Consider the following 144,179-nt stretch of genomic DNA (forward strand, 5'->3'; position numbering starts at 1 on the left):
TTGGTTCTAGTATCTAATCTGATGTTTCTTTCTTTGTTTTCTTTTTCTTTTTTCCATCTTGTCTGTCTTTCCATGCTCTCACAGGGGTAGATTTTTGCAGCCACCCACAAGTTGTCCTCCGTAGAAATTTGAGACCCAGATTTTGTCCTGGGATGGTCCTCTGGAGCTCTTGAAATGAAGCACTAGCTGTGGACATCCTCTGCTCACAAGTTTATAGAGCTTTGCCCCCAAATCCCAGTTGTTTATAACCTGGACATCTGCAATGGGGTTGATTACTGCTGCCGAAGCATCAGCGGCAGTAGCAATTCGATGTTCCTGTGTTAGTTGCTCCGTTTTTGAGCAACTATTTAACAAGTTCCTTACAGTAAGTTCTCAGTGATGGGTACCCAGAACAACTTCTCTTTTATGACAGGATGCTGACTAATAACTGAAGAAAATACTTCCCCTACTGCTAGCTCACCCACCTCTTACCAAGGCAATCTAAGGAACTAGCTGTTTCTTGTTCACTGGGTTCAGTTTTTGTAGTACTCTCAATGTAGGGGTAGTGTGTCTACCTGTGAGATGTGAAAACCCCACAGATTGCTGCTGATCTTAGAAGCAGAGAGCAAATTATCTCCATGCTGTTGCTTGAATTTGGCCAAGAAGTGGGGTATAATTACTGAACACCTTCCAAGATCTAATAGTGAACCACTGAGAATATTTTACTTGGCCATCACAGTAAAGTTTAGAGGCAATGCTGTCAAGAACTGTGAAAGGTATGAGGGTTTTGTTTCTGTTTAGGGAGTTCTTGTTTGCTTTCTATTTTTTGCAGAGACCACCTGAAGAGAGTTACCCTATCTGTTTCATGGATACTGTGGAAGACTCCAAACTCTGGGAACAGAATTAAAGAACTTGATATATCAGCATAGGAAGCAGTAAGAACTCTGATTTCAGGCCACACTACTCTTGTCTTTCACAGATCACAGGATAATCAAAAACGGTGCAAACAGAAAGTTTGGACGTAAAGTGGGCACATCATAGCCAGGGATGCCCAACTTTGGGAAACCCTAGTCTTATAGAATGGTCTACCAGAACACCCACTGAACATTTGCTCTCGAATAGAGAGAATCATAACCAAGTGAACTTCTGTTCTGCCTGTGAACATAAATTTTCTCACTTGTCTTCTAACTATGCTCACTGTAGAAACTTCTTCAGAAGGATTATCTGATCACAGCATCTATGAAATACACAGACACGACAACAGATGTGGCTAGCAAGGTAGAATGCCAGTAGCAATTCTGTTTTCTGCTCCTCAGCATCCACAGGCTACAACACTAAGCCATCTATCTGTTTTCAGACTTTCCTTCCTTGGGAATCTCATCCCAATGCTACTTTGTAATGTCACAAGGCCCAATTTTCAGAGAAGGTTTTACTGAAATGTTAGGTCCATTTTTAAGGTAACTAGAATGGAGAAGAAACTTTTAAACAGTTACATTACCCCTTGAAATAATTTTGATTTGTAAGATACAACCATGAAGATGAAATAATTAAACAATGGATTGGAAAATTTGTTCATATTTAAGTAATTAGAATTACAAGCTCAGGAATATATCCACTTGCCATGTTGCTAATTAAATATTTCTAATATTAGAATAAACTTCTTTAAAATGGTTGTAAGATTTAATCATTTACTTAAATAGTTTGATCCCCAAATAATATTGTAGAAGGAAGCAGCTGCGCTGCGTCCCGCCACCCAGCTGCCGGCTAGCTTTACACCCGAAATAATTACACGGAAACTGTATTCTTTTAAACACTGCCTGGCCCATAGTTTCAGCCTCTTATTGGCTAATTCTCACATCTTCCTTTAACCCATATTTAGTAATCTGTGTAGCACCACGAGGTGTGGCTTACCAGGAGAGATCTTAACCTGCGTCCATCTCAGAGAGGAGAAGCATGGAGACTCACTTATGGCAACTGCCTGAAGCGTCTGCCCAACTCTACTTCCTTGTTCCCACAATTCTGTTCTGTCTACTCCACCTACCTAATTTTCTGTCTCTTAAAGGGCCAAGGCAGTTTTCTTTATTAATTAACCAATGAAAGTAACATAGACAGATAACTCTCCTCCATCATAATATTATTAATTTGAATTATTTTGAAGCTAATATGTCTAGAAACTCTTTGTTGCTTGTGTACTCATAATTTGAGTTACTGTCTCTAAACCAGGCAATATATACCAGAAGATTCAATTATAATAACATGCTGATAATTCATTCCTGCTTTCATCTACATAGATGAAATGGTGGATAACATTGCCTAATGGCAAGTAAGTTTCAAATAAAAAAACAATCATTATGAGTTATGCCGACTACTTTACAAATAGAAACTCTAGTGTGACTAGGTATCCTTCTTTTTCTTAACTATACAGAATTGTGCTTGCAGAAAAACGAATCAAGAGTAGAGAGTGACAAAAAATAAAGTATTGGATCTTATCCTGTGATTACCTACGGTTGTAAGAAAATTAGTTTATTAAGAGGTATGATCCTAAATAAGATTCACAACCTAAAAAGTCTTGGTGGCCAGATGAGGGCCTTTTGTTTGTGCTTTGTGTCATAGTGTAAGAAGCAGTTTCCACATTTGGGGATTGATTGATTTTTGTTAGGGATTCCTATTGCTGTGATCAAACACCACGACCAAAAGCAACTTGGATAGGAAAGTGTCTATATAATTTTACAGTTCGACATCACAGTCCATTACTATTTGAAGTCAGAGCAGAACTCAACAGGACAGGATCCTGGAGGCAGGAGCTGATACAGATGTCATGGAGGTGAGCGGCTTACTGGCTTGTTCTTCATGGCTTGCTCAGCCTGCTTTATTATAGAGCCGAGACTACCATGACAGGGAGTGACACAGTCAGCCATGAGCTTGGCCCTCCCACATCGAGCATCAATCAGGAACATACACACAGCTTTGCCCACAGACCAATTTGGGGAGCCATTTTCTCAATTGAACTTTCCACTTCCCGGATGACTTTAGCATGTATTAAGTTGACGTAAATGTAGCTAAGCACAGGGACCCAGGAAGGTGCAGAAGAGCCCTCTGGGTCATTTGGTCATGGTAAAAATAATAATATGAAAAGATGGAAGGTATATAGTGGCTGTTAATCTGTAAGTGCTGCAGCCTATGTGTCCCGAACCCTTTGGCAATCCTCCATCTCCAAAACCATTTACATTACCATCCATAACAGCTGAAAATGACAGTTATGAAATGGCAACAAGAATAATTTTTATGGTTTGGGGCCTTCACCACAATAGGAAGGACTATATGAAAGGGTCTCATTATTAGGAAGGTTGAGAATCAGTGTGCTAGAACTATAAGCCCAAGCAAAGCCTTTCTTCTGTTAGCTGAATAGGCCATGGAGTTTAATCAAAGACTGCAAAGTAACTAATAGACCGCACTCATGGGTTTGGTTCTTGGTACTGGGTTACTAAGTACTCTTTCCACATTTTCTCACCTTTTAGTAGGCCAACCTAGACTTCTTTCCCTGGTGGCTACAGTCTTTCACATGAAAACAGAACTTTCCAGAGGCCCAAGTCAAACTTAGTCTCTTAATGCATTTACTCTATTTCTTAATCATGGCAAGAAATAGGACCCATCCAAACATAAGTCACAGGAGCAGAATTTACTTCTTGAGCGCAGAAAGAAAGAGTCATAAGGCAAAGATGTGTGCAGTTCCCCTTTGCTTGCTGAATCCAATATAATTTTATTTTCCCTAGGTAATTTTCCCGGTAATGATTTAAGACAGTAGTTCTAAACCTTCCTAATGCTATGACCCTTTAATACAGTTTCACATGGTATGGTGACTGCCAACTGTAAAATTATTTTCATTGCTACTTTATAAGTGTAATTTTGCTACTGTTACAATTGTAATGTAAATATCTGTGCTTTCCATTGGTCCTAGGTGACTCTGCGAAAGGGTCATTCACCAATCTATGGGTGGTCGTGACCCACAGGTTGAGAAACACTGATTTCTGAGACTAGAGGGCAGTTGACATTTCCCAAGGTAAAAAGTTTATCTGCTTTTTGTCTTGTGCATTAATAAAAACACTAACCAAAAACCACTTGGGTAGAACAAGGTTCATTATATCTTACAGGTTAGAGTTCATTATGAGAGGAACCAGAACAGGAGGTCAAACAGGAACCGGAAGCAGAAATGGAAGCAGCAACCACAGAAGAATGGTGCTTACTGGCTTTTCCCTCTAGTTTTGCAGTCTGCTTTTTGTATAGAGGACAGGCTCAGCTGCCTAGGCATAGTACTGCCCACAGTGAACTGGGCCTTCCTATATCAATTAACAGTTAAGAAAATGATAGACGTACAATAACAATGGATAAAAAAAAAAGAGGGCTGAATTTGAAGGAGAGCAAGGAGGGATATAAAGAAAGGTTTGGAGAAAGGAAAGAGAATGGGGTAATGTTGAAATTAAATGAGAGACAATATTAAAAATGAACAAACAAAAAGGGAAATGTTACACATGTCACCCTAGTGGAGAAAATCCCCCATTTGACATTCCCTCTTGCCAGGTTATTGAGGGCTGGGGAAAGTATGCAGCAGGTGATAACTAGTGTTCAGATATCAACCCATTAGAGGAATGGGTTCTGATGGAGAAGAATTCCATCCAGTCAGGACCTGTAGGACCACTGACTGGAAACTGTTGCTTCTTTCTATAATTTCACATGTGCAAAAGCAATTATATTATCTCCCCATTACCTGCACTGTAATATGTAATTTCATATAAAGTGCATATGAATCTCTTGATTGCATCTCAATCTTTTTTTTTTTTTTTTTTTTTTTTTGGTTTTTCGAGACAGGGTTTCCCTGTAGTTTCTAGAGGCTGTCCTGGAACTAGCTCTTGTAGACCAGGCTGGCCTCGAACTCAGAGATCCGCCTGCCTCTGCCTCCCGAGTGCTGGGATTAAAGGCGTGCGCCACCACCGCCCGGCTGATTGCATCTCAATCTTATGGGCACATATATCAATGGGTGGTCAGGAAGATGACAGCTCAATAATCTGTATAATTTTGATATGTAGAAAATATACTAGACATGCTTTATAACTAGATCTATTGTCCCATAAGGACTGTAAGACATTGTCCTTTTTATTCAAACTACACAGTTCATTTTTATCTCAGAGCATTTCAAACTAGACTGAATATTTATGTAAACACACTATAATTTAAAGTACTTTACAGTTTTGCATAAGGCCATAGTTTCAGATGTCTAACCAAGGTTATTAACACAAAGCAACCTAAAACACTGGGCCAATTTTTCACTTGCCAAGTGTGACTGAAAAGACCTGACTCTGTGCAGATCTCTCTGCAGCTTGTCTCAGCTGGGCACTGTGCCCCAACCTCCAGTAACAGTCTCACACCTGGAACGTTGAAACCTTGCATTGCCATAGTAAATGGCCCAGTTCCTTACTGTTTACTCAAGGAATGTGCGATGACCAATGAGATGCTACTCTTGTAACTCTTTTTCTTATTGCCTCAAGTCTCCTTAAAAAATGTGTTTAAGATAGATGAACTGAGAAATAAGAGAGAATTGGAAGGAGGAATTAAAACAAAGAAGAACCAGAAAAAGTTAAAACTTAGAAGAAAATTAGAGAACAGAAAAATAGGCAGAAGGATAAAGAACATGACTCAAACAGCATGTGTGTGAATTTTGTGAATTTTTTCCATAATCCCTCAGACAGAAAACTTCCAAGCTCAGTTTTGCTTCACTGTGTACTTCTTCCTTGAACCCTGGAGGTAGCCTTGAAGAGCTGGACTCTCAGGCTACTGTTACAATGTGACTCTAGTTTATATCATTTTGACAAAAAGTAATCAGTCCTGGGCTATTTCCCCTTGTACTCTAAGTTCAGGGATTTATCTGAGAAATCCTCACCTGACTAACCTAAGAGAAAGGAAGACTTCTACCAGGTGGCTGTTATTAATTGGTGTGTGAATAGCTGCACAGAAGGACAAAATTGTCTATATAGTTTCTGGACAGTAAAAACAAAAAATTCTTGTTATGACTCTAAAACTTGAAGATTATTACAATGTTATTATCTGATTTATAAGTCAGCATGGGACCCCCTCTAACTGTTCAGCTTCGCAAGAGAATCTAGCTCAGTATCTTTGTGTGTGTGTGTGTGTGTGTGTGTGTGTGTGTGTGTGTGTAGAATCAAAGTGTTCCAAATCACATAGTTCTCAACATTTACATGGGTTCTGGGGGGTTGGATCAAATCCTCTGTATGGCAAGAGATTTTATCATCTAAGCCCTTACTAAATATTTTTTACAAGTAATATTGGGGTCAAAGTAATTTTAGCCTATGAAAACCATATATTGGGAGTGAAAACTGGAAAAACTACATGCTCATGTTTGTAAAAAGTCTACTCAGAACAGAACTTATTTACTTTTGTTATCTCAAGCTTCCCTTTCCCAAGTGAAATTTGGCCAAACTCAGCCAATTCAGTAATCTCTAACTTTCCTTGGTAAAGTCCTCTTTCACTCTCTTTTTCTAAGGAGGACATCTAACTTTGAGAAGATGTCTATGGAATTTGCTCTCAGTATTTGTGTTTACCTCTGCAAGCCTTGAATGTGTCAAGAAAGCAAATGTTATACAAATGCTATGGGGCTGGGATGTGACTTCAAGTCATCATGTTGCTCTTCTGCCCTCTGCCAAGAATACATCTAATGCATCTTATCTTAAAACTACATTTCCATGACAATTAACTAAAAACATTACTCTTTCAGGAATAATTAAAGCTTTCAGTAGGATTATAGGTGTGATTATCCATAGAGCCCTGTGCCCACCCCTGTTCACATTAAGGGACAATCCTTTGTTGCTTGTCTGTCCTTTCTGATATGAGTTTTCTGTAGGTTTCACTGTGTCATAGTCACATCTCTCCCCTTACGAAGACACGTGTATCATCTTCCTCTTAAGGAACATAAACGTGCCTCTTCTAACCTCCTTCTGCTAGAGCAGCAGTTTTCAGCCTTCCTAAATCTGTGACCCTTTAGCACAATTCCTCATGTTGTGGTGACCCCCAACCATAAAATTATTTTCATTGCTACTTCATAACTGTAATTTTGTTCCCATTATGAATTTTAATATAAATATCTGATAGTCAGGATATCTGCTTTGGGACCCCTGTGAAAGGGTCATTACGACCTCCGCAAGGGGTCATGATCCACAGGTTGAGAATTCCTGCTGCAGGGTTATGTGTAATTGTTTATGTTACGACAGTTCCCTTCCTCCTAGTGTCAAAACAAAAGAAACAGGATATAGAATGAATTCATCTGTTTCCTTGATCATTCAAAGACTGAAGCCAAGGGATTCACTTATCAAGAGAGTGACCCAGTCACTTAAAGTGTAGACCCTAGGGAGTTAGGGAGCCCTGGTACCCACTCTTCTGAGACAGTTATCACAGAACTCATTCACTGTATGAATGTAACTCATGACTTCGTCACTGAGGCATAAAGTACATTTTCTTCAGTTTGCTATTGTGACAGTCTTTGAACTAAGAGAAGAGTATGGTAACATCTGGAAGCATTGAAGTCAGACCTTGTGAAACATCTCTTGAGAAGGTCTATAAATAGCTCTCACAGGTGTTGAACCTCCCACATCTGTTGCGTAGGCAGGACTAACTGTTGGTCCTTCTATCATTTAGACTGCCACAAGACTATGTGAAAGCAAATTTGAGCTCTCTGTACAGAGGAGAAAAGACTGATCATTACAACAGCAAGTGTATATTTCATCTTTATTTCAAAAAGCATATTAGTTGCTCTAAAATTTTTGTCAGTTTTAAAAATACAGAGATAACCAATGGCAGTAGCTGAAATTACAGTTAACCCATTATTTGAAGAATACAGATTCTTCAAAATTTAACACAATATGAAATTTATAATTGAATTAAAAATTTAGTAAAAGTATGCATTTTTCTGCTCTATAATAAAAAACATAAAATGAATAAATTCTTATATTCCCCTAAGTCAAGAAGGTATACTAAGATTGCTAAGATAGTATAGATATTTTAAACATATTATAGTTCAAAAGACCATAAAAATTCATAAACAGTACTAGTGAGTATTCTTCAATGAAACTCTGTTGAGATTTCACTGCTTCCCTAGGTGAACTATACTTGCCTTCACCCATATTAATCTATATTTTAAAAAGAAAATGAAATATAAAGTTTTGATTTGCAAAGAATGTAAAACTATTTACTGTGTTATCGATACTGTATGAAATTCTGCAGCAACGTTGGTAACTGGAGCTGGGAGATAAGATGCAACCTTTGTCTTCCTATGTAGTTGCGGATACAGAGTCGACAGAGTTGACAAAGAGAACTTGGAGTAGCTACAAGAAGACATTGACATATTTATTAAAAAATGAATTTTTATATGTGATAAGCTATATTAAATAAAAGCATAAAACAGTAAATTAATTTGGCTAATGACAAACGTTTTTCATTATTTATATTGCCAATATTTGTGAGATCTAGAGATACGTCTCATGACTGAATGTACCATACATGTTCTTTAAAATCATTACAATCTTCAAATTGATGGAGAGGTGGCTCAGCAGTTAAGAGCACTTGCTACTCCTACAGAGGACTTGAGTTCATTTCCCAGCACCCACAGTATGCAATGGCTGACAAAAATTCTCAACTCCCACTCCAGGGGATCTGGTACCCTCTTCTGGCTTTTGCAGGCACCAGGCATGCAGTGCACGTACATGCAAGCTGGCAAAACACTCAAACATACAAAATACAAATACATAATAACATACACAATTATCTTGTAGATTATTAAAATTCTTGCTTCACAGAATTTTCAGAACAAATACTTATCTTTAAAGGAGATCTAACTCAAGAACTAAGATATATATCACAAAGGCAAATTTTTAAATTAAAATTACATTCTGAACTAACCTTTATAAAAGTTGCTTGATAAAAGTCTTAAAGGAAAAAAAATCCTCTTTCCTTAGTATGGATCTACAACACACTAGAGAACATGCACCATGCCTTATAAAATGGGCCATGAATGGGTTGGAGATAGAGCTCAGTTGCAGACTGCTTGCCTAGAACACATGGCGTTCCAGTTTGCTGCACAGCAGCACATGAACTAGGCTTGGTGGCACATGTCTATAATCCTAGCACTTGAGAGGCACAGTCAGGGAATTAATTTTCAAGATAATCCTTAGCTATCTAGTGAGTTCAAGGCTAGCATAAGGTACAGGAAACCTGCCAAAAACAACAACAAATCCCCCCAAAGTTACAGGGGAGCCAGAGGGGATGTGGGGGATTTAGCTGCTTGCAAATGTGACTCATTGGTAGAGAACTGGCCTAGTATGTGCTGGTGTGTTTTGTGCTAGATCTAAGGCTCAAGTACCCAGTTCGCAGGTTTGTTGTTATTGTTTGAACATGAACAGAGATCTGCCTGTATCTGCCTCCCGAGTGCTGGGAGTAAAGGTGAATGCCACCATGCCATGTGCTCAAATATTTTTAAAAATAGTGCATGTAAAAAGAGATTGCATCAGAAAATGGCATATTATTTATTGTTGAAACAAGTTCAATATATTTTTCCTAAGGGAAAATAAAAGTTTAGATTCAATGAAAATCTTAAAATCGTCATATTTTCCTTACATAGAGCCCAAGGTGAATTCTTTGGTTCTCACAACAAACACTTAAGTTTTTATGTCATTGCTACTTCATATGGTAACAAGGCACTTTCGCTTTCATTTCTTTGGGGGCAAGTATATGTATGCATTTATAAACACTCCCACATGTTCTTCCTACCTTCATGTTGAAGAAGTAGTCTCTCTACAGCACTGTTAGATGTAGCCATATCAACCGGCCGCAGAAGTTCTGTGTTCTTGGCATTGATGTCTGCTCCAAATTCTAGCAGTAAGTTCACAATTTCTGTACTGGGCTGCTGAGCAGCAGCATGGAGTGGCGTGTCCCAATACTTGCCTTTGTGGACATCAGCACCTGTATGGAAGTAGACAGGAACGATTTCTAAAAAGCACTTATTACATGAGTAGTTACCTTTGCAGGTAAAAGAGTGGCAGACAACTGGGGGAAGGGTACATAAAGAGTATTTATTGGTGATGAACTGTTATATAAAATCTTAACCTTACTACCTCTGGATATGGAGGTATACACATTAGTTACATTATTTTCAAATACTTTTCTGGGTATTTTTTTCCTGACATCTAGAAATGTGTCAGGAGACAGAGTCTTTTAATTTTGAAAAGGTTCTGATTTATTATAACTGTATGTGTGTGTGCATGCGTGCACACTTGAGCTGTGTGTCTGGATGTCATCCATAGGGTGCATGTTTTGGACATAGGACAGCTTCAAGGAGTCAGTTCTCTCCTTCCATCTTCTCATGGTCTCCAGGGATTGAATTCAGATCATCAGGCTTGCAAGGCAAGTATCCTTGAGCACTGAGCCATCTCACCAGCCTAAAGGCTTTGTTCGGTTCGCATACATGCTTTTATCAAGTTATTTGGAATAATATTGATTTCATTATTTTCATTTAAGGCAAGAAAACTTGTTGGCTTCTTTGAGAACTCATGAATATCAATATGTGAATCATTTAGGTGAAATGTATATAAATTAGCCTGCCGATTTTCACTTGCGTAATTTCAGTCAGTAAACACATAAAGACTAAAAGCCTCTGTAGTGGAAAAACACTTCAGTGATATCTGCACAAAACCCCAAACTTTTGAACATGTTCTCATTGAAAAACATAAGCCTATATACAAACTTTCTACTGCTTGGTTATTCATCTTAGCCCTGGCACACAAGGGTCATTCAGTGACTGCAGGTGATATAAGTAGGTAATATCTAATGCTATAAAAGTTTAGTAATACTATTGTCCAGTATATAAATGGTTAGAAACCAAGAAATAGCTAGTAACAAAAGTCATAGTGCTTTCTATAAGTTTCTTCATAGCTCTCTTGTGCTTTCAGGAGATATAATTGCTTTCATTATTTTTAAACAAATATAAAGTATCTAGTCAAGAAATGTCTGTTGGCCCAATTTCCATAAAAAAAATCACAAACTTCACTGGGATATAAACTTTATGAAAGGAAAGGAGCCTGAAAATAGCAACCAGTCAACAATTGCTAACAATAATTTCCAATGTTCTTTAACATATACTAAAGTGTTTGGTGAAAAAAATCTCCAAAACTGAAGATGGGTGATAAAGCAAATATTGTATTGGTTACACCAAATTTATGATCAATTTTCTAGGAAATAATTTATCAATTCATGTTTTTATATGGTAGGCAATAAGGTTATCCAAGTACTCAGAGTTCCTAAGATTTTGTGGGATTTCTTTACATACTTAGCAACATCAAAGTCAGTCTGGAGAATCTTATTTTTATGACTAATTACAAGGAAAGGCTCAATTACGTAACAAATGGTGTATTGATGACTCAGATGCAGCACAGAGAGAGTGTATACTCATCTATGAGCCTTGAAGTATTCTCATCAAATGTGTTTCTTTAATTATTATATATGCAGAAGTGGTGATGTTTATAATAAGAACATTTTCACAATGAGATAAGACTTTTAAAAGAAGCCTAGTTAGATGAACAAATAATTATCTGCAAGCATGGAGAGAATGGGAAAGTACCAGCATAAAGAAGCTTCCAGACGCAGTGGAACTGCTGTGACATACACGCTACATAAAGAGGAGTTCCCAGGTGAGGAATGTCTTGGTCAACATCAATGCCCCAGGCTATCAGAATGTCAAGACATTCATGGTGCCCTGCCAACACAAGAAAAGATAGCTTTACTTTTGGTTAATGTTCTCTCTTGAACTTGTACCTCGGCTCGTGTTTTCCACAGACGTATAATTCATTGAAAGACACACAGGAGCATGCATATCTGGGGATCGTTTCCTTTTTCAACTTAACCCCATAACTAACCTTTACTCGCAGCCTCGTGTGTTGGGGACGGAAAACAGGACTCCAGTTGGGCTTTGGCACCATATTCCAAAAGAAGTTCTGCACAGCTTGCACTGCCTTGTGAGCATGCGTTGAACAAGGGAGTCACACCGTCTATCGTGATTGCATTTGCCTAAACAGAACACGAAATCGGAGAATGAGATGATTCACAAATCATCCAGGACTAAGGAACCTGTTGATACATTGCTCAAGGCTACATGACTTGCTAATTGGGAAGTGTGCACTGTAAATATGACAATGTGTATTTACTTCATACATATCAATGAGACAAGCTTTACACCTTCAGGAGATAAGTAGAAACATGAGGTGCGAGAATAGTCACAGGAATGGACAACCTGCTATTGTTCATTGAAAAGTCAATATTCAAATATAGAACTCATGCAAAATCAATAAGTCAAAAAAGGAAGAAGCAAGTAATAGCGAAGGAAATGACAAGGCTACTTTACTTAGTGGATATTTCAATGTGGTATATTGATTCTGAGATTTGTATGTATGTGTGTATGTATGTATATACTTATGTATGTATGTATTTTGAGAGGATCTCTAGTTTCCTCCAACTTACTTTATAACTCCTCATTACCCTGCCTCCAAAGATCCAGAAATACAACTAAGCACCAAAGCTATTATTTCTGAGAATTTATTTTTTGGAAGTTGTTCAGAAAATAAGCAAAGATAAAAGATATGGATGGTTATCTGTTGTTATTTTGATTCACAAAAACAGAAAATCTAAAGATCATCAATGCATTACTCTACACGATGACTGGGATTTCTCGCAGGTTTCTTGAGAAGGCTGAGGCAGTCCTAGGGCATTGTTTGTATTGTTAAGTCTTCAATACTTACTGATAAGAAAGAAGGAAAGGAGAATAAAATGAGAACTTTTGTTCTCTTGGTCAGTAGATGTGAAGTTCTTAACTTCATGTTAGTACTTACATTAGCTCCAGCTTCCAGAAGAGTCCTTGCACATGCCACATGATCTCCCAGGCAGGCCTCGTGGAGGGGGGTGACATGGTCTATGGTTACTGCATTTACATTATAACCCTACAGTGAGACAAGAAGGTATACAATGTCATTCCGCCATCCTTGTAAATGACACGGAGATTGTTTAAAGACGAAAGATCTAACCAGTGTAGCAGATGAGTCGGCTGTTGAAACTCTTTAGCCCCCTCTTCCAGTTATGCACACTATGCATGTTAAGTTGCTATAACGACATCTGGCCATGTTCTGGAGCGCTTTAACTTCAGTTAGTCATCATTCTGTCTTCGCGTCAACATTTTAAAGCTTTTTTGTGATATTTTTCTGCGTCAACTGCCTACTTAATACCCTGTAACTCATTTTTACTTATGGTTCTGTCCTGGAGCTTTTAAGAGGAAAAGTCTAACTGACTGAAGTAGACCACTTTGATTCAGGATGAGTTTATGGTTATATTCCTGTTCTTTCTTGTCAGCCTGCTCTGCTTCTTCCTTGTGGAAATATAACCAACTGTGTGGCCATCTGTCGCCTCGCTCTTGCCTGAGCCCCAGTCAACCAGCCTCCCCTGCGTGACAGCGTGAGTCCATACAAACCTCCCCCACAGTGACTTCTTGTAGGACAGTTGGTCTCAGTAATGAGAAGAGTAACTATTATAAATCAATTATTCTGTTTTGCCCAGCAACAGTGAATACATGTGCTGGAATGTCATACTATACTCAATAAATACGCACAATTATTAAGTGTTAGTTAAATGTGTGACATGGAAAAGTTATCTACATTGGTTTGGTCATTATACATTATATACACATTTTACTACACTGTGCCTGTAAACACGTAATCATTATAATGTGTCCCATTCATGACACAATTGAGATTTAAAAACACTGCCATTATTATAACAGCATCACCTAATAATTCTAAGTATTTTGTTAATAGATTCTGGCACATTTTCTTTAAGGTTCATTTTCTTAAGATCTTTGGTGGGATACTGGTTCTCTATTTTTTATTTTATAGAATTAAAGACTTTTTATAAAATCATAAAATCATAAAATGGCAATCCAGACTGGAAAATTAATGTTTGTAAATATTTATGAATGTGTCATGAAATGGCTATTCATTTAATAGATATGATTGAGTTATACAGTAAGGCTGAGAACTTTGTCCTGAAAATTAGATTTGCGTTTCAAGCATGACTCACAATAATCAAGATAATTGGAACAAATATTTTGAGTTCTAAATTTAGGGCGGTTATGAGAGTTAAATGGGATAATACTTTTATGGCAATTATTACTGTTCCCAGTGAGTGGAAAATATGAGATTTCATTTAATTCTCTAGCTTACTAAGCATTGTGCTCTAATTAAGCTTATAATATCAGAATAAATCATATAAAATTATTAGGATGTAAGACTCTTTGCCTCTGGAGATCATTAATAATTCATGGTTTATTATTGTTAATTTTACTAAGAACTTTATATGAAGTTTCAAGGCAAGATTTAAGCATAGAGTGTCATAAACTGTCACAGGGAAACACATGGAGGCACAGGCATAGACAACCTCAGTGTATCTTGTCCTTATCATTTTCAAGATTTCAAGTTCCTGGTAACCGATCTGGTTTGAGGAGATGTGGCCGCATCCTAGTGTGAGCCAATGATAGAGGCAAGTGAGAGGGTGCTGCGGGAGCCTCTCCCTCCTCAGGGTTGGCATCATCTGTGGGGAGGAGACACATTGGGAAACACTGGGACTGCCTTCCTCGGAACGCATTATGTGACCCTCTCCAGGGGATTAGCCTTTGAAACCACTGACCTTTTTACACAGGTCCTCCCTCCACCATGAAGTGATGAGTAAAACAGTCACATGGCTGTCACAGGACTGGACACTCCAAGGGAACACCTTGGACACATCTTCATGTTACAGGTGAGAAACTGAAACTTGGGTAGGCTGTGGCTGCATCAAGTGTCCGGTGTTGTTCCAACTATGTTGTTAGAAACCTTCCTTTCTCATAACCATCTGAGAAATTCCTTTCTCCATGACACTGGGAATCACTAATGCCCTGAGTATACATTACAGTCAGACTGGAAGCTGATAATATGTAATGCACTGATTCAAGCTAAGCCACTTTCTGTTTGCAGGAGGAATCTAGGCTTTTCTTTCTCGCTCTGCTCCCTCTGATGAAGTATAGGAATAGCATTCTACTGACTTCACAGGCAGTTCACCATGATATTTCATAAATTACCACAATGTAAAATATGCTGCTTAAACATCTGGTCTGGCCACCCATTTGGAGACATGTGACTGAACTAAGTCTATATTTAGCTGTACATACTACATAAAAATACACATATTTAGAATGCTTACTAAATAACACATAAATGCAATAACTAATTTCTAAAATCCATGTTAGTGTTCAATTATACTACAAGAGAAATTTGAAATAGGAAGACATAGCACTATAACAAAATACTCAGGAAAGAATTTCAAATGTAAAACAGAAACTAATGTCTTATCTGATACAAGTTATAAAGAAGGAGCAGTAGTAACATTTAAGAAAGTTTATTTCAAATGGATTTGCTTTGACAGTGTTCTGTGCTCATGGGAAGGGGGCTTATTTTGAAGTATAATGTAATAGTTTACTTGTGATAATAGTGTCCTCAGAGCAAGAAGTCGACCTTGACTTGCAGCTTCATGCAGTGGTGATCGATCTGCCCAGGAGCCTGTCAAAAAAGAATGACAAGATCCTGTAGGTCAACATAAACTCTATTAGGTTCAAGGTAGGTTATTCACATCCAGCATTTAACAAAGTGATCCAGTTACTGATCCCATATTTTAGAAAACTTGATGCTTTGCTGAAGTATCCTGCTAGTGAGTTTGTAAATCCAGAAGGCTGTATTTACTCTAGAATTGATTTATATCAGACTTAGAGTATCTACTGAGAAATTAACCAAATGGATGGGACACATAAAAGGACCAAAGTTTGGATTACACGCTTTTTCATATATAAGTAGAAATGATGTTCCTATTTCATTTTTAGTAGCACTAACAGCCAAACCTATGGCTTAACATTGTGAGCCTGCTGCATTATCTCTCCTAACCCCATGCTTCAGATTCTCCTGGTCCTGATGTGTATGAGTTTCAACTTGTTGCTAAGAAGATCATGTAGGTGAGCCCCAAGTCTGGATCATGGCATAGCCTAGATAGGTCCCAGAAAGGTGTTATCAAAGGGGACACAGAGTCAACTATTTTGGAAATGGTGCTAATATTGTCAAAGGCCCATTGGTAGAGCACACATTCTTTGTATATTAGGTGTGGGTAAACCAGGGCACTTATCTTCCAACCTAGATGTCGTGCTCCTCAATTTCCTCTTCTCAGGTGTCTCTTATACCCCACCCATTAGGAAAAGAGGTCTTAGTGCATGAACTCTCCTCTCCCTCTCTTCAAGAGACACATCAACTGCTCCCCTCCCTCTCTCTCTCTCCTTCCCTCCTTGTGGTCAGTTAAGCAGTTAGAAAGTATGCTGGACTGGTTCACCATGATTCCTGCAGTTAAAACAGCCCCAGTCCTGTCTCTATTGGTTTAATTTACTGGATATTAAAGATAATAATATAGGATTTAAGTGATTAAATAAGGAAGATATCTATGCCAGAAAACATTTATTTAAATAAAATTTAAGAAACGAAACCAAAACTGACTAAAAATATTCATAAAATAGTATAATTATGAATACTAATCTGACTAAAATATTCATAAAATAGTATAATTATGAATACTAATATCTATCTTCCATCTAATTCTTTTCCCTTGTTAAATCCATGGGATAGAATAAACACACACATTTGAAGGCCACTGATTAATTTTACTTCATAAATTGATAGAGTCAGTTGGACATTAGTCAACAATGCACATTTTATGAAATTCCTGTCTCAACTTTATGTATATGAAATTATTAGTGATGTAAGTACAGAAGAATGCTGTATTTTAGAAATGACTTCATTATTTCCACCGTTTAGAGAATTCAAAAGCCCTCTTGATTCTACCTATGTATCAGTATCATAATCTTTCCACAAACTGACCAGGACCTTGTAAATGATACCTAAATAATTTCACTGAATACAGTGTAGATACATGTGACAAGGAAAAACAAGTAAGCACACGAGCCTGAAGCAGAGTGTTGAGGGCAGTGGCCATGCAGCAGAATCTTTACATCTAATAGCATAAAAGTATTTTATTGAAAATGGAAATACTAAGGTAGAGGGGGCAAGAGTGCCTTTTTTCTTTCATGTTTACCTGCAAATCATAGTGGTCATAGTTAATATTAAAGAGTGCACTATGTGAGTAACACTAGTCTAAGCTCTTTACCTGCTGTCTAATCACTTTATCTGTGTGAGCACCCCATATGCATGCAAACGAATGCACACCCAGGCACATACATCTTTCACAAAAAAAGAGAGAAATGGCTGGTGAGGTGCTCATCAAGGTAAGAGTTCTTGTTCAGCTTGAGTTGGATCCCTGGAACCCAAATGGTTGAAGGGGACAACCAACTCCCCCTAACTGTCATCTGGCTTCCATAATGTGGGCTGTGACCAAGACTCCAGGGTGAAATCATCCACATCGGTTTATTCTGTCGCTGAAAATTTAACGCGAAATGAAGTGCCTAGGCACTTCAAATGTAGATCAGTTCTTACTGTGAATATTCAAGCAAGAAAATATGAAAATTACGTTACCTTTCAAAATAGATTGCCACTACATTCAGTTTCATCAACAGAGAGGTAGGGAATCAGTGAGTCTCAAATAAACAATGCTTAGATATATGTTTGAATTCAATCATGATATTTACAATGTCAGCTTTTTAGTTCCTATCTAATGATGTAATAAAGTTCAGCATTTTTATTTATTCTAACAACAGATACTAAATAATGTGATTCTACTTCATTATGACTACACATTTTATAACTGTTTCTACGTAAGAAAACTGAATGATAAGATTGGCAAAGGCCTAGAAAAATGATCTTTGAAGTTTATTTTAGGCCCAGACCTTCCAAGCATTGTGAAGGCCTTTAAGAATCAACAAAGCTAACAAGGTTTACAGCAGAGGGATCCTCCACAGTCCTTCCAGCAAGCTCTCTTCTGCATTCTAACGATGGGTTCATCTTATTGAATGTGCTGATGTTCACAACAAATGGTTCCAGCTTGACCACAATAAGTAACTACATTACACTTTTTCTTCATGAATTCATCAATTAATTAATCTATTAAAGAAATTATCTATAAATATACATATCACCTTATACAAAAACTATTTGTTTTAAATTGTACTTGACTAGCTGCCAATCAACCTCATGTTACTTGCTTCCTCTAATTTCTTAGGAGAATTTCTGTTATTCATCTTGGAACATGAGAATCAAAGAATATTAGATGATATTCTAAGTTCTATTTCAAAATATCTTCACCCATATCTGATTTTTTTCTGTTAGTATCAGAAATTTAGCAACTACAAATATCTATTCAAATATATTTAATGTTAAATATCATACTTATATTTAACATTATGGACATATGTTTCCATATGGACATGCTTTATATTATTTTTTTCAATATCAAACGAGATAAAAAATATCTTAATATATAACCATTTTGTAGTATTTCAAATTTTTACACTTTGTGTATCTAGGATAAAGGGGAAAATCCTTTGAAAAATGTTCAGCCTTACCCATCCAGATAAATTATCAGTATGGGATTTATTTTTTTTTTTTACAAAATGTAACTTTCACCATGCTGATCAAATTCATACTGCTACGGCGTATGGAGCTATGCAGGGGTGACTGTCTATATTTAGAAATAGCACTAGTTCCCAGACATCTGGTTTATTATTACAGGATAAGAGCCTGCTCTTAAATATCACATTGCAAGAGCAAAAAGATTCGTGATTTCATATCTATATCTATATCTGTATCTCTATATATACACAGTTTCATAAAGATCCATACCATACCTAAGTCACCATCTCCCCATGGCACTTCAAGCCAGCCGCTGCCGAGGTAAATTCGACTCATCTTTTTTTAGCAGCATGAGAAAAAAAAATCCCTTGTCTTTTCCTAGCTGTGCTCAGCCATTTTAAGGAGCTGAAAGTTCCTTGTAATATGATGACTTGTTGTTCAGCACATCCGAATTATCTTCAAAATTTTATTTTTCTAGTTGATTACCCTCTTTGAGAAATAGTAACCCTAAATTATTTTTATCCTTACGACCATGGAATGCTGTTGTGAAGCAAAAGCATTTTACGTTTACTTCTGTCCCTGGCTACGGTGACATCATGTTGTTATTTAGATAGTCTTCGCCTGTTCCAATTCTTAGCCCCATCAATATCGTGACAACTGGACTCACTGAAGAGCTGACTTAGCAATGATGTGGAGGACTTGGAAGTTTGGGTACTCTGGCTTTTTTTAAAAATATTCTCCCAAATATCAATTGCACCACATTTACCTCAGACAAGAAATTATAATGAGAAAAAAACAGTGACATTTTTCATGTAACCTTTTCATTTTTATGGGAAATGTTGAGGCATTTTATGGCTCCCTTAGTTATAATCAACTGTCTTCTTTGCAACTGATGCAGATTCACTATGATTCCAAGGCAACTTAAGTTTAGGACCATAACTGACAAGAATCCTTTGTAAAAGCTCTGTAACTTGAGAACTTAAAGACATCCCCAAACATGTAAGCTCCAGGCCCAAGATGTTTTGGTCCCTCTCTCACAAGTTTACAAATAAGTCACCAGGCATGTAATGAGCTATGTTGTATATACAAACAACCAGATTAACAGAAATTCTTGAGGATATGTTTAGTAAAATGGAAATAATGTGCCATCAAAACTAGTGTCTTCAAGAACAGAAACTGACCTTATCTTTCTATTCCTATCACCACTACAAGTTTTTTCTTATAATATTAGCACAGCCATTGCTGGACTCTCCGTGGTTATAGAAGAATATACTGAATTACATGGAGATGCAACTTATTCTAATTAGTTTTTATTGTTCGCTATGAGCCATTCATTATCTTGTAAGACAGCCTCTGCTTATGGGGTTGGACAGAAATAGAAAAACTAAGCAAATATGACAAACAAAATGCATATCGTCGTGTATCTTAAGGAATTGAAGAAAGTTTGCAGTGTCTTCACTGACCGGTTTCTTCTAAGTGCGTCCCAAATCAAGAGAAATGAATTTGAATATTTTTTTCTAAAAGAAGGCTTTAGTTTGAGGCAGATAATCTAATCATATCAATTTGCCCCTATAGATCAATGGTGCTGCCAGGAGAAATTCTTGATTTCAAAATCAAGCCTACATACATAACAACTTATATAACAACATATATATATATATATATATATATATATATACACTTTGGAAGTCAGCACCTGAAAACAACGTTTTCTTAACGTCAAAAAGGAAGGTAATTCCACCTCCTTATGGGATTGAAGTCAGTATGAAGAACTTAGCCTAATGCTATGATTGTTTGAATAAAACTTCCATAAATTGAATATTTTTATGTTTTTTCCTCAAGAACTTTTAGGTGCATATCATTTTTTAAAAGAAATGTTAAAGTGTTTTCCCAGTTTCTGAAATCTTTCACAGAGGAAAAAATATTTGACCATATAAGCAATAAAATTTTCACAGAAAACAGTTAAGATTCAGCTGTTGAGTTTCAAAGAAATTTACATAATTATACTCAACCAACTTCAGATCAGTTTATTTTTAGACCATAACTACAAATCATCATAGATCCTACTGGTTTCTTCCTAGCTGTCTGATCAGCATTGGAATTGAAAGACATTACTGATCATTTCTATGATTCTTGATTATAATATCATGCCAAACCAATGAAATGAAATAGTGAATTTCATTTGAAAACCAAACAGTAATGTTATACTTTGATCTTCTCTTCTTATTAAAAATTTTTCACACAATATATTTTGATCTTAGTCATTCCCCTTCCCACTCTCAAAACTCTTCCCAGATGCTTCCCACCTACCTACCCACCTAATTCCATGTTTTCTCCATTCCCCCTCTATAGACAAAAGGAAAGAAAAAACAAAGAAAAAAGCCGCCAAAAGCAAAAGAAGTCAAAATACAAACAAACTAAAATTATTAGTATGACAGAAAATATCAAAGCCAAAAGTGCATATAGAAACCGTGAGTCTATTTCAGGGCTGGTAAGACAGTGCTATGGCTAAGCGCATTGGTTCTTGCAGAAGACCCGGTTTGGTTCCAACCCATATGATGGTTGACAGGCTTCCATAACTGTAGCTCCAGAATATAAAACCCCCTCTTCTGATCTCCACAGGCACCAGACAAGCACATGTTACACATACATACATGCATGAAAAACTCTCACCCATCATGCATTTAAGATACATGTTAAGAAATTATTTAATGTTATACTTTGACAACAAAATTTTTTGGTGTTAATGAGCTTATAAACAAATAAATACATTATTAAGAGATTAACATCAGGCAAACTAGGAGCTTCCTGTGGTTTCCATTGGTCACTCATCAACATTTTGGTTCCTTTTTTTATTATGTATGAGTAAATGTCAGGAAATGTCTAAGCAAATATAGAGAGAAATGGCTTTCTCATGGTATTTCAATTTTGAATACTGGCTCCTAATTGTTTTCACAGTGAGTGCTTCTTACAAGAAACAAATTAGCTACATATAATGAACAGAAGAAGGAATGACTTATTTTTACGATTATGGAGCTCTGTATCATCAAACCTTTTTCATCTAGCATCATAAATGAGATGAGTAGGTAAGGAATGGTCACAGTACTGGGACAGTCATCATGGGTATATACGGGTAACTCCACAGCTAGAAGTTGGCTTGATTCCTCCAATAAGTCTTAGTACCCACATTGAAGCATTCATCCAGATAACATTCTGACTTCTCAAAACATTTTTAAAGGCAAACTCATCATTTCCTTAAAAAGCAGCTACTTTTTGTTTTCCTTCTCCACTGGTTTAAACAGAATTCCCATCCTAGCAATTGGCCATAGTAACATAGTCTTAAAGTTAAGTCTATGATGTCCAAGAACCTCATATGCATTGACCATTCCTGTGTTCTCATATGCATTGACCATTCCTGTATTTCTTTGATAGGAATCAACTCTTACTGGCTCAGATGTTCTCTTTTCATTGCCTCCCCTCTATGTCAGACTTTGTCTTTCTGTCCCCTAGCTCTTGAGATCTTTACCTGTCCCATGGTTATTTAAATATAACAGGTTGTGTATCCCAATTGTTTTATCCAGTTCAGTCTTCTCTAAATTTTATACTTCATTTCCAGCTGGCTATCCAATTTCTTCCTTTAGATGAGTAAACAGGAATTTCAACTTAATTGAATTCTTAATTTCTAGCTCATAAAACTTCTCTATTGGTAAATGGCAATTCTACTTATCCACTTTTAATAACTCTATTATTATTACTATTATTATTACTATTATTATTATTACTATTATTATTATTATTATTATTATTCAAGACAGGGTTTCTCTGTGTCACCCTGACTATCCTGAAACTTGATCTGTAGACGAAGGTGGCCTCGAACTTACAGAGATCTGCCTGCCTTTGCCTCCTGAGTGCTGGGATTAAGGGCGTGCACCACCACCGCCCAGCCTGTTCATAACTTTTTAAAAATAAACAAATGTTTAAATTGAGATGCAACCATATGATTCACTCTGCCTTGAATCTATTAGGGGTTCTGTTTCAAGGTTTTTAGATAGTGTATCCATCTGTAGTACAGATCATACTGGAACTCGTTAGGTAGCTCTGGATGGCCTCAAACTCATGGCTATCAACCTGTCTCAGCTCCAGTAAGTTGAGATTACAGAAGTAAACTACCATGCCAGGACTCCGTTTGTTTCATTTAGTTACACTGTCATTGCTTCATGTCACAAAATACAGTTCTATAGCATTTTACACATCTACTATTTGGTATAATGACTTACAATAATCATATATATTACTATTTACCTTATTATGTATGAATTAATTATCAATATACTTATTGTTACATTTAATTATTTAATGTGTGTCTGTATTTGTACATGTATGTGTGTCACAAGCAGATGAAAGCCAGCACATGAGGGTGGCTGTCAGAGATCTTGTGGGAGGCATTTCTCTTTCTACTATGCTGATTTTTAAGACAAACTCAGGTTGGCAAGCTTGACTAGGGGCATGCACCTTGTACCCTCTGAACCAATTTTCTGTGTACAAACATTACCCATGTTGGTTACCCCAATTGTTTATCTCCAGACCAGTCCTTTCCTCTCAATTTGAGAATTCATGTCCAGCTAACTATTCAATTTTTCCACTTAGATATTTAAATAGATAATCCAACACAACAGAACTCTTAATTTGGAGTCCTTAAAAATCTCCCTTATTGGTAAATCACAATTCAATCTATCTATAATTTTGCTAGCCCTCAAATGGCTTCTAGATTTAGGAAATCAGCAGATTCACTTACCTTTGTGAATATCACTACATTTATGCTCAGAAAATTTCTAAAATTTTAATCCTTACCATCAATGACCTTCATCAGGACTGGACCTATTTACACTCATTAACAGTGTTGGAAAATCCTGAAGCTTAATCAAGTAGAAGTTTGCTAAGTCTTGTTTTCCTCTCAAAATATAGTGAATTTCCCATTTACCATGATTTCAATATATTCAAAGTAGGTCAAAGGTTATTTATCATAATTAGATTCTGAATGTAATTTTGTAGCTTAATTTCAACCGCCCGTGGAGCCTCTATCAGCACTAAGATGCCAGAGACTCATTTAGGTGAATTCAGGCACTTTTTTTGGTCATCTCTCACACATCTATCATTGTCACTTCTTGAGGTCTACCACTGGGATAATTTCCTCTCCATTTAACGAAAGTCTGGAAGATCATCATTTCTACAAAAAGCACTGCGTTCACTGCAGACGTAAAAGCTTAGAAGGACGCGTGAAACTGCTTGGTGATGCTGTCCAACAGCTGTCACTATTCCCAGCACGTAATAAACACACAAGAGAAAAATAATTTGTAGGTCACTGAATTAGGCTTTCATATTTTAAAGTGACAGCTCATTCTTTTGCCTTTCTGCCTGTTTTCTTCACAGTCAAACCATGCTCATGCTGTTCAGCTATTTTATTGTTAAGCATATTGATAATCTTAATTTTTTTTTTTTTTTTTTTTTGGTTTTTCGAGACAGCGTTTCTCTGTGGCTTTGGAGCCTGTCCTGGAACTAGCTCTTGTAGACCATGCTGGTCTCGAACTCAAGGAGATGTGTTTGTAGTGAAGAGAAACAATTCAATTGCATGTTTCAATCTTTTAAAAGTATAATGTCTGGCTTAAATATGCTTTGTTTGAAAATGAATAATTCATAAATAACAATCTTCAAACTCTATTATATAGTAAACATAATTGTTAAGATGGGATGATAGTTTGTTTCCAATTCCACATTTCCAGCATTTAAATCTTTTATGAACTATATTGGTGTTCTGTTATTTGCTAAGGTATTTTCTGCTTTTAATATAAAGTTCCCTCCCAAAAGTGCTCTTTGAACTACTGTGTTCAATCTCCTTCATACTTAACACAATTTTCTATCATTAAAATTCACAAACTATAAGGACATTTCAACAAAGGCCTTGCACTCATTTTCTTACTTAAATCACCCTTCTAGCTTAGGGTCTAAAATACATGATTTAAAATTCATATTGTTTCTAAACAGCCTTTTCCTGCATAATAGCCTGTTTCCATTCCCATGCCAACGTAGAGTTCACTGCTAAAATGAAAAGAGGATTAACATAGCATCTAAAAGTTGACCATTGTCTTTAATATCCAATCACAGGGGAGACTTGGCAGATGCATTTTCAAACACACTAAAGGAGGAAACTGCTGGGCAGTCCTCTGCCACACCATACGTTCCCGCCTCAGAATCTACATTCTGGAAAGCACCCACAGTTTAAAGTTAGTATTTGCCAAACTAGGTCAATGTAGTTTACTGCAAATGGCTGCTATACTAACCTTGACTGGTCAGAATACCCCAGCTAGCTTTTCGCTTAGAAGAACATTCCTCTACATTTGCTAGTTTTCTTTTCGGGAGGATTTGCTTAATGGCGCTCCCTTCCACAGCAATGTCTGCAGACATACTTTAGTTGGTGTGTTTGTAATAAGCAGGTGTCATGAATAAAAGTGCTCTTCCCCAGAAGAAATATTAGCATCTGGCTCTCTACCTACTTTTTCCTCCCCTTCTGACTTTCACAAAGGTTCCTGTGTACTGCCTGGAGAAAAGCTTCAGCACTGAGCTCTATTCAGAAATACTTGGAAAGGGGCTGGTAGATGCAGTGTGGGGGAAGGGCCAGAAAGCCTGCAGCATTTTCTATTTTTAAAGCGGAGACTCTCCGCAGCAAGAAATATTTAACTGTTTGTGTGATGCAAATCGTGAAGTATTACTCAAAATCACTTGCTGTTGTTTTAATGTCGAAGCCTATTTCAATGATATGCATGTCAACCAAATGTAAAACTGCCCACTGATAAAGGCTGGACAGAACTTCATAGTCAGAAGGCTCAGGCTCAAAGATTCCTTAGGTCTTACCCCAGAGAAATAAGCATTATATGTGCATACAGATCAGTTGGTATCTAACTTGTGTTTTAATTTTGTGAGGATCTAAGTTTAGAATTGAAAAAAAATCACAGACTTCTTATTCCCATAGGCACAGCTCACTACTGTGATTTTTTTCAGAGATCATTTCTAAACCAAAAGACGTCAATAGGCTATTGAAGTACAGCTGAGATTTTTCACTCTAAAAGGTAAAGGAAGGAGAAGTTATAAAGATGAGAGAAAAAAAAAAACTAAACATGTGCCCGTTGTTTATTTGTTTGTGGCTGGCATGTAGGGTTGAACAGGGTTAACAGTCCACAGGGGAGGAAGAAGAACAAGGAAACTGTGATGGGACTCGATGGATTAACTGAGCTGCTCATCATATTACAGGATATTTACATACTGAGATCTGTCCAGATGAAAAAAAATGGTGACAGAGCCAATTATCTGCCTTCATTTCTTTAGTACCATCTTTACGGCTCTAGCTGCTATTGGACCAGAGAGGAAGTAAAATAATTGGAGCTCTGTCCTTCGTAATAAGTCAGGGAGGAGGGAAACGAATCATTTAATAAAATGATTTTCCATGCTTTACCTGTTGACATCTGCTGCCACGTTACAGTGCTGCTACTTACATCAATAAATCACTAATGGATACCCTGAAACATGCCTTTCTTATCTCAAGCTCTGACCTGGAAAAGTCACCTAACTATCATTACCCCTTCCTCACTTTCTAAAATATTGGCTGTGTGGATGTCATCATGCTCTTCTGTCTCTAAGACAGAATGCCACACACAAAAGTTAGTACATGAGTTTTAGGCACCATAAATTGCCAGTGAAAGACCTAGATATTCCCAGTAAAACTTAAGCTCAGAGACAGCTCAGCTAGGGCAATTGGTATAGGTGGCTCGTTCCCCAGAAGAAATAAAGACTAGAATGGCCTATTCCGTCTTTGGTATTGACTTGAGCCAATGATACTTAACCACTGGCTCCTTGTGGCATAGTTTATACTCACTAAGAGAGTATGAATTCTTACAATAAAAGTAAATAGTATGTTTTGTTTAAAAAATTAAAGAAACTTCAGTTTTAAGCTCAAGATTTTTCAGCTTCATGCTTTCGTTAATGTAAAAAAAATACAGGAAGCTTCAAGTACTGGAACAATTTTGTCCTTAAAACAGTCATAGATATGATGTATTATATTAAACTGTCTGTGTCTGACTCTCCACCTAAGTTGTGTAGTATGACCACAAGGCCTGAGTCACTATGTTATTTCCCTGGCCCATCTTTTAAATGGCATGCCATCTTAAAGAGTAACTCAAATAAAAAACTTAAGGACACCTCAGGAGTTTTTCTAAGCCTTGGGTGATGCAATCAAATTTCCAGTACAACGAAAGGGTAAAATAACCAATGTAATTTGTAGTGCTTTCTAAAGATTAATTTGTTCTCGCTCCTCTTAGAAGTCTCGCTTTGCAGCCATTGGAGACCACCACAGAGAAAGACAATGGGACAGAATGGAGAGATCGACAGATCAAGGGAAGTATGGCCCAAGTGAGTGCAACTACATCACAACTCCTGCATCTGTGGCTCCAAAAACATCATGAAAGAGAGGGAGGAAATACTGTAAGAACTAGAATTCCAGGAAGTCTTCTGTGAATCCATCTCTTCTATAAATGGCTGCATAAGTAGGACCACAACAATGGCAATATCAATGGGCATGAAAATGTGGAAAGGCGATAAGGGGGTCTCACTCCTAGATGAGGAACTACAGGTAACTAATGACTTCTGGGAAAAGGAGAATTAGCTTGTACCAGAAATGGGAATCCTTTTTGGTATTTGATGCAGAGGACCATCTTTGAAAGTCCATACACACTACCAACAAAATCAGGCTCAAGCAGGATATATAATATATGTGCATATACATGCATAACATACACATGTGTGTGACAATAATAGTCAAAGAAAAGTTTAATAACTTCAGGGAGGTTATGGGATGGGTTTGAGTGAGAGTAATTGGGAGAGCTGGAGGAAGGAAAAAGGGTAGATGTAATTATATTTTATCTATCATCTACCTATCTATCTATCATCTATCTATCTATCTATCTATCTATCTATCTATCTATCTATCTATCTATCTATCCATTCATCTGTCTGTCTACAAAAAAGATAATGGTTAATGATAGCTATATACTTAACTGAGTTATGTTTTTGGCTTGCAGATAAACTGAGGCAGACTTTTACCATTTTAATATTGTAAATTACTCAGAAGAAAGAGATTTTTAAAAGTGATTTCATGGATTAAGGGATATGATATAGGTCATTCAATAAAAAAAACTACAAACTATTGAATAGAACATGCTCATTTTATACATGTTCTGCTTAGCTATATTATTTCATTAAAATAAAACACAGTAAATTAAATATTTGAAGAGGATACCTTTAGATGTTGGTTATCTATGTACTGTTAACTCTACTTATATAGAAGAATCTAATATCTTTTCTAGCGTAAATGCAAAAAATCAAGTTGTATATATTATAAGGTATCATTAGGTCATGATGAATAGGTAGATAAACTAATCTCAGATAAAACACTGGGGAAACTAAGAAAAGTTATTTTCCATAGAAGATTATGGACTCTAATTTATTAAATCTTAGAGGAAAAATAACTAAAATATACTATGAACCAGAGATGACCCAGTAATTTCTACTCATAAAGGCTGAAATACAGTGTTGGGCTATGAAAGGATCTGATTTTATTTCCATTTTCATTAGTGCCAATGTGTCTAAACACAAAGGCATCTTTGGTGTGGTGACTAGTCCCCAGTGAGATAGTGAAACTCGAAATGATTCAGGAAAAGGCACCGGAAGTCATGGAAGACATGGAAGTTCTTATGGAGGAGAAAGATTCTTCCTTCTAGACACTGCAAGCCAGAAAGCTAAAACCTGAGAAGAATTATGACAGAAATTTATATAAGGATGTAAGATACGATTAGGCAAGGATGAAGTTTAAAAAAAAAATAGAAAGAGGGCCCACCTGCTGACCACTTACAAATCCTACTTCAAGGCACAAATTTAACCTTTTTTCTTAAGTTGGCATAACCAGTCACATAGATTATTGCTTCTCAGAGGTAGCATTTGGTTGAATCCATGAATATTCAAAGATTAGCATTTGTAAGAGTATATTTATGAATGATGGGACCTGAATCCAGAACAAGTTTTTCTTCCACTGTTAGAAAAAGATAGGATAAACAAGCAAGTCCCTACTCAAGTCTAGGTCGGCTCCTTTCCCAGTCTTTTACCAAGCAAATACATCAACATAACCATCATTGTACTCTAAAAAGGCTTCTAGGACATTTGGCAACAAATCTCAGTTCATAATTTCATATCTAAATATTTCAGCATCTGTCCCTACCATTTTCGCTGTAACCACAGTATTCTACCAAAGAAAAAACACAGCAATTTTATTATAGAACGGCTTGACAGTTTTTCTTTCCCATAAAGCTCAATTTATAAGTTTGCTTCTACGGGGGTACTTTAAATCCTTTTTAATATGCTCTTTAAATCCTTTATTATTGGGAAAATATTTTATACTCTCTTTATTATTGTTGTGTCTATATGGGATGTGTGTGTGTGTGTGTGTGTGTGTGTGTGTGTGTGTGTGTGTGCATGCATGTCTCACATGGGCCGCTCCAAAGTTTAAACTCTGCTTGTCAGGCTTGCCTGGCAGCCACCTTTTCCCTTTGAGCAGCTCCCTTGCCCTCACTCCATTTTCTAAACTGGAGGATTCTCATCCATAACAGATGCTCATTTAACCGTCCGAATCACTGATGAGTCCGCGAAGACTAGTCAGGATCACTTTAAATAGCATCACAAAGCCCCTGAGGAAGCCTTACCTCCCAGGGGCAAGTGTTCCTCCTTACAGAGCAGCATCACTCACTCCGGACAGGCCGTGCTGGAGCTTCCTTACGAGGCCATGTGTCCCTACAATTCCAGGAGATACTTCAGACCCCCATTCTTGCTCCATCTTACTTCTTATTCTATTCTATGTGAACATGAAAGGCTAAGTCTGATGGTCCAGTAACATAAATGAGGGTAGGTGAACCCTGTGGGCATGTCAAACAGGAGGGCCACAGGGATTGTTATCTAACACTTAGCCTTTGCTTTACACTTCAGTGAAACCTACAGCTGACAGTCTTGTGCTTCCTGACATTTCCTCTCCTGACTAGAGCAGAGTGGGTAGGAAAGGGCATAGGAAAAGTCCCACACTTCCGGAAGAGATGGTCGGTATAGCTAGAAAATAGCACTTGAGAGCAAGACATTTTATCAGCAGTATGTATGGAGACAATTTTGAGAAGACGTGCTACATGTCTTTAAATGTCACAAACTGGGTACAATTTAAGAAACATAAGCAGGATCTTGTCAGGACCAATAGAAACTCCTGACAAATGGCTGTAGTGCGTATTAGCATATCAATGCACATGCTGGCCTCTAGGTGCTCTAGTCCAGTACCTGCTACAGAGGCCACTGGCATCTAGTCTCCCTCAGCTCTTATCCCACACCCCACCCTAAAATCTTTTCAGCTTCCCTTCCCGCAGCTTGCCATTCTTCCATAACCTTGTCATTTCTGCCAGATCATAGTCTCCCTTTTTTGATTCTTTTTGCTTTCTTGGTCATCTTGTTCTCTCTCTTTTCTTCCTTTCACCCCCACCTACATGGTCCGGTACAGTCAACTACTTTTTCTCCCTGCTGAGGATTCTCCCGTTTGCCTCCCTTGATCTACAAGAAAAGTCTTCTCTTCAGTCACACCTTGGGGCAGTCATGACCCCATTTCACTCAGGGATTAGACACACTGTTTAAAAGATGAGCCATTTCCAAGTGAAAAAAGACACTTTAAAAACTAGGGATGAAGAATTATTCTGTGCTGCTCTGTATTTTTTGTTATCTTTGTTTTCAAGATAGGGTCTTGTGCAGCCCAGCCTGCCCTCAGATTCTTCTCTAGCGGAAGTGCTGGATGACAGCTCCACGCTACCACCTCAAACGCAGGATTTCTTTCCTTTCTTTCCATGTCCCAAAGAAGTAGTGGTTTTGAAGTAAATTGAAGCTGTGATACATTTGAAGCCTAGAAGTCTCCCAATCCTCCTGTCACTGGCTCACAAGTGTTAGAAGATCTTGGGTATTTAAGCCATGTGGCCTGGACAATGTCTATGCAGGTTTGCTGGTGTGAACTGAGTAATGTTATCTAAGTATTTCCTTAGGTGAATTGGAGAATTAGGAGATCAATAGGGAACTGATAAAAGGTAAGTGTCTAAAAATGCAGTCTCACGTGTTACACAGACAGTGTCTTAATACTTACAGGAAATACCTACAGGAAAAGGGTGAAGCCATGTCTGCCTATGAATATACTCTCAATTGTCTCTACCCCAAGGCTTTTACTGAAGTGGAACTATGTATAATTCAATCCATGACTCGTTTTGTCATGAATTTCACCTGATCGTCTCCATATTTTACTTTTAATTTCATTGCTCCTGAGGTCAAGCTATAAAATCCTATCACAAAGCCTAGGAATGAAGCTTACTGGGAAGCTCTTGCTTAGCACAGTCAAGACTCTGGATTTGTTCGCCAGCGTGGGAAAAGTCAACACTGGAAAAGTTGCTGACAGCGCTGTCCCCACCCACGGCCATCATCTGATCCATCCATTCGCTACTGGTTAACTGCAATGTCTGAGGTTTGCCTCAACATAATTTACTCGAGAAATTTTACAAGTTTGTCTGTGCTCTTTACAAAAGCAAGTTTGTATGTACCAAAACATTATTCTTTTTCTTTCCAATCTAGAACCAGAATGCTATTGAAAAGAGAACACGCTCATAATAAATTTCTTAGGAAGCTCATTCATCATGCTGGATTTAATTAGAGAATACTTGAAAATTCTTCCATATATTCATTTACGATATTATCCTAAATTTTCTTTTCTTGTAGCAACCGTTAGAGGCCTTAGTAAAGTTCTGTTAGCTTGATCTCTCTGAGTATGAGGGGTATGTTATGCTAAATTATGTGTTCTACCTTTGCAGAATCATATTAGGAAGCCTCTGAACCTGATGTTGGGCTTCGAGTCACTACGGTGGCCCTCACTAATAGCAATGAGTGCTTATGTGAAGTAGAGGAAAGCAAAAATTAAGCGGAGCCTACAGGAAAAGGGTGAAGCCATGGCTGTCTACGAATATACTCTCGACAAGTACCATGAGAAGCTGGTGTCCCACATAAAACTCTTTGTAGGCCTAATTTGAGGACACAGGCGGCTCAAAAGGGAGAGATTAGGTGGATTATTGGTAATTGTAGATATGGAGGTCTGAACTAACTAGTGGCATTTGCAAACAGGTGCAACACTGGCTGTATTCATGCTAAGTTCACAGGGTAAAACTGGCTGTTCTGTTATGTTGCTAACAAACCTTATACTCACGTCTCTGGTCTGGCCAGTTCAATACAGAAAAAAAATGAGAGTAATTCTAGCATCATAATGAAGTCCACATAGCACAAAACTTCAACAGGTGGCCAATTAACAACACCACCAAGAAGAAAGCCACAGCTAGAATGGTTTTTAAGTAGAGGAAGGTGTTACCAGAAATCATACAGCTCTAAGAATAGAGACCAAAGTGTCTTTTCTGTTGACCTTTATTGCATGCTGAGTATTACTGGGTCGCTCTTGACAACTGTATAAATCTTCGGAATACCTGCTCTATGAGTAAGAATAATAAGAGAATAGTGGTTCTCCCAGGTAGACCAAGGAGTAAGTGTTTATTTTCACGGCGCAAAAAAGACACTAAATATTTGATCTAACAGCATTTTCTAAATCCATTAAATGTGCTTGGTGGAGGCAATGAGAACCAATGCAAATAAAAGATAACTTTACCCACAATGTGCTCCGACTCAGCATGGGAGATACTTGAGAGGGAGTAAGTTATAGAAGTGTATATCATTTGCAAGTCCAAAGGAAGAGCCCTAAAATAACTGCCATTTGCCGACTTGCTGAGAACAGCACGACAACATCAAGAGATAACTAGGGCTCTCTATTCTGACACAGAAATAGCTACAAGTCAAAATATGAACATATAGAACTAAAAGCAGACTTAGGTACTGTCTACTCCAGTGACTCACGGATACCTTCAAAAAGCCTTATGCACTCCATAGAACTGTATGAGGGTACTGGGATGTGCAGGGTGGTGTCTTCACACATAGGATTGCCCAAGGCATCTACTTCTGAGGTGAGCTTCCAGATCATTTCAAAAGAGAGCGTCAGTGAGATTGGAGGTGAGGGGGTGGGATTCAAACACAGTTGATCGCCTAATGCATCTTGCTGATGAAACTGATGTTAGGAAAGGCAAAGTGTTAGGCTAGAGCCCCAAGATCAAGAGCAAAGCTACAGTGAAACCGAAGGTATCTGCTGCTACCTTAAGCTCTTTCCAGCATACTATTTTGCTACCCAGGATAACATGTTTGAACCAGTGAATACAAAATACGGAAGGCAAATCCATATCTAATAACCAATACCACATATGTCATGAAATATTGTCTAATGAAGTTCATAAAAGACATCTTTAGGCTAGCCTCCAACACTTGTGTAAGGACAACGTGTTTACTAATCTCATAAAGTAGCATTTTTGTTACAGACTATACTTTGTTCAAATACATTTATATCTCTAGAAGTTGCTAGCTTGCAAACCTAGAAGGGTCACAAATCTGTAGAGAGAATAAACTTAGCAACTTGTGTTCTCTAGTTGGAATATAACAGCTGCTAAGTAAACAGATATGACATGCACCATAGATAAGGACTTAATATATTTTACATCTAACCCTTCTCCTCCACAGAATTCTAGCCACACCATTTATTTATTTATTTATTTATTTATTTATTTATTTATTTACTTACTTATTTGTTTGTTTGTTTTTTATTACTATGACTAAGCATGTACTTAAAGAAGGTTTGGTTTCTGGCAGCTGTTCAGATTTCTTTGTTGATTTTTTTTCACATGAAATTTGAGTGTATTTGCAAAAGTGCTTAAGAACAGAAAACATAGAAAGCCATGAATCACATGGGCCTCGATTCTAACATTAAATGCCAAGCCTGTCCACTTTGGCAGATCGGCCATGAGTCTTGTTCAAAAACTGTCTTTGTCAAACAGAAGGTCTAACCCACTGGCGAGGATGGTGTTCTCTCCTTCCCTGTCATTAAGATGACAAACAAATCTCCAGTGGAGCTGCCTAGAATTTGGGCAGGAAGGTAGATAAATCACCACATATGCTTTCTATATACCTGAAAGTCTAGCAGGAACCAATGTTTGACAAGATTTTTAAAAGACAGGTAATACATTTTTTAAAACCTGAATCATTTCTCTTCCAAGCATTTCTGTGAAGGAAAATCCCTTTGACATGGTCAGATCATAGAGGAAAGTCCCATGTGTGAGGTAGGCTGTCTAAACAGAGTTCTACTTAGGTCCAGTCCACCAGCCAACCACTTGTACTGCTTTGCTCCAGTTCTATGTGATGGTTCAGGATGGCTGATCTTCACGAAGGATATCATAGTATCAACCAAGGATATCCATAATCTTTAACATAAAATTCACTGCTTATCTTGCTTGGGTCTTTAGCCAGCTTGTGTTTTGTAGACTCTGCATCATTCCGATTCTCTGATACTCATCATTCTGTATGGTAGAGGCCAGCAGGGAGAGCAGGCAGAGGGGTGGGACAGAGAATCACAAATTTGAGCTTAGATTTCTTGTTGTTCCCTCTCTGCTTCTTTTGTCAGCATGAAGGACTGGAGTCGAAGTAGCTGCTGGCAGTAGCAGAAGTTTGCAGCCAGCAGAACCTGACTTGACATTGTTCTACTTCTAGGTATTTAATGAACATATAACAACTTACTAAATACTGGACGGCCCCCACTGATTAGTATAAAACTGACAAATAAAATCAAACACTTGGGTTCTGAAATTATTTATCTATTGAATTAACACAGTTGGCATATAAGACATGCTTAGTAGACACAACCTGGCATGATCACATGCTGCTTGGCAACATTGTTTCTTATTAGAATTTTGAAGTGTTTTTTTTTAATTTTTAATTATTTTGGAATTTCATTCATGAATATGCAATGTTTATATCATTTTAATCATCCTTTTCCCCCTATAGCTACTTCCATGTCTTCACCATCTCTCAAATTTGTGACTTCTAGAACAACTATTGTTACACACACACACACACACACACACACACACACACACCCTACAACAACAACAAACTAGATCCAATTATTGTTATCATTATGCAAAAATGTTTAGGGCTGACCACTTAGGATCAGCAGTTTCACTACTAAATTATGGCAAGCTATATACCATTTTTTAAAAATAACAATGTTATGCAAAAAGCTAACATTTACACAGTATAAGCTCTAAGCCAGATATAGTAGCAAGTGGTTTTGGTAATTTTAGACAACATATCTCTCATGTAAAATTTACACTGATCCATGGGAGTACAGGCAGTTATTTTTACTTTACTGATGAAGAAACTGAGACCTGCAGACACTAAGCTATTTTCCATGGATGCCACAAGTAAAGCAAGCTAGAACCGTAATAGATCTGCGTCTGTCTGACTATTTACTTAGCCATGCATAATGCAGCTTTAATCCCCATTTTCTTTAAGGATCTTTTATTCATTCTAAAAATATTTACTGACGTTCTTCAAAATCTAAGGCACTGCTTTTCCTGTGGGCCATGAACAGTTCTTTCAAAGATCAAGTGACAGCTTGTCTAGTAAGCTATAATTCTTTTCTTCAGAATGGTAATGGTCTTGAAATGTCTTCTGTCATATTGTTATCATTTATTCTATACTCAATTACTTGACAAGAGTTGTAGTTCTCTCAGATTAACTAGATATGTGCTAAGTATACTTTTCTTTTTCACCTGAATATTTTGTCTTTTCAAAAATATTTTTAGTTAATGAAAATATCAATTTTGATTCTGTAGACATTTCGAATTAACACTATAGAATTAAATTCTGTGGTTCTATAACATAGTAATTGTTAAGTTGGGAGCTTAGGCCCCAGCCCCTTGCATCTATCCTATCCCCCTGACCCTGAGAGAGCAAGCACTCTGGACTCCAAATCCCTCCCTGGAGGGGAGGTCAGGACCACACCCAAGAATATTTAAGTGAACTCCCAAAAGAGGAACTTGTGTTCTCCTTTTCTTCCTTCAGGTGGTCTCATTTGTGAGGCTTCCTGGTTTCCCCTCGGGGCCACCCAAGAGTGCAGAACTCCCATTAAACCTGGATATCTCTTAATTTGGCTTGTTTTGATTTGGCTTGATTGGGGTTTTTGCATCGGTGGAGAGCTCGCATTAGGAAAATATTCCTAACAGTAATATGAATGACCTTTAAATAATTCCATTGTTTAATCCAATTGACTTTCATAAATGAAATTTTAAAGATAAAATCCATTTTAGTGCATTCTACTTTCTCAGCTTTCTTGAAAGACTCTTCCATCTTCCATATTCTTGAAATATCAGAACAATTAGATATACAAAAATTGTTGTAGGACTTAAAGTTCAGGAGATTCTTGTAACCTAAATTGGTCTTGTTTGTTGACATTTTTTATCTAGAAAAAAAGCCATAAGACTCAATCAGTGAGCCATTTCATCATAATTTGTGAAGTGAGAATGATAAAGGTGAAAGAAAAATCAAAGGTTTGGTTTTTGTTTTTCTTTCTGTCCTGGAGCTCACTCTGTGGACGAGGTTGACCTTGAACTCACAGAGATCTGCCTCCCTCTGCCTCCCAAGTGCTGGGATTAAAGAATCAACTCCTGGACTTGAAATGCTAGAAGAGTCACTAGGAAGACACTATTCATGATCTTCTGTTTATTTGAACTCAAAACGAACTAACACTTCTTCATTTTCCATATTTACCACAGTGGATCAAGTTTAAGGGACAATGAAGAACTTCCAAATCCGGTCACATGTTCGCCATACCACATAATTCTAAAAAATCCTTTTTGCTTTCACTTGAAGGGAAGTTATTATTTTCCGAGTAACAGGGTAGAATTCAGAAAAATAAGTGCTTTCAATTCTCATCAGAGGTCTGTCAAGGATGTGCCTAGTTGGTACCGAGTTGGGCCACAGAGGTGTTCTTGCTTCTGTACTCATGATTGAAGCACTATTATACTGTAATCAAGTCTTTTCAGACAGCTGGGTGGCCTCCTCCCACCCTTGGGTAGTCTCCCCTGGCTCACTCTAATGAGGGACTTTGTGATGTTAGGATGGAGAACAGTAGGTTTTCAGGGAATCAAGCTCAATTTAACTGTTGCCATGTTCCCCCGGACTCAAGCAGCACACTTGACAGCTCCCGGGAGCCAGTGCTTCTATTTAAGAACATGAGTGGCATTCCGGTGTTACATTTCAGTTTGTTTGTTCTCTGCCCGGAGTTTAAGACGATAAGCCTTCTGGAAAGAGTTTGTGGATTTCTGAGGGTTTCTATTTTACTCGGTAGGCAGCGGTGCCATGGATATTTCAGCTGCCCTGTTGGAGAAAAGCTGCTCTCATACCACTTCACGGTTATGCACGTTCCTGAGGGGGCCGAAATCTTAACTGTTCTTCTGATCCCCCGTGAAGAATGTTGAACGGCTGCTTGGTGATTGGTCATATAGGCTTGTCAGGTTCTAGAATGCTGCACACGGCTTATTAAATAATACCTTACTAACTGAGATGGTTGAGTTGTAAATATTATCTTATTCTTCGGAAAAAAAAAAAAAACTTTGTCTACTGCCCAGTTTAGGAAGACTCATGAAGATAGACTTGTTCTGGCTAAAGAGCAAAAGGAGGCCATGAAAACCTCTCTTCCCCACAACCACCCAAGCTTCTTAGTCTTTCAGCCTTTTCCAGACTCCCTTAAATATAATAAAATGACATTCAAACTCTTTCTCAAAGAAACTCATGGGGTTTTGCCTGGTCAAAAAGTTATATAGCATTCAATTTGTCTCTAAATTTAACACAGACTTGCTTACTCATGACACTATCTGAAGTAATTGACCATTCCCAGTCTAGAAGCCCATGGTTCATTTTGCAATATTAACAAAGAAAGGCTGGAAAGAAGAATTGTTCCCTGTGCTGATGAAGAAGAAATGCCAAATGTCCTTCACAGCTCATACATACACACTTATATACATACATACATACATACATAAACACATTTACATACATACATACACACACATAAATACATATCCTTCATCCTTTCCTTGCACTTCAGTGTGGATTTGGAGAAACAGACATTCTAAATAATTATCTTTCAGATCACATTGTTGGTAGACAATGGGAGTCATTGAGAAAAATCCTTCTTCAATATAGAAATGTGCTTAGTATACTAGTTTTTTGCCAGTATTCATTAAACATTCATGGAGACACAGTGAGGACATGGCCAGCAAAACCCACAACAAGGAGGCCAGCCACCTTCTCCAATATGCAGTTCATACGGTGTATACTATGGCACACTGACTCATTTCAATAGGGACTAAGAGACATTGTGAGGGCATGCATTTTAGGGCCTGTAACAAAGAGGCCATCCACCCTCTCTGATATTCAGTTCATAAAATGTAGATCATGATACACTGGATCATTACAGCAAGGACTTGACAAAGTACTTATGGTGGTAATTATTCCCCCCATACGCTTGTGACACTTTCATACGCTTTCCAGTAAAGACATTAGAAAGTTCTGAACAGAACTGTGGTGTTTGGATACAAGATCTGAGAAAAGGTACATCATCTACTCAACCAAGTTATCATTAGCTCTAAGATTCATACTTCAGTCTTTAGTAAAAATAAGCCAATGCTTCTTATGTTTCTAATTATAAATTTGCCCACTTTTTCTTTGCATGCAATTTGATCTTATTTATACTTCTTCATAAACATGTATTTTCTGCCTTAAATTATGCTATCTCTATGAGTGAACTCCATAGGTTTCCCCTCACTGAATTCTAAATGTGGTCATTTTCCTTTTAGGACTTTATGAATTCTGCCTTGTTTGCTGTTTGGTTATTTTACATGTGTAACATTTGGCTCTTAATTACATTGTCTCCTTTTAGTAAAAAATAAGTAAAAAATATTGTACCACATACATGCTGTAATTTAATAGTCTGTCTAGAAAGTATATATGCATATATTCCATATGTATTTTGTGTATATATAATGTGAGCATGCAACATCCAACACTGTGCCTGGAATAAAGTGATATCCCATATTTGTTGGCCTGAGTTGACTGAGGACTATCTTAACTATGTCAACAAATAAGAAAAATAGCCAATTTTAAGAACATCTTGACAATTTCTAAAAGAAACAGTAATACAGGAAACAAGTTAAGATTTCATTTTTATTTCTTTACTGCCTGCATAGACAAGAAAATTTTTATGAGTTTATAGACTGACCCATGCCATTTCTTCCAAAAGCCTAGGAAAGCTGAGAACACCAGCATGTGCCTTTCCTAGAAATAAAAATGCTGAACAGTGAAATGATTGGGGTAAAGCTGTATATGTGATATATATGACTCAGATGTGACAAGTTGAGAAATGAACAAGGCATATGGAGCAGAAGTGGAGATTTGAAATTCTGAAACATTCTGAAAGAAACATGTGCACAGTTGGAAAAGAGAACATGAATATTGCTAGTATATCTTGAAACTGACATGTCCCAGGCGAGGCTACTCCTGGCTGGGTCCTCTCCTTTCATACCCCCATAGCAATTAGTTGACTCTGTAAAATACCCCCACACATTCAGGAGATTGTGGGCTTTGGTATATTGTATCTTAATGCCACATACAGTACCTTGACTTTGGGCAAATGAAAATAAATAGTGTGGACTTTGTAAGAAGAAAATATAGAATGATAAAATTATAAAGGAAGAAGGGAACAAATGCATAAGAAGAATATTCCTAAGAAAACTTATGCTGTCAAACACCATGAGTTGTTATGTTCTCTAAATCTAGAATTAATGCATTTCTCACCAAACACAGCAGGAGAAATTATAGCGATATTAAAATCTGACAGTCATTTCTATGCTTGAAACCTTGTTCTCAAATTTCTTTTGTGAGTCACCAGAGAACAACAGCCTGTTCTACAAAAGATGTTCTGGCATTCTAAAATAGAACAGAGCTTGGCCAAATTAAAACATCTTTTGAGTGTAATGTTTTTTGTCATTTAAGAGCACATCTGTTGATTTCAGTTATTCCTATAGAGAGCGATTTCATCTAAGTCCAAAAATATGTGCATGGTGGTTTTTACACATTTATATAATTTAAACCATTAAAGACCTCATCCTATCTACCTCCTGAAGGTATTCATTGTTGACATAAGAGGTATTCCTATGACAACTGATCTCATAATAATCAAACAGTAGCACACAAAACATCATTCTTCAAAAATGGTAGAATGTATATCATTTCTGATATTGCTGGAAGCTACTACTAAGTTTAGTTATTAAAGCAAATATCAACACAGAAAGGCCTTTTGATATAGAGTAAGAGATAGAGGGTATCTTATGGTATAGCTTAGTTATACAGTACATGCCAAGCTTTTGTGATATTTTGGCTTCAGTCCTAGCACCACAAATGAATTAAACAACCATGTATAATTATATTTAAATCTAGCTTCTTTTTATATCTTGGTTGTACTATTCTTCAAAATGACAACTTACTTTGACATTTGACTGGAGGTGGCATGTTATATTATATCCTACTCTCAAGTCTCAGCTATACATATGACAAAAAATATATGTGTGACAGTAACCATGATGCCAAATGTAAGTTCAGAAATGTGTAAAATCAGAATCACAGACATAAATTTTCATTCATCTTAAGTTCCTAAGTCTCGACCACAAAAGGACTTCCTTGTGAGCTTCAGTGTACCCAGATACTTTCAGAAGTCAACGCACAGGCTCACGGGGACACATGTCTTTGAGTTATTTTCAACAGCTAAATATTCTGTTCAAGTCCTTGAAGGATCAGAAATCAAATCTAAATTTGAAACAATTACTTCAAAGGTGCATTTGTAGCCCTCAAAGCTCAAAATAAAGAACACGGATATCAAAAGATAGATAAACTATTTTGGTTTTTTTTTTTTTCGAGACAGGGTTTCTCTGCAGCTTTTTTAGAGCCTGTCCTGGAACTAGCTCTTGTAGACCAGGCTGGCCTCGAACTCACAGAGATCCGCCTGCCTCTGCCTCCCAAGTGCTGGGATTAAAGGCGTGTGCCACCACCGCCCGGCTAGATAAACTATTTTGAAGTAACTATTAAAAATCTCAGATAGTCTAAAACACTCTGAAGGGAAAGCCAGACAATTCTTACAGCAGGGACCAAATCATAATCAGAAAGCTACCTGGTGATTTTTAAAAATAAATGAAGAGGGTTCATGTTTTAAACAAACACAACACAGAAGGAGAAGCAGATTCCAGCTTTGCCATGTCCTGATTTCTCTTGATATTTCATAGTGAAGTTAGGTGGCCTACCAGATTCACAAGGCAGCTAAGGGTCCCCTCTATGACGACCTGCATATTGATCTGTGTGGCTGGTCAATTCCCACTCTGATCGACACGCTAATATATAATTCTGAAATACCTACTTAACCTAAAGTCATAAATACCCTCATGCCAATGTTCATCAAAGGCTTCACTGATTTGCTCTTGTATTATTTCTTCTCGTTATTGTTTCTTTCCCAGTCATATAATATAATCACTATCAAACTAATCAAGCTCTCCATAATTTTAAGACTATTTTTTATTTGATATACAAAAATGTGTTTTACTGTGCTATTTTCACAGAGACACAAACACAAGTATAAATTTAAGTACCATTTCATATTCTGGTAGCAAAATACAAACTGGTCTACTTATTGCTAACATGTCCTGCTGTGCAACTTCAATTACTACTATGTATAAATCTAGAATAAATTGTTTTTTATTTACATCACTTTTATCTCCCCAACTTCATATATACTTAAACTCTCAGGATTCCTAGTAGCTTCAAAAATCAACATTATTTGTCTCATATTTAAATTCTTTCATATCTGGGACTCAGTTTTTATTTGTAGAGTTCACACACACAATCTCTATTGAGTGCTGTTCTCCCTTGTGCATCCTGAAATCTATGCCTCTGGTCATGCCTGAGATTAGGAAATCATCTGCCTCCTGTGGGAAAATATTTCTGTGGCAGTCCAAGTGTGAAAAGGGCGCTCTAATTCTTTAGCTTCACTTTCAAAGTGAGTCCTTGCTCGGCAGTCCATGTAAAAAGTACTCCCTCCAAAGAACAACACATTTTCTGTCTTCATTATCTTGCTATCACAGAGACTCAAGAAACAGATGTTTAGAACTGACTCCATTTGCTTGAAGGTAAAATTACTGTAAATCTTAAAGTCTATGATTGAACTTGACAAATAATTGCCCTTAATATGAGAGAGCTCTTGACATGTCTTGAGATATTTATGGGTACTTAATGTCTTTTTCTAGGGCCTTGGAATGATTTCATTCAATTAAGATACCCTTCAATATTATATGTTTCTTCACCATTTAGTATTACAGAGGAAAACAAGTCACAATTCTCTAGTCTCACAGTCAGCCTCAATGTAGAGTGAAAATTTATTACTGGTGTCATCCCATGAGAGACAACAGCACTCTAACTGGAGTGTTTAACTGAAGTAACGATATTAAAAGTAGAGAGGCCGAGCAAAGAATGAGTCGCTTCAGTGTGGCGTAGGGTCAGGAAGTCTTCAGGGATGAAAAAGGCAGTGATATGAAGTTTACTGGAGTTGTTCAGAGACCAAGGAGGAAGCATCTTAAGCTAGCTTATCCACCATGTAGTGTGGGTTTCTGGTTTGTACTCAGACCTTCATCTCAAGCTTGATTGCACAGGGTGTACCAGCTGATGACAACGGCAATGAAAACAACATATCTGCCTCCACTGCCTAACACAGGGAGCTGCCCTGGAATAGCAGTTAGGGAAGAAAGGGGGTCTTGTTTCCTACTCAAGCACGGTACCTCTTGGGAAGACGTGGAGCATGTTGTCAGTAAGGCCTCCATTGACAATCTTACCAAGGGAGGAGGAAATTGCTTGACTATACAACAATAATTTAACCTGAGTGGTCAATATTAGACATACGCAAAACCTAAATAGTATATTAAGATTTAGAAATTTGAAAAAACTATATCAAATAGAGAAATAATATTTTCTGGGCAAGAAATAATTTTCTCTTAACAGGAGAATAAAATGTTTTTAAGATTTTTTTCAAGGCGTTTGATTTATTTTCCTAATGTTAAAATAAAATTTGACACAATTATGCTCACCTTGAAGAAGAATTACAAGAAAAGATTCTGGTGTTAAATATATAGAGAGTACTACATGGTACTGAAAAGTAGTTTTGTTAAGTACAGCAAATGTTATAAACATGGTAAAGCTTTTCAAAACTTTCTATTTTATATTTTTAGGGGATGTGTATCTACTAACTGGGGAAAATCCGACAATTCTAATATATTTTAAAAGACTCCTAATAAGATAGTAAAACACCAGAGTCATTTCATATATGCCCAGGAATTGCCTGAACGAGAACACTATGATCTAAAAGAACATGCCTGCTTCTCTTATTTGCCAAGATGCACAGAAAGATGTTTCCGTGGTCTGCTCTGCCACCTCTGTGATGGCAGAAATATCTTTCTTCTCTTTAGTCAACGTTCCACTGCTTTACGTACGACTGTTCTTATAAAATGGAGATAAGGTCTGTCTCTGAAATAAGGAGCTATATGGTTTCTGTAAAGATACATTTTAACATCTTATAATCTCATAATTTGCTTAGCCACGTCTAGAAATATGACTTAGGTTTTAAAAGCTATTTTTATGTTTTCATTTGGTACTCAAATACTCCATCTACCAAATGCATTTTCATTTTCCACGGATCATAAAGTAAAGACACTGTTTTATAATGCTAGTTCGGAATCAGTGCTGGTAGAGAATGGGTTGCGGTCTATTTCATCTAGGTTTTATTTTCTCTATGAAAACTTCTGGGCACTCAGATTTTCCTCACTGAGTTTGTAGATGAGGTCCTCAGTTTACACTCCTTAGGGGACAGTCGTGTCTCCACAAACCACTTAAGATTCCTCACCTTTATTCAACATTCTCACACACCGACAATAGCTTGGACTTTAAAGTGAATCACGTAAAAAATTAAAATATATAGGAAAATCAGTTTCAACACAACTTAAAAGGATCTTTCTTAAAAAATGCTGTATTCTCTAATTATGTGATGGGAAGTTTTTACTTTGAATAAATTGCCTGGGGGGGGTATCAGGACACATATACAATACTGGCTTAGGTAATTCCAAATCAGAAATAAACTGTAAGATTACAAGAAATTAAAACGTCACTTTTCCAAGCAACACATGAATCATTTTTACTATCCACTAGCATAGAATGGTCTTATAAAATTTAAAATCTGTGAGCGCTGGCACGACTTTTTCATTTCATCTCATTTCAATTTCTTCTAAATCGCACTGATGAGCCCGGCTGCACAAACATCAGATTTGCTTATTCATGATCCTGTCTTGTAGTAAACAATTTACACAATCCAAACAAAGCAGTAGCAATCCCTTTAGGAAAATATGTCCATAAATGCTAGTTTGTGGGTTTTATTCCACAATAAAGTTATAAAATTGTACGATAAACAATTCTGAAATCCTCTATGTTTAATACCAATTATTTCATTTTACTTTAATTAATTTTAATTAATTGTTCAGTGCTGAGGTTTGAGCCTATGACCTTTCACATATGAGGGGGTGCTTTCCTACTGAGCTACCCACAGTCTTCCCTGCTCAGCCCTCTTTGTGAGACAGGGTCTCAGTATACTATCTGGACTGCACTTGAACTCACTGAAGTCCAGGAAGGCCCAGAGATTACAATCCCCCTGCCTCTACCACCTGAGTTGCTAGGAATACACGTTGCACCACCAGGCTCAACTGGACACTTTTATATATGACTTTAATGTATCCTTTACAAAAATCACAATGCTAAATTTAACGTTATAGGACAATTGAAGTCAAATTAGTTATCTCTTCATTATTCTCTGTAACAACAATGTGGAGAATGAAATATTTAATGTTTTTAAGTGATTTCTAGGCAAGAATATCTATACTTAATGCTGTAGTCCCATACTGCCCAGGCATTTACACTGAAAAACAGCTATCTTTTTCATGAAGCCAATGAAAGTAAGTTACAAGAACTTCCTCCCAGTAAAGTCTTCAGAACATCCCATAAAGAGAACCTGTGATGTTTTCTTGGATTGAAGATCAAATGATAGTTCAACTCCACTTGAAACTGGAGCCTGTGATCATAAACTTACCTTGTCCTTGGGTTACGCCATAAAATTCAGCTGCTATCCTGGCGGCCTCCTTTCGGTTGCCTTTCACGATGTAGAAATGACTAAGGATGGCAAGGCTGATTTTCACAAAAAGTTTAAAACAGAAAAGGGAGAGTATCGTAAAATAGACATTGGATAGCTGTTGAGCAAACGGCCGGCTCTCTTCTAATACCGACATTGCTGCAGAGGAATCTGCCGCGGTGCCAAGCCCCAGCCTAGTCTCAACTGTGCCTGGCTCTGTTCCGGGGTACTCTTGAACAGCTGGTCCTCAGGAAAGAAAATATCAACTGGTAATGATGTCTAAGGCTCAAATTATTTATACTGTCCATAAAAGTTCTTCGCCAGCTCCTATTGGTCTGACAATATTCCATGGAAGCAACCAAATCACGTTTCGCAAGCCTCCTGACTTTCCATTCTCCATATAAAATGATACACCCTCTTTCTGTTCCTGGTTGTAGGAGTCAAATATTGAAATAAATAATGCCGATGATGTCCTTTTTTGGTATCTAATTATCAAGAACAACTGGAGGACAGAGGCAGGGCTCAGAAACGGCACCTGGCACCAAGCCTGGAGACCTGAGTTTCACCATTCCGACCCACACAGTGGAAGGAGGGTACCAACTTCCATTTGTTCTCTGACCTGCCTGCATGTGCTGTGGTGTTTGTGTGTGTGTGTGTGTGTATGTGTGTGTGTGTGTGTGTGTGTGTGTGCGCGCGCGCGCGCGCGCGCGCACTCAAATAAATAACTTTAAAAAGAAAATTGAATATTTTTGTGTATTTTATACACATGGTTTATGTAATAATATTTAAATTTTTTGGCCATGAACTAAATCATCAGATAGTCCACAGATGGGACCCGAATGAAGACCCATTGAAGTAACTGATTACATTGATTTTGTTACACAATAGTTTATGTTTTTATATAAATTAGGCTTTCCTGTCATCTATTAATAGACTTAAACTGTTAGTGCCACACTTTCAAACACCTATTGGCTGTTTTCTATATGCTGAGCCCAAGACTTAACAGTGCCTGCCACTAGGGCAGCAAAGTTTCAGAGGCAAAATGGAAGAACTTAGAAAATAAAAGACAAAGCAGCAAAATGCCTAATTCCCACAGGAAATGAGAAGGCTTCCTGGGGATTGGGGGGGGATACACAAAAGAATTACTGGACAAATATAACTGTTTCACAAAAAAAAAAAAACTGCAAAAGCAAACCAACTAAACTTAGTCACAGGCCTAGTTATGATCAACCTAAAATGTACTTTCTAGACCTATAATCTTGAATAACTAAGATCAATTTGGGAATGAAATATATGTGTATCTTATGTATATATGAGCAGTCGTATGTATTGCCAAATATAAATGATAGTTTAAAAGAGAAATGGAATCAATTATTTAGAAAAATGATGAACAGGAACTTTGTTTTCATAAATTCAATTTCCTTTAATTTTCTTTTGATGTACTACTTTCCCTTGCTAACATCTGAGCATTTGAGTAAAAAGAGGACACTAATACAAAATATTGTGATATATGTTGATGTCACCAGATTTAGGGTCTGCTCATTTTAGATTATGTCTAGGTTTCAAAGTAACAAAACACAAACAAACAACAGCGGCTCTGGCGGAAGTAAGGATCATATCTGTGATGTGGCATACTGAGAAGCGTGACTTGTCATTTTAATGTGTCTCTTATCAAGATAGTCTTGACTCTCACCAAATATTCCCAAGAGAATGGAGACATGGCGGTTGCATACATGTGCCATCTGGGACACAGCACCCACGACTGTTGAAGCAAGGAAGACAGAGTGACCACATGGTCCTCTCTACCTCTGATGTGGAAACTGTGTCAAGAGAGTGAACTCACCGGAATTATGTTCTGGTGAGTCTTCTGTCTGGCATGGTGAGGTCTGAGCACACACTGGAGATGAGCCCGTGAACAGCTGGCCCATCACAATGCTCTGAGTCATGGAGTGACTTCCCCTCCAGTGCTCTGGAATCAGAAATAAACCGGCCTTAGTCACATCTAAGTGCCTGTCTAAGGTTTCGGCCCTTTCTCTTACCAGTAAATGCTCTTATAAATAATCCCCGCACAGCAGCTACTCGGTAGCCTAGATTCCTGGGGGCTAAGAAACACTTCCATTCACTATGGCTGAAGTCATGAGCCCAGCAAGCTTCAATCCCTCCTGCTTTACTAGTAGAAAAACATTACCACACGATACTTAAAATTTTATTTGCAGATGTCAAATTTAGTTTTTTTATAAATTTATTCATTCTCACCTCTTTGTTTTATGAAGGTGACAACCACCCATAATAAAATTTGCCACCTGCTAGCTTCTTAATTTGAAGGCCTAATAAAATAACGTAGTAAGTGAACTGAGAAATACAAATCAGATGCTAATTTCCATATAAAAGACTCCAAAACATCATCTAAAATGGTTGGCAATATATAAAAAACTTTGAAACGTATTTGTACATCCATTTTCTTGGCTTAGAATTTTCTTTCTCTTTTTTCTGATCAAAGAAAAAATTTGCTTTTTTTTCTTATGTTTCTTGAGAATTTAATATATGAGTACTGCCATATCATTTCCACCTCGCCTTCTCCCATGCATTTAAGACTAGAGAAGGGGATGGTAGGATACAGGAACTATAGAGTGGAAAACAGAAAAATTTGGAGGGGCTCTATCAGACAGGAGAGAAATACAGAGAGCGAGGGAAGAAGAATGAATAAAGTAGAAAAAGGATGTGTAAAAAGCATAAGGAATCACATTACTTTATTTACTTAAAATGCACACACACACACACACACACACACACACTTTAAGTGTAATTAGTCAATTGTGGTCATAATGCACATTGTCCCTCACAAGGGTCACGGACTACTAGTATCCAGCATGGGAAACCTCAAAGTAGTCCAAGAGATCCCTAAAACAATAAAGAATATGACCATCGCCTTTGGTTGCCTCCAAGAACTTAAAGGTAAGACCCAGTTTTTGAAGACACCATGCACTTTGAACACAGGACTTGGAAGATTTGAACTGGATATGACCCGGAGGCCTCTTCCCTGTGGACCAGCTCCTGTAGAATCCAAAGGTGCTATGCAAGCTTCCAATGGAGCAAAGACAACAACAATCCTACCCATTGCACAGCCTATAAGCACATAATGACGAACATGACGAGACACTCACGAGGGCGCAGTAGTGGCACTTAGGTCTTAGGAGTAAGCAGATGCAGAAGTCTAATTGGAACTAAGGCCTTCTCAACAAGAGAGAACTCATACCCTGTTATTCTTTGTTATCCTAGCTGTCTCCCTGTGGCTGTGGAGGTCATGGATCCTAGAGAGAACTTACTGCGGCTACCTTCCCAAATCAGTGTAATTAATTACTGAATTCCAAATACTCATCCTTTTAGCCACAGAAAAGTGTAGTTTTCATCCTTCATCAAAAGAGCTTCTTTTTTTTTTTTTTTTTTTTTTTGTCACAGACAGAGACCATCACATAAATCCCCAACTGGTCAAAACATAGAGAATTAGTGACTGTGGGATGACCCACTTTAAAAAGTTCACCCACAACAAAATCCCTTCACCTAAGGCTCATGGAACACTGAAGGAGGAGAGGGGGCAGAAAGACTCTAAAAGCCTGCTGTCTTCTGTATATAACAGGGGAGCTGCACTCAAGCAACCTTAATAACGTGACCAACTAAACAAGACTCACGTAACAACACCAGCTGATACTCCTTTGTGGACAGTGGAATTTCATAAGGCTCCAGCCCTTAGATGAAGAGCTACAGGTAATTAATGGCCCCTAGAGACAGGGAATCTGCCTTCTCCAAGGACGAATCCCTTGATGGTACGCAATCCTAAGTGATCAGCCCTAACCACGAACACATGGGAAGAGCAACAGCAAATGGATGCAGTAAGCTATTTATACAGACGCATGGACACATACACATATGCAATAACAATAATTTCATAAATAATGAATTTGAGAGTGATTGGGAGTACAGGAGGAGTTGGAGGGGCGAGAATGAAGTGGAAATGATGTAAACACAGTTACGCTTCTCTGAAATTCTCAAAAACTGGGAAATACATTAAAATAATTTGACATATACAATTGGAGCTCTCAGAATGACAAAATCTTTCCGGCTAGTTTGTATTTTCACCATATTTATGTCTCTATACCCTCTCTTTCTTCTTCCTTCCCCCTTACCATAAGACACAGAGTCTATAGGGAGAGAAAACATACAGTATTTGTCTTCTGAATCAGGCTCAGTTTTCTTAAGGTGGTAATGAGCTCATTTATATGCATTCACTAGTTTTTAAGTAACCTATGTCCCTTTATTTTCTGGCAGAAATATACAGGCTCTTAATGAATCTATAATATTGAGTTCCAAAATAAAAGAAAAATGACAAGAACCTATTTCAAAGAGTGAGGAGTTGCTAATGCCCAGCTCCACTAATTCCAGGCATCTTTCCAGTCCTAGACCAGGGACGCTGGGGAGAACTCATATACGTGAGTGTACACTGTTGTTTACCATAACTATAAAGGCTTCTCATGGCTGAAACAAAAGGAAAGAAAAAGAAACCACACAAGTTCTTACTGGGGATATTGTTCATCACTGTTAAGACTTAAAACACCATTGGAATGTAAGCTCTTTCCTTTAGTTTTGTGAAACTTCACGAGAAAAAATAAATAAATATACTGAAGACTTAGATATTTAGAGTGGAGAAGAGTTTGAAGTAAGTACAGAAATGTCTATACATGAGCTTCTTAAAGGAAATTAGTGAATGAATTTTGCCTTATCTTCCTTTAGTAAATCCTGTTTATCCTTACCCCAAAGCTGCTCTCATAAGAAAGACATTTTATAAAAGCAAGCCAAGGCACTCGGTCACAGTTCTTTATAAAGTCTTAGACATTATGATGCAATGTCTCTGTCATAAACAAACATTTTCAAAGAAGAGTTAGAGATGTCAATGTGCTAGGTTTCTATTACCTATTCTTTTTTGTTTTTTGTTATTTTTTAATTTCCATCTCTCCCTCCCCCCCCCCCAGGAAGGTGACCAACCAAGCCGAGAAGGCTCCCACAGAGCCTGTCCATGCAGAATAGTCAAAGATCAGCACCTTTGTCCTTGGCTTCTCCGTCAGCCCCCACCGTCGGCCACACTCAGAGAGTCCGGCCTGGTCTCATGTTCCATCAGTCCCAATCCAACTGGAGTTGGTGATCTCCCGCCAGTTCCGTCCCACCGTCTCCATGGGTGAACGCACCCCTCACGGTCTTTTTTGAATTTACTAAATTCTTTATGAAAAACATATTTGTTTTCATACAATACATTCTTGCTACAGTTTCTCCTCCTCTAGCTCCCCAGAGATCCTCCAGTCTTCTTTTCCATTAACTACTGATAAAAGATATATTCTAATTAGGATTAAAATTCACACAATACTTGTTACTTAAATTTTTTGGTGGGTAAAGTTTAGGTGAGAACCATTCTGTTTTGTTTGACTGTAGGACTTGGGAGTAAATGTGTTGGATTTCTAGATCAATTACCAGAATAATGGACCAAAACAATAACCTGTTATTGTTATGATAGTCCACACAAATATTTTATCACAAGATTATTGTTAATTTAGGTTGCATCCATGCCTCCAGGTGAAAGTTATTGGTTTTTCTCTGAACCACAGAATAGATTCTATCTAAACTTTGAGTTATATCAAACTCACAAATTTGATTAGATCTAACTAGAATTTGCATTATGTTACTACTGCTCTCATCTTTTATGTGTGGTCCTAAAAATATGACTAAAAGTTAGCAGCCCTGCATATTTAAAAGTTTAAAATATATGATATCTTTATTATAAATATATATTAATAAATAGTCTATGCTAAATTCTTTTCTAGATATTTCATTTTGCTTTTCAATTTCTTGTTTGGCTTACAAGTCCAGAATTTCTCTAAGGGATACTATCTCACTCAACTTGGTTCCCTTCACTTAATTTTCTGGCTCAAGCAAGGATATTTTTGTCTAAATAAGGCAAATAAAAGATGTTTTTGAGAATATTTCTGAGTAGTTAAAAATTTTTCTTCTACTCTGCAGCAGAAGCAAAGTTGCTAGTAGCTCTTCAATAGTAAAGAAAGGTTTGTGTGTGGGTCATGCCAATAAAAAGGGAAGCGGAGTCAATATTTATTTAGGAAGCATCAGATTATCTTCATTGGGGAATCTTGGTATAGGTTTCACTAAAACAGATCTACCCAACAGTAATTTGAATTTAATAAAATATTAAAGTCCTCCTTGTTAATTAAATCAAATTTGAATTTGGGTTTTTTCAACTTGTAAACAAAATGTCCTGATATATTTACTGGAGTCTTTATGAAGAAGCTATGAAGTTGGGAGGAAGAAGCTTAAAAGGGGGGGAGTAATTTGCAAGCTATATATCTAGAAGTGGGAGCACAAGGATTCCACGGCCATGGCCATGCCTCTGAGGCTAGTGTTCACACGTCAGCACTGAAACAGTCACACTGTGTAGTTTATCCACTGGCCTCTGATCCCACACCTGGCGACCACAGTGTGCATCTGTGCCATGTGTGCACTAAAAATAGTCTTGGGCTAAATACGTGTGTGCTTCAGTGGCCTGAATCCAACGGGCTTCACCGAACCTTCTGCGATTAAGAATTTGTCCTAATTGTCACACTTTGGCTAATTACATATTTAAGGCGCTACAGATAGGGGAATCTTTCCATGCCCCATGTGCTGAAAATCAAAGAATGGAACTACATGAGAAGTGTCATGATTAGGTCATCCTCCAAGTATGCTAGGCCTGGAAATGGGATCAGAATTTTTCGACAGTTACATCAATTAATAATTATTATTTTTTCTGAAATAAAATACATAGTTAACCTAGAATGTGACCAACTGGCTATTAAAATTGGTATATTTGGATGATTCTGGTTAGCACTCTGCTGTAGTTTCCTTGGCAACAGAAAAATTTTTTTTCTGATTGCCTGAAGTGCTTTTAAGTTTAATTTTAGCATCAATTATGAACTTGGAGGGGGGAATCATAGCTTAAACACATTGTCATCAGATTTATGGCTCTAATACTCTTCATTTAGTAAGAACAGCACTAGTGCATGTCACCTTTCCACTGTGATTTGCAGTCAGCTCTGTATTCTTTGCACTCTCCTTCCTCATTCCAGTGTGACAGAAAACAAGCAAAACCAAGTCCATGGATGCTCAGGGGTCACCTTCCAGTGCTCCACCACCATCAACCTCTGACTGGCATCTGCTAACCTCTGGACTGAAAAGAGAAAGACGGTCAAAGGTCCATTAGAAATGTTAACACAGCTGGAGGAAGAGCACAGTGGTTAGGTGAACTTGCTGCTTTGGCAGCAGATGAAGTTCAGTTCAGAGCACACACATTGGGTGACCAACGACCACCTACCTATAAGTCCAACGCTGGGGCATCAGACACTCTCTTCTGGCCTCTGTGGGCACTCAAACACATGCATACACTCACACACAGACATACACAGACACATGCACACACATAAATAAAAATAAATCTTTAAGAATAAATGTAAATATTACTATTAACAGCTACTGAATGGATGGTAAGTAAAATAAACCTGGAATAGGGATGATGTCAGCCATGTGAGGGTGTGCAAAATATCTGATTGTCTCTCCTTTAACCCATCTCACCTAGGTAAAACGAAGTAAAAGTTAATTCTTCTACATGATTATTCTACATAAAATGAGCTGGCTTCATCTTTCCTTTATCAAGTTTAATAAGGTGGGAAAGACTGTGAGTATCTGATTATTCTCTAAAATTAGACATCTTACCTGGGGAAGTCAAGAATAAAGTTCAAGTCCTACATTTTCCTACTTGTAGCGTTGGAAGGTGTATCCATTTCTTACAGAACTCATAAGCAATGCTAAACATAAAACAAATGATACACTATTTCTTAATTAAAATTCTATTGTTAGAAAGATCCATTATAACCATAGCAAGTCTTACAAAAGAATGCATTTAATGGAGAGCTGACTTATAGTTTCAGGGATTTAATCCATTCCTATTAGGGTGGAAAGCAGACAGAGGTGGCACTGGACCAGTATCTGAGAGTTTTACATCCCAGTGCACAGGCAATAGGTGAAGAGAGAAAGAAAATCTGGGCCTAGAGTGAGCTATTGAAACCTCAATAGTTCAAGCCCACCCCAAGTGACACATCTCCTCCAACAAGTCCACTCCTTCCCAACAAGGTCACACCTCCTAATCCCTCTCAAACACTCACCAACTGGGGACTAGATATGCAAATATATAAGACTTTGGGGCTACGTTCATGCAAGCCACCACATACGGTGATAAGGAAGGCTACCTATTTATAGCTTCAAAGAAATGTCATAATCATGAATATTTCTATTTATTTTAGCTCCTCGACTCTGAGACAAAGATAAGCAACATTTTGGACATATTGGGAATAAAGAAGATGCTGTGGGTTTCAAGATGCCATTCTCCTTCTGGCATCATATATTTTGACTGAAGACATTAAGTTATGGCTCTGCAAAGTTATGGTGCTGCCAAATCTTACCTGATGATGTGATAATGTTGATGAAAATAAGATTGGTGACAGCAACATGTTTTTTAATGTTAAACATTGCAACCATAATCCAGTCAATGAGTTAACTGAAGTCAAAGGTAAAAGAAGAAAACGAAATCTGTAGGGTCAATTTAAAGCCAAAGCATATACTTTGATAAGTACCTATTTTTCCTCCATGGGCAGCTCATATATGGCAGTTTCTGTTGTACTTGTCCATATTGGGGTTCATGGTCTAAGTTGATGAGGACGACTGATCAGATCTCTTCCTCAGATCTCATTACAGAGGGTTGTGAGCCACCATGTGGTTGCTGGGAATTGAATTCAGGACCTTTGGAAGAGCAGGCAATGCGCGTAACCCCCACCTGGTTACAGTTAGAAATATCCAGGACAAGGAGAGTAGATGGTGCAGTCAGTAAATGCATGATATACAACCATGAGGACCTGAGTGTGAATCTTGGCTCCGTAGAATCTACATTTTTTTTTAAAGAGATGCATGTCTCTAAACTCAGTCTGGGAAGATGGAGCAGGAAGATTCCTGGGGCTTGCTGCCAGCCTATCTAGCTATATCAGTGACCTCCTGGATCAATATACCTGTCTAAAAAATAAAGTAGAATGAAATCAAAGAAGTACTTGACATTTACTTTGGGCTCCATAGATGCATGCAAGGACACACACAGATGCTCACCCCCCACATGTATGTACATGAGCACAACACACACATACACATGTTAAGCCACATGTATGTGTATACATATGGCTATATACACACACATACACAAATTTATAAGGACATAAATAAATAATAGGTACATCTCAATTTTTAAAAAGAACTCCTCTTATAAGTTGAGTGTACTTGGACAAATTTCTTAGTCTCTCTAATCCTGAATTTTCACCTACATAAAGGGATAACTGTTATCTTGTGGATTTGTAAAGATCTTGGAATATTTGTTCAATATTTTGTTTGGCATCATTTTAAAGCTACTCACCTTTTTTTAAAAGTACTAAGTAAAAATGATGATGTCTACTTATAAAAAAAATCTACCTTACTGCTATTTACATAAGGGAAGTACCCACTGTTCTGAGAACTTCCTGTGAGTCAAGCTTGCCTGGGTAATGTGGACAATACAGTGAGCAGACAAGTTAGATCTGTATCCTAAGGATGCTCAACTCAGCATCTGTATCCTAAGGATGCTCAACTCAGCATCAGCTGCTGAATCCAAACCTGGAACAAGTAACATATCCAGTTTTCAAATAATCAGTTTTCTCTCAATCTCATAATTTGTCTTGTCCCTTTCATTAATGTATGGACTGTAAAATCAACAAAAAGTCTAGAGAAGCCTAAATCCGACTGATATCATTAGTACTAGTTTGCTATTTATGTCTTTATATCCTTGTCTTCTTCAGTTGGTGACTAAATAATTCTCAAACCTCAAATTTTCTTCCAGTTACAGTCTGGCTTCACTTTCTCATGGAAACTGCCTCCTGGCATGGCTTCCTCAAATTCCAATTGGAGGATCCTTTGGAGAGCTCCCCCATCTGGCCTTAGTCTATATTAACAACAGAGGTTGTAATGAGCTTCTAAACTGCTTTGAAAGGTAAAAAGAAGTATGTATGGCAGTGAGGTCCAGACGCCAACATCAGATTATTTTTGCAAATGTCAATGGACGGTGATATCAGAGAGCAGGGAGGGCAGTGGTGAGACAAAGTCACTGGGGCCTCCCACACTTGTCATGTGGACAACGTCTAATAGGAGAAGAAGAAAGGTGAGTGAGTACCAGTCAAGCCTGACTGAGATTTGTTAAATTGTCTGCTTTCCTTTATTTTTGACCTGTAAGCCTCTTTTGTTTTATATTTGCTCATTTTTTGTGTGTGTGTGGTAGTCCAGGGCAGTAGATATCTGAAGCATGTTTAATGGAGCTAGATTCTCTAAGATGGCTTGAGAGTCTATCTGTGGGTTTTCCTGATCAGAATTGAACACTCTCAGAGATTCAGAAGTGCCTTTGGAACCAGGGAATCTGGTTCTGTGAGCTTAGATAGTTAGCCAGCTTTTCCGTGACCATATTTCTTCCTTTGTGATACAAGAATACCAGTATTGATGAGTTCTCACGTTGACAGTGAAAACAGTCAAAATATTTGATAGACAGTGTGTGTTTGCTACTCTAAAGGAAATTTACATTGTTGAGCTTTGAGCAACCTACACCAGTACACCAAGGCCAGAAAAGTGCATCAGATTCTGTGAAACCGATGGTAAAAGTGGCTGGCACTGCCTGGTTGTGAGTGCTGGGAACCACAACTTTCTGCAAGAACACCCAATATTTTTAACTACTGAGCCATCTCTCATGCCAACTTATGTTGTGTTTTAACATTCAGATAATATGTTTTTTACGTTAATTTACTTCTATTTGCTTGCTTATTTTTTCTGACTTTAGTGTTCTATAAATGTATTCAATTTAAAAGTCTTTGGATAAACCTATTCCACAGGTCTTCATATATAATACCATCTAGTTAACAAAATAGTATTAAACTGCATTTGATTGTACCATTTTACTGTTAAACTATTGACTGTTTAGTTTTGAAGTTAAATATATGGGCACCTTAATGCCAACAACAACAAGAGACAAAACCATCCATTGACTGTTCAGATTCTATGACAGTGGATATGCTCCCATGTTTGCTGTGGTTATAAATCTAGGCAGCAATGTCTACATACTGGGTGATGCAAGACTCAGTGAGAAGCTCAGTTTGACCTTATCTCGGTTTAATAAAAATTGGTTGGTTCCTAATCATGGTTATCTAAAAGAGCCACACAGACAGTTAATTTAGCAACTGAGGCTTATTTCCATAGTTTATGGCCCCAAACTGGACAGTTTTCCAAGTATGAAGCCAAGCAGTTAGGAGACTGGCCACCACACAAGTACAATAAAAATAAGAGAGTCACCTGCCGGGCGGCGGTGGCGCACGCCTTTAATCCCAGCACTCGGGAGGCAGAGGCAGGCGGATCTCTGTGAGTTCGAGACCAGCCTGGTCTACAAGAGCTAGCTCCAGGATAGGCTCCAAAGCTACAGAGAAACCCTGTCTCGAAAAACCAAAAAAAAAAAAAAAAAAAAAAAGAAAAAAAGCCACCTAGGAGACTACTGGCCATAAATGTGAGCATGGAACTAAGTGCTAGTCACTGAATGGAGAAATTATGTCTACTATGGGTGAGCACTGAGGCTGAAACATTTCAACAGTAAACCAGGCCCTACAGATACTTAGCTGGTTATGAAAACAGACCACAGCTACACATGTATGACCTCAACAAATGATGGTGTAAATCACAAACAATCCCACACCAGTTTGGAATTATGATTAATAGAATGGTTATTTATTTAAAGGGGAAAAAACTTACAGATCACCATCCCAGACAACAGCCCTCTGCACAATCAGGAAGGGAGCCCAGTCGTCAGAAGCGGAGCCAGAAGCCAGAGAGCGAGCGGAGGGAAGTGGCCGCATTTTTAAAAAGAGAGACCACGCCCCAATGGGCTGGTATCTCAGCGGCTATTGGCTGAAGGAGCAGAAGGAGCTCCCGCAAAACCTCCCCCTTTTGTTTAAGTAAGAGAGTTCTAAACCTACTATGAAATTATATACAATAAGCACAAATATCCTATTCCAACTAGCTTAAGTCTTGTATAATAAATAACTTGGCCAAGTCATGAGAGGAAAGTAACTACATTTATATAGTCTTCAACCCCATCGAAGATCTGAGAAGGAAAATAATGTTACCTGAGTAATTAGGAAGTGCATTCAAACAACTTTTAAAACATGCAACAAATCACAGAGACAACTAGCTACCTGGACAATCACCCAAAGTCACGTTTGCAGCATTGAAGCAACCAACTTTGGCTAAGGCCTAACGTAACTGACATACCATTTTCAAAGGCAAGAAACTTTTCAGAACTATCTTACCCTGTCTTGGCAGGATATGACAGTCCTGTTTTATCCATTTATGGATGCTCTGTATCTATCAGTGGTTGAGGTATGGGCATTTCTTTGCCCAAAGGCCAGTTCTGCCAAGAAGAAAGGCTCCACGTGGAGTGTCTTTGGTGCTCAACATTCTCTCGGGAATAGATTGGTGTTGCCAGAAGCAATTGTGTCTCACTACCAAATTATTTGTCTACCATGGAACTCTGAGTTAAATTAAAGGCCATTTTCTACAGCTCTTTGAAGAGGTTGAAGATTATCTATCTATTCTGAGTATAATCTCTATTTATCTAACGAACCTGATTAGTCTAATTATAAATGACAAACATAGATGACTACTGATCTATATAATTCTCAATACCTATCTAACTTAAAGACTAAGATAATAAACAACTGTGCAATAAATGAGGACAATATGACCTCCAAATATAAACAATGTACAAATATACAATGCAATATGGTAAATACATACAATATATATATCAATACAATATATGTCAATACATAAATGTTTTAAACAGAGGTAGAAACATGCATGCATACAATAGTCAATATAATTTAACTTTGTATCAATATACAAGAATTGATACCAAATTATTTGTCTAAAAACAGTAACTCACAATTACAAATCTATTATCCCATCATCCAATTATCCCTCTTTTTTTTTCAAAAAGATCCCTGAGCTTATAAAATTCCTCCCCCAACCCCCAAACCCTCAACCATATACTAATTATAATCAACCCTTAAATAATGTCCCTAAACCCAAGGACAAACTACAAACAAACATCATATTTTGGAACTGACTGTCTACATAGAAAAATGATAGTGCATACTTTCACTTAGGCAAATAACATAGGAAGCTAAAATAGGCCATTGTGTTTCTTAGGCAGCAGAAGCATTCTTTTGTTTCCTGTTTAAGCTGGTAGCTAGCTTTGAGAAGCATGAGGTATGACAAGGAAAGGCAACCCTCTCTCTGTGCCCTGAACCTGGATGATCACATTATAACAATCTGTTAAAATGTACATTGGATTTTTATCAATTTTTGATTTGTTGTTAGATTTCATAATTACTTTAAAAACGAAAATAAATTTAATATGTTAGCACACAAGGATTTGAATTCAAAATTGAGTTTGCTTGCTGTTATTAATTATACAAGGAAAGCAAACAACCAAAATCCTCCAGCAAAAATAATTTTTCCCATTTCCTGTTCTGCTCAGCCTCAGTGAGAGACACTCTTAGGAACTGATTGCAGTTGAAGTCTCATTGAAATTGTAATTCTAACTCACTTGAGGCATCAAATGCATCTCAACGTGTGCTTTCATTTGAATAACTATAATTTGAGAGAATCAAGAGTTCAGCTTCAGGAGCCGGACAGATAGCTCAGTAGTTAAGAGCACTCGTTGCTCTTACAGAGAACGCAGGCTGGGTTTCAGGATGCACATGAAAGCTCAGGACCACTGTGACTCCAGTTCAAGGGGATCTGACTTCTGTGCAGACTAGGCAATCACACAATGCACACATACACATGCAGACACACACAGATACACAGAAAATAAATCTTGTTTAAAACATCAAATTTCAGTCCCCTGTCCTTGGTATTTTTCACTTACTGAAAAGTCCAAAAACAATCTCCTCTTTGAGAGAACAGTGCCCATGGTGGACACTTTATAAAAAATATTCTAATGCACTTGAGACATTTCTAGGTCTTACTTGGAGCTCTTTCCTTTCCATCTAGCTAAGCATCATCATTTCCAGTTACTCTCTGGGCCTCTTGTTTTTTTGGTTTCTCTGTAGCTTTGGATCCTGTCTTGGAACTAGCTCTTGTAGGACCAGGCTGGCCTTGAACTCACAGAGATCTGCCTGCCTCTGCCTCCCTAGTGCTTGGATCAAAGGTGGGCACCACCGCTGCCCAGCTCAGCCTCCTGTTCCTATTGCAGCTTTGTGTGTGAACTCCACAATCTGACAGAAATGGGAGTTCTGCTTATCAGTTAACAAGGTAGCAACAAATGAAGTTTTACAAAATGACTCCAATAAACTCAGGAACTGATGTTACACTATCAACCTGGCTGTGGTGTTGGTGATCATTTTGACATTTTTAAGACTATTGATTCTTTGAGTATCTTTATATTTGACTCTTTGGAAAAGTTAGACAAATTCAGAGTTTGTGTTTGAGAATGCAGCCTCAACTTGTAGTCTGCATTAGCATCTAAAAGAACAGATGAATGGAGTGATTGTAAATATTAAATGGGCATTTATAAGACTGGCTTACAGGATGTCATCCAGATAGTTCCAAAATGGCTATCTCACACTGAAAAACCTGAGAACCATTCAGAGGCTAGACATCTTAGGAGTCACAATCTGCCACTGAAATCCTGGAGGATTCCTAGAGGCCAAGTCTCTTCAGTCTCTTTGGAATTAAAAAGAAGTGGTTCTAATACCATGAAGAGAAGAAGTGCTAAGAAATGGATGAACTTTCAGGGAATGTGAGGGCATCAGGCCAAAAGTAGTACTTTCTCCTTTCATGTCATTTATTTTCTTGATTACCACAGAAAGGACCACCTAGATTTAGGGTGGACCTTTCAGGTTCAAATGATCTGATGGCAAAAGTTCCTCACAAGAATGGCCAGTGGCTTGGGTTTTAGTTGATTTAAGATGTAGTCAAATTGACAACAAAGATTAGCTCTCATATACTTAAATGTAGAATTTGGGTAGTTTTGATTTTAAGTTTAGAATCTTAGTAGTGTTTGCTAGTAGTATCAGCTCTTGGATGTCATGCATTGTAAAAGTAACTGTGATATTCTCCTAATATCTGTGCTTCCAATAAATGCTGTTCCAATTCCTGTCATAGTAGTATCTGTTGATATCCTCAGCTAAGAAAATGCATTCAGAGGTCGATCAGCAAGAGCTTGTGTCCCATGACATCACTCTTGTTGATGACCTTGTCTCTTCCTCCAGGAAGATGCTGCCCAAGGGCTGTTTGCTGAGAGCACATGAGCCATTCTAGCTTCATGAAGAGCAGCCACTAACCTCCTATGGACACAACAGAATGACCATTAGTAGCTTATACCAACTTAAATTAGTTCAGAGAAATTTAAAACCAACTGAACCATGGTGAAGAGCTGACAAGCATAATTAAATTTTTTTCACAGACCATTAAGCAGAGTGGCAGTATAATTTTGGTGGATATTTATCTTTTCTGCCTTTCAGAACTCCCATCATTAAAATAATTAAAATGCTACCAAACTGTTAAGATATAATTTTATTAATAAAGGATTTGAAATGTAGAGAAGATAACCCATTGTAAAAGAAGTGAAAAAATAATGGGGAAAAATTCCGTTGCTATTATGTAAATCCAAACAGATCCTTCTGCTACTAAAGCGTCCAGTAGGAAACTATCTATAAAACGTCTTTTGTCAAAGAAAGTAAAAGGACAGAAGTCAGAAGACAGAGATCAACTCCAGAAACAAAACGAAACATGAACTCTAGAATCTGAGCCAGCAGAACTGGTTCTACACATGCCCCATTCAAAGTTCCTGCTCTGGCTGTTTTTTCTTGCACTATTTAAAGACCTAAAAAAATCAAAATATTTTAAAAACATTACCATGAAAACAAATTTTAAAAGCATTACTATGAAAACAAATACAAGCAGGGTTACATTTATTTCTTCTTTGTATTCTTCAAAAATTAAAGAAATGAAAACATTTCTGTGCATCCCAAACTATTCTCCAGACTTAGTCTCTATGCCTACTACAGCTATGAACTAAGTCAGCTCTGGTACAGGTTTTACATGCTCTCTCCACACAGAAAGTATGAGGCCCGAGCTCAGTCTTGGTAAGTTCGCACTAGGTTAAATACTTGATCATTTATTTCTCTATGAGCTTGGCCAATGCAACAAATTAGTGAAGTCTTGAAGGAACCCAAATATCAACATCTTAATCCTTCCATAGAAAGAAGAAAAACTGAAAATGAGAATCAAAATTTCACCTTTGTTACCAATAATATCGGCCCTTGTAATAATCTGAATGAAATGTCCCCAATAGGCTCACAGGGAGTGGCACTATTGGGAGGCATGACCTTTTGGGAGTAGGTAAGGCCACTGGGGGTGTCAGAAACCCAAGCCAGGCCCAGTGGCACTCTCTTCCTGCTGCCTACCAATCTGAATATAGAGCTCTCAACTACCTCACCAGCACCATGACTGCCATGTGACATTATGCTTCCCACCATGATGACAATGAACTAAACCTCTGAATTGTAAGCCAACCCCAAGTAAATGTTGTCCTTTATGAGTTGTAGTCTTGCCTCTTCACAAAGATAAAGCCCCAAGACAGACATTGTAAGGATTGTAGTTGCTCTCCTGAAACAAAGCCAGACTGCTACAGCGAATCCCTCCCTTCCTTGTGAGAACCTAGTTTCTAAAGGCAAAACATAGAATAGAGCAGCTGACCTATGTCCACACTTTCCTCTCAGCACCCGTCTATCACATAATTCACTTCATGCAAAGAGCAACAAGAAGGGAAATGGGTGCAGAGTACAAAACCGCAATGTAACTTATCCTAGCAACATAATGCGACTTTAGATGTAGATAAGGTCTTTAAATAGTCCAAGACAATGAGCTTTCCACGCACATGTGTAGGAGCAGTTCTGCAAGCGCAGAATCTAGAGCCCATGTTTGATTTTTCTTTTGGAGTTGATCTCTCTCTATTCACATGATTTTAAAAAGCAGTTTGACTGACATCAGTTCCTTTATTTTCTTTGCCCAAAGAAGTTTTCTAAATAGAGTTGCCTAGTAGAATCTTCAGTAGCGGAAGGATCTGTTTGAATCTACAGGATAGCAATGGAACATTTCTCCATCATTTTTCCACTTCCATGGCAATGGATTATCTTCTCTACAATCCACATCCTTAGCAAAGTTATATTATACGGTGACAGACACCTGTCAAAATGATCCAAGACGGTAAATAAATAAGACATAAGATGAAAATATCGCATGTTTCAGTGTTTCAGCAAGATTCCTTACTCTTTAACAAAGGTAACTGAATTGAAAATGGTTGTTTGGCTTTTCCCCATTTAATAATATACAAATCTATTTGTAGGACATTAATTTTGCTAAACGAGACTTATATTTACCTGTTTATATGTGTGTGCATCAGTCTCAAATCATTAAAAGACATTCCTTTACTATTCTTAACACACTCAACAAAAACATCTTGAGGCCTGAATGCTGAATAAAATTAAAATGTAATTTAACTGCTATACTGCATCATCTTAAAAATGCTTCCAATTATTGAAAGCATTAAATCATTTGGGTTTTTAGGCAGCAGTGCCAGTCACCAACAAATATTTCTCATTTTGTGATCTCTATCAAATTGGCAGGTTAGTCAGCACCTGAAAATACATTAGGAAAGGAGACAGCAAGATGACTAGAAAATGGTTAATATATAAAAACTAACTTTAAAGACTGATAGTAATATACAGATCATGTAGTCAACATTCACCCCTACTCTTTTCTTAGAATATATTTTTGGCTTCCAAAATATGTCAGATAAACATTGTTATTTTATATCAATGAACATGCTATGAGCATACCCATTTTTCACTGTGCCACAAAACTACTGAATGTTTAAATTATGTAAGATGTGAATTAAGGACATTTGACCAGCAATAGTTTACTCTCTTTAGTCTTAGGCTGGCTTCCTCTTCTGACATTTTCTCTGAAGACAACAGATTGCTTCTGAGATCTCTCTTTATCTTCCCATTTGCAATAAATGCTGCTCCAATTCCCGTCTTAGTAACAACATATTGTTGGTTGTGATAGTTTAAATAGATATGGCCCCGTATATTCATGTATCTGAAAGTGTGGCCCACAAGGAGTGGCACTATTAGGAGGTGTGGCCTTATTGGAGGAAGAGTGTCACTGAGGAGACAGGCTTTGAGGTCTCTTATATGCTGAAGTTATCACCCAGTGTGGTATAGTCTCCTTCTGCTGCCTGTAGATCAAGATGTATAACTCTCAGCTCAGATGTCATAATTTTTTCATCTTCTATAAGTTAAGCATATTTATTTATTCAAATAGAACAGAGAATGGTGCTATCCAAAGGGAATAAATGCACATAAAATAATTAATTTGGCTACATTTTCGTACATGAGCGGATAAACACATAAAATGATTGTCATGCATCTGAGATAAATTTTTAAAATCTTTGAGATTATACAATATTTATATTTATTCATCCCACTTCATCCTTCCAAACCCTACCTTGTTCTCTTTCAAACTCATGGCCTATTTTTCCTTCATTGTTATCACATGCGTGCACACACACACTCAAACACACACACACATACATATATATGTATATACACATATATTTCTAAATATAACCTACTCAGTCCATATAATGTTACTTGTATGTATGATTCCAGGGTTGGCCATTTGGTACCAAGTAACAAATTAGTGTACTCTTCCCTGGGAAAGACTATTTCAGAAGACTCCCAGCAGTCCTCAGCTGCCTGCAGTTCTTGTGTGGGGTTGGAAGTGCATGGGATTTTTCCTTTCTACTTTGTCATTTCCATGAGTAATATCCTTGTTCTGCTCATATTTAGTAAGTCATGTGGTAAGACATTATGTAGTTTCTGATATTACCTGGAGACAATCTCACAGCAAACTCCCTGATTTTATAGCTAGCTCTCACAATCCTCCCTTCACCTCTTCTCCAAAGTTCCCTGAGATTTGGGAGTTGAAGTACTTCGTAGATGAATTCCTTGGGACAATGCTCCAAAACTCTATGCTTTGATGGGTGGCAGTTTTCTGTAGTCGTCTCTGTTGCAAAGAGAAGTTTCCTTGATGAGCAGTGATGACTTATCTGTGGGTTTAAGGACAAGTATTTATAGACTGTTGTTAAGGATCATGCTGGTTTACTAAAGTAGTGGTTATAGATTCTTTTCCAATAGTCATAACTCACTAGTACTGAGTAGTTAGCTAGCTTTCTAGTTCCAACTAGCTAGGTTTCTGTTCTGTTTCTGTTCTTAAGCGAAATTAGAAGGCTGATGGTTGTGCAAAGGCAATCACGCCACTATGGCACCCTTGGGGTTATTGTGCCACGCTGGTCACTGATGCGGTTCATAGGTGTCATAACTGGGTAGGACTTTGGTGGCCTTCTACCTCTGAAGCTAGCATCGTGGTAATACTAAGGAGGAGGCATTCAGATTGGCTCCAGAGCAGGGGTCTCTGGGACCTCCTTCTGAAGTGTGTGGTGTGTTCAACAAGAAGGACTTAGCTTCCATCTCTGGAGGCCAACCAAGGGCAACTGCAATAGGCTGTATGCTTTGGGAGTCTCTTAGAAAACCCTTGCCAACAACTCACAAGAGGCCTTCTTACATATTTCTTTTGGTAGGTGGTCTTAGTATCTTAAAGGTGTTTGGATTATTGTCATCTCCGATGAGAAAAGTTCACTAAATATATACATGTATAGTAATAAGCTGAATCACATGCATTACAGGCTTTTCTTTAGGTAAACAGTTAATAGTATGAGGGTTTTTTCCCTTTTTAGGATATCCTTTTTGTTATTTTACCCTTCTCCCTTTTTGTATATACCTCCTTACCCATCTCTAAAAGGCCCCTTTTCCCATTTAACCTATTAGATCACTTGTACCCTGCCATTCCCTTTACCCTCCCCTACCTTCTTCTGTATTTATCTCCCTCCCTCTCCCTAAGAGCACCCCCTTTCTCCTCATTTCCCTGATCAGATTACATGTCTCATGTTAGCCCTCTATTTCTCCTCAACCCCACATCCTTTTAATGGTCCTATTTTACTTTCTTGGTTTCTATAAATTACTATAAGCTTATGTATTCAAATCTGAAAATATGGAGCCAGGAGCCTTCAATGAGAGAAAACATGGGAGGTTTGTCTTTCAGGGGTCTGGGTTACCTTACTCAAGATGCTTTTTAGTTTCACTGATTTACCTACAAAGTTCATGATTTCATATCTCTTAACAGCTGAGTAGTAAGGTCAGTCTACATACAATAGGCCATTACCTTTCTAGGTTTACTTCAGCCTGTTGTCTTATATGTACTTTGTTCAGCTGGAGCAGCTTATTGAGTGTGTCTTTGAAATACCTGTATTTGAATGGGATGCTTTGCAGCATTTATCTCGGCCCTCATCATTCTACAGTGATAATATAAGGTAGCCTGTAGGATGGCTTTAAAATTTTTGCATGTAGTTTTACTCCACCTCACAACATATGTGACTTCTTATTTTAAGTCTGTAGTGCTATGTGGTCTCTCTCAGTATTCATACCTGCTTTTATAATCTAGACTGCAGCTTTGATTTGGATAACTTTACTCGATTATAACCTCCAGTGGGGTAGAAAGTGATCAATATACATTTGTGTGTCACTTGAGCAAAGCATTTAGTAGAACCTTGCTTTATTGAATAAAGTGTGGCTACCTGGGAGAGTAAAAAGAAATCAAGTTTTTAACAGACTAAACAACTTTCATACTATAGTTACTACATATTTCATTTCTTGGCCCTATTCTGTTTGAGGTGGGGCTTATTCGTGTGGCATTCTCCTTTCAGAGCCTAGAACTGTTCCTGTCACATGCTAGGCAATTCTTAAAAATCCTGCCCGCGTGCTGTATGAAGCTGACTAAAAGGAGTTCAACTAATATCAGTTTCTCATTGACACCTTTCATGGTCTACATGTTCTTTCCCTACTTTGGTTAAGTGAAAAGTATTTGGAATTGTGGTATGAACACACATAACGTGAGCAGAACTTCCATTCTCCGTTGAAAGCAAAGCAAGAGGAATTACACTAAGGCTGGGTTGCCGACAGCATATGCCCACCAATGCTGCTGCTCCTTATTGCTATTTAGGGGCTTCAGTTGTCAGAAGCCACACCTCTGTGCGCCTTCACATTGAATGACTTAATTTTTTCTCCTTTACAAAAACGTCGCAATTTGACAGCTTTGATAGCTAGGAGGTAGGACCACGCGTTTTGAAAGTGAATGTCACATGTATAGTTAAAGCGGAGCAGTCCCCCAAAACACATCTGAAAGCAAACTGGTAAATGGGCGTGCTCTACAGATTCAGAAACCAAGGATGTGAGCCCGGGAGGAGCCAACCCCAGTGCTTACCGCTGATTGGCGGGCTGACTGAGAGCACCGCCCCCCAGCGCGTGCACGGCCGCGCGATGGGTGTGTCCCAGCGGGAGGGAGCGTGCGCGCTCCCGGAAGGTGCCGAGCACCGGAAAGGGGACGGGGCGGGGCGGCGCGCGCTCCCGGAAGGTGCGCACCGGGTGCGCGGGTGGGAGGGACTGACTGGTCGGCAGCGGGGCCGCGGGGAAGCGGAGCCTGGGGACGGGCGTCGGCGACAGGGGCTCCTGAGGGAAGGGCGTCACGATGAACACCGTGCTGTCGCGCGCGAACTCGCTCTTCGCCTTCTCGCTGAGCGTGATGGCGGCGCTCACCTTCGGCTGTTTCATCACCACCGCCTTCAAAGACCGGAGCGTCCCGGTGCGGCTGCACGTCTCGCGGATCATGCTGTGAGTGCGGCCGGGCAGGGCTGCCGGGGGTGGGCTGGGGTGTGCGCGCCGTCCCGGACCTGCCTCCATCCCCAGGCTCTGCCACCGCGGGGGACCCGGGGCCGGTGGCCTTGGGACCCCCAGCCCTGAGCGGTCAGCTCCCGAGTGGCCTGGGTCGGCGCTCCCCTTCCTTCCTGTTCTTCACGTCCCTCACCCACGCTGGCCAATGAGCGAGCAACACACCAGCACACCCACACCCGCGCTTCCGCCTGGCGCGTCCCCGCCTGCGAGCACGCGTGGGGTCGCCGGTGTCACCCCTTGCCAGCCCGAGGCTCAGGCGGCTCAGTGGGTGGCTCTGGTGTCACGGCTCTCCACGTTTGGTTCTTTTTGACAGTCCCTTTAGGGCTCCTTCCTCCTTTTGGACACACCGCCACTGCCTTGAAGTGTGGATGTGAATCTAGACACGGTGCACCGGGCGGTTTAAACACCCCAGCCTTGGATACAGTGCTTTCTTGTTACTTTAATTGTCATTCTTTTAGCCAGCAAACTGGATAAATGTTTGGAGACACTAAAAATAGAATGTCAGAGTGACTGTCCTCCCCGTGCTGCCTGTTTTATTTTTAGCATTCCCCTCTTTTTTCTTTCACTTCTGTCATTAATAAGTGTTTTTAATTCTTGTTTGCTCTTTGCGGTCTTCTATAATCTGTCCTTCCCTTAGTTTATTTATTTTTAGTCAGAATCACAAGTGTCCCCTCCCTTCGATTACTGCAGCTGCTGCTTTTTTTTTTTGATTTCTCAATTTAGTCTGTATTGATTTTTATTCGACACTGTTGATGAAAATAAGTGTGGTTTAGATACCAGCCCCACCGTTACTTTCAGTTCTGTGAGGGCGTAGATGAACTTGAAGCGAGTTAAACGTTGATGTGATCTTAAATAGTTTTCTTGCTCTCCTGCTTGTTAATTTTTGTTGCTAGCGAAGAAAGTAACTGGCAGGATTGTTGTACGGATTTAGGATAGTTGTGGGGAGTACGTGGTGGCTCTGCCATATGCTGTGCTCTCATGAACATGTGCTGTTTCCCAGGTCACCTTGTGGAAACTCACAGCTCTCAAATTCACTCTTCTTACCTGCTCTCGATGAAGTATTTGCGTTTTCTTTTTATGTTTTATCTTCCGCTCGGGTTTCTCAAAAGTTCTCTTCAGGCAAATGAAAATAGCTGAGTACCTTCTTTTATATTGAATTATAATACATAATTACTTTTACACTTACAGTTTCTCTTTTACTCACTTCTTTGTGAGATTTATATTTTACTGATCCACACTGCTAACCCTTGCGGGTTTAAGTTGTGTAAATTTTGTGTGATGCCCCGAGAGATGGTGAAACTTTTATCTTTACTTCTAGAAAAAATGTAGAAGACTTTACTGGCCCTAGAGAAAGAAGCGACTTGGGATTCATCACGTTTGATATAACTGCTGATATCCTTCACCAAAAGTGTTCGGTTGCTTTTTCTGTAGGCTTGAAATGAGATGCAGGTGTAGGCGTTTGAGGATGCGTGAGTATGAATATTGATTCCACCACAGCTCGGTTCTTTCATCAGTAAAACAGTGTTGCTATTTCCTTGTTCACACTTCATGAAAAGTTAATAGTGTGAATATTTCTTAATTTTTCATGTAAACATTAATTTGAATCTAGGAAACAAAAGATAAAAGATCATTTTGGTAAAAGAAGAAAAAATTCACCAGAGCTCATCCTGCCTAGACATAGTCCATTTTCAGTCCCAAATAATTCTCCGTCTTTTATTATAGAAAACAATCAAAAAAACCCATAAGCTGCTGGGCAGTGGTGCACTCCTTTAATCCCTGCACTCGGGAGGCAGAGGCAGGCAGATCTCTTGAGTTTGAGGCCAGCCTGGTCTACAGAATAAGTTCCAGGACAGCCAGGTCTGATAGAGAAGCCCCATCTGAAAAACCAAACAACAACAAAACAAAACCCCGTATGTTTAAATGTTTAAAAAGAAATCACATTTGTAGTGGTTCAGAAGGCCTTTGTCAAAGGGACAGTGCTGCATTGTGTCAGTTGTCATCTTTAGAGCCAGAGAAACCTTAGTGAAGAATCTTCATGAAGTGAGTGAGCCAGGATGAGCTGTTTCCGTTTATCTCGAGCTTCTGTCTTCAGCAGCTCATCATCCTGCTAACATTAGGGCCACAGGTTAGAATCCTGGCAGTGTATTAATTATTATGTTATGGAAATTGGTTGTCTAAAGCATCTGACTGTAACATGTGTTTGACAGGTTTACCTGCTGTTCATCCTGAAACCATTTGCAGTTTTGAATGAAACAAATTATTGGATTTAGTTATAAAATAGGAGTTAGTTTTCAATGTACCTAATTTTTTGGAAATAGAGATGCCATCACAAAAATCTCAGGATAAGCTTTATGTTTAATTTCCATTCTGCTTTTAAAATTCATATAGGAAGGAGTTTATACATAGGTGAAAGGAGTAATTCGTAATCTAGAAATTACAGTAAGCCTCTGGGGATGTAAGTCATTTGGTAGAGGGCTTGCCCAGCACTGTATAAACTGGGTTGGTGGGGCATGCCTATAATCCCAGCACCACAGAGGGAGGGGCAGGGTTGAGGATCAGAAATTCAAGGGAATTCTTGACTACTGTTTTTATACATCAGCAATCTTACAGTTTGTTCAGATTTTCGTAATGTGCTCCTGATTCTTGAAAATGGGTTTGTTCTTTTGTATGGGACTGCTGCAGGACCCTCGATTCTGAACAATAACTTGTGGTGGGTGTGCCTCAAAACTAGATTAAAATAAGCCTATTTCTACCAGTATGTATATACACAAATAAGATTAGTAATTTGCATATAATACTTAATAAAATCCCTGTGTTAGCTCATTTCTCAGTTGTGGCACAGTATTGTAGTTCATATAGTGAGCACCCCTCTCTATAGTGAGCACCCCTCTCCAAGATGATCAGGGCCATGTTGTGTTTCTCCGCTCCTACCACAGAACTCCACACACTGAGGCATCGTGGTTTATACTAACCTGTAACCAAATTAGCGTGTATAGAATGCTAGACTTGGTTAATTGCCTGAGCCCTGTGCATATGCGCATGTTGCTTCTTTGGGTAGTGATGACTGGATCCGCTTTAGACAGAATTAAAGCTTCAGTTTCTTATGTTTATTTATGTTTTAATATATATGTCAGCTAGTTATGTTTACAGGGAGAATGGTAACCTGTCCTGACGCACAACCCTTTCAAATGTGCTAGATCTTGCCATATATTATCCTGTATTTTTATCTTAAAATGGTGATTTGGTATATTTCTGGAATGCCTATTGTATTTTGTTTTAATGTTCATGTTGCTATGGATGTTTTAAGACTGAGAGTTCTTTGAAACTTGTGTGCTGCTTTGCAATCCTTAGAGTCCTTAATTTGTTTACATCTAGAGAATATATTTGATTGGAATGTTAAGCAGTTATTTCTTTATTTGTCAGCAGAGTATTCAACAAAAAACAATGTAAGTATTTATCTAAGTATATTGTAATCATTTCTTTTTAAATATTTCTTGCAAAAGAATATCATTTTAAAATAAACTGTTAGAAAGTAGTTCATTCCTACCTTAAGGATTCAGGGATTGGACCCACTGAGTCTGTTTACTGGCCCAAGAATATCAATTTTTATATATTCAAAATATCTGACCTGCATACTTATTTAAAAAACAACAACAACAACAGAACAAATAAAGCTTATGGAGAGATGACTCTGGTGAGAAAGCTCTCTCCCCTGCAGTAGTCTGTTGATACTGTGTGTGCCTTGATGCTCTCTAGCATTATAGGGTCCAGAAAGATGTACATGCTGTGTAACCGCAGAGTATTGTTTGATTGTCTTAGCTTCTCTTGTGGAACCACTGCTGAAGATATGCAGTGGTTTAGCACATCAAACTGAGATATGTATAAACAAAACATCGCTTCTATGTTGTTTTTGCCAAAGCAGTTCTGTGTTTCTCATTAGTGTAGGCAGGTAATTTGTAATTAAAGATGGCTCTGTTTTTTATTTGACCTGTATTATTTATTGTTGTTGTTGTTATTGTTACTATTATATTTACTGGCCTGTATTGGCAGCATGTTAAACAGCTTCATGTAGTAATTTTTGGCACTACAGCTAATTACTTGGTGTATATATCTTATTCCGTGTATTTCATTGGGCATTGAGAATATTGGAGTGAGTGAACTTTAAATCAACAAAATATATTTTAAAGATAGCAGAAATGCTGTCCTTCAAAATAAGAGTTCTGCATTTAAAAAAAAAACTGTTCTTCAAAATAAGAGTAACTACTGTACATAAACACTATTTGGTATCAAAAATTTACAAGGATAAATGTTACTCTTATGGTGAGCATATATAAACTGTTTTTGTAATTCTGGTTTACCTAAGTAAGTCCAATAAGCTAACACTTAAATTTTGAATTTGAAGTGATAATGTTTCTGCTGAGTTATCTAAGTGACTTTGAATTTGATGTAGGCTCTGAACCAAGTCGTCCTTTGGGACAAGATTGTTTTGAGAGGTGATAATCCGAAGCTGCTTTTGAAAGACATGAAGACAAAGTATTTTTTCTTTGATGATGGAAATGGCCTCAAGTGAGTGAATCTATGTTATTTTTAACATTTTTAAGTAAGGTTGGTGAGAGGAAGATGAACTGTATTTTTGTTTTAAAGAAAAGATATTGTACCTGGGGAAGTAGCTCAGTGGTAGGACACTTACTTGGCATGCACAGGATCTGGTTCAACTCTGATGACAGGAAAGAAGGGAAGAAGATAGGGCTAGGGACGGGGGACCAGTGAGAGAAGTGTTGATGTGTTGTGATCTTAGCTGAAAGACCAAGGAAAGATACACATTGGTGTCTGTTCTAGCAATCACTTCTCTACTGATGCTAAATGCACTAGTCACAATAAAAGTCCATAGTTGTTATAGTTTGCTTGCAATAGCTGTGATAAAACACTATGAACAGATCAACTTGGAGAAAAAAGGATTCATTTGGCTTACATGTTACAGTTCATCATCAGGGAAGCCAAGGCGAGAACTGATGCAGAGACCGTGGAGGAATGCTACTTATTAGTTTCCTCAGTTTGCTTGCTTATACACCCCAGGACTACCTGGGATGGTACCCAGGGATGGTACCACCGAGTGGTGGGCTCAACCCTTTCATATCAGTCATGAAATGTCATACAAGCTTGCCTACTTGCCAGTCTGATGGGGCTTTTCAATTGAGCTTCCTTCTTCTGAGTTGACTATATCTTATGGTGTGATGACAGAAAACTAACCCATGTGGTAGCTTTTCTGATGGGCGAGTAGGACTCAGGCTCTCTCATGAGGGAAAGGATCAACACTGTGAAGTTAAAGGTCCTACTTTCTGAACTCAAGTCAGGACAGCCTGCATGAGGAAGTGGTGTGCGAGATCTAGGGCAGGTACCTAGGTTTCTAGTTTTGCTTCTCTGAATTTTTTTCCCCCAAAGTTCAGTATACTCTTAACAAAAAGAGGAAATCCAGATGATTGATGGTCATTTTGACCTTTTTATAGTTTATAAGAAAGAGTATAGGAAAAGAGCCATTTTGACCTAGCCACACCTTTGGATTTACAAATAAAGAATTTTGAACATGATAGATTTTGATATGCTGGAGTTTGTGCATCTAAAGAATAACAAAATTAGATTTCAAATTATTACTTTCTTATTTCTAGCATGAGTTTGACTTTCTCTTCATTGTGTTTTATTCATGTAAGCTTTTTGTTGCTAATTAATTGCAGCTGTGAGTTAGGTTGGTCATTTAGGTTACCTATGAGTTTAATGCTGGTGTCTTCTAGTGCTGTCTGTAGATTTTAAAAAGGATGAAGAAATTGTTCTGATTTGTCTATTAGAAATAACTAGTTATAAATTATGTGGCCTCATAGTACTTGATTGAAAGTATTTTTATTAAATGACTGTTTTGCTAACCTTTGTTTATTACATTTTTTTTTTTTTTTTTTTTGTAGGGGAAACAGGAATGTCACCTTGACGCTCTCTTGGAATGTTGTACCAAATGCTGGGATTCTACCTCTTGTGACAGGATCAGGACATGTATCTGTCCCGTTTCCAGATACCTATGAAATAACAAAGAGTTACTAAATTATTGTGAATTTGAAGCATATTTTTATACGTGATAAATTACATCTCATTTCCTGTATCTTCATTTGTTTTGGTTATAGTTTTCTTTTTCTTTCTGTTTTGGGATAAGAAAGACTAACGTCAAAAGACATAGTTGAAGTGAAAGGCTCTGGGTTGCTTAAGCTTAGCTTTGCTGACAGGGTGAAGACCGCCAGAGAGGAGTAGTGTGAGAATGGGCAGCTGCAGAGGAAGACCGTGTAAGCAGGGTTTGAATATTTCTTTTATTTGCATTGTATTATGGAATATAAAATGAGCATAAAGGGCTTTTAAACTCCCAGGTGTCTATAGAGTCAGATTTCTTAATTATTTGTTTTGTGTTCATGTAAGTTGACAATAATTGTCAACTTACACCTGAACACTCTTATCTTTTAGCATATGTTAGATTATTGGGAACATTATTGTGGCTCTTTGAAGTCTGATTTACAAAAGAGCACAGTGGTAAAATTGTATTCCATTTGTTTTAGAAATACCCATAATGCTTGTCTTCTTTAGGTTACTAGCAGCTTTCTTCAAACGAAGACCAAGAACCTCTTTGTATGCTGTAAAATCTTGCAAGCTCATTTTAAAGTCTCAAGTCAACCATATGTGTGTCTTTTAGTGTTTCCAGAATGTTTCTTTGTATATCTATATAAATTTTAAGCTTTGCTATTGAAAATTGAAAATGTTTGCATGGTTTGCCTCCTGAACTGGATTTGTCCCACTGAACATGCTGCTGTAATTAGCTCCATATTTTGACAGTTGGACTAGTAAGAATACTTGTGACGTGCTTTCCCATCTACAGAATTTGCTCGTGTTTGAGTGTTGTCTTGAGTAGTCCTAATGAGGTGGACGGTGCAAATATTAGTTCTTTGCATAAGAAACTGAAACTCAGAAATTTACTGACTTGCACTCAAATTGAATAGCAAGCAGTGGAGTTCTCTTACACCTCAGTTTACACAGTAATCCCATTCACCTAATTTTATTATAGTTTTGTTATTTCCCATTCCTTCTAGAAGTGATCGAGTGTGAAACTAGTTTTCCAACAGCCAGCAACACACAGTGATACTTTATCTGTGGATATTCATTTTTACACACAGTGATATTTTTGTCTATGACTATTCATTTTTATCCAAATTAAAACTACATAGGTTTGTAAAATAATTTAGAGATTAAATACATTATATATAGCTAACTATATAATTATATTTGACATGAAATTTTTTTTTGCAGCAATCAGCGCCCTCAGTTATCAGCTGCACATTGGCCACTCTTAATCCAAGAACAGAAACTATAGGTACATCCAAGCAGTAACCCAAAACGGGCTGTTTTCTAGCACTAGCATAAGTTGATTAGTGTTTGTTCTGTTTACCTCATTTGAAGTGTATCATTGCTTGGTGATACTCGTTTTAGCAGCTCTTGTGTGTGGTGGTGCAGTTCTTACAAACACATGTGCATAAGGTTTTCTAATCGGAAAGGTCAAAGGTAGAGCCTGAATTTGGCACTAGCAGTTTCATTAAACGTTTCAGGCTGTCTGTTCCCTTGTCTATAAAAATGATTCTTTACTGCGATGCACATCTGAAGTGTTTGCTGTTCAGCAGCTCATGAACAGGAAATCACATTAGTCATCTGAAGTCAGGGAGGTGATGGAGAGATTATCACATAGTTCATAGTGGTCTGAGCTTCTGTTACATTTTAGACCTATAAAGTTGAGCTTTATACATTGAACATATACTAGCTGTGTAAAATCTGCACGTGTCAAAGCTTAGAATATGTGGGTGTGTCCTGGTTAAGGAAGCCATGAACAAGCCTGTAGATTAAAGCCCGACCTCTGTTCCACTAGTAGTTCACTACATTTTGTGATGAGTGGATCTGTTAGTCCAGCACAGACAAACTAGAACTGAAGATTTCTAGAATTACTGTTTATTTGAACAGCCCAATTTTAGGAGTTTGGTAAGGAAAGCCGGGAAAGCCCAGCTTGAACAATGTGACATAGGAGCTGCCCGGGATATTGCTGACCCAGCACACCACTAGCCCTGTTTCTCAGGAACTCAGTTTCGTGCTGCACAGCTTTATTAGTTTGTGACAGCCCCGACGTTACACACTTTGTGTGTTTGATGAGCATCTCTAGTCTCTATTTCAGAGAAGTCTCGTCAGGTCTCGAAGAGACTTGGTGCTTCAGATTTTAACAAGCCAAGGTAATCTATGGATAGAGTCTGAGCCCATAGCTGATTCTTGGAAAAGAGGATAATTGCAAGCTACTTAGTATGGTGATTGCAGTTAGAAATGAATAAAATGTAGCACTCAGCATATCCCTTCAGGCTACCCTAGAAACAGCTTCCTCTGGTGCTGTAGGACCATGCATTGCATTTGCTGTCCTTATGCCGAAAGGAAAATAGCAACACCAGAAACTGTTAAGAGCATTGGTTGGTTTGAATGTCTTTTCTGGTAGTTAATCTTAACAGTTCTTCAACCGTCTGGCTAGTCAGTTCTTCGTATGAAGAAATGGACTTTAAGGATCTAAAGCTTTGGATGGGGGCTGGTACAGGTTAGTGGAGGTTTTGCTTTGTTATACTATGAATTAACATGTAATAGGTCTACAGAGGAGACCTTGTAGTGTGACCTTTGATTGTAAGCAAACATCTCTCTATTTCAAAAGCTTCCCTCGCTTTCAGTAGCAGGCCTGTGTACTTTACCATGAGACTGCCAATGGTTCAGAGATCTCTGTTTCAAAAAAAGTTATTCCATAGTTTTTATGCAATTTGGGAAATTGTTTACTTAAAAAATAAATTCACAAGAAAATATTCCATAAAATTGCTGAATATATATGTGAAGATTTTCTTAATTACAATAAATATTCAACATTTTTTAATAAAATGAGTTCTTTTCTGAGTAAAAGTATGTATTTTAAAGATGTCCATATATTTGTATTTTGGGGGAAGTTGCTAAACTGAAAGGAAACCCAGTTGTAGTGAACATCAGATTTTAGGAAGATGTGCTGGGGGCTGTGTGCCCCTGGCTCATTACACTCAGGATGCGCTGGGTGGGGGGGGTATGCCCCTAGAGTAGACTGTAAGTCCTTTGAGCTCATGCTGTCAGATCTGCCCTTGTATCCTGCCCAGCACCAGCACAGTGTCTGGCAAATGATAGGCAGTGCCCAATCAATATTGGTGATGTGGTGCTTGTGTCCAATGTGACCTGGCTTTGGGAAGTGCCTGTTCACTGTCCCCTTTCTGAATGCTGCTTTTTTGATTCTCTCTCTCCTGGTTTCTCTTGCTGTGTCTTCAAGCTCAGTTGGACTGTCCAGTGAGGTACCTGGTGGTGTTGCCCCAGCTTCTGTCCCTGCTCTCTCCCGCGTTTTCACAGTGAGAGAACTGAGTGGCCAAGAGGAACTAAGGAAGCAGACTGAAGCAAAATACTCAAGCTGCTTCTTAAGTATAGCTCCGACGAAGTGAAGCCCTCTGCACAGCTCCTTGAAAGCCCGGTGTATGTCGTGACCTTTGCTTGGGCATTAGCTCTGGCTTGGCCCAGTTGACAGCACTGACCCTACTGAAGTGTGGAAATTCTCCATTTTTTATCTCAAGAGAAGAGTTTCTCAGAAGGAACCCGTATCAGCGAACTTAGACAAACAAAATTGTTCCATGAAAATAAAATCAATGAAGTTAGAGTCTTCCATTGGGTAATAAGAGGTTTGGGACTTGGTTTTCTCTCCTTTCCCAGGAGCCCCCACATGCCCGAACATTCTTTGCTCCTTAGAAGTTTTGCTTCACTCAATTTTGTCCTCTTACCTTTTCCCTGGAAAAGAGTAAAAGCAAAACCTCAGCTTTCAGTACCTTTGCCTGATGTGTACTGATCCCCTTCAGTACTTCGGTATGAATATATGCAGACACCACGTTTGAGGGAGCCTTCAAGCCTCTCCCTGTGCCTTTCACTTATTTGTGGGTACCTGGAGGTCGGCATTTTGGAGTTGGCAACAAAAATGCTGATTAAAATTAAACATTTGAGACAGAAAATACAGTTCATGCGTGTACCTCATCCACATTCCGTCTTGTGGGCCTGGAAGAGCTACAGCTTTCCTAGCTAGTGTCTTTTTTTTTTTTTTGGTTTTTCGAGACAGGGTTTCCCTGTAGTTTCTAGAGCCTGTCCTGGATCTAGCTCTTGTAGACCAGGCTGGCCTCGAGCTCAGAGATCCGCCTGCCTCTGCCTCCCGAGTGCTGGGATTAAAGGCGTGCGCCACCACCGCCCGGCTTAGCTAGTGTCTTAATACAAAGAATGGGAAGGGATTTACTGTAGTGAGGAGAGGACTCTGAGATGCAGTGCGGATCTGGAATAGCTTGAGCTTGGTGGGGACTGGATCCCAAGGACTCTTCCCAGTGGGTGTCTCCTAGGTTAGAGAAGCGGGAGAAGCTTCAGTGGCTGCTACTGCCTTCTAGACACAATCCAGAACTGCCATCTGATGCTTGCTCTCTGATTAAGCACCGAGCTGACCCAAAGCTCCATATAAGGTAACAACAAAATTTCTCTAGCTTAAGTGAATTTGCTTTTACTCATGTTGTAGCTGTTGTGGTTGTTAAAGAATCCTTGAGCAAGGTGTGATGGAAGGGCTCAGGCCTTATAGTTTTGGGGACTGTCGCCTAAGGATTTACGTTCTTTGACCCCATGGATTTGAATTAATTGGGTTTCAAAAATAAGAAAAAAAATTCCCCTGCTCTAGTGTTATACCATCAACATGTTCTAGGGGCAAATGAATTCCACCACTCAGTATTAATGCGAGGGGCATGTGGAAAATAGTTTTCAGCTGGACAGCTGCTTCTCGGAAGCACACTTGTAAGAAGCCAAACTTTTGCTTAGTGCAGTGGCTCTCAACCTTTCTAGTGTTGTGACCCTTAATACAGTTCCAAATGTTGTGACCCAGCCATAACATTTTCATTGCCACTTCATAACTAATTTTGCTACTGTTATGAATTGTAAATATCTGTGTTTTCTGATGGCCTTAGGTGACCTCTGTGGAAGGGTTGCAACTCAGGTTGAGGCCACTAGCATACCTAATTATGCTGCCACTTGGTGTTCACCAGCTGGAACGGCAAGAACCAGTTGTCAGGAGTGTGTTTGTTCGCTCTTTTTTAAATTTGGATGTGTGCACACATTTGGTGTGTGATGTGCAAACATTAAGCATTGATCTGATGGTGACTGACCTAAGCTTTGTCGCTTATTCTACATTCAGAGATGAAAAGAAAATACGGTTTTTGTTTGTTTGTTTGTTTTTGTTTTGTTGTAGTGTTTTAGTTTGGCTCTGACCAGTTTATGGTTCAACCCACTGTGTTTGGTGCTCTTTATATAACTTGATGCAGTTTAAACATATAAAAGATACTTTGCCGAAGTCTGCTCGAGTTGCTTGACAGCTTACATGCATAATCACTGATGGTGTCTTGGCTTGGAAGAAGAAGGAGTGTGACTTAGCTATGTGTAGGTAATCTGAACTCCCAAGAACATACTAGCACTTCTGTGTCACCACAGCTTTAAGAAGTGTAAGATTTGCTTCCTGGAGCACACCACCGAAACACATACTTTCCTCACTGTTGATTTCCTTGCTAGCCTCAAACCCAGCAAATGTTTTGCCAAATCATGACTTTGTTATTTTATAACCTTTGTCGCACCTTTGTGTGTGTGCATGCTTACAAAAGAATACCTATATACATGTGTGTATATAAAGCCCTTACTGGTTAGCAGTTTTCTGTATGGAGACTTGGTTTCTTTGTTTTCTTTTAGGATCTTTAAATACTTATTGCTGTGTGATTTAATAAAAGGCAAGGAAATGAAAGTGTGTTTAGTAAATTTTCTTTACAATTGACCTTTGCTAGCCTTGGGAGATTAATTCTTAAGGACTTCATGAAGACACTCAAATCAAAAATGCTTGACTCCCTTAGGTAAAATGGTGTAGCGTTTGCACATAATACATATGTAGACTTCCTTATACTTTTAAGTCATCTCTTGATTACCTATGATGCCTAAAATAATGCAAATGCTATGTAAAAATTGATGTTATTTAAGGGTGAGGAGAGAGAATCTATATACATGGTCAAAACAGACACAGGCATTGCAGACCTAACTAATGCAGAGCAGCAACAGTTGAACTTCAAACATTTTGTCACACTTAGGTGGATCTGCAGATGTGAAAACTTGATTTGGTTGGCTGGTTTAGTATAGTGGTTTGCCCACATGTTTTGTTTTTGATAAAAAAATATATCAAAACATCTCATAGTAAATTTTCTATTGCTAAATGAATTAGCCTCTCCTCCCCCTGTCTGTCTATGTCTCTCTCTTTTCCAAAAAGTTAGAGTTCTGGCTAGGAAAATTGCTCACCTTGTACAAATGTTGAGTGTATAAGCCGAATCACATGATCTTGGAAAACACATACATATATACAGATACACACACACACAAGCATATACACACACACAGTGCCTGCGTATGAGAGAGAGAGAGAGAGAGAGAGAGAGAGAGAGAGAGAGAGAGAGAGAGAGAGAGAATGGTTTGCATTCATTAATTATTCCTGCTGTACAGAGATGAGTCAGAGAAAGGAGAAACGTCCTGAAGCTTGTGTACCAGAAGGCCTAGAGTATGCAGTGCAGAGGCCCAGAACAAGACAGTCCCTGCCTCAAGGTGGGAGGCAAAAACTAACTTCTGAACATTCTCTTCTGACTTGCACTCACACATCCTTAGACACTGTACTTACGCATACCATATGCAAATACAGACACCTAGGCAAAATATGCTGTTTTAAGTTAGCTTTGGTGATGAGTGCTTAACATAAAATGATAGACAGATGAAGAATTATTTCCAGCCAGACAGTGGTGGTGCACGCCTTCAATCCCAACACTCTGGAGGCAGAGGCAGGTGGATCTCAGTGAGTTCAAGGCCAGCCTGGTCTGCAAAGGGAGTTCCAGGACAGCCAGAGCTGTGACAAGAGAAACCCTGCCTTGAAAAACCTAAGAAAAGGAAAGAAAGAAAGAAGAAAGAAAGAAACAAATCAGAAAAATCATAAATTCTTACATACTTTACCTTTTAAGCATTATAAAGGATAGAGTAAATATATGAGCCATTAACATGTAATTTAGTGAATAATTCTAAATATGTTACTATTGCTGCTGATTAAACCAATAATTAGAACAGTACCATTGCTGCTGGCCTCAGTTTCCACGTCTTCTGTATCACCTCTTCCCCCACCCTGCTTCCACTTTTGTGGACATCAGTTTCCAGCGTTGCTTAGGTGTTTGTCACCCAGATGGCATCATATTTGTCAGTTTTTGCTGCCATTCTGAAAAGGAGGAGGCTCTCGGTCATCTATGAAGACAGGTGTTTCTTGCATCAAGGAAGGCTGATCTAGGATAAATAATGTGTGTCTTCATTTCATAGACAAGATTGGGAAACAAAATGTTTCTTCAAGTACACAAAATTGGTGGGAAATTGTGGAACTTCTAATGTGACAAGCATCATTGCTATTCAGTTGTTGGATCAAGCATATCATATAACCGAAAGTCAGTTGATCACAGTTATAAATTCCCCAAGGGACATACTGCAGATTACACGACATTAGGTATAAAGAAGGGGGAAGTGTTCCTTAGCTTGTGATATAATTCATCAGTTATTTGTGATGTAGTTTATTTTCATTTGGTTATGAATATAAGTTGATCTTTACCATAGAAATATTTGGGAGGGTCTTATGTTTTGAATGAGCACTGAATTTAAATAACTGATTTATATCTTTTATACAAATCTGTAATTTGTTAATATTCACTGCCATGTAGTGATCCACTGATAAGGAGCCCTCCCTAACAATCCATCCATAGGAAGCTGACCTGGAACCTGCAGGTCATTCTTCAGTGACAGGGTTCTAACAGGGAGGACCAGCTGAAGAGAAGAGAGGAAGAAAGGAAATCTAGTGCTTTGTACAAGTTGTATTTTATGTGAGGCCAATTTATTAAGAAATACAGCATCTTAAAGTTTTTTTTTTGGGGGGGGATGAGGGAAAGTTGGAAAATCATTATATAATGAGACAAGTCACTAGAAAGCTAACCAAGCAACTTTGCAAAAAGGGAAGACAGACTAAGCACACAAGAGCCTGGGACAGATAATCACAGCTTTCTAGGGTAGGAAGAATTCTCAGGATGAAGTCACAGGTCCTCCAAGGTCCAGGCCTTAGGCCATTACTGGTCTTCTCAAGCAATTTCCTGGTTTTAAGCAAAAAGCTTCTGAAAACAGCAAGGCCTCAGGGAAAGCCTTGATTGAGTCAGTGTGGCCTCAGAGTAGATGGTGCGGTCACCTGTCTACTGGTAGGACATTTTTCTGTGTCAGTGACTGGATGTCAGAGTTTGTTTCTGTAGAAAAGGAATTCTAGCTGGTTTTTGTCTACATGTAAAGTCTTAGAAAAATATCTTTAACATCATTAAACATTGGAAACTATGTGCTGTTAAAATAAAGGCATTTTAGTGAATAAATATTAGCATTTTAAAGTACACACTGGTATTACTTGTAAGCATTACTTTTAACAAATGTATTCAAAAAAATTCAACTAGAATTTAAGCACCATAATGGTCTGGAATTTAGAAACATTTTTACAATAAGGTCTTCTGTGGTGGTTAACATTTTTATTATTTTTTTCTCTTTCAATGATAGATTTCTCTTCAGAAAAAATTTATCCTGTGATAAATACTATAGAGAATGCTATATTGACATCTTTATTTGATAACTTTAACTTCTTGACAAAAAGTGATTGCATATGCATGCGTAGCATATGTAGATTCAAAATAATCTCTGAATTTATTTTCAAAGTTTCAATCACTTGTTAAAAGGGAACAAATAAATTATTCGTAATATATGATATCAGTATCATTATTTGTAAAAGTAACAACAGTTCATATAGTTAGGAACACGACTCACACCTTTAATCCTTTAATTCCAGCACTTGGGAGGCAGAGGCAGACAGATCTCTGTCTTCGAGGCCAGTCTGCTCTACAGAGTGAGCTCCAGGACAACCAGGTCTAGATAGAGAAACCATGTCTCAAGGAAACAAACCAAAATGATAAAACTCACTGTAAACCTATGAAATATTCTCAGAATTAATCAGACATTCTCATGGATCACTGGTAGACGTGGGCAAATATTGTGGAATTCTGATAAAGATAAACAACAGGAGTGAGAAAGAACGCCAGAGTATTTCTATTGAACATTGGCAGATCCACAGCAGTGCAAACCTAAAAGCAGTTGGAAATGCTCAGACTCTACTCCCCCATACCTCCTTCTCTCTCTCTTGATTCTTTCTTTTTTAAGATTATTTATTTACTTTTATTGAAAATAGATTCTTCTATCATACAATATACACCAACCACAGTATCTCCTCCCTCCAAACCTCCCAGATACCCACCACCTAAACTTAACTTTGTCCTATGTTCTGCCAATACCTTAAACAGGTATAAGAGACACCAGACATTTCCATACCCCAAACACCGGACAGGAACAAAGAGACCAGCTGTCCCAGAATGTGTGTGATGAGCACCCAGGTTTCTCAGGTCACCCCCACCCCAGACGATGTCCACAAATAAACAGGAACAGTCGTGAGAATCTGCTGCCTCAATTCCTTTAACCTGTTGTGCCTAACCTCCCTCCTTTTTATTATAAAAAGAGATGGGAGTATAATGGTCTGTCCTGTCCTTTTAACAGACAAAGCTACACCCATTTCTTCTCCCATCCTAAGAGGCAAACTGATCTTCAGCTTCCAGCCTGAGTCTCTTCTTTCCTTCTCTCTCCCAAAGAGGTAGCTGCTGCTGTGGATCCTCCCCTCCTTTCCCCTCTCTATTTCTCTCTGTCTCTCTCTCTCTCTGCTCTTTCCCCTTCTCCCCTCTCCTTTTCCCTTCCATAACCCATTAAATAAATATCCATCCTCATGCTGCATGGCACGTCTATCGGTCTCCATTTCTGACCTGCCACATGGCTCCCTGCCTGGGAGTCACCGCCTTGGTGGTCTGCTGTGGTCTCATGGCCCGCTGCCCAATGCCACCACTGGGAGACCTGCAATGTTTCTGCCTCTGTACCCCTTGGGGATCCGCAGCATTTTACTTAAACCATTACCATTTTCATATATTTTTTTCTTTGTATTACTTTGGCAACTTGCTAATTTTCTGTTGTCTGACATTGATTTATTGAATACTAATATACTGTATCTTGATGGGAACACCCACTGAAACAGTGTACCTGAGATAATTGGAGCTCACTAACTCCAGCCAGACAGGGAAGAAACCAGCATAGGACCAAACTAGACCCTCTGAATTGTGTGACAGTTGTATGGCTGGGGCATACTGTGGGACCACTGGCAGTGGCACCAGGATTTATCCCTACTGCTTTTACTGGCTTTTGGGGAACCCATTCTCTTTCGATAAATACCATGTTCAGCCTAGGTATAGTAGGGAAGGCCTTGGATCTTCCCCAAAGCAATGCTCTTTACCTTCTCTGAGGAGTGGAAGGGGGGTGAGGTGGGGAAGAAGTTGGAGTGAATAGGAGGAGGGGAGGGAGTGGGAACTGGGATTGGATGTAAAATGAAAAAAATATAGTTTGTTTTCTTTTTTAAAACAATAATAAATTAAAATTAAAAAATACTGTATCTCATTATGACTTCTATCTTCATAATAGAATTTTAGTTTTGCATTTTCAGCTTTTAGTTAATTAGTACTTTCTTAAGCTATTTTCTGCTGTAGCTATTTACCATATATCATGCTGTAATATAGAAAAGAAAATGTATGGGCCTTTAAATGAGAAATACCTGGATTTGAATTCTGGTACTATCACTTGGTAGCTATGTGAACCTGAGAAAATATATATGCAGTTAGCTACTGTAATGTTTCCAATCATGTCTGATGCTGATTGAACTACATATTCAATATATATTGCATAGCATGTATTTAACTCATCCAGTACTTTAAGTGATGCTAATATCATTGCTATTTTAAAGAGGTGAAAGTTGATATAGACATGTGCTGGAAGCCTACTCCAGAGGGGTTTGATGACCTGTGATGGGTGTGTAAAGTCGGCTCCAAGAAGAGACTCTAACTACCTGGTTTTCAACGAGGTGTGCCCGGATAGCCTGGGTTGTCTTTATTTGTACCGTTTTAATGGTTTGCATGAACAGTTCTACAATCGGTTCTTGCTTCCTAATTTTCTAAAAATGGTTTCAATAATTATCAGTTTGTTCCTTGCATCTTTCCCCTCCTGTCTCCCAATTCTCCCACTTTGTACCCATTACCTTTTTGATCTATATCTCTACTGTTAGAAGCATATGCAGTCTTCGATGCTACAAACAAACTTTTCCAACTAGCCATACCTACAGGTAGAACAATGTACCCAGTTGGCAGCACATATGGTTATAGCGTTATGAAAAATAAGAGACAGTTTGTCTTTTGTGGTTAATATTTATACCTGATAGCATCTGGAGCTTTATGATCCAGTCACCAACCAAAGCTGGATCAATCTATTCTTCATTTTGTACTATTCTGTCTCCTCTGGGGATATACCAGGTTTTTCCATTTATCCTATAGGCAACATAACATGGAAACTTACTCTGAATAGTTGGCACTGTTTATCCTTTGTGCTTATGTCTTTCTCTCTCTTGACTTCTTAGGGTTTTGGCACAGCTATAAAAAATGGAACTGTGGGTTTCTATGATTCTGCTTCATATCTTGTTCCTAGATATTTCTCAAAGATTCTTATGGTTAAAATAATTCTTTCCAGAACAGTTAGGCAAATATGTAATGTTAAACTTCATGACTTACTGTGACTCATTCAGGCCATCAGTACGGCTAGCATAGTGAAAGCAAGGAGAGCATGTAGCATACATGTTCCTGGTGTCATGCCCGAATTATGCAGTGAACTGTCCACAGGTTCTTGCCAAGTGAGTCAGGGTCTTCAGGGTCTTCACACATTCATGCTGTTCTCAGACATTATTTCAAAGACAGTCACATGGCTCCCATCAGACATGGGCGAGTTGTTTGTCCATGATCACCAGAATGGTTAGTGTAAAGTCAATAACTGAATGCTGGAGTTGGTACCAGGCTCTGAATTCTACTTCCCAGCATTGCTGCCCTTTCCTCAGAAAAATGAGGTTGACCATACATTTCTTTCAGAATTGCTGTGAGGAGTTCATGTAAAGAGATTTCCAGTATTGTCGAGTGTATTCAGTGTTAATGGGGAGCGTGGAAAAAAAAAAAACTTTCTTAGCATGTCCATGAAATTCACTAACCATCCTAAAAACTAGAAAAATTTACTCTCATTTTAGTCGTCTGACATAAGAAGGGTCAGAGATAAACAACAGATAATGAAATGGACCAAAAGTTGATGTGAATAACAAAATGTACCATGAAATAAATATATTTCTATCCTAATTGTGACAATGAAGAGGGTATTCATGTTTTCAAGGATCACTCTTTCAGGTGTCAGTGAATCCAAGTCTCTATGGTTCCTCCTTGTAGTGGAGTTGGAGCCACAATTCCAGTCAACCCCGATGTCACTCAGCAGTCCTGGAGGTCGCTCAGCACTCCCAGAGGAGTGCTCTACAATCCTGGAGGTAATTTGGGCCTGCTCCCATGGAGGTCGCTTGATCACCAGAGAAACAGCCCTAACTACACCAGTAAGAGGAAGCGATAGGTAGACAAAGTAAGAACACACTCAACACCGCAAAGAGCAACATGTCACCAACAAAAACTAGAGGCTCTAAAACAGCAAGACTTGAACAGTCCAATACAGATAAAGCAGAAGAAAATGACCTAAAAAAAAAAAACTTTAGGAGAATGTTTTAGTCCCTTAAAGAGGGAATGAAAAATTCTTTCAAAGAAATGGAGAAAAAGACAAACAAAAAAATTGGAAGAAATCAACAAATCCCTTAAAGAAAACCAAGAAAAAGCAATCAAACAGGTGAAAGAAACAATTCAAGACTTGAAATCCTGAAATAGAGACAATTAAAAGGAAAACATAAACCAAGGGAATTCTGGAAACAGAAAATATGGGAAAATGATCAGTAACCACAAATGCAAGCATAAACAGTAGAATACAAGAGATGGAAGAAAGAATCTCAAGCTTTGAAGATTCAATAGAGGAAATTAAACTCATAAGAAAACGTTAAATCTAACAAAAACTTAACACAAAATATCCAGGAAATACGGGACACCATGAAAAGACCAAACCTAAGAATAATAGGAATAGAAGAAGGAAAAGTTCAACTCAAAAGCACAGAAAAAACCTTCAACAAAATCTTAGAATAAAACTGTTTCAACCTAAATAAATATATAGATATGAAAATATAAGAAGCTTACAGAACACCAAGTAGACTGGACTTTTAAAAAAGTTCCCTCACCACAGAATAATCAAAATAATAAACATACGAAATAAAGAAAGAATACTAAAAGCTGCAAAGGAAAAAGGTCAAGTAACATATAAAAGCAGACTTATCAGAATTACACCTGACTTCTCAGTGGAAACAATGGAATCCAGAAGGTCGTGGTCAAGCATTATGCAGGCATTAAGAGACCAAGAATGCCAGCCCAGACTACTATATCCAGCAAAACTTTCAATCACTGTAGATGGACAAAACAAGATATTCCATGGCAGAACCAGATTTAACCAACGTCTAGCCACAAACCCAGCACAAAGTGCTAGAAGGAAAGCTCCAAACCCAAGAAAGTTAGCTATATCCATAAAACCACAGACAATAGATGATTTCACAGCAGCAAATCCCAAAGAAGAGAAAAGCACACACAATAACATCACCAACAGTGAAAACTAAAATAACAAGTGTTACGGATTTGCTGCGGGTCCCTGCGGCTTGCTGCGGGGTCGAGACCCAGCAAGTCAGTATATTTATTTTAAATATAAAATAATAAAACCATGTAGACAAAAAGAAAAAAAAACATGCTGCATGATTTGTCATAGCAGTATTGGGATTCACTGATTCAACAAATACTTGCTAAGTGCTGCTTAGTACACCACTTGCTTGGTAGAGAAGGAACAATGTTTACAACGAGGTTTTGGGGTGGGTTTTATTCTTGTGGAATGTTGGCATCTAGCACACACAAAATCGAAACACATTTTGTGGAAAAAAAATAACAAGGAAAAGGGATAATGCAGTGTTGGTGAGAACAGGGGTAACTTAGCAACCTCTGCCTGGCTTGTTCTACACCTACTCCTTTCCAATCGTGCACTTAGCAATCTGAAGCCCCACCTACATTAAACAGCATCCACAGCCTGATGGAGGAGAGTTATCTGTCTATGTTTCTTTCATTGGTTAATTAATAAAGAAAACTGCCTTGGCCCTTTAAGAGAACAGAAAATTAGGTAGGTGGAGTAGACAGAACAGAATTGTGGGAACAAGGAAGTAGAGTTGGGGAGACGCTTCAGGCAGTCGGCATAGTGAGTCTCCATGCTGCTCCTCTCCGAGATGGACGCAGGTTAAGATCTCTCCTGGTAAGCCACACCTCGTGGTGCTACACAGAGTACTAAATATGGGGTAAAGGAAGATGTGAGAATTAATCAATAAGAGGCTGAAACTATGGGCCAGGCAGTGTTTTAAAAGAATACAGTTTCCGTGTAATTATTTTGGGTAAAGCTAGCCGGGTGGCGAGTGGCGGGTGGCGGGTGGCAGGAAACAACTCCGCCGTTCTTTCTACAGATTGGCGCTCCAACGTGGTGACTAAATCCACTTAAAAACCTAAGAGGGCTTGAAATAAAGGAGAGAGAGAGTTTAACACAGCTTTTTGCTGTTTGCTAGGACTGCTGTAGAGATTTCCTGTTTCGGCAATAGCGACAGAGAAAAAGCTGAGTCATTTTAAAACGTAGCTTCCTGCGGTTTTCAGACTGCGGTGCTCTGCGTGTTAGATTTTATTGTAACTTGGATGAAAAGAATTTCTGTGCTGCACGCTCAGTCTCAGAATTAAACTGCTGATTGTGGCTCCAATGTGGACTGCTGTGTGCCTGGAACTGTGTGCGGCTCAGGGGCACCAAATACCAAATGACTGAGGCAGGAGCGGCTTTGGCTCTGCTCTGCCATGCTGAACTGTGCTGATCTCAGGCAGGACCTATCGTAATTACCATGATAACAGCGCAGTTAAGGTTTAGACTTGGCTGGAAACAGGCGGTACCATATTACCTCTACATGGCGCAACTTAAGTTTTTAAGAAGTGCTTAACCTTTTAAGAAGTGCTCCTGGATAGTAAAAAAATTACAGATTCACAATAGGACAGATTCAGACAGAAAAGACTTTTAAATGAGTCACAATGTTGGATGAACATATGTATGCTTGAGAGAGAGAAAAAAATATAAAAAGTAAAGTTAATGTCTTAAAAAAGGGTAAAGTCTTTAAAGAGACAGAGTACAGATAGTTATAGATTAAAAGAAGTAAAGTGATAGAGTAAAAATAAGCCACGTAAAAATGGAAAATTCACAGAGAGTCTGGATTATGTATTTTGTTGTGTTTTCTTTGATTTTTTTGACTGTAAAGGAGCTAAGTACAGAGAGACATTTCATTATATGGGCTGCCAGGTTAGACCAGAATGGACATCTTAATGGTATGACTTCAGAATTTGGATCTAAGAACATGATGCTTTGGAAAAGAGTTTCTTCTTTTGTTTTCACAGAGGATGAGACTCTGTGGATTGCTTCTATTCCAATATGGTATGATAGACCACGCCCTCCTGAAAGGTTGCTGTGAACACCCTCAAAAAATTACTTCACTCAACTGCCGACTGAGAGGAACCTGGCACACAGGTTACATCATAAAAGATCTGATTAACAGCGCCCCCATTCAGCAGGAAGCAGTTTGGAGAGAAATAACTGCGCCCATTTTCCCGAATATTGTTTATAAATGTTCTTTTACATTTAAAGGGGGATATGATATAGAGATGAATAATTTGCATTGGTATGGATTTTAAGGTCAATTTGTTATATGTATATGTATTTCTGATCTTGATTAAGGTACTGTGATTGTGTAGTTCATTTAAAAATGTAATGTATAATTAGAAAATATAGGTTGTTAATGGATAATCATTGATAATAGTTAAGCTTGGAGTCATGTTATTAGATTTTCTAGATATGTAGAGATATATTTCAGTTAGATAGACATTCTTCATATCTTTCAAAGACTGCAGAATATGGCATTTAATGTTTTAATAACTTAGGGTTTTTCATGACAATGAGACACGTCTGCTCCTGGCAGCACCAATCTACTTCGAGAGGAAGATGGGCATCGAAGAGGCTACTTATGGAGTTTGTTAGCCATTTGGGCAAGAAACTGCTCTTGCCTGGACTGTTGCATAAACTGGACACAAGGAACCCACAGAAAGAGGACTGCTGAACTTGCCTAAAGGTGAGATGGCCTTTTGGGGTTCCTGATTCATGAAAGAGTCTGCGAGACATTCTGCAGGACACAGCAGAAAGTGACTGAACTGTCTTTGGAATTTCCTGCTTCATGAAAAAGTCTGCTGGACACTATGGGCCTGAAGGCTGAAGATGGATGCCCCAACGGTACAGAGGAACTTTGGGTGACTGTCTAGGCAGCGAGTTGTCTCTGTCATTTCTAGAGTTTGAAAGTTACATATGACTTGTTTACTTAGGTAATATTCTATCCTTCTGGAGTCTTTGATGGAGTTGAAGAATAAATAGATAGTTATAGATTTCCTTAGTTATGATAAAAGATAAAATAGATTTAAATATTGTAACTGTAATACTTGCTTGATAACTGTTTTGTTATATGTAATTTTGCTATGTTAAAGTTGAAGCCTTTCTTTTTTGTTTAAACAGAAAAAGGGGAAATGATGGAGGAGAGTTATCTGTCTATGTTTCTTTCATTGGTTAATTAATAAAGAAAACTGTCTTGGCCCTTTAAGAGAACAGAAAATTAGGTAGGTGGAGTAGACAGAACAGAATTGTGGGAACAAGGAAGTAGAGTTGGGGAGACGTTCAGGCAGTCGGCATAGTGAGTCTCCATGCTGCTCCTCTCCGAGATGGACGCAGGTTAAGATCTCTCCTGGTAAGCCACACCTCGTGGTGCTACACAGAGTACTAAATATGGGGTAAAGGAAGATGTGAGAATTAACCAATAAGAGGCTGAAACTATGGGCCAGGCAGTGTTTTAAAAGAATACAGTTTCCGTGTAATTATTTTGGGTAAAGCTAGCCGGGTGGCGGGACACAGCCCGCCGCTCCCTTCTACACACAGCCCTCTTTAAATAAAGGCTTGCAGTTACACCACTTACAGCTCCCTAGCAATTGTTAGTCCCCCCATCCCTTTATCATCAAAATCATCCTAGAGCATAGCCATAATCAGAGGGCAACAGACCAATGTTCCAACCTGGAGCTTAAGCCTCTTGCATAGTAAGGCAAACTGAAGCCTCTGAGTGAACATTTAGGGAACGATCACATGTTTTCCACCTTATGCTTATGCAGAATTGGAGATGCATGCATTATGGATAAAAGGACGTGCAGAGTCAGCAAAAGTTTGTATAGCCCAAGCCTATCAATCAAAGCAAAAAGCTGTCCATCCTTTGCCCTTTAATGAGCAACTTCCCTTTCTCCTGGGCCTCTAAAAGAAGGCCCTAGGGGAAGATTATTTCTTCAGATCTCAGTATTCCTTAATAGTCTTTAGTTCTTTGTGTAGGGTTGAGGCCTCCTGATCTTCCCCCTCTCCCCATTAGCATTTCTATAGGTGTGTCCTTGTTTGTGTCATGTCTAGTCATTCATGTTGATGAGGCTTTGTGGGTATTTCTAGGGGAGACAGTCTCACAGCAAGCTTCCTGTTCACCTGACTATTATAATTTTTCAGAACCCTCTCCTGCAGTAATCCCTGAGCCTTATGGACAGGAGTAGTATTGTAGATGTACCAGATGGGACTGGACTCCACAACTTTGCACTTTGATTGATTGTAGTTTTCTGGAACGGTTCCTACCTCTTACAAAGAGTTTTCTTGATCAAGGGTGATGATTACATTTACCCATGAGTTTAGGGACAGATATTTAAAATCTGGTTAGGGATTATGCTGGTTTAGTAGAGTTTGTGGGTCAATGATTCTCAACCTAAAGCTGCAGCCCTTTACTAAAGCTCCTCACAGCTTCTATTGCTGTGAAGAAATACCATGACCATGGCAACTCTTATAAAGAAAAACATTTAATTGTGGTGGCTTACTTACAGTTCATCATGGTGGGAAATAAGCAGCATGCAGGCAGACATAGTGCTAGCTAAGGGGCTAAGAGTTCTTACATATTGACTTGTAGGCAACGGGAAGTGGTCTGTAACACCGGGTGTGGCTTGAGCATATTTGCGAACTAGAAGCTCACCTCCGCAGTGACATACTTCCTCCAACAAGACGACCACACCCTCTCCAACAAGGCCACACCTCCTAAGAGTTCCATTCTCTTTGGACGTCATTTACTTGCAAACCACCACACTCATGTTGTGGTGACCCCCAACCATAGAATTATTTCATTGTTACTTCATACTATAATTTTGCTACTTTATGAATCATAATATAAATATCCGATATGCAGGATATCTAATATATGTCCCTAAGGGGTCAAGACCTATAGATTGAAAACCACTGTTTTAGGTTCTCCTCCAAGAACTTTATTAGCCTGTCTACTTTGCTAGGTTTCCAGTATTTATGTATTTAGGAGAGAGAGAGAGAGAGAGAGAGAGAGAGAGAGAGAGAGAGAGAGAGAGAGAGAGAGAGAGAGAGAGAGAGTTTGTGTATGTATGTGTAAAAACAATTAAAAAAGAAGCCATTGACTTTGAACAAGAGCAAGGGGTGGTATGAGGGAGAATTTAGGGAAAGGAAAGTGAAGGGGACATGATGTAACTATAATCTGAACAGAAAGAAAGGAAGGAAGGAAGGAAGGAAGGAAGGAGAAAGGAAAGGAAGGAAGGGGGAAAGAAAGGAGGAAGGAAAGGAAGGAAGAGAAGAAAGACAGGAAGAAAAAGAAAGAAAGAAGAAAAGAAAACTCCAAATGGCAACCCACTCCTGTTGAGTAAGTTCCCTTCACGACTTGAAATGTGTCTGACCTGTACTTTTGTTTTTTCATAAGTGAAAATCATTGCTGCTTTGCTGTTTAAATAGACTTATTCAACCCATCAAATTAGATGGAACCACCAAGAACCTGGACTACCTAGTCTAGGGAACACCTGCTGAAAATACTTTAAGTCCTATTTTAAATGAATCAGTGAGTCTGGCAAAATGGCTCAGCCAGTTAAAAGTACTTGCTGCCAGGCCTGATGACCTGTATTGGATCTCCAGGACAAACATGGTGGAAAGAAAGAACTAACTCATGCAATCTGTCCTCTGATCTTTTTATGAAAATGAACACATGGGCACAATTAATACAATGTGTGTGTGTGTGTGTGTGTGTGTGTGTGTGTGTGTTTGCTTATTTCACAAGTGATACCTGGAGGAATCAGAGTGATAGGAGGAAAAAGAAGTCTTGAATACAGGACTATCAAAAACCAGAACTGGAGGCAATTCTTGAGACATTAAAGGGACAGGTAGGAGGTGGGGATACAGATTTAAAAAGGCCTGGGAATGATAGCTCAACTCCAAAGCACTAAGGCATCTCAGCACAGCTGCCACTGACTCTAAGTCGAGCCTCTGCTATAGGGAAGAGTTCCATGTACTTCTGACCTCCACTGGAATAGCGTTTTCCTATCCTCCAGCCCTAGAAGTAAAGATCTGGCAGTTAGGTAACATCATCTGGTGAAGCGAGTATGTCTAGAAATCACAGAAGAAATTCATGACCACAAGGTACCCAAGAACACAAGCTCAAAAAAAAAGTTAGAAGAAAGAGCTAAATTTATCCAACTCATGTAAAAAAGCAGTGTGGCATCTTAGAAGAATTATTTATAAATATATTTTTAATTTGGTATAGTGTGTAAAGTCACTGTAGAGTTCTGTAATTGTTTTTTTAATTTCTTAGTTTCAAATTTGATTCCTTTATTTAACAAAGTACCCAAAGTATTATGTCTTGGGATCTTGTATTCCACTGACTTAGATGAACGGGAAATAATTAACACAAACAAGATATACTGTGCAAAAGTTGAAGAAATTTTCTATTTCCAGTCTCTGCAAATGCTCATTTTCTGTTTAATCGCTTGTCCTCTGGAGCCCTCTGGTGGTGTGAACTGGTGGAAACAAAAACCTGCTTTCCAGTCAATGTAGTCAATGCCTCTTCTTTCTGTCCCTTTCCTTCTGCACCCCTTCCCCTACCTTCCCTCTCCCCACCCCACTCTATCACCTCCCTCTCCCCTTCCTTTCTGCACACCCCATCTAAGATGTATAGTTTTAATCCTGACCTACTAATTATTTATATACTGGATAGTTTACATCAACTTGACACACGCTAAATTTATTTGAGAGGAGATTACCTCATTTAACAAAATGCCTCCATGAGATTGGGCTGCTGACAAGCCTGTAGGGCATTTTCTTAATTGATGATTAATGGGGAAAGGCCCAGCTCACTGTAGAGGTACCTTTCCTTGGTTGGTAGGCCTATTGTTTTAAAAGCAGGCCCAGCAAGTCATGGGAGCGAGCCAGTAAACCAGTAAACAGTACCTCTCTATGGCCTCTGCATCAGCTCCTGTCTTTAGCTCCCTGCCCTAGTTACTTTTCTAAGTTCCTTTGATAATGACTTGTGATATTGTGGAACTCTGAAGCCATTTCTGACAACCCTCAGTCTCAGTAATGCTCCCTCCTCCCCTGGGAACCAAGGACCTAGTAATTGCCCACACACGGACTGAAATGTTGGAAACTTTCTATCATCTTCTGGAGTCCTTGTGAATGTTCTCCAAATAGAACTCAGTTATTGAATAGGGGCAAGATAACACTTAGGTGTTGACTCAATTACTGGTGTTTTTACTTAAGCCCTGGGAAAGGGGCAAAGTGACCCTCAGATGTTTTCCCTTACCTCATCTGATCTGGCAACCACTCTCCAGCCAATTATTGGTAATAGCCCTTTTGAATAAGCCAATCATGATAGTTAAAGAACAACCCCTAACCGGGCGGTGGTGGCACACGCCTTTAATCCCAGCACTCGGGAGGCAGAGGCAGGCAGATCTCTGAGTTCGAGGCCAGCCTGGTCTACAAGAGCTAGTTCCAGGACAGGCTCTAGAAACTACAGGGAAACCCTGTCTCGAAAAAAAACCAAAAACAAAACAAAACAAAAAAAACAAAAACAAAAAAAACAACCCCTAGCCTAATAAACCCTTTCCTCCCCAAGTTGCTTTGGTCATGGTGTTTAATGACAGCAATAGTAACTGTAACTAAGACAGCATATACAAACACATTTTTTCCGTTTTTTTTATTAAAAATTGCCATCTTCTCCCCTCCTCCTTCCCCTTCCCTCCCCTCCCCTCCACCCATACCCCCACTCCCTCCCTCTCCAGGCCAAAGAGCCATCAGGGTTCTCTACACTATGTTGAGTTCAAGGTCCTCCCAACTCCCTCCAAGTCCAGGAAGGTGAGCAACCAAACTGACAAGGCTCACACAGAGCCTGTCCTTGTCGTAGAGACCAAGCCCATCGCCATTGTCCTTGGCTTCTCGGTCAGCCTCCACCATCACCCACTTTCAGAGAGTCCGGTTTGGTCGGATGTTCCATCAGTCCCATTCCAACTGGACTTGGTGATCTCCCGTTAGTTCTGTCCTGCCGTCTCAGTGGGTGAACGCATCCCTCATGGTTCTGACTTTCTTTCTCATGATCTCTCTCCTTCTGCTCCTCATCGGGACTTTGGGAGCTCAGTCTGGTGCTCCAATGTGGGGCTCTGTCTCTATCTCCATCCATCCAGGTGAAGGTTCTATGGTGATATGCAAGATATTCATCAGTATGGCTATAGGATCTGGTCTTTTCCGGCTCCCTCTCCTCAGCTGCCCAAGGAAGTAGCTGGGGGCATCTCCCTGGATACCTGGGAACCCATCTAGAGTAAAGTCTCTTGACAACCCTCAGATGGCTCCCTTAATTAAGATATCTGCTTCCCTGCTCCCATGTCCACCCTTCCTATATCCCAAGCATCCCCTTCCCCCAAGCTCTCCCCATCCTCCCCTTCACTCCCTTCTCCCCCCATCTCTCCTTGCCCCCATCCCACCCCACCCCCAAGTTCCCAATTTATGCCCGGTAATCTTATCTGTCGGGATCAACGTACCCCAGGACCCAGCAACTTGGGAATTTACCCAAGAGATGCCCAATCATACTACAAAAGCATTTGTTCAACTATGTTCATAGCAGCATTATTTGTAATAGCCAGAAACTGGAAACAACCTAGATGCCCTTCAGTGGAAGAATGGACGAAGAAACTGTGGAATATATACATATTAGAATACTACTCAGTGGTAAAAAACACAATGACATCTTGAATTTTGCAGGCAAATGGATGGAAATAGAAAACACTATTGTAAGTGAAGTAACCCAGACCCAAAAAGACGAACATGGGATGTACTCACTCATAATCGGTTTCTAGCCATAATTAAAGGACATCGAGCCTATAATTCCTGATCCTTGAGAAGACAATAAGAAGATGAACCCAAATAAAAACATACAGTTATCCTCCTGGATATTGGAAGCAAACACAATTTAAAAAAAAAAAACTAAATGAACAGTTTGGAGGGATTGCATAGTGTTTGCACATGCGTGAAACTCTGGCACTTAGAAGGTAGCGGCAGGAGAATCAGAACTTGTAGGTCAGTAGTCAGTTTGAGGGCAGCTGAGCTACATGAGATTTTGTTTACCCTTAAATGACAGCAATGAGGGGAGAAGCCATTTGAAATTGAAAACACTACAGTAAGAAAGGATGGTAAGATATATTGTCATTATACTTTATGGTTCCTGTCATTTTTAACTTTTGTCCTTTTCTTGTTCATCTTTTGGTTTTAGGTATCTTTTTTTTTTAAAAAAAAAAGTGATTGTATTATTTCTCACATATGGGTGTTTTGCCTGAATGTATGTCTGTGTACCACATGTGTGCAGAGCCCACAGAGGCCATATGAGGTCATCAGATCCCCTGGAACTGGAAGTACAGATGGTTGTAAAGTTGCCCTCTGGAAGAACAGCCAGTGCTCTTAAACACTGAGTCATCTCTTGAGCCTCAAGTGTCTGTTTATTAAAAGTAACATTAAGCTGAATTTTAAAAAAATGATCAGATAAATTATTTTAATCAGTGCTTATCACAATATGTGGACCTATTTCCTCTCTCTCTCTCTCTCTCTCTCTTTCTCTCTCTCTCTGGGCTTTGTATATAATATGTCCTTTGCTTAGTTTTTCTTCCATATTTTCTTTAGAGTTAGGAAACTTGTTTACTTATTATGTGTTCATTCATTGATTTAAAACTTTTAGTGTTGTTCTTTATATGGTACCACACAGCTGTGACAGATTCTTGAATTAATGATCCTTAAATTAATGCTTAAGAATAAGAGGGATTCAGGACATATGCTTCATAAGCTGGAACTTTTGTCCTTTTGTGTCCCCTGTCCACATTTTAAGTTCCTAAACGATCCCAGCCAGTTTGGCTCTTCCATTATTTTAGCCACATTGACATGCTCATGATCTGCACACTGCTGTGGTCCATTTTTTAATAGAATTTTTAGTTTGTTGATACAAATTGGATATCATTGTCACTGTTTGATTTCCTTTTATTTACCATTTCGTCCATTCACCATTACCTCTTTGATTTTCTCCCTTCAAAGTCTACTTCAGAGATGTTTCCTGGTGAGGGATTGATAGATTTAATTACCTGAAGTCTTTTTTAATCGCACAATATTATCTGACTAAAGTTTTGAAAAGCATTACTGAGTATTTGCCACTAGACTAGCTGGCATTTTCTCTCAGCACTTTCAAGATACTGTCTTTGTCTGTATCTATTGTCTGCCTTCTGCTTTAGCTTCGAAGAATGCATCAGTTAGTCTAATAATGATCTTATTTTGCTATATATATCTGTGAGTCTGATCAGTGTCTTATTCTCCTATTCCCACACCTATTCATAAGGTCTTTTCTTTCTTGTATAAGTTGCGTTTTCTGAATTCATGAAGTAATTTGGTGAATTCTAGCAACATCCGGCCATCTCTTCAAATATCTCTACTCTTCTTGATCTTCTTATAAGATTCAGAGTAAAGAAACTGGTTCTAAGATGTGGTCTTCTTGATACCCCACATGTAACAACTTTGACAAGCTTTCTTTTAAAAGATTCATATTGTTGGTGACTGGCACACTGGATGGTGAGTATCATGCTTGGTTCCAAGATGATTTTGTCATCTAGCCAGGAGAAAAATCCAGGCAGACATTTTTCCCTTAGTTCCTTGACCTCCCATCTGTATTGAGAGCACGTGGATAGATTTCAGCATCTTTCTGTACCATTTGTCTTTGGGACACTTCAGCATTTTCCTCAGCTCAGTGTTGCTGATATGTTGTTCATAATTTCATTCTTTCAATAGAGAAATTCTTTCTGTGCTTGGACAACAGCTTAGTTGGGCATCCATGACAAAGATCAACAGACTCCGTGACTTCAACAATAGAATTTATTGTTTCAGTTCTACAGGAAAAAGGTCCAGAATCAGTGTGCCAGTAACAGCTTGTTTTTCCTTACTGAGTGACACCTGGGGCTGTGCACCTTGCATATTGGCCTGCTCAATAAGAAGATTGCTAAATAAAACCATATTCACAACGTGCAAGAGGTGTGAAAATCACAGCACAGAGACACAAGAGATGCGAACCATCAAGGCCACAGAACACCCAGGTTACAACTCTTCAATTACTGAATTCAAAGATGCTGTAAAAAGAGAAAGAACAAGATGAATTTCAGTTTTCTGGTAAAATGTTGAAGGGGCATGAAAGAGGATACAGACAAGGAAATGAATTCAACCGAAGGTATGGTAAGAGAGGCCAACAATGAAGAGGAAAAAGTCGGCAAAATGGATGGAAACCCCAACAATATGGATAGCAAAGCAAATGGACAAACAAGCCGGCAAGGAAGCTGAAATTTTGAATCAAACCCAAATAGAACAAAACAAATGCAGTCAACCGAGCAGAAGGAAGGACTGGCTGGAGGACAAGACTGGCAAAATACCGCTTCAGACATCAATAAGGGGAAAATGCATGCGCACAAGAGCCACGATCTCCGGATTTAATCGAACAATCAAAAGACCAAATCTAAGAGTCACCAAGGCAGAAAGAGCTGAGATAGACATTAAAGGCATAGATAATCAATTCAATGAAATTATAGAAAGACATTTCATCAACCCAGAGAAAGAAAGAAACACTCAAACACAAGATGTGTTTTGAACTTCAAACGACATTACAAAGGGAGAATTCTTCTATGACATATTATAATCAAGATGACAAAAGACACAAAGCCAGAGCAAATAGTCAAAGCTAGGAGGGAAACATAATAAACCGTCTTCAAGTGCAGAAAAAAAAAACCAAGATAACATTGAACATCTCATCAGCAACAAAAACTCCAGGAAGTTCTGGAGTGACAAATTTCAAGCCCTGAAAATAACTGACTACCATCCAGCAAATTTGTCTTTTAAAATTGATGGAGAAATAATAGAGGCATTCAAGACAAGCATGAAATAAGACACTTCATGATTACCAACATAGATATTCAGGGTATAAAATGGACTGCAAAAATTAAACACTAAAAGACACAATCAATAAATGGCCTAACAAACTGAATAGATAATTTTCTTTCTTTTTTTCTTTCATTTTGAGATTCCAATATAATTAAATAATTTCTCCATTCTTTCTCATCCCTCCAACTTATTCCACATATCCCTCCTCATTTCAAATTCATGGCATCTTTATTCCTTAGTTGTTGTTACATGAATATGTGTATATGCATATGCACTCACCTGCTCAGTCTATATAATCTTAATTGTATGTAAGTTGATTTTCAGGGTGGAGGAAGACTATTTATCCAGCTGTCAGCATTCCTTATGCTCAAGGCTTCATAATTGTTCACATATTCAATTTGGCATGTGTCTGAGTCTGAATAGACACTTCTCAAAAGGAGTAATGCAAATGTCCAATGAGTACTTTATAAAGCAGTCAGCTTCTGTAGCCAACAGAAAAATGCAAATCAAAACTGCTTCAGGATGCCTCCCCCTACCCAGTCAGAATGGCTATAGTAATGAAAATCAACTAGAGATGTAGGGAGAGGACATCATATAATTCACTACTGGTGGGAGTGTAAACTTATGCATACACTATGAAAATCAGTGTGGAAAAACTGAAAACGACACGACAACCAGCCCAGCTATGCCCCTCCTGGATATATAGCCAAAGGACTCCAGCACATAGCAGAGATAGTGGCGCATCTGTGCTGACTTCTTCAGTATTCACAATAGCTGAGAAAAGGAAACAACTTAGATGCTTGTCGATAGGTGAAAGGATAAGCAGAATGTACTGCACGCATAAAGTGAAATTTTACATAGTTGTAAGGCAAAATGAAATCACAGCATTTGTAGAAAAGTGGGTGGAACTGGAAATCAGTGTGTTAATCGAAATAAGCCAGACTCAGACGAATAGAACATACTTTAAATTCTTCATCTAAAAGAAAACATATGTTATTTGTCTGAGTCTGGGTTATTGAGAAAAATATGAATGTGTATGTGAGTAAATATGTGTTTATTTGTGTAGAGGTGGTAGGAGAGGGTGTACAGGTCATAGGACTAGAAAGATGGCCGTGGGTGTAGAGGAAGAAGTTAAGGGAGGGAGAAATAGAGGGGCTAGCAGAACACACATGATAAAATAAAAGAGAGGGAGAAAACTTTAGGGAAAATAAAAGAGCTAGTCAGAGGGATCATAAATCATGAAAGAGCAGTGCAGAAAATAAGAATAAAGTATAATAATACATGGATATGAAATGCCATAGTGAAACTCATTGGTTATTGTGTAACCTAAAAATATATTTAATTTTTGATTTGCTATGTTATGTGTATTATGCATCATTCTCTTTCATCATCCTAACTCTTTTTCAGACATGTATGTGTTAGGATAGTCTTTTTGTACACAGTGAAGATGGGTCTCTGCCAAGACACTTCTGATTGATTTAATAAAGAGCTGAATGGCTAACAGTTAGACAGGAGAAGACAGGCAGGAATTCTGAGAAGAGATAGGAACTCTGGGAAGAAAAGAGGAGAAATTTGCCAGTGAGAGGTGGAGGGAGTCAGACACATAGAATGGAGGAGAGATAATGAGCCCTGTGACAGAATGTAGATTAATATTCATGGGTTAAGTTATAAGAGCTAATTGGTAGCATGTCTAAGCTAAGACCAAGCTTTCATAATCAATAAGAAGTCTCCATGTTATTGTTTGGGAGCTGGTGGTCCAAAGAAAGCCTGACTACACATATATGTATATGTATTTACTTACACACATGTTTTGTCTTAGCTCATTTTGAATGTTTTCTTCAAATCTACAACTCTGAATTTTGAACCAATAGTTTCCTTCTCAGTCACGGCTAATTTATTATTTGCTATGTTTTTTATTTCTTTAAATTCTTTATTATTTGGTAATTGTGACCTGTCTTTTTTTAAAATCTCTTGGTCTTTGCTAATTTATTTGATTCTGTCTTTTCTACTTGACTATTTTATGTATTCATTTTCTTGTTATTGTTTTTGAAAATTCTTATACCTGAAGTTACCTTTGTTTACTTCCTCTGCTTACTCTGACTTGTGGCTTACATATTGTTGGATATGGAGAGAAGGTTCAATGGTTAAGAGTGTTTATTGCTCTTTCTGAGGACCAGAGTCATTTCTTAGAAGCCTCATTGGTGTCCCACTCAAAGAGATGAAAGGAACCCACATGCACTCAGACTCATAAATAGACACACATATACACATAAGTGAAAGTAAAATAATTATGAGACCATGTCTAAGATGACTCAGTCTGAAAATGCTGACTTGCTAAGACTAGTGACATCCCGCTAAGAAGAATCTTCATCTGCTTCTGCCTTGATTCAATTTCTTGTTTCAATCTGGAAAACTGCTAGACATTTGCAAAGCCTCTGAATTTTTTTTTTGTTTGTTTTGCTTAAGACATGGTTTCTCTGTGTAACAGCCCTAACTGTGCTGGAACTAGCTCTATAGATCAGCCTGGCCTTGAACACACAGATTCTCCTGCCTCTGCCTCCCGAGTACTGGAATTAAAGGTGTGAGACACACTGCTCAGTCCAAGGCCTGTGATTTTATAGGTGTATTCCAGGTTAATAGTCCCCTTCACTGAAGGTATTTATTTTATTTATCCAAGGAGGGGTAAAAATACAAAGAAAATGGGGGAAAATTATGCCTGGAGATTATGAGACTGAATTGCCTCCAACTAACTATATAGTGAAAGCTAACAAATAATAAGAAATAAGCCTTGGGTCAAGCCACCAGGTAAAGAACATCAATCTATTGATGTACAAAATATGTACTGTGTCTTGTGTTTACCTCCTCCCCCACAAAATAAATACAGAAATTCAATATAATCAGGTTTTAAAATATAAATGAGGACAACAATAAAGTTTGAACAAGGCTTCATGACTAGTTATAGAAACAACTTTACCAGTCACTTCTATTTTTTGCACGTTGACGTTTTTCTAGTTCCTATTGTGTTGCTTTTGGTCTTTGCTCCTTTAAGCCATGCAGTATGAAAGTGAAGACATACCTGAACTAGAAAATGAGCAATGAATGCAATAATTGAGGAGACTTTTGACTTTCCAGTTCATGGACAAGGTGAGCATATTTGTGCTTCTACCAGGGATAGTTTCATTATTTTAGGAGAAAATATTCCTTAAAATGTGAATATTGGAATAATTATGTGTATAGGTATTGTGTTGTCAAACAGATGGATGGCCAAAAAAAAAAAAACAGAATTAGCTATGCAAGCACTTGCTCTCACAATGCCTGGTTTGTAGAGATGGCTAACTCACGTTGTATTCTCAGAATTCCCTGTGTCCCAATATTTACTCTGAGTAATGATTTATATTCTAAGAAGCCAAGGTGCTTGTGTGAGACCGATTCAGACCTCAGTCACAAAGGAGTGGCACAAATGGGGATGAGTTTCCAAATTAACCATAGTGTAGTGGCATCCTAACCATGGCAGAAACAGAAATATCATTCTCAATCCAGTGTTATAGTGTCATTTGGGCAATTTTTTCTGCAGCCTAAAAAAGCATATTGTTCTTTATCCCTTTCACCAGAACTACGAGCCATCTAGGTATCCTTTCCATCATCATTTGATTTGTTTTGCCTAAACATAGCATAATAAATAACTTGAAATTAAAAGCACTGGCCTGTTGCAAGGAGACCACTTGTTTGTCATGGCTGCCCAGACCTGAAATAATCACACAGAAACTGTATTCATTAAATCACTACATGGCCTGTTAGCTCTAGCTTCTTATTGGCTAATTCTTACATCTTAATTTAACCCATCTCCATTAATCTATGTATTGCCATGTGGCAGTGGCTTGCCAGCAAAGATTTGGCATGTCTAACTCTGGTGGTGGCCCCATGGCAGCTCCTGACTCCTTTCTTCACCTAGTATTCAGTTCTGCCTTCCCGACCTACCTAAGTTCTGTCCTATCAACAGGCAAAGGCAGTTTCTTTATTCATTAACCAAGCAACACACAGACAGAAGGACTTCCCACACCACTGTCCAATATTCCGTAGATGGCTGTGCTTATGGGTTGGCAGTACTCCAGTCAATATTTCAGGGTGAGGATGGGATAGAGCTCTGAAAATAAATGCAACCTATTTCCTATTGTTGAGAATTTTCTTTTAGCTATGCCTGTAATTCATGAGCTCTAGTCTCCAATTAATAAAATGTAAGAGCATGCTAAACATCCCTGCAGTCTGGGAATCAGAAGTCAAAGGATCGACCCTAAGTAAAGCTCTCTCAAGGTTATCACATGTGTGAATTCTAGTATAGCATCTTATTATTTATGCATACAACACTGATATTCATATTGCATATTATGATAATATGTTTTACTTATTATAAATTGAACATTTTACTATGCTGTTAAAAAATCTTCAGTACCATTAATTTTAAAAAATATTTGTGCTTACTTTTATATTATATATATAGCATCATATATTATAATGTTTATATAGTATTAGAAATAAAATTTTATTGTTAACAAATCAGTAATAAACTCTATTATCAATACATTATTAATAATATTTATAAATGTGTGTCATGAAATCTATTTTTAATGCAACAATATATGATATTATAATAATAAAGAACTTGCAGAGAAGTTGTAGGAATTTTAAGTCAGTGACATTTGTGAGTTCCCATTTGTGTTGATTATGACAAAACCTAGAATTACTTGGAATGAGTCTCAAGGAGGGCTTGCCTACATTGGGTCGGGCTGTGGGCCTATCAGCAGAGGATTGTCTTAAATATGGGAAGCTTCATTCCACTGAAGATAGTGCCATTCCCTGGGCAGGCCTCCTGAAAAGTATGAGTGGAGAACATGAGCTGAGTACAACCAGCCAAGCAAAGACACAAGCATGCCCAGTCTCTCTCTGTTCCTGACTGTGATGTGGCTAGTGCTTGCAAGCATCTGTCACCCTGGCTTTCATTTTGTCGTGTACTTTGCAACCATGTGCAGAACTAAAACTCTTTCCTCTTTAGGTTTATTTTTCTTAATGATTTTGTTGAGATTATAATATAATTATACCATTTCCACCTTTCCTTTCCTCCCTCCAAATTCCTATGCATCCTCACCCTTGTTTTCTTCCAACTCATAGTCTCTTTTCCTTTTTGTTATTGTTCTTTTTGGTGGTGGTAATGGTGGTGGTAATGGTAGTGTGTGTGTGTGTGTGTGTGTGTGTGTGTGTGTGTTTGTGAGTTCCCGAGATATATAAATACAAGTTGCTCAGATTATTCATTTGGTATTGGTTAACCAATTTGCAAGCTTTTTGCTGAGGGGGACTATTACTCATTTTTTCTTAGTTGACTGTAATTTTTTCTAGGATTGAAAACACCCCCTCTGCCCTGTTCCCCTCCCAGCTTGTCCATGTTAGCATGTCTATTGTGCCAACCTTTTTAAAGACATGTCTAGACAACCATGTTGGTGAGACTTCATTGGAATAGGTGCTCTGACATTTCTAGGAAAAACATTCTCACAGTAAAACCTCTTATTCCTCTGGTTCTTACAGCCTTTCCACCTTTTCTTCAGCAATGGTTCTGGAGCCTTAAGTACATGCAGGCAGAGTTTTCTTGTCCTGAATGCCTGGTCCTAAATAAACACTCAAAGGCTTATATTAATTGTGAATGCTCAGCCAATAGCTCAGGCTTATTACTAACTAGCTCTTATATTTAAGGTAACCCATTTTTATTAATCTATGTATTGCCATGTGGCACATGGCTTTACCTGTCTTCTAACATGTCTTGCTTCCTGGGCAGCTCGTTCACGACTCTATGCCTCTGCTCTTCTTTCCCCTAGCATTTTTACTTTGGCTTTCTCACCTAGCCTTATTTTGCCTTGCTATAGGCCAATTGTTTCTTTTTATTTATCAATGAGAGTAATACATATTCACAGCATACAGAAGGATTATTCCACAGCATGTGCAGGAGTTTGGTTGTAGTTGTAGATGTATTAGTTGGGTCTGGGCTCTACAATTCTCCATTTTTATTGGTAGTAGGTCTTTGCAATGGTCTATTTGTTTCAAAGAGTTTTTTTTAAATGAAGGGTGTGGACCACACTTATCTGTGGGTAAAGGCCACATACTTCTACTCTATTTAGGGACTATGCTTGTATAGTAAAGTGGGCTGTAGACTGGTTATTTGTTTGGATGGTTTGTCACCACAGCAGCAACGAAACATCATTTGTTTAGAATGTTGCCAGAACAGGATTTTTTTCTAAGAAAATATTTTTAATTGCTGATTTTTCAATGAAAAAAATAACATAATTGTCGTGGAATATTTGTGAACTGTGTGAAGATGTAGTTTGTGGTGATATTTTGTTTGTGCTTAAACCAATAAAGTTTGCCTGAAGATCCTAGTGTGGAGCTAGCCATACTAGTTTTGCCATAGAGGCCAAGCAGTGGTGGCACCATCTTGAATCCCAGCAGTCAGAAGACAGAGGTAGATGTATCTCTGAGGTCAAGGCCTCCCTGGCTACATGAGATTGAATTATTTTAAAGAGAGAAAGATCCAAGTGATTCTGGTTCACATCTTGAATTCTAGCACTAGGGAGGTGGAGATAGGAAATGATGTGACTGGGCAGAGAGAGGAACACAAAGCAAGAGGAGACAGGCACTCAGCATTTAGACAGAGGTTTCGTTAGCGACAGCATTCAGTCTGAGGATTCCTAGAGAAAGGACTGCCCATTCTGTCTGAAGATTCAGGAGAGGTAAGTACTAGTGACTGACTGCTCTGCTTCTCTGATATTTCAGGATTTACCCTTATATCTGACTTGAGGTTTTAATATTAAGACCAATTAGATTCGTGCTACAATACCTATTCTGATTGGTATAATAAAAAGCTGCCAATAGCTAGACAGGGGTTTAGGTGGCATTTCCAAGGAGAGGAAGAAAGAGGAGGAGGACTCTGGGAAGAAGAAGAAATGAAGTCGCCAGGCAGATGGAGAGGAAATAGGAGGTACAAGATGAAGTAAGGTAAAAAAGCCACAAGGCAAAATGTAGATTAATATAAGTAGGTTAATTTAAGTTATAAGATCTAATGGGACAAGGCTGAGCTAAGGTCAAGCTTTTATAATAATAAATCTCTGTGCATTGTTTGATGGGACACAGAAAGATTCACCACATATAGTTTTTTTGGTTAATACTAAATTAATGTTATGCACGTATATCAAATTTAACCAAACATTGTTTCTTTAGTTCTTCTACCATATCTTTGTGATGAACCTTTTATCAATCTTTACTACGTCAAGACAGTGGATAATACTGTGCTTGCATCTACTAAGTCTGTATTAATTATTCTTCGTCTCAGTGTTATTAGTTCAACAATAATTCCCACCATGATGTGCTCTGGAGACACAGTTATTTTTCGATGACAAGGTCTGTTATGTAGCAGGTAATCAAGTATTGTTCTATTTTTTACTTTTTGCTCATCTCCATTTATTTCATGATCAGAGCTAAACATTTCGGGAACTTTTTGGTGAGTCAGCATGAAGATTTGAGGTCCTATAAAGGTGGTAATTGGTAAGACAAGAAAGAAGAGAAAGAAGGAGAAAGTCACTCACTGATTCCATCAAAATTTAAGACTTTCTCTAAAACGTATAGTCTGGAATAATCCAACAGCATCCCACTAAAAATTATTATTGTGAAGTTGATTCAAGTAACTGATGATTTAGATAAATCCAAAAGGGAAAATACATATCACCTTTATAAGCTGGGGGGAGATACATTGTTATTCCATTACTCATTTTTGACAGCAACTCTCAAGGTTCTGCATCTCTGGTATATAGATATTTAATTACTGTGATAGTAAAAACTATATCATACGTTTCACCATCTCCACATGCTTCAGTTCCTTGATGACATTGCAAATGGTAGCAATTTTCCCAATCCCAGGAAAAAAAAAACAGACTTAAATTGGTCAGGTATTAAACACAATGGAGCCTAGGTCTCGCAGGTCCACTCTGTGGTTCTTTGCACATGTACTAAATGCATCCTATTCCTTTGCATACTGATTCCAGAGAAGGTTGCCTTTTATCTCTACCCCCACTTTATATTCCTTTTAGCCTAGAGAGATAACTTCATACATTGCAGGTCATTCACATTGGGATTATTTTCTGCCACTCTATTTGTAGACATAAATTTTATGATCAGGAAAAGCTTCATTGAGCATTAAACAAAAATAATTTTAAGTTCGTGGAGATATTATTTACATGATTTTATAGATGTAGAAGCTGATGTAAGGGAAGTTGAATATTCTCAGACTGTGACCTTTGTTTAGTCAGTGTGTCAGAAAGTCTTTTGTCACATAAAATATGAATCACTCTCAGGGGCCATGGGAATTGTACAGCCCCGAGGACTAAGTAATACTCCCACTTCTTTGCTTTCAGTATACAAAAAATAATTTCTGTTTATTGCATTCATGTATCTATGAATTTCGCCATATATTCTAAATTTATTTCATCCTATCATGATCTTTGTGTTATTTTGAAAATATAAATAATCACCAAATTTCAGCAGCTTACTAGAATATTTACTTTTTAATCACAATACATAGTAGAGATTTTAGCCAGGCACTGATCTTTGTAATTCAACCTCTGTTCTGGGCAATCTCTACCCAAACGTCCAGGGATTTGATCCAGGAAAAGGAATTGCTGGAGTTAAGATGAAGAGGAAGAGGGGGAAAGAAGAGGAGGGAGAAGGAGAGGAGAGAGAAGAGGAGGAGGAAGAAGAGGAGGAAGAGGAAGAGGAGGGAAAAGAAGGGGAGAAGGAAGAGGAGGAGGGGAAAATAGGATTGGGAAGAAGAGGAGAGAGATGAGGAGGAGGGGGAGAAAGAGGAGCAGCGGAAAGAAGAGGATGAGGAGGAAGAGGAGGAGGAGGGTGTTGAGGGAGGCTGTTTGTTTGTTTCTGGCTACCCAGACTTGAAACAACCACACAGAAACTGTGCTAATTAAATTACTGCTTGGCCTATTAGCTCTAGCTTCTTATTGGATAGTTCTTATATCCTAAACTAACGCATTTCTATTAATCTGTGTATCGCCATGTGGTTGTGGCTTACTGGCTAAAGTTCCCGTGCATCTGACCCCAGCAGTGTCTACATGGCTTCTCTCTGACTCTGCCTACTCCTTCAACCTGGCTTTACTCTGTTAAGCCATTAGCTGAAAGCAGTTTCTTTATTAGCCAATAAAACCAACACGTAGGCGGAAGGACTTCCCACACGAGGAGGGGAAGAGGAGGAGGGGAAAGAAGAGAAGGGGGAGGGAGAGGGGGAAAGAAGAGGAGAGGAAGGAAGAGGGGGAGAAGGAGGAGGGAACGAGGAGGGAGAAAAAGAGGAGGGAGAAGAGGAGGTATGGTAAATGAAGCAGTGGAGTTTTTCAGGTCATCTTAGAACAGGTGGATTACATTTACAGTCTACAAAATATGAACAGTACATAGTTATATGTTTTCAATCATTATTAGAACACCTTCCTTCCTTCCTTCCTTCCTTCCTTCCTTCCTTCCTTCCTTCCTTCCTTCCTTCCTTCTTCCTTCCTTCCTTTCTTCTTTCTTTTTTTTTCTTGACTTCAGTTGCTTATTAGGGATAAATAACATCTGTTTCCAAAGGGGGTTTTCTTCCTAGGGCATGTTATCAAAAAGTTAGTAGTCTCCCTACTGTATTTTGATTTTACCACCACCCAGAATTAATTTTGAGGATAGCTTCAATACCCTGTACAATGAGTGGCATTTGCATAGTATAATAGGGAGACTGGATTTGTATAGAAATGAACACAACACCAATTGGATTTCCAGGGCCGTTTAGGAAACAGCAGTAATAGAAACAGAGGGACAGCAATGGATAGATGGCTCACTTATTGCTTTACAAGGACTTAACACCCACATAATGACTCACAACTGTCTGTAACTCCAGTTGCAGGGACTCTGACACCCTCTTTTGACCTACTTGGGCACCAGACATAGAAGTGGCATGCATATATATATATATATATATATATATATATATATATACCAAAAATTCATTTGCATTAAGACAGAGCAAATAAGTTTAAAATAAGAGAGGAGGAAAAAAGGAACAAAAGAAAGAATAGGAAGAAGAAAGTATGGAGGCAGAAGGTTAAGAAGATTATAGGACTTTGCTTGAGAACACTAAAAATAAGCACGGGGCAGAATAGAAGCAAAGCGCTGTAGACCGAGAATGCAAGGGCACTAATTCAACATTGAGTTGATGAGTAATCCATATGGATAAAATCTAGTTCCTCAAAAGTTCCCACAGATGAAGTAATGTTTTATGTTTCTGATGAGTGAGCTGAAACCCACTATCTCCCCCAAAAGTGAAAGTAGATGAAGGAGCTGCGCCAGGCCAGTTCGACTCTGCAGCTCAAAGTTCCTGTTTCTGTGTTTTTTTTCAATGAATGGTAACATTCCATTCAGCTCCCTTCACCCTTACTGTGATGGTCTGAAAGAAAAAGTCCCCCAAAGTGAGTGGCAGTGTTAGGAGCTGTAGCTTTGTTGGAGGGATGTGCTCTTTGAAGGAAGTATGTCACTTTGGAGGCGGGCTTTGACTTTTGAGGGTTCATATATGTCCAAGCCACACCCAGGATGCAGTTTACTTCCTGTTGCTTACATATCAACATGTTACCCCTTTTCTCCAGCAGCATGTCTGCCTGCAGGTTTCTATGCTCCCCGCTATGATGATAATGGACTAGGTCTCTGAACTGGTTAGTAACCTTTCACCTCAGTTAAGTGTTTTTCTTTATTATATTTTATTTTTATTTTTTATTTTATTATAATTTATTTTGTGACCATGGTGTCGCTTCACAACAATAGAAACCCTCACTAAGACGCCCAGTAAATAACATTTGTCAGTGCCTTATGAGGATTTGGATAGCAAAAGATCAGGGTTAGATACTTTACATTTTTAATAATCAGATTGAAATCTGGCGTGAGTAGTATCAGTTATATTTAACAAAAGTCAGTATTGTAAAAAGTTAACACTTGTTTTGAGGGCGTTCTCGCCATCTCCTTCCCTTTGATCACAGTATTGGTTTTTGAAAGGCACAGGGAAAAGCTACAGTTCCACAGAAGACCATGTATGTAATGAGAAGCTACAGCATTTCTCGTTTATTTCCACTAGGTGATGGTATTGAGCTCAAAAGTCAATCTGCTCCATATTTTAAATACAGAAATTGGACCACAGAAAACATCATACTGTTCGTTTTTATCCTCCTGGATTAACACTCATATCTATGCCTAGGATACATTTTATCCATTTTAGAGGCATAGTAACCCAAACTTATAATGTTTGAAATTTAAAAATTGTTAGGATTTTAAGGGTGTTATGATGGTGATTTTTTTTTGAAGAGGATATAAATGACATTTTCTAAATCCATAGGTTTTCTTTAGCACTTCAAATGTGCTTTTAATTCAGAATATGGATATTTTACCTTTTGGATAGAACATAGATTTCATTTTCAGACTATAAAAGAGAAGATAAAATGGAGCAAAGCTAAAGTATTTCTCATGTTTCATCAAGAAAGATAATGTGAATGGATGTGTATATAAATCAGACTATTACTGAGTTCAGACTTTCCAGTTCACTGCCTTGTGACACTGCAAAGAAAATCAAAAATTCCAAAAAGTAAATAGAATTTCTTTCAACGAATGAATGATGAATGCCCAGCTCTGTGAACAGGTTATGGCAGAATAGCAATGGACCAAACAGCTAAGGCCATTTTCTTTGCTATACAAAGCAAGAGACTGAGCAAGGGCAGAGATGCTGGCATCTCTGTGGCTTCTCTCTCAGTGTCTGGGGTCTTTAACCAAACTCCCACTTAAAAAGGGAAAACAAGAGCAGGGCAAGATTGTGAGTGGGGAGTGGGATTTTCAGTAAGTGTTTGTGGACAATCCAAGCGAAAAGTGTTAATAAAGTACCTTTAAAGGCAGCAGGTAAAAAAGACTGTGTCCCTTGGAGTAGCTTTTGTGACAGAAAGCACAGACCACGGAGTCGAGTAAAACTGAACACTGAATTGGGAATTCTCCTGCTTACACTCTGCGAATGTGGGCAGATCTCTATGTTTATCTGACACTCAGGCTTCCCACAAAGAAAGTGGAGTTAAGTCCGAGTGGAGCACATGTTGGTAGTCACAGTGACTTGGGTGTGATATGAGACAATCACTTCAGGTAAAGAAGTGTGAGAAATACAGAAAGTTCTCATGTGAAATACATTAATAAACAAGCAGCTGTATTGTTGAATGGAAAACTAAATCACAAGAGAGAAACATGCTATACGATGGAATTAAATGCCTACTTTATGGAATTAGACTGTAATCCAAATAAAATGACAGTAGATTCTCAGTGAGCAACCATTTTGTTACCTCATTAGGAAGTCACTTTAAAATGTAATATGTCTTTAAAAGCTCAACGTATGACAAGGAAATGCAATGCTTGGAGGTAGGACTGTTTTTCATGTGGAGGACAGGTTGGGTTTCGACCCTCCTAATGGCCAACTATTTGACTGTAGATTGGCAAAGCCTATTTGATTGATTGCAGAGACCTGGCAAGACTCAAGCTGATAGGAACCCAGAGACGGTACAAGTCAGCAGCGAGACAAGGAGAAGACATGAGCAGCAGGCACGCACTATTTATAGAGGCTGCTTTACTGCTCCTGGCCCAGTTTTCGTGATGGGATTGAACATGATGTTCCCACACAAAGTTACACATTGTGCTCGTTCACTTCGTGACATTACTTTTCGATCCCCATGGAATGATGGTAACATCACGTTTTAGGTTGTAAACTCTGATGTATTCTGAAGTGCTTCACATTTTTACTTGAATTGCTTTCTTTTCATTTCTCACGAAGTCCAGCAGATGGCAGCCATTCCCTTTAGAATCCAAAGTTTAGCTCATGAGCATTCATTCATTCCTGCCTGCCTATGACCAGCAGAGGCAAAATCACCTTTAGTTATAATAAATGACAATAATCTGTCACAACAATAATCTCTCCCATTATCCTATCAAGGAACTTAAGGCATTTCACACCCAAATAATGATGAATTTTTATTTTTATTTTCTCAGTTAGTTTTTGTTGATCTCCATCTCATTTTCTGAACCTTATAACCAGGAAATAAACGAGAAAAAAGAATTTAAATTTATATTTGTGGTAAAATAATTGGTTTCTACATTAAAAACATGAAGACAAATCTTTGATGTCAATGGGAGGTTATGATTTCACTGTACAGTTTAATAAAAAGTAAATCATGTGGCTTGTGGTATATTGCCATTGTTCTGGTAACACAATGGCAAATAGCCATCACCTCCCTTCATTTGGTCCTGTCACAGAGTGTGCTAGATGAGAATGGACTTCCAAATATTAGAGCAAAGCAAGCTGCACACTCAGGAGGTAAGTTTGGGTAATATCTAGTCATGGGAAATGGCCTTTTATTCTTTTTGGTTATAAGTTGTAGCCTAAAGGTTGAACCATCTCTCTATTTCCAATAGTGCATCTATCTATCTATCTATCTATCTATCTATCTATCTATCTATCTATCTATCTATCTACCTACCTACCTAATGCAAAAACCAATGTAATCTATTTCTCAGAATATGTTTTGTTTTTTTTTTTTGGTTTTTTTTTTTTTTTTGGTTTTTCGAGACAGGGTTTCCCTGTAGTTTCTAGAGCCTGTCCTGGAACTAGCTCTTGTAGACCAGGCTGGCCTCGAACTCAGAGATCCACCTGTCTCTGCCTCCCGAGTGCTGGGATTAAAGGCGTGCGCCACCACCGCCCGGCTCTCCGAATATGTTTTAATCCCACTTTCTTCTTTTCATAACAATTAGGGGTTTACCTTCCATGTTCTATGCCTCTGCTCCTGAAAAAGAAACAGTTTTGCCAATCTTCCCTTAAAACTATGGAATTGTTGTGGGGAGATTATTTCTCTGTGATTTTATGTGAGTCTTGCATTTCAGATAAGTTTATAGAGCCTGCCTGATTAAATGTAACATTTCTGCAGAGGACTTGCTGATTATCTAGTGACCCTGCCTGATGGATTCACATTGACAGTGCTTCTCAGAGGGCTCTCCCTAGATTCCTCCAAGGATCCTCCCTGTCTACAGGTCATTTGCAAGCACATGAAATAAAAATTATGTTTCTCTTCAGTCTGTTGAGATTTGTTTGATTTAATGTTTGATGAATTTGCCCAAGTTTCACATATCGATGGATTATATACTAAGCAGTAGTTACTCACCAGGAAACTTAAATGATGAGAAGCAAATTATGTAAAAGTAGAAAAAATTAGGGAAGTAAGAAACAGCCACGTAGCAGCAAGTTATTAGTAACTTTATGAAAAATAGCACAGCCTCATCATGAGGAAGAAAATTCTTTTGCCATGTTTGGGAAAAATCTCACAAGTAAAGTTAACATGATGGTAAAGTTTAGAAGAGAGTTTAAATACTGCTTTATACCAGAACTTCTCCTCACAGAATTGGTAGTACCTCAAATTTCGTGTTATAGATGTGTACATCAGGATTTATGAATGAAGGATGAGAGCAGTTCTGTCACCCCTCACTTTGTTTTCTCTAGAGGTGGCAGTATACCACATAATCTAAGGGACCTAGAGCATGGCTAGCTGGTCTTTAGGGTATGTGGGAATGGGCGCAGATAGCAACACAATGGAATAGGCATGGGACTGTCTAAGCTGTGATGATGGTCCAAGGAGGCCTGCTGGAAGGACAAAGAGGAGAAGGAAACTGTGTACGTTCCCCGGGTAGAGTCAGCATTAATGAGTGGCTAGCATTTGAACACAATGATTGATGAGCTTCGTTGGCTCTTGCTAGGCAATGATACTCCCATAAGACGTCAGGACTGTGATCAGGGCACCGATGCTTGACAAAACAAACGCACTGCTTTTTGCATGAACTTAAAAATTGAATATGCTAAAGTTGAACACAATGGGAGTCACAAAATAGGCCCCCTTTCTTATTTTTCCATCTCCTCACTTTGAAGGAGTTGCCAGGCATCCTGTCATTTTCTGGTTGGATGAGCTTTGAGATCCCTATAGATTATTAATTTTCAGCAACATTTGATATCAAATAATTTAGAGATCTCTTGACTGGAATCAACATTACAAATTCTCATGCTATGAAAGTTTCTCTAAGTTAGTCTGCAAAATGAAATATGGGTTTTTAACAGGTTGAATATTAATTTGAAAATTGAAACAATGTTGTAATCTTTGTTTAAAGAATTTGAGGCTTGTTTTTTTAAATATTAATAAGTTTCTTCCTCCAAACATTCTGTACAGACAGTCTATTTCTGTAGACTGAGAGGATAGGCTCATTTTAAACAAGATCAGGACTCAGGCCTCTTTTGTGTTCAATGTTTTAAAGTTTCCCCTGCCTCTTGTCTATAGTCAAGCTGAGAAGGAAAGACCTGAGGGGCCCGTGGTTTGAGCAGTCAGTTTGGACAGCACATTAACTGGATGTGGAGGTCAGGCCTTTAATGGCTTGTTAAGGTAGCACACACACAAACACACACACACACACATAGAGCAATCACCACCTCCCTAATACTGCATTTCCTTGCCAAAGGTCACAGAGTGAGGGTCATGTATTAACACATACACAGGATCTCCGTCACTGTTATCAAAACCCTAGGACAAGGCTTTTTCAGGTTATAGAACCAGGGCTGGAGGCGAGGATCAACAAGAGGGGGAGGCTAGTAGTAAAAGGTTTATATTCTTAGTCAGTGGAAAAGCAGGTGCTCAAGGTTTTGTTCAAGTAGGAAGACCTTGGTAACAAAAATTGGATGAACAGTTCTAAGAAGGGACATCACTAGGCTAGACACACAGATCACATTGCTGGGGCTCAGTGAGGGACCTTCGTCCTTGTCTATAACTGTCCACAGAAAGGGCAGAATTTTGGATTTGTACTTTTCCTGGGTTTGAGGAGATTTGCTTTGGCCTAGCAGGCCTGCCAAGGACAGTCCCTGCCATTGGCATTTGCCTACTTACAAATGAATGTTAACCACCTTAGAATCCTTATTCCAGGCCTATCTTTCTTTGTTTTTAGATGATTAGAATTGCCTTTACTTATTCTCTCTATCTTTTTAGATATTTCCCCCTAATATAATACATCATATCCTTTATTACTATGTTATTAGTTTATAAATCCCCACTTTTACCCCATTTCCTTACTTTGAAATCTAGGGCATATCATTAAGATAACAAATGCACCTCCCTCCCACCAGCACTCAAGGCTTCTGAGAGGCTTCTATTTGTCTAGTTCCATGCTTTATTACTTTCAGAAGGTCTCCTCTGCTTCTCTCTGGTCTAAGATGTTTTATTCATGGCTTCTTTTCCAGCCCTTGCCTTTCAATCACACTGAGACCATCTTTGCCTGCATACTCCACCAACCACTCAACCAGTTCTATTTCTTTTCACATTCAACCCCCATCTTTCCCTATGAACTCATTGTTTTGTGGCTTATCCTGAGTTCCACTGTTGCTACTTCATGAAGTCTTCATGTTCTGTTTGCCTTACTGTCCTCTGCATTATTACAACATAAACGCTTGTTTAGCAGCAACCTGTTGGGTGTTTTTTAATGTCATATTGTCGTCTGAACTTTAGCTAGCATGCTCTCATCTAAGGTGGTGTGTTTGTATTTCCCTAGTGACAGATGACATGCTGGAAATTTTCATGTATACCATCTTAACTTGATTTTCACAAGCTTACAACTCATGTGAAGTTTATAATGATTTTAAATAAGAGAAAATAGAACCTAATGTTGCAAGGAGAGGCTGCTTGTTCATCCAAGCTACCCGGCTAGCTTAGCCCCGAAATAACCACACAGAAACTGTATTAATTAAATCACTGCTTGGCCCATTAACTCTAGTTTCTTATTAGCTAATTCTTACATTTTAATTTAACCCATTTTATTAATCTGTGTATCGCCATGTGGCTGTGGCTTACCAGGTATAATTCTAACTGTCATCCATCTCAGGCAGAGGCTCCATGGCTTCTCCTCTGACTCTGCTTTCTTCCTCCCAGCATTCAGTTCTATTTTCCCGCCTACCTAAGTTCTGCCCTATCAAAAGGCCAAGGCAGTTTCTTTAGTCATTAACCAATGAAAGCAACACACAAACAGAAGGAACTCCTACACCAACCCGACTTCAGAAAGTTTGACTAATTTTGACAAATGCATAAAAGATTGATGAATTTATCATTGTGGGTTCCTCTATTTCCAGCATCTTCAATATTGTACTAAAACAAAAACAGTGACAGAATAACGGAGGAGTAACACATTTATGGCTAGGTACACCTTTAATTCTGGCACTTGGGAGGCAGAAGTAGGTATATTTCTGTGAGTTCAAGGCCAGCTTGGTCTACAAATTGAGTTATAGTCAGACAGGGCTGCAGAGAGAAACCCTGTCTCAAACAAAAACAAACAAAAGTACATTTATATATTCTCTACTTTAAACAAAATTGCAATTATTAATCTTTACAAAGGTGCTAATTCTAAGAATTTGCTATGCAATAAACTTTACTTAATGGAGATACAAGCAATGTTAAAGATAATGCCACCAAGTTACAGGTTTGGAATCCAAAACTTTGGCAGTTCATCCAGATTGTGCCATTTCGACATGACCCTGGATACACAACTGCACCCGTAGACTTGGCTTCCTCTCTTGACAGATAAGATTAGATGATTGATTTCTTTCCAATCCTGAGAATTTTCTGCAGCTTTTATTGTCTGCAGTAAGTTTTATATATTGAAAAAGTCCTCAATCTTCCTTCCACAATATCACTCTATAGTTCTCCATCCACAATGCGGTCCTTCTGTTGGAGACTTCAGTCTGGGAACTGGAATGTGGTACTGTTTGACTGCATCAAGTAATACATTGTACTCTCAACTTCCTTAAGTATGTTTATGAAAATGTTTCTTTACTCAAAACTTTAAGCATGCTTGTTCATTTAAAATGATCACTCTTAAAGCCATAGCTGTCATAATTGCTAGAGCCAAATAGAAAACATGGAGTTTTCTATTTCTCAGGTTTTGGGAATTTCTAAAAAATACACTGTTGTTATCATTTCCACTGCTATTAAAAAATGTGTTCAGTCATTATCTTCAGCAAAAGTAGAAATGAGAAAAAAATTTCCTCTTTCCCTTTTTCAAAAACAGAAGAAGCAGAAATTTACCAACTATGCTGATACATGAGAAATTTGCATTTGAAAATGATTTCTGTGCAAACTCTTAAATGTACTCCTGGGGAAAGCAAAAGCAAATTTAGCGAACCTAGACTATTTCTCACTACGTGTTTAGTGTGTTTTTAAACACTGGTTTTTTTTTCTGTGCTCTTTTTAGTTCTTGAGAAAAGGGAAATGATGCAGTATGGGCTATGAGAAAAGCTAAAGGAAACAATAGTAATGAGTCACGGTTGAGCCTGTGTCTCATAGATTCCCATGCTTAGCAAGAACGCTGCAGAGGGTGATGAGGAAAAAAAATCCAAGCTGTTTTCAAAAATAATCGTAGCCAAGAAGAAAGTTGAAATTTTAAGGAGCAAAATGAATTTCCACGTCATTACATACAGCACCATTTCCTTGAATTATGGCCGTGTGAAATTGATTTCTCTGTAGATTGGATTCACTGGCAGTTTCCTTTCTTACAAAGCCACACAGTTCCTTTTCCTCCCTTTAAAGAGCAGAAGTACCCCTTCAGATTTATTAGCAGTCGGAACGTCCATCCTCACCACGGGAACCAATCTGAGAGAATGTTTGCTTGCTGAGCAGAGGTGGGTTCTTGAGACCTCCCCACTTTCTTCTTTGACCTGCATATTTCTGATAAGAGAGGCAGCCGCTGCCTTAAAACAATGCTGCCCAAGTTTACACTGGCAAATGGCTTTTCCTTATTGGTGTGGAAACGTAGCCAGGCCCTCTGTTTACTGGGTTTGCCATCAAATTTCTGAGACTGTGATCTGGCAAACGAACATTTCTACTGATTATAAAATGAAACGTTCTCTGTACTATAAAACCAAAGCTGTCTTTCTTCTTGGGAACCTGGACCTCCACAAACATTTCTGTTTTTCTGTTTTTAACCTTCTCTCATTTCTGCATGTGGATCTTGTTAGGACAAGGCAGAGCATAGCAGAGTTTTCTTTTCTAATCAGTGTGAAAACTGTGCTGGCGAGATAGCTTAGTATGTAAAGGTGTTGCTGACAAGTCTGATGTCCTGATTTCAATCCTGCAGAACCCTCATGATCTAAGCAAGGAACTAACTCTAAAATTTGTCCTTTGACATCCACAGCCACACTGTGGCACACTGTGGTACACATGTTTCTGTCTGTCACATGTGCACGTGCGCATGTGAGTGCACACACACACACACACACACACACACACACCGCACACACTAAATAAATAAATAAATAAAATATAATGAAAAAAACTAAAAGAAACCTTACAAAATATGAACTGTGGTGCTGCAGAATAGACTTTGAAACAATCTCATGTTAGTCAGTAGTTACAAATATTTAAAACAAAGCCACCTATTTATACTATATGGTTAAATTCACCATAAAGAATGTACCCAGCCATATTCTCACTGATAGCACCGCTTTAGTTCTTCTCAGTTCCTTCTAGGAAAAGGGACAGCAACTTCTCCTTTAGCTGGGAGTAAAGCGTTTCTTGAGAGCTTGCCTTTGATACGAGCTCTACATGAAGGATCCAGAATACATTGGCTAAATAGCCAAATACTTAATGGCAACTCAAGCTAATAGCAAGGTAGGTGAAATGTTCCATTTTCCTTTCAACAGATTACGTCCATTATGACTTAGAACTGCATATTTGAGTTTAAAATCACGGGACTATCGGTAACTTGGTAAGACCCTATTGCTGAATATATCACATACTTTGATCACAGGACATGAAGAAGTCAAGTTAGTATTGATGAGGAAGCTTTCTCCCTGGTGGCAAGCTTTAATATACTGAGAAGTACTGGGCAGGTTGTTGGGAGAAAGCAAGTCAACAGCCTTACCGAACTGCGAACCTTATGTCTATAATAATGACGGAATAGCAAGATACATGGGGACAATAGTGCCATGAGTGTTATGGGTGGCCACCAATCTCTTTCTGAACAATTTAAAACCAACTCTATATAGGAGAAATGCCTGCTCGATATTGTAAACCTGGCAAAGAATCCATGGTTGGGGCGCTCATCTGTCCCAGGAGTGAACCTACTACTCTTATTTTTCTAAATTATCATATCTCCAGATATGTTCAGATCTCTAGATCCATAGATGAGTGCAGCTCTCAGACATCATAAGAAAAAAATTACTTTGTGCAGTATACAACAAGGAATGCAGACATTTACATTGGTCAAGTGTAGAGAATAAATGTCAGTTGGAGGGATCAGCCACAAATGGGAGCACTGTATCACATCTCTTTCCCACGACTCGGGACCATCTCAGAAAAGAGGGAGAAACATTGTGAGGCAGTGATCAGGGAGGGCCAGAGTGAAATTATGTCTTCTAGACATGATAGGACTGCTACATTCAAGGAGTCAAACTGCCATTGACGCCTACATATGATCCACACCAGTTCAAGCCAATCGCATTCTGGTATAAGGTCAAGAGGGATTCATAAGTCCATAGCACCGGCTGGGAAACATTTTTCATTTGATGGCTTCTGGGGGAGGAGAGGTCAGTATTTTGTCCCCTCTGGTAGGTCGATATTGTTTCATTGAATGACACTATACCTATGGGTGTATGGGCAGCACAAATTGGACTTGATAAGTTATAAAAAGAAAATCACAACAGGATGGGAGAGGTTGGAATGGTGGGGGTGAAAATACAAGACATTGCTGGCTTCTAGCTCTGTTCTTTTCTTCCTTCTAACCCTTGACTGCTTCCTTATCACAGTGCCCTTACAGCAAGTATTGATGCTCCATGGTAAATGCATTCTAACTTGCTCCATCCATATGTGCTCCACCCAAGAAACAACTACCTCTTGACTGCCTCCTAAGACTTTGGGTGTAGATCTAGTAGCACATTCATCATCCTGCAGGAAACATCTTGACACATCCAGGAGACTTGGTCCTCGAGAGCATGGGCATCAATCTGGTGTATCTGGAATGCAGGAACAGTGGGAAGTGGCTGACATCCTTCATTCTTGTGAATACGTAGCTGGGGAAACACAGGGTCTAGAATAGAATCCTTATTACCAATGATAGTAATGTATAAGGTTATAAGGTATAGTTACATAGATTATATAAAATTATGCATTTGGAGAAGGTAAGAATGTTTAATTGTAAAGAAAACAAAATTTATAAGGTATGGATACTGCTAAAACTTGCATTATACCTTGGTTATTTAGCAGTACAATATTCTGTCCCAAATGTCAAACCTATCTGTATGATTTACTCAGCTTTTGGCATACCTCTGTATACTGTATAAGAAGAGAAATCCAGTTTGGATTTGTTTTGATCTAGTAGCTACAGAGAATGTTGTGTCTCTCTAGTCTTTCATTTATTTTCTTTAATACACAGATTCCTTTTATTGGTTAGCTCAAATTCTTATTGTGTCGTGGGGGTGAACTCCATGTTTGTGACTGGTTGGATCTTTGTTTTCCAATACTGAAATACATTCAGGCTGGTAAATTGGCTCAGCAGGTAAACATACTTGTCATCAAGCCTGGAAATCTGAGCGGCATTTCTGGGACACACAAATCCTCTGAGCTCCACATGCATGCATCCATGCCACAAGTGTACACAGGCAAATATATACATTTGTAAAGTTTAATAAAAATTACACATCATTCTTTATGTAGATTTGCTCAAAGTGCATAAGACTGGGATTCTTGGGGTCCACATCCTGAAACATTTTGGAGATTATGTGTACATTTTGGAGAATAAGTACAAGTATCATGAGAAGCAAAAGACGTAATGATAAAAGGCCAAATTAGTTAACCATCTCACCCAATTGGGAAAATTTTAAAATTTAGTTGGGTCTTATATACAGAATCTTCATTTTCTACATATCTCAGGCTCCTTCTTGTTGTTGTAATCGTGAAAATAACTTCACAGTCTTTCCAAGAATCTATTACCTCCCCTGTCTCTCATGTCTAATGTAAAGTTAAATTGTTTATTCAACAATTGTGCCTGGGATTCTGCAGATTAGTATAACTATTTCCCTGAGGGTATGTTTACAGCATGAACTTTTTGGCAGGATTGGTGCAGTGCTACTGTTTTGTAAACAACATGCTTTGATTCATAGGATGCTGAGGTTTAAAAACCTTGACACATCATAGAATAATTTTTAACATTTTTTTTACACCAATGGGGGTTTACTACTGAAACAGATCAAATCGAGCCCTCTGAGGTCAAGGAGATGGCTCACTTGATGGAGGTTCTTCTTCTTCAGCAGTAGCACCTGGATGCCATTCTTAGCACTCACGTGCACAGCTGGCCATGGCTGTGCATGTCAAAACACAAGCCCTGTAAGGAGGAAGAGTAAGATATAAGGATCCCTGAAGTGAATTGGCTAGGTAGCTTAACTGAGTCTGTGAGACGCTGTCTCAAAAAGTATGGTGGAAGACTGTCAAAAAAGTCACCCAAAGTCAAACTTTAGCCTTCAAACACATGTGCACGTATGTGTATGTAACCCACATAAGATGATATTAAACATATATAACACAGACAGTACATGATACATGACAGCATTATGTAGTAAGTAAACTCAGTAATCTTAACTCAGTTAACTTATTATTATGTTGGATTGAATACTGTTCTCATGGTCCATTTTTTCCCTTTGTTACACGGTGTTACAACTGTGACAAAAAACTAGCTGAGGCAATTTCTTAATTATCATCTTAATAATATCCTTTTACTTTTTTTGCAAAATGAGAATTTTTTTGTTTCAGTTACTCTTAAGTAACTCTTATAGGCAAGTGACTCAAATTAGAACATAAGGGAAATATAAGTCAGTATAATCAGTCCCATTTTGTAAATGAGAAGACGAGACTCAAAGATTAGCTGTCATATTCACACAATTATTTAATAGCCAAAACGACATTTTTTTTTTTCAGGTCAACATGGGATATTTATTATTTTCTTTTTTTTTTTTTCCTCATGGTTTATTTTTTTTTATATTTAAAAATTTCCATCTCCTTCCCTCCTCCTCCCCCTCCCTCCGCTCCTCCTCCCCCTTCCTGCCCCTCCTTCTCCCCTTCCCTCCCCTTCCCTCCACCCATACCTCCCCTCCCTCCCTGTCAAGGCCAAGGAGCCATCAGGGTTCCCCACTCTATGCTAAGTCCAAGGTCCTCCCAACTCCCCCCAGGTCCAGGAAGGTGATCGACCAAGCTGAGAAGGCTCCCACAGAGCCCGTCCATGCAGAAGAATCAGAGCCCAGCGCCAATGTCCTTTGCTTCTCAGTCAGCCCCCGCTGTTGGCCACATTCAGAGAGACGGGTTTGGTCGCATGATCCATCAGTCCCATTCCAACTGGAGTTGGTGATCTCCCTTTAGTTCTGTCCCACCGTCTTCATGAGTGAACGCACCCCTCACGTTCCTGACTTTCTCCCTCATGTTCTCGCTCCTTCTGCTCCTCATCAGGACCTTGGGAGCTCAGTTTAAGCTGAACTTTGTCCTGCACATGAAGCTAGAATCTCATGTGTGTGACTCTGGTGTACCGGGTCTATGTCACCAGAGCTCTTTCTATGTGCCAAGCATTTACTTATTCATTTTTACAGACAGGGTCTCACTATGCAGCTGGCTCTTAACTTGAGTTCCTCTTGCCTCACTCAATCGTCTCCCTTAGATTACAGACATGTCACACAATACCTGACAATGTCACAGCTCATTAAATCTGCACAAATTGGGGATGACTTTTACATGTGGATAAACAGGGTCAGAGCTATTTATTGACTAATCTGATGTCCACTGAGTTATCCTGAAAGATGCCCACATGCCATTCTTCCTCACTATCACTTCTTTATAAACACTATGAAAGCAAATCCATCAATAATGACTCTAGATATGTAATTTCACATTGTTTATGGATAGCAAAAACATACCCAATCTACACCTCCTGATGTTGTAAGCCTTTGTAAACCCCAAAGCGCAAAAACTGGTTACATTAAGCATACATGAACAGCAGCAGAACCTGTGGGGAGTCACTTCTTAGGTTTGGTTATTTAATTTAAGAAGTAAAATACCTGATCAAAACAGGGCTGAAAACTGGTGTGGTTTAAGCTTTAAAGGTTAAATTCTATGTTGTTTTAAGCTGTTTGTGAAATTTAGCAGTCTTGAGGACTTTTAATCCTGAAATCTGTTTCAATTCATTTATCAAATCCCTTTATATTAATATGCTTCATTGTTTCTATGCACTTAACCAAAACAGAACCTTCTTAGTCTTTGCTAATCTTTAAATTAGGCTTATTCATATGATCTAATTTGCTGAAACTTTTATTCAAAAGGGAGCTCTGATCCTTTATTTTAATTTCTAGTGATGTAAACCTACCTTGGAATATGTTTTTTCATACGTATTTTTCTTTACTGACACACACACACACACACACACACACACACACACACACACACACACATACAAATAAAGCACTTAATGCCATAAATTTACACAAATAATATATGTTATGTACAAATATTCCAAGATTAATATTTTTGCTGTACTTATACTGAGGAATGCTCAAAAAACATTGATAAAAGCTGTCATTTTTTTTTTTGCTTCAAAATGTACTCCACTTAAATTTTGTGTAATTTTGGGGGTTGGGCAAAATTGTGACTCTTATACATAATAAACATTGAACTTGATGTCTGACATTTTTGTTATAAAATCTCTTGTGAGTATATTCAAATATCAAAATATATATTATTATAATGTCTTAAAAACAACTTTGGCTTTAGTTTTGTAATTATTCTGACCAATTCTTTAGTGTCTGAATTTATTATTTGTTTATTGATAGTATTTTACTATGGATTTTAGGAAGTCCTTGAACTCAGTTTTTCTAAAAAGGTTCTTAAAACTGAGGACTCCAAGTATATATCATCATTCCTAGAATTGATAAGCTCTTTATTCATTTACAAAAGCAGAAAATACTAGATTATATAAATATAGTTAAACATACTGAATTATCACTAATTTTTAAAGAAAGTTAAAAAGAAGCATAGTTAAAATTATTATTAATTAAATATTCTCATATTTTCTATTCACTAGTCCAAGTTTTGTCATAACTAAGCTTTAAAAAACCTTGTTCTTATAGTCAAATGACTGATTTTTTTGAGTCTGTTAAATTTAATGTAAGTGTTGTTTGGTAAGTAAAGAAACATACTTTAGGTGAAAAATATAAATAAGTACTTATTAGATCACATCCAAAGATTTTGGCTCATTTAAAGGGTATGTGTGCAAAGAATCTTCACTTCATGCAAAGTGAAGAGCAGTAACTGCTCTCTTGAATAAAAGTATCAGAAAACTCAAGTCATTGAAGAGTTAAGAGTAATTTTGGGGGGAATGAATGAAGAAAGTGTGGAATATATACATATTAGAGTACTACTCAGTGGTAAAAAACAATGACATATTGAATTTTACATGCAAATGGATGGAAATAGAAAACACTATCCTGAGTGAGGTAACCCAGATCCAAAAAGATGATCATGGGATGTACTCACTCATAATTGGTTTCTAGCCATAAATAAAAGACATTGAGCCTATAATTCATTATCTTAGAGAAGCTAAATACGAAGGTGAATCCAAAGAAAAACATATATTTATCCTCCTGGATATTGGAAGTAGACAGATTTCTGGGCAAAAATTGGGAACTTAGGGGTGGGGTGGGATGGGAGTAAGGGGAGATGGGAGAGAAAAGTGAGTAGGGGATGATGGGGAGTGCTTGGGGGAATGGGATGTTTGGGATATAGGAAGGGTGGATATGGGAGCAGGGAAGTATATATCTTAATTAAGGGAGCCATTTTAGGGTTGGCAAGAAACTTGACTCTAGATGGGTTCCCAGAAGTCCAGGGAGATGTCTCCAGCTAGTTCCTTGGGCAGCTGAGGAGAGGGAGCCTGAAATGGCCTGATCTTATAGCCATACTGATGAATATCTTGCATATCACCATAGAACCTTCATCTGGCGATGGATGGAGATAGAGACAGAGCCCCACATTGGAGTACCAGACTGAGCTCCCAAGGTCAAAATGACGAGCAGAAGGAGGGAGAACATGAGCTAGGAAGTCAGGACAGTGAGGGGTGCATCCACCCACTGAGATGGTGGGAACTCACCAAGGCCAGCTGAACTGGGACAGAAAAAGCATGGAATAAAACCGGACTCTCTGAACATGGCAGACTATGAAGGCTGCTGAGAAGCCAAGGACAATGGCACTGGGTTTTGATCCTACTGCATGTACTGGCTTTGGGGGGTCCTAGCCTGTTTGGATGCACACCTTCCTAGACCTGGATGGAGGGGGGAGGACCTTGGACTTCCCACAGGGCTGGGAACCCTTACTGCTCTTTGGACTGGAGAGGGAGGGGAGGGGAGTGGGGGTATGGGGAAGGAAATGGGAGGTGGGGAGGAGGCAGAAATTTTTAATAATAATAATAATAAATAAAGAATTTAAAAGAGGAGGTTATTTTTGAGGAGGATAATTTAAGGATATAGCATTATAGATGGAGGCCCCACAGAAAAGGGCATGATACAATACTGTCAGTGAAGAACATTGGAACATAGGAAAAAAATAGAGGAAACTAAGAAGTGTGGCCAAGAGGTGGAAGAATCATCTGTATGCATGTAAATAGTACCACTAAGAAGTATCATGAAAGATAAGAATATTAAACCAGAAGTCACAGCTCACAGGCAATAGAATTTCAATTAAGGAGCTCTGAGATCTCAAAATTAAGGTATTCATGACACTTATCTGGAGTGTAAGAAAGGACACTAAGATTTTGGGGGATGTTGGTAATTTTATAATTTCTCTCTGAGAATGTGTGGGAAGGAAAGTAGAATCAACTGGAAAATCCAGTTTCTGATTAACTGAGTTGATGCAGTATAGACAGAGTTTCATTTTGCCTGGTCCCACAGCCATTCAGCCCCAAAGAAACACACAGAGGCTTATATTAATTATGAACTGTTTGGCCAATTAGCTAGGGTTTATTATTAACCAGCTTTTACAGCTTAAATTAACCCAAAATTCTGGTCTATGTTTAGTAATGTGGCTTGGTAGCTTTTATAGTTTCCTTGATTTTTAATTGTTTTTTTTTTATTGAGCTCTGCATTTTTCTCTGCTCCCCTCCCTGCCTCTGCCTTCCCCACTTCAACCCTTTCCCAAGGTCCCATGCTTCAAATTTACTCAGGAGATCTTGTCTTTTTCTACTTCCCATCTAGATCTATGTATGTCTCTCTTAGTGTCCTCATTGTTATGTAAGTTCTCTGGGATTGTGGTTTGTAGGCTGGTTTTCTGTGCTTTATGTTTAGAAACCACTTATGAGTGAGTACATATGACAATTGCCTTTCTGTGTTTGGGTTAGCTCACTCAAAATGATGTTTTCTAGCTCTATCCAATTGCCTACAAAATTCAAGATGTCATTATTTTTTCTGCTGTGTAGTACTCCATTGTGTAAATGTACCACATTTTCCTCATCCATTCTTCAGTCAAGGGGCATTTAGGTTGTTTCCAGGTTCTGACTATGACAAACAGTGCTGTTATGAACATAGTTTAGCACATGTCCTTGTGGCACGATTGACATCCTTTGGATATATACCCAAAAGTGGTATTACTGGGTCTTGAGGAAGGTTGTTTCCTAATTTTCTGAGAAATCACCATACTGGCATCCAAAGGGGCTGCACCAGCTTGCATTTCCACCAGCAATGCAAAAGTGTTTCCTTTATCCCACAACCTCTCCTGCGTAAGTTGTGATCAGTGTTTTTGATCTTGGCCATTCTTACAGATGTAAGATGGAATCTCAGAGTTGTTTTGATTTGCATGATCCCCTAAATGTAAAAAGAACTCATGAAATTGGTCATCAAAAGAACAAATAATCCCCTCAAAAAATGGAATACAGATCTAAACAGAGAACTCTCAACAGAGAAATCTAAAATGGCTGAAAGACACTTAAGGAAATGCTCAACATCCTTGTTACATTTTTGAAATGCAGCATTTTTATCTTTCTTCTTCTGCATCTGGGTGGAAACTGCAGACAGAGCCTTGCCTCTTCCCAGAATTCTCCTAGTCTATTCACCCCGCCTATGGGGCTACTGGCCAATTAGCATTTTGTTAAACCAATAGGAGCGACAAATCTTTACAAGAGCATTATCCCACAGCAATGCTTTAATAAAGAAAATAGTTAAAATTGAATTATGTTTGATAGTATAGTAAGGCAGAGATGATGTAGCTAAAAATGGAGCGAAGTGGCTGAAGAAAGAATTCACTTGATTTTTATTGAGAGCTGCAGTCATTTTTCTCTGGATTGGTAAATAAGTCAAGAACCAGTCTTAAGGGGACAATGAGTGATTGGATCAATGTTGTCATGGTAGCAAGGGTCCTCTTAGAGGACTAACCTTGATGGAAAACCTTTGAACACACTAGCTTTCCCTGATATGAGATCTCACGTTAGTGAATCAGATAACACTGAAGAGAAACTATAGATTTGAACCTCCTTAAGTAACAGTATTACCTACAGCAAGACAAAGAATCTGGTTCTTCATGGCTTCTTGGTTTGGCTGAGCTCACATCAGAAGAAAGGGCAGAAAATGGCACTTCACCTGGTGTTTCTCCAGGTTCAAGTCCACGTCACAATATCATACACATTGCCACCTTCAAGAAAGAATTGAGAGAGACAGTGTCATCATGACCCTTTGCTGCTTGAGTAGCTCTTGGTTAGATTTGTATTGTCAACTGTATTTAACCCAATTTACCAGTGCTATGGAATGTTCTTGTAGACTGGGTGTTGGCTGTCTGTGCAAACTCATCTTCCACAGCTCCATTTCCCAAGCTAGCAGTGAGATAGCCATGTATACCTGCAGATGCAATTCAAGTGTCAGTGATCTGACCAAGATTTCCTGAAAGGACTGGCTCTAAAACAGAAGCAATGGAGTTTTGTGTCTTTAAATCCTCTAGTGTGGCCACTCTTGGTAGAGCTGAAATGAAGGCAAGCACGCAGGTTTTACATTATCCAACACTTTCGGAGAACAAAGCTCTCGATGTCCATCCTGTTTGAGGAACATGGAACTGCTGCACCCTCAGTTGCAGGGTAGCTAAAGAATGGGGATTGCACCTGGGTTGCACATGTGGCTCACTTGAAAGAGTCAGTTGCTTCTCTCATCATCAAGAATGGACGGGCTCACTGTGAGCCTTAACCTTCACCTGGCGATGGATGGAGATAGAGACAGAGCCCCACATTGGAGCACCGGACTGAGCTCCCAAAGTTCTGATGAGGAGCAGAAGGAGAGAGATCATGAGAAAGAAAGTCAGAACCATGAGGGATGCGTTCACCCACTGAGACGGCAGGACAGAACTAATGGGAGACCACCAAGTCCACTTGGAATGGGACTGATGGAACATGCGACCAAATCGGACTCTCTGAGGGTGGCTGATGGTGGAGGCTGACCGAGGAGCCAAGGACAATGGCGATGGGCTTGGTCTCTATGACAAGGATGGGCTCTGTGTGAGCCTTGTCAGTTTGGTTGCTCACCTTCCTGGACCTGGATGGAGTTGGGAGGACCTTGGACTCAACATAGTGTAGAGAACCCTGATGGCTCTTTGGCCTGGAGAGGGAGGGAGTGGGGGTATGGGTGGAGGGGAGGGGAGGGAAGGGGGAGGAGGAGGGGAGGAGATGGCAATTTTTAATAAAAAATAAATAAACTGGAAAAAAAGAATGCCCCTAGTTATTGCGTGTCCTATAAGGTTGCAAGAATGATCAAATAATACTTCTGATTGCTTTTTCCAGCTGACTGGCTGCTTCTGTAAACAGGATGACCTCTTTTTACATTGCCACCTTGGATTTCAGAACCAGCATCCAGTTTAAACTTATGTGTTGTTGTTTTGATTGCTATTCTATTTTGTATATAGAAAATTTTCTCCACACTTTAGTATTAATTTATTGCAGTGACTGGTGAGGAAGGTAAGGAGTTTCTTTTATTTTAATTTTTAAATTCATTTTACATACAAAGCACAGATCCTCCTCCCCCTCCCCAATACCTCTCTTTCCAAGCCACCTTTCCATCCACTCCTGAAAAAGGTTTAATTTATTTAACTTAAAATATTCCAGATTTGAAGTGAGATTCCTTCATCTAGCTCTAGCACTTTCTGCTAATTGATGCTTAAGTTTAAAACATTACGTAGATTCAAAGTAAACATTTTTGGTAGAAAAGTGTTATATTATCTTATAATTAGTTGTATAATACCAGCTGGCCTTCCCCGCCCACAACATTGCAGAGTTGGCCTCTTTGTTAAGGCATGACCACTCCTTAATATAAAGGCATAGTTCCTCTTTCCATATAGTAAGTGACCTGAGAGTGGCAGTTAAAATTTATCTGTTTATTCAACACCTTCCTCACTATATTTTTGATAGTCATTACTGAACAATGTATTTATATTACTTTTTAGAGTCGACTGTCACTTTTCAAGTGAACAGCATGTGAACAAAAATAAAAACCCAATAGGTAGTTCTTTCCATTTTCTGTTAACATTCAAATGATCTGTCGTACACAGTGCCATCTTTTCCCATTTTCTTGACTTAGGATGCTGTGCTTTTGATTTCTCTGTGCCAGCACCTTCACATCTGTCCTTGGCGGTGTGCTCATTCTCCCTGCTGTTGTGCTCATCTATTACCATCTTAACTCACTCAGAACACTTTATAGAACTCATTTATTTCTTCATTCACCCTCATTTTTCTGCCTCATTGGAACAATTAGTTATTGCCTAGATAATTACATTTTTAGGGCTTTCAAATTCTCTAACTTTGTCTTTCTTATGAGAAATCCAGGCTGCAGAATCAAATTCTTTACTTGTTTCTGCAATCATCCTCCAAGAGTTATATGAACGAAGTCCTTAAGTATTTATCCCCATAATTTTTCCTTCGCAAATGTATTTCTTCCCTTGGATGGAATTAATTCAAGTGTGACATCTCGGTGTATCTAACTTCAACTCCATGTAAATACCAGCAAGGTCAAACCTTGACAGATGTTCCACTTTGAGTTAATGACTCTGGGTCAGGTTTCGGGCAGGAATGCAACTTCTGATCACTGCTACTTATTAGTTCTGCGTTCAGTGTAACTGTCTCCTTCTTTCTCTTGGATTTATTCAAATGGACAGATGTACTTGCTTTCTCCCATGATGCTCACTATAATCTAATGATTCTAATGAGTCTGTAATAATTAGTTACTGTTGTTCATTGCTGTAACAAAACACCTGACCAAAAAAACAAAAGTCCGAAGGAAGAGAGTTTAGTTTGCTGCACACTTTCAGACAGAGTCCATCCTGTGGATAGAAGGCATTGGTGGTGGTAGAAGTAGCCCAGCCTTCCACCCCTATCCAACAGGAGCACACGGCTGACCCTCTTCCCATCTCGGGATTAGGAAAGAGAAAAGTTCCAGGGTGACTCAGCAGAAGATACCACTTTCAAGGCACACCCCACCAATCTACTGCTTTTGTCTACGCCACAATTCTACAACCTCCCCAAACACAGTTACCATCTGAGGACTCAGTGTTCAAACATGATCTTGCAGGGGACAATTCACTTTCACTCTCAGACAAATGTCTGATAACTTTGCACCCAGTGTATCTGGTTTCTCTCCTTGGCTTTCTTCTCTTAGCTCCCCTCATCTGCTTCCTTTGTGAAGTCCTGTACTATTAAAACCGTGAGATATATTTTACTGTAGTAAGATTATATAAGCACAGTAAAGGGGCATTGATGGGTACATTGCTGATGAGAGAGTATTGATTTTCCAATCTGACTGGAAATCCAACTTGGTCATACATACACCATTCTCTCTCTCTCTCTCTCTCTCTCTCTCTCTCATCATCTATCTATTCACCTATATGTGTGTGTGTATATATATATATATATGTATGTATGTATCTATCTATCAATCATTCTATCTATCTATATCTACTTACTTACATATTACCTATCTATTTATCTTTATGTATCTATGTATCTGTCTATGTATCTATTTATGTATGTATCTATCTCTCTGAAAGAGAAAGAGCTTCAATTAAAATGGTTAAAATATTTCACTTGAAATATTTATCTAAAGCAACCTAAGACAAATATATTTTATTTTTTATGATATTTATAATACTAAAATTGTGAGAAATATTTCAGGATAAAAAATTTGTATCCCTTCTTGTGTCTGAGTTAATGATATACTATTATAGTTGAAATTGTATGTTTATGTTATTTTGCCTCACTAGCAGGAAATGAAGGACCCTCAAAGTACCCTTAGTTTTGACTTTTAGTAGGTTATGTTCCCTGAGAAATGGGTTTACAGGAGAAACTTTTTGCTCATTACCTAAAGTGTACAGTAAAATTTTGACACCCATTCTATTTCCTGCCCTTCTTGGGATATCATGAATGGAAGCTTCCAGAGAAGAAACAATACTTAGTTTCCTTTCATTTTTTTCTGAAAGAATTAATATAAGTAACTGACTTGGAAACAAAGGGAAATTGACATTGTTCCAACATTTTTTATGACAACAGTGCACACATGAAGAGGATCAAATGAATCCAAAGTTATAGTTGACTGTCCATCTTAAAAAATTGAAATTTTCACATATCTTGAGAAATAGTATATTCTTCTAATTTTATTATAAGTTTCTTTCCACTGTCACAGATACCAGATGTCCACAGGGTTCCATGTGTTTAAATCTGCTAATAGATGACAGGAGAAGAGCTCAACAAACCGGTGTTCTCAGCTGGTTTGTGTTGAATTTTGCAGGACAATAAAAGAATTCCACTGATTACTCCTTTTCCTGATGACATCCCATCTCTGCCAGGCCTAGACCGCAGAAGGGAAATGGACTTTCAGTGTCTTGATCTCCAAAACTGTTTCTCCACCCTTCCTCAATCACCCACACCCAATCAGATCCTGGCTGAGGATTTATTAGAAGTATCTGCATCATCCTTGTGACCTAACTTCAACGATCTCATTCTCTGAATTCCACATCTTGTTTTGCTCACCTCCTTTCATTTCGCTATCTGTCAAAGACACCAGCTACTTTTGTCCTTAGAGGAAATTGAGCCTATTATGTCCACAGCGAGCCCCTAAAAACCACTCAGCCCTTTCTAAACTTTAGTCTCTGATTGCCCCCTTTTGAAGTGTGGTCTTGCTGAATAGTGAATCTAGCACTAAATTTTTAATCCTCCTGCCTCAACCCTCTAGTACTGGGATTATAGACTTGTGTCATCACACCAAGCTCTCTGAACACTATTATATACTTAAAGAGGTGACCATGCTTGGAGAAAGTAAGTATATGATCATGACTAAAATTTAAAATATCAGTAACAAGTAATTCCAAGTATACTCAGAGTTTCCAGGAAGTGTATTATCCTTAATTCCTTTCCCCCATTATATTAAGCAATTATTGCATTGTTTTCTCCAAACTCTCTGACTCTTTAGTGGGTTTCAGTTGATGATCTTGCTACTCATTTCCCTGATGCAATCAAAAGAGACAGTCCATGTGATTTTATCATTACATATGCCTGCCCGTCATACTTTATCTTCCTTATCACCATGACTGGACTGTTATCTTAGCAATGGCAGCCCTTTGTCAGGCATTGTTCCCCAGCTGCTACTGTCTGCTCTTGGATCATGCCATTGAAACAGTTTCTTCTTGTTCCTCCATGAATCACTTTCCTTTACTGTAATTTATTAGACCATGATTCCATAACCCCTTCCATCTCTATCCCAATTCTCTGCCCATTTAATATGAAAACATTTTGCCAGTGTTCACTACACTCAAGTGTTCACTTTTCTTTCTTCTTTTCCTTTGAATTAACTCCAACTTCAACAAGGGTCTTGCCACCTCCATCACTCAAGGGAACACAGTAAGGTAGTCAGACGTGAGCATTGCTACTTCCGTGGTAGATGCTTTTGTTTTCTCATTTTGTTACTTCTTACTTCCTACTTCCTACTGTTTCCCTCACTTTAATCTTCAAACTTCATTTGACAGATCTTAGGCACTTTCTCAATTTATTCTTCTGGGTGGTTGCTAGAACATTCTTTCTCCCAGTCTTCCACTCCCTCACTAACTATTTTCTGTCAGTCTTTCCAGTTCTTTTAACCTTCTCAACATTTGTGAAATCACCAGGAGTTAACTGTCATATTATTTTTCTCCAGCCGTTTTCACTTCTTAGGTGAACTCATTCTTCAAAAGTCAATGTTGCGCCGGGCGGTGGTGGCGCACACCTTTAATCCCAGCACTCGGGAGGCAGAGGCAGGCGGATCTCTGTGAGTTCGAGGCCAGCCTGGTCTACAAGAGCTAGTTCCAGGACAGGCTCTAAAAAAGCTGCAGAGAAACCCTGTCTCGAAAAACCAAAAAAAAAAAAAAAAAAAAAAAAAAAAAGAGTCAATGTTGCGTCTCCACCCTCTGCTGAACTTAGATGTCACACGTCCAACATTCTGCATGACAATCACCTAAATAGTTAATAGGATTCCTAACTTTAACATATCCAGAAGGAGACTCTTGATTTACACATTCACCCACTTCACCAAAGTGATACACTCTTTCTCCCTTCATCTTATTGAAGGCATATTCATCTTCTAGTTCATCAGACCAAAAGTCTCAGTTATTTTTGACTCCCCTCACTTCCCATTGCCAAACTAACAGGAAATTCTGGCAGTTATTACTTTGACATATGCCTTAAAGAGTCTGACTACCATTTATTATTTCCACCACCTTAGCTCTTTGCCAGCTCACCATGAATTCTCGCTGGGACATTTGAAATTGCTTTTAAAAAAATCATTGCATCTGACTTTGCTTTTTCATGTTGTGTTATCCACACGTAATCTGAACAGTCCTATTAAGAGTTAAGTCAGATGATGACTTTACTTTGCAAAGAAGATTTTCATTTCAAGGCTCTTTGTCTCAGCAGGATGAATACTGTTTGACCTCGGGTCCTGGCTAATTCACCTTTTTGCTCTACATCTTCACCTGCTTGGCCTCTGGTGCTATGTACCTCATGGCCTTTGTGTATAATTTTGCTTAATTTCATTGCTGAGGACTTCTTCAACTGAACGTGTTTCTCATTTCATTTTGCTTTTCCCCACACTTGTCCTGGCTAGTTTTATGTCAGCTTGACTCAAGATAGACTCAATTTAAAGGAGAGAACCTAAACTGAAAAAAAGTCTCCATAAGATCCAGCTGTAGCATTTTCTTAACTAGTGATTGATGAGGGACGGCTCAGCCCATTGCTGGTGGTGCCATCCCTTGGCTGATGGTTCTAGGTTCTATAAGAAAGTAGGCTGAGCAAGCCATGGGAAGCAAACTAGTAAGCAGCACTCTTCGATAAGCTCTGCATCAGCCTCTGCCCTCCAGGTTCCTGTTCTGTGTGAGTTCTTGTCCTGCCTTTGATGATAAACTATGATGTGGAAGTGTAAGCCAAATAAAATCAACTTGCTTTTTGATTATGGTGTTTACTTGCAACAATGAAACCATAACTAAGACACTATATCACTTACTAACACTTGAGAAGCTATGAGTTTATTTACACATCTGTCTTTCCCAACAAAATGCAAGCTCTAGGGAGTAAGAAGCTGTTCTTCATTCACTGTCATATGCATAGGGCCTATAAAACTGCAAGGCATTAGTTACCCTAACAGTTTCAGGATGAATGTTCATAGTCTTGTACATGTGGCATGACCCACTTTTCATAACATGAGGACATTAAGATAATTTGTTTTCCCCCACAGGTTATCAGTTCCAAAGTATTTAGCTTTGGAAGCTAAGCACATATGCATGCAAGTAAAACTAAATTAACTCAGCAAGTTTTCATATATATGTTTATATATATGTATATGTATGTATGTACTATATAGATGCATTATAGACGCATACACTGAAATGTATGTGTCTGTTGACAATAAGAAGAGGTCATGAGTTTTAGGTTCAGTGGGGGTCATACAAAGGGGAGAAGGATATATGGTAATGATGTAAATATAGTACTCATGTGTGAAACTGTCAAAAAATTTAAAGTATAATTGGTTTGTTTTGCTTACATTTCTTACATATTATCACTCCAGCTAACTAAAATACTTAATAAATTTAGTTTTAGGATTTAGTGGTTAAAGAAAATCTGACAAACAATGACTAACTTTTTGAAGGTCAAGGAATTGATCAGAGATAAAGAAGAAAAGACCAAAAGTCAGGATATTGTTTAGTTGAGTCACTAAAGAGACTCTGTGAGCTGGGATATTTCAGTTTAGTGGTGATACTGTCTTTACATAAAGAATATAGCCTATTATGCGGGTAGACAAGTTGGAAACAGGCAAAGCATTTATGAGGATGTAAAATTCAATACGATGCTCATTACCTTGAAATGTAAGTGTCAGCTACTAGTTTCTCAATTTTACAAGATATGTAGACAAGACACAGATGTTCTATTACCTATTCCACTTAATTTCCCCTTTCTTTCCTCAGCCATCATTAGCTTCTTCTCAGAATTATAGCCTGCATCTCAGGAAGGATAAGACAAGTGCAATTTCATTTGAAAGCTTTCCTACTCATTTCCCAGGGAGATCAAAATATTGAGAACACGAGTATTGAATATTTTAAACACTTTTTTTTCATGATATTTTTCGATGTCTTACAAATTTTCTGTGAACTTGATTTGGTCTGATGATCTGCATTCTAGAACAGAGTATGCTTTTGTTAGTTGAATGACCTTTGGAAGACTTCCTAAAACCACAGGTCCTTCCTGTTCTTTTTCAAAAAGTCAAAAAAGTCTCATCAGCTCATAGAAGAGGGTGAAGATTAAATGGTTCAATGTTAAAGAGTTTTGCAAATAAAACATCATTCCATATCTTAGAAATGTAAGTTATTAACATATCAACTATTTGTATGGTAATTGCAGGGAAAAATCACCAGATACAAAAATGAATAAAGGCTTTTATATATCCTTATTCTATAATTAAGAAATTTGGAGGGTCATGGGAGAAGTTAGAAGGAGAGGGTGAGGAAGGGAGGTAGCAGAAAAAATGTATAGCTCAATAAATACAATAGAAAAAAGAAATCCGAAGCCTGAAGGAGCAGTCTGCAACAGACTAGGCTGGTGAACTTGGCTTATACAATGTTCTATAATGAAAATAGACTTCCACCGTATTTATGTATTATCAATTGATATGGATAATTTTTATAATTTAAGACATTGAAAAAGAATAGAAAATGTTTCATACTGTATAAAAATACTTTCAAAATCTGAATTGAACTGTGCATAAATTGTTATTTGAACACTGCTATGCTTACTCTGTATCTACTTTGGACATCACTACCATCACAGCTGGGTAGCTGCGAAGGAAACAATGAAGTCATTCTTTACCTTCAAAGCTATGAAGGGGAAAAGAAGAGATTGAGCTGATATTTTTAGAAAATACTTGAATGCTACAAGGATAATAACTACAGCCACTACCGTTTCAAAGATAGTGTCTAACATAAATTTATTCCTCCTAATTTCTTATTGCAATGGGCATTGTAACATTAGTGTGATTCTAATAAGTTTTGCCTTTGAGTAAAGTATTCTTAAATATCTAAGTAATAGACTGAAGTAAGAAAATACAAAGAAGCCCATGAGGTTGTCTGCTGGCCTATTACTAGAATTAAATATAACTGGTATTTTTAGAGAACTGGCAAACAAACATTGAAGTGTTTGGTGATTTTAAGAATGAGGAAAAACGTTAGTAATTGCTGCCAAAGCGGCAGCTCTAATATACTTGATGAAACCATGTCAAGTAGCATTCACAATATAACACAATAGGGCTTCATTCTTTGAAAGACAAATCAACTTTTTGGTCGTTATTTGTACAAGTATTAAGCATAATTAAAGCAACAGCTTGTGTGATTATGTTTCCCATTTACTTCACAATAGATTCCCTCTTCTCAGTTAATGCCAGGTGGTATTGTGTGGCCACCATGATGCTAAGTAAGTTCCGGGTCCACTTTTACTCACTTATGTTCTGTGTCCTTAAGAAGCCTTCAGTCACACACTCTGGATGACCTTGTTAGCTTGCTTTCCCTGAAATTATGCAATGTGTGCTCCTAAGAACATTTTGCAATAACTTTGGATCTATTCAATTATTTAAAGCCCGAGAGGTCTTTTTCCTTGAGTGTTGGTATCAGGACACTAGTACACCATACTATTTAAGAACAAAGAAAAATATCCTCGAGGAAACTTCCTTACTTTGAAATTATTTCTATTGGATTTTTAAGATTTGTGGGCTAGAGAGATGGCTGTCGTGGTTTGATTGAGAATGGCCTCCCTGGGCTCATACTGTTTTCATATGTGGCCTTCAGTTGGTGGAACTGTTTGAGAGGGATTTGGAGTGTGATCTTTTGGGAGAAGGTGTCACTTGGGGAAGTATGTGAAGTTCCAAAAACCTCCTGGCAGCCACGATGTTCTTTCTGCTACCTTCTTGTGATTTTAAATATGAGCGTCTGCTTTTCTGTCCCCTTACCTTTGCTCCACGATGATGGATTTTAACTCTCAGAAGCCATAAGCCCTTTTATAAGTTGTCTCGGCTAAGGTGTTTTATCATTTAGAGAAAAGTAACTAAGAGGGTGGCTCAGCTTAAAAGATACCCGCCATGGGGTTTTAAGACCTGAGTTTGGATTCCTCTCACCCACGTGCTCTGACTAAACCACAGCAGTTCTGGGTATGAGGACTGTAAGACCAGTGCATTCCTAAAACTTACTGCCAGTCAGCCTTGCTAACAGAGAGAACACCAGGCTTAGTGGGGGATCCTTTCTAAGATATAAAGGCCCAAACCAGTAACAAAACAAAGCCTTGCTACATACAATCTTTATCATGTCTTCATTTTAGGAATGGTTCACTGAGGTGAAAGCATATTTTTAAGACATTTCAAATGTTTGGTTTGTAGTAGAATTAAGTTGATACACCAAATTCAAAACTGAGCTGCTCTTATATTTTAGATTCTGGAATGAATTCTCTGTTTCAAGAAAAAGTATGGATCTGGAAAAGGGACTGGAAGGGAGACAGTGGTTGATAAGAGTGTGAAAGCAATGAGAATGAGATAGAGATGGATAGAGAGTTGATAGATAGATAGATAGATGATAGATAGAAAAATGATAGATAGAGAGTTGATAGATAGATAGATAGATAGATGATAGATAGATAGATGATAGATAGATGATAGATAGATAGATAGATAGATAGATGATAGATAGATAGATGATAGATAGATGATAGATAGATGATAGATAGATAGATAGATAGATGATAGATAGATAGATGATAGATAGATGATAGATGATAGATAGATGATAGATAGATAGACAGATGATAGATAGATGATAGATGATAGATAGATAGATAGATGATAGATAGATAGATGATAGATAGATAGATGATAGATAGATAGATAGATTATAGATAGATGATAGATAGATGATAGACAGATAGATGATAGATAGATAGATGATAGATAGATAGATAGATAGATAGATAGATTATAGATAGATGATAGATGATAGAAAGAAGTAATCAGAATACATAGCATGGATGTGTGAAATTGTCAAATACAGAAATAATCAATACAAAATAATAATAAACAGTAACACATGTGTGTTCACACACACATACATGTATGTACACACAAAGAGTTGGAATTCTGCTGATGTAGCACACTGCTTGACCATAGTGATACTGGTCACCTGTGCCTTTAGGCCTTGCCTTGTATTTCTTCGAAAAGAGAGCTCTGAGGCCACATAAGACATTTTCCCGTTGACTGGTAAAGCAAGTGAACTAACATGGTCATCATGAGTAATCAATAGGCAAACAAAGAAGCAGGTTTGGTGGATGCTTCTGATAGCCACTCCCAGAGTGAAGTCCGGAGGGTCTTTGAAAGAGATAACATCATTTTCAGCTTTGGAAGTTTTCAGGCAAAGAGTGAATGTCTCTTTGAGGGCAGACTGTAATGCCAGTAGCACGAACGGTTAGTATTTGTTGCTAGAGGAATCTTTAGAGTGTGTCTTCAGTGGATAAACATTTAAAGAGTGCTCTGGGTTGCACGTTTTAGCTTTTGTTTCCTCCTTCAATAGCATCCCATCTTCTGATGGTCCCATTGCCCCAAAAGTCATTTCAAGCTGGGTGGGACTAAACATTTGAACACATGAGCCAAAGGGGGTATTTCACCCCTACCACAATATTTCCATTCCCCATTCCACAGCTGGGGGTTATACTTAAAACTAGAAGTCAGGTCCAAAAAAAAAAAAAAACCAAACAAAAAAAAAACTTGCTTAGAATCTCTAATCAATTTCCTGTCCCACTAAGCCTTACCTCGTATTATAAAGCTTTATAATTTTGGCTATTTGCTACTTGACATGCCTTTTCTGCTGATAGGTTTCTCTTGGTAATCCTGCCACACAGGTATATACGCTGACCCTTCTCATGCCAAGCAGACTCTTGCAATAGAGCATTTACTCTGGGCTGTTTTTGTTGTTTGGAATGCTGTTGCTTTACCACAGTCTTCTTTTCTCCCTCTATCAAGGCTATTCAAAATTTAAAGCCAACAGTTATCAATGGCGTCTGTAACACTGAATTTCAAGAGATAACAAAGACCAGGGCATTCCAGCAACAACGATGCACGTAATGTCTAAGCATCACCCAATCTGAACCAGACTTGCTTGTGGTTCACACTTGGCTCCTTAAATGTCTCCTTTTCAACTGGGCTCTTCTTGTTTATCTTGCATGGTCAGACTCGTGAGTCCTAGAGTCATGTGCCTTTTAGTTAACCTATTGCCATGCCTAGCATAATTAGGGCTAATAGCTCTAAAGCTTCTGTAAGCTCTGGTGTATCTTTATGACCAAAGAACAAAAGGCAAGTGATGTATGACTGGTCCTTCTCAAGTTTCTGCTCATTTTTTAAATTTCTTATTGACAAAACAAACAATAATCAAGAAAAAGAAAAACTCACAACAAAGTCAGTCAGGTGGGGATGACTGGGAAAAGAGATCTTTCTCCTCCTAGTCAATGGCTGGGGAAATTTATCTTGCTGTTTAGTAAAAGGTATTGCAAAGTCACATGGTAAAAAGCCAGGATAATAGAGGGATAAAGAATTGCACCAGCGAGACAATCAGTCAGCCACAGCATCTTATCAGTGAGCTTTTCCTGGCCACCCAATACAAAACAGCAACATCTCTCCCTGACTCACATTTTATCACTCCAGTCCAGCTTTGTTTTTATATCCTGTGCCTGGCATTGTATAGATCTTGGTCCTGGTTTAATCTCTTAGAGCCTCAAGGAGATATAAATCGCAAATAATTACATGTCTGTGGGGGCTGACTAAGCAAGTCAGAACTCTGCTGGAATGGCTTATACTATGGACTCTGAGGCAGGCGCTAAAGCTGTAGTTATTGCCTTCTCAAAGAAGAGTCAGTTCTAGTCTTGAGCCTTTCAGCAGATGGTATCAGGTCCATATAGATTACCCAGGCCATGTCAGGTTAACACACACACACACACACACACACACACACACACACACACACACACGTATCTTCACAATACATAGAATTAATATTTAAGTCAGTAAGTAGGGGATGTAGCCTAGTCAAGTTGACACTTAAAATTGACCATAAGAAGATACATACAATTTCTGTTTGGTTGTTCCTACAGAAAGGGCTGGCAGGAAGTGAGCTGAGGCTTTTCTGCAAATCTTTCTACTATTCTAGAACTTGGAATACAGCTAGAACAAATTGACTATAAAGAAAAGTTTACAAAGTATACTTAGGCTAGTGATATGTCTCAACTTTTTTGATTTTTGATAGAATAATAGTAATAATAAATATTATTATTTTAGTTTTTGAGACAGAGTTTCTCTGTGTAACATTGGAGCCTATCCTGGAACTCACTGTGTAGACTAGGCTGGCCTCAAACTAGCAGAGATCTGCCTGCCTCTGCCTGCAGAGTGCTGGGCACATGCTACCACCTTTAACTGCATTATTTTAAAACAGACAAGGTAATAGGCATCATTATGGCATTTTCTTTCTGTTTTTAATTATATCTATCTATCAATCATCTGTCTATCATCTATCTATCTATCTATCTATCTATCTATCTATCTATCTATCTATCTATCATCTATCATCTATTACATGCTAATTCCTTCCTTAGCTCCCACTCATTGTGGCATTTTCTAGCAGAGTGCTTCAGTAGATTCCTCTTCTTTGTCCCCCCCTTCCACCCTTCTAGGCCTGGTTTGTTGTTTTCTTCACCAATCTCTTTTCCACTTTCATGTCCATGGATCCTTCCATGACCCTCTATCCTTCCTACTTTACCCTTGTTTGTTCTCCTCTCTAGGTTTTCTTATCTTTACTCACTAACTTCAGGCCTCACATGGGTTCTCCACTGTTGGGTGTGGATTTTGCTCCTTTGGCTTTTTGCCAGCTGTATACTCACCCACCCTCATTTTAACCATAGCAAAGTTTATTTAATCCATGTTCCATTCTAACATTATAAGTCTAGGAAAATTATTCACGACTGAGACATTCAGTGTCCTGTGATCATTTTTAAGTCTTGGAGGTACTAAAGTTTTGCTTTGTTAAGTCTTCAAGTATGCATCTCAAATCTTTCCCTCAATACTTTGAGTTACAATTTTTCTCAATATATATTTATTTTGTTAGCTTCCAAATTCCTACCTTCTCTTTTTCCATCTCACCTCCATCTTTGTGTAGTAGGTGGCCTTTCTATTACCATGGAATTTCATCATTCCACCATGCAAGCAATGCACTTTGATTTTATGCTTTGACTTATTTTAATATTCTTTCACTGACAAATTTCCCGTTCTTTGATCCTCCCAGTGTGATTATGCCATTAATCTAAATGATAGCTTTTGATGTAAAATATTTACATGTATTCAACTTCTACTATCTTGAATCTCTTTTATTATAGCCTTACTAACAATGGGGTAAAACCTCATGGTGGTTTCTACCTGCTGATCTTTTGTGTAACTTATTTGAAGAAATGTTTACCCAGGATATTTTCCTGTTCTAATCAGGTAATTTGTATTTTTGCTATTGAGTTTCATGAATTCTTTATGTTTGGAATGTTAACCACTCACTTTTTATTATATTTACAAACATTTTCTTCAAAAGTATAGACTTTTTATTTTGTTGAGCCCCTGCAAAGAAACTTTTTAATTTGATCTAGTGTTGCTTATTTATTTTTCCATTAGTTGTTTGAGATTTTGGTTTGATATCCAAAAAAATCGTTGCTAAACTCAGTGTCAGGATACATTTCCTATACTTTTTCATTAGATGTGAATGAAAGCTGAAAGTGTTTAAGAAAATCAAGCCTGGAAGAGAAAGAACAGATAAGAAGAGTGGATTTTTCTTATCGATTTTGTTTTTCTTCCCTGTTCTCTCCTTCCTTCCCTCCTTTTCTCTTCTCTCTCTTTCCCTCCCTCTCCCCTCTCTCCTTTTCTTTTTTTTTTTTATCTGAATTACTCTCACTCTTGCCCTGACAAATCTGGAAATCTCTCTGTAGCTCAGGCTGTCTTCAAACTGATGGCTACCATGTCTAATTGAACAGAATGTTTGAAGAGCTATTTCTTGAGTAACTAATAAACCTGGACATACTTAAATTTTCTAAAGTCAAATTTAAGAATTTGTAGGATAGTTACATTTTGATCTATAACCTTTTAAGGAATATACTTGAAAACAACAATGACAACAAAAACCATGGCAATGGTATAGTTTTTGAGAGGCCCCAAATTCCCTTATAAAGTGGAAGGAAAAAAGGAGTTAAAAAAGATTTAGAGAAGAATGTTTTCTAAAAACCTAGGTTTTATTAGAAAGGTAACTTTCTCAGCCTCAGAACATGAGTGGGAAGGACCAAATCCTATGGCTGCATGGGACAAAATGCTGTCTAAGATGGGAGAAGAGAAGAGTTCTGATGATCTTAGGAATCTACATAACTTTGGGGGGAGGCATTGTCTATCATGTGTTTGCTTTTGCTGCCCGAAGAATTTCTTTGAGGCAAATGCTACTTTTTGGAAGAAGGGAAAAAATCATTATAGATTAAAAAACAACAATGATCAACCTACATTTTACAACCACTCAGAGTGAAAATGATTCTTAATTTCTCATTCCTTGAATCTTTTATGTAATTGGTTCCTAATTACTTGACTGAAAAACTAAGTAGTTCCTAATGCTTGCTGAGACACCAAGGAACGTAAGAGTGATTCCATTGTACTTCCTGATATTCCTTGAAGTTTGGATACTGTTGAGGTTCACTGGAAAAACCAGTGCATGGAGTTAAACCAATGTATAAAGTTATTAATTTTTTTTTTTTTTTTGGTTTTTCGAGACAGGGTTTCTCTGCGGCTTTGGAACCTGTCCTGGATAAAGTTATTAATTTTACCCTATTAAAATACAGGCTTGATTTGACAAAAGAGCAATGCAAAATAGTTCTTTTCATAAAATTCATGAGAACAGGTCAATCAGCAATATTTTGACAGGAATACAACTTATTTTTGCTATAACTACTTTAAGTATCTGTATGTAATCATTAGATAGGTACTAGATTTTTTTGTTGCTTGTGGAGAAATTCATGCTTCATTAATTCAAATTTAATGTGTCTTAAAACTTTACTATTTAGTTGTTTAACTACTAAGAGCATACACATCTTTACATTCATCCTGAAGAAAGCTTGGGAGTTGGTTTTCTGGTGTGGGAGATCCTTTTGTCTATGTGTTGCTTTTATTGGTTAATGAATAAAGAAACTGCCTTGGTCTGATAGGTAAAACTTAGGTAGGTGGGAAGACTAAACTGAATGCTGGGAGGAAGAAGGGCAGAGTCAGAAAGATGCCATGGATCTGCAGCCAGAGATAGGCATTCTGAAACGTGGCTGGTTGGCCATGACCTCGTGGTGATACACAGATAAATGGAAATGGGTTAAATTAAGATGTAGGAGTTAGCCAATAAGAAGCTAGAGCTAATGGGCTAAGCAGTGATTTAAATAATATGGTTTCTGTGTGATTATTTTGGGCCTAAGTTAGCCAGGTGGCTGGGAAGAATAAGTGGCCTG

At 38.4% G+C, this 144,179-nt stretch overlaps 2 protein-coding genes across 7 annotated transcripts; one reads left to right on the forward strand and one right to left on the reverse strand.

Annotated features, from left to right (window-relative positions):
* Positions 1–7,759: 7,759 nt before the first annotated feature.
* On the reverse strand, positions 7,760–67,255 carry Asb5 (ankyrin repeat and SOCS box containing 5). Of its 6 annotated transcripts, XM_042054819.1 has the most exons (10): positions 66,679–67,255; positions 64,189–64,408; positions 52,132–52,291; positions 46,871–46,996; positions 15,592–15,671; positions 12,921–13,028; positions 11,952–12,102; positions 11,657–11,791; positions 9,811–10,002; positions 7,760–8,369 (listed from the first exon to the last, which is right to left on the reverse strand). In XM_042054819.1, exons 4-10 carry the CDS (start codon positions 46,971–46,973, stop codon positions 8,242–8,244), a joined length of 897 nt encoding a protein of 298 aa, XP_041910753.1. In that variant the 5' UTR covers positions 46,974–46,996; positions 52,132–52,291; positions 64,189–64,408; positions 66,679–67,255; the 3' UTR covers positions 7,760–8,241. The 6 variants fall into 6 exon arrangements, with proteins under 6 accessions (XP_041910753.1, XP_041910752.1, XP_038180538.1 ...); XM_042054818.1 differs by lacking the exon at positions 66,679–67,255 and having other exon boundaries at positions 64,189–65,202; XM_038324610.1 differs by lacking the exons at positions 64,189–64,408; positions 66,679–67,255 and having other exon boundaries at positions 52,132–54,162.
* On the forward strand, positions 66,828–76,127 carry Spcs3 (signal peptidase complex subunit 3). Its single transcript, XM_038324613.2, has 5 exons — positions 66,828–67,085; positions 68,464–68,537; positions 70,515–70,591; positions 71,596–71,711; positions 73,103–76,127. Exons 1-5 carry the CDS (start codon positions 66,943–66,945, stop codon positions 73,233–73,235), a joined length of 543 nt encoding a protein of 180 aa, XP_038180541.1. The 5' UTR covers positions 66,828–66,942; the 3' UTR covers positions 73,236–76,127.
* Positions 76,128–144,179: the final 68,052 nt, after the last annotated feature.

This window comes from Arvicola amphibius, chromosome 4, assembly GCF_903992535.2.
Source record: "Arvicola amphibius chromosome 4, mArvAmp1.2, whole genome shotgun sequence".
Lineage (NCBI taxonomy): Eukaryota > Metazoa > Chordata > Mammalia > Rodentia > Cricetidae > Arvicola > Arvicola amphibius.

Coding starts and splice junctions, on each gene's coding strand:
- Asb5 (XM_038324609.1), bottom strand. CDS start 45,184: ATGTCGGTATTAGAAGAGAGCCGGCCGTTTGCTCAACAGCTATCCAAT. Junction 11,792..11,951: donor ACACGAGGCTGCGAGTAAAG/GTTAGTTATGGG, acceptor TTGTGTTGGCAG/GGCACCATGAATGTCTTGAC. Junction 10,003..11,656: donor CTGGAAGCTTCTTTATGCTG/GTACTTTCCCAT, acceptor ACTTCCATACAG/GTGCTGATGTCCACAAAGGC.
- Spcs3 (XM_038324613.2), top strand. CDS start 66,943: ATGAACACCGTGCTGTCGCGCGCGAACTCGCTCTTCGCCTTCTCGCTG. Junction 67,086..68,463: donor CACGTCTCGCGGATCATGCT/GTGAGTGCGGCC, acceptor CTTTACTTCTAG/AAAAAATGTAGAAGACTTTA. Junction 71,712..73,102: donor GATGATGGAAATGGCCTCAA/GTGAGTGAATCT, acceptor TTTTTTTTGTAG/GGGAAACAGGAATGTCACCT.